Source organism: Muntiacus reevesi, chromosome 18 (assembly GCF_963930625.1).
Source record: "Muntiacus reevesi chromosome 18, mMunRee1.1, whole genome shotgun sequence".
Lineage (NCBI taxonomy): Eukaryota > Metazoa > Chordata > Mammalia > Artiodactyla > Cervidae > Muntiacus > Muntiacus reevesi.
In genome coordinates, this window is record NC_089266.1 from 12,021,577 (window position 1) to 12,143,527 (window position 121,951).

General features: G+C 54.1%; 8 protein-coding genes and 1 pseudogene across 15 annotated transcripts in view; 3 read left to right on the forward strand and 6 right to left on the reverse strand.

Annotated features, from left to right (window-relative positions):
• The window catches only part of MYADML2 (myeloid associated differentiation marker like 2), a 2,290-nt gene extending 2,273 nt beyond the window's left edge, over positions 1–17 (reverse strand). Inside the window, exon 1 of the mRNA XM_065910762.1 lies at positions 1–17. This exon is cut by the window's left edge and continues 2,273 nt beyond it. The gene's annotated coding sequence lies outside the window, so the exon portion shown is untranslated.
• An 11,210-nt stretch (positions 18–11,227) lies between these two features.
• On the reverse strand, positions 11,228–19,200 carry NOTUM (notum, palmitoleoyl-protein carboxylesterase). Of its 2 annotated transcripts, XM_065910057.1 has the most exons (12): positions 19,142–19,200; positions 17,989–18,347; positions 16,806–16,858; positions 16,628–16,723; positions 16,047–16,107; positions 15,738–15,796; positions 15,215–15,317; positions 14,356–14,547; positions 14,129–14,229; positions 13,435–13,582; positions 12,170–12,217; positions 11,228–11,939 (listed from the first exon to the last, which is right to left on the reverse strand). In XM_065910057.1, exons 2-12 carry the CDS (start codon positions 18,318–18,320, stop codon positions 11,633–11,635), a joined length of 1,500 nt encoding a protein of 499 aa, XP_065766129.1. In that variant the 5' UTR covers positions 18,321–18,347; positions 19,142–19,200; the 3' UTR covers positions 11,228–11,632. The 2 variants fall into 2 exon arrangements, with proteins under 2 accessions (XP_065766129.1, XP_065766128.1); XM_065910056.1 differs by lacking the exon at positions 19,142–19,200 and having other exon boundaries at positions 17,989–18,663.
• Positions 19,201–32,847: 13,647 nt separating this feature from the next.
• ASPSCR1 (ASPSCR1 tether for SLC2A4, UBX domain containing) lies at positions 32,848–60,589 on the forward strand. Of its 3 annotated transcripts, none has more exons than XM_065909389.1 (16): positions 32,848–33,013; positions 33,894–33,949; positions 36,896–37,010; positions 38,308–38,408; positions 43,908–43,965; positions 44,962–45,035; positions 45,381–45,816; positions 54,514–54,653; positions 54,866–54,947; positions 55,311–55,377; positions 55,798–55,860; positions 56,374–56,426; positions 59,800–59,851; positions 60,081–60,150; positions 60,233–60,408; positions 60,493–60,589. In XM_065909389.1, the coding sequence occupies exons 1-16, from the start codon at positions 32,912–32,914 to the stop codon at positions 60,504–60,506; spliced, it is 1,659 nt and encodes a 552-aa protein (XP_065765461.1). In that variant the 5' UTR covers positions 32,848–32,911; the 3' UTR covers positions 60,507–60,589. The 3 variants fall into 3 exon arrangements, with proteins under 3 accessions (XP_065765461.1, XP_065765463.1, XP_065765464.1); XM_065909391.1 differs by lacking the exon at positions 32,848–33,013 and adding an exon at positions 33,203–33,309; XM_065909392.1 differs by lacking the exon at positions 32,848–33,013 and adding an exon at positions 33,381–33,733.
• Positions 60,590–61,755: 1,166 nt separating this feature from the next.
• CENPX (centromere protein X) lies at positions 61,756–65,430 on the reverse strand. 4 transcript variants are annotated; one of them, XM_065909877.1, is made up of 5 exons: positions 65,379–65,430; positions 62,973–63,024; positions 62,719–62,772; positions 62,341–62,426; positions 61,756–62,118 (listed from the first exon to the last, which is right to left on the reverse strand). In XM_065909877.1, the coding sequence occupies exons 1-5, from the start codon at positions 65,406–65,408 to the stop codon at positions 62,095–62,097; spliced, it is 246 nt and encodes an 81-aa protein (XP_065765949.1). In that variant the 5' UTR covers positions 65,409–65,430; the 3' UTR covers positions 61,756–62,094. The 4 variants fall into 4 exon arrangements, with proteins under 4 accessions (XP_065765949.1, XP_065765951.1, XP_065765948.1 ...); XM_065909879.1 differs by having other exon boundaries at positions 61,756–62,253; XM_065909876.1 differs by having other exon boundaries at positions 62,341–62,429.
• Positions 65,431–65,672: 242 nt separating this feature from the next.
• Positions 65,673–73,578, forward strand: LRRC45 (leucine rich repeat containing 45). The gene is made up of 17 exons (XM_065909211.1): positions 65,673–66,326; positions 66,844–66,905; positions 67,284–67,354; positions 67,615–67,793; positions 68,013–68,141; positions 69,017–69,129; positions 69,462–69,520; positions 69,812–69,889; positions 70,362–70,497; positions 70,578–70,655; positions 70,751–70,862; positions 70,949–71,019; positions 71,405–71,497; positions 71,586–71,678; positions 72,178–72,351; positions 72,458–72,605; positions 72,861–73,578. The coding sequence occupies exons 1-17, from the start codon at positions 66,107–66,109 to the stop codon at positions 73,055–73,057; spliced, it is 2,013 nt and encodes a 670-aa protein (XP_065765283.1). The 5' UTR covers positions 65,673–66,106; the 3' UTR covers positions 73,058–73,578.
• Positions 73,579–73,734: 156 nt separating this feature from the next.
• On the forward strand, positions 73,735–77,111 carry RAC3 (Rac family small GTPase 3). Of its 2 annotated transcripts, none has more exons than XM_065911074.1 (6): positions 73,735–74,180; positions 74,773–74,844; positions 75,037–75,154; positions 75,303–75,365; positions 75,775–75,938; positions 76,064–77,111. In XM_065911074.1, exons 1-6 carry the CDS (start codon positions 74,146–74,148, stop codon positions 76,122–76,124), a joined length of 513 nt encoding a protein of 170 aa, XP_065767146.1. In that variant the 5' UTR covers positions 73,735–74,145; the 3' UTR covers positions 76,125–77,111. The 2 variants fall into 2 exon arrangements, with proteins under 2 accessions (XP_065767146.1, XP_065767145.1); XM_065911073.1 differs by having other exon boundaries at positions 73,756–74,180; positions 75,775–75,934.
• A 237-nt stretch (positions 77,112–77,348) lies between these two features.
• Positions 77,349–79,941, reverse strand: DCXR (dicarbonyl and L-xylulose reductase). The gene is made up of 8 exons (XM_065911072.1): positions 79,798–79,941; positions 79,621–79,718; positions 78,988–79,142; positions 78,848–78,890; positions 78,672–78,771; positions 78,506–78,570; positions 78,294–78,411; positions 77,349–78,174 (listed from the first exon to the last, which is right to left on the reverse strand). Exons 1-8 carry the CDS (start codon positions 79,847–79,849, stop codon positions 78,071–78,073), a joined length of 735 nt encoding a protein of 244 aa, XP_065767144.1. The 5' UTR covers positions 79,850–79,941; the 3' UTR covers positions 77,349–78,070.
• Positions 79,942–90,032: 10,091 nt separating this feature from the next.
• On the reverse strand, positions 90,033–95,132 carry LOC136150099 (L-xylulose reductase-like; annotated as a pseudogene).
• Positions 95,133–95,657: 525 nt separating this feature from the next.
• On the reverse strand, positions 95,658–97,902 carry LOC136149462 (carbonyl reductase [NADPH] 2). The gene is made up of 8 exons (XM_065909729.1): positions 97,749–97,902; positions 97,137–97,234; positions 96,878–97,032; positions 96,745–96,787; positions 96,558–96,657; positions 96,371–96,435; positions 96,042–96,159; positions 95,658–95,945 (listed from the first exon to the last, which is right to left on the reverse strand). Exons 1-8 carry the CDS (start codon positions 97,798–97,800, stop codon positions 95,842–95,844), a joined length of 735 nt encoding a protein of 244 aa, XP_065765801.1. The 5' UTR covers positions 97,801–97,902; the 3' UTR covers positions 95,658–95,841.
• Between the last annotated feature and the right edge of the window lie 24,049 nt (positions 97,903–121,951).

The following is a 121,951-nucleotide window of genomic DNA, read 5'->3' on the forward strand; positions in this document are numbered from 1 at the left end:
CATTGCAGCAGAGCAGCCTCTCTGCCGCCTGTGTGTGTAGGGGGGGCCGAGGCCCCCCCAGCGCTATAAATAGGTGACCGGGATCAGAGCCTCGGAATAGCAGCCTGAGTGCCTGTCCCCATCCTGGAGGGACATCTGACCCTTGCGTCCCGCCAAGCCCCGGCCAGTACCATTAACCCCTTGGCTGCTGGCACCGCCTCCACCTCCAAAGCACCTGCTTCTGTCGGTCAGTCAGTTCCGCTGCCCAGGGGAGGGGGGAAGGGAAAAGAGCAGCAGGGACCGGGTGCCCCAGCTCGAGCAGCCTCTGCGGCTCTGCTGGGGGCGGGGCACAGAGAGAAGAGGGCAGCAGCCACTCTGGAGGCAGCGATCTGTCTGGGAGGCCCGCGGCACTTGGTTCAGCGCTGGGATGGTTTCAGGACCCCATTGTCGTCATCCCTCAGCCCACGCTCAGCTCTGATTCCTGGGAGGCGGTGGGGAAGGGGAATGGAAACCCTGAGACCCTTTGCCCTCCTCCCAAAGGTGCCCACCCTCATTCTCGTCACCCTGACCTGGGGGCTGAGTTTTAGCTTTTATTTGTGGGGATTATAATGGAACTTTTTACTTGATCCTCCTAGTCATGTAAACACCTAGGAAAAACTCAACTCTCCCATTTTTAGCCTAACATATTAACAGTAGGGACTTCCTTGGTGGTCCAGTGGCTAAGACTCTGTGGCCTCCTCAATGTAGGGGCCCGGGTTTGATCCCTGGTCAGGGAACTAGCTCCCACACACCACAGCCAAGAGTTCGCGTGCCACAACTAAAGATCTTGCTTGCTGCAACCAGACCTAGGGCAGCGCAGCCAAATAAATATTACAATAAAATAAAATATTAAAAATATATGAAATGTTTTTGAAAAGGAAAAAAACCTTTTTTGACTGTGAAAGTAGTTTTTGTTCAGGCCCAATCAACACATGAAAAGTGTAATTAATTTGCCTAGTATTCTATCACCTGTGTTCAGTGCCTAAATATTGGCTTTCTATTAGGTATTATAAGTTATCTAGAGATGATGCAAAATATTGAGGAGGGGACTTACCTGGTGGTCAATTGATTAGAACTTGGCACTTTCACTCTCATATCCTGGGTTCAGTCCCTGGTTGGGGAATTAAATCCTGAAAGCCATCAGGTGTGGCCAATAAATAAATAAATAAGAATAAAGTGTATGAGAGGATGTGCATAATATTATGCCGTTTTATACAAGGGACATGGGTATCAGTGGATTTTGGTATCCTGGTGGTGGGAGTGACGGGGGGGGTGGTCCTAGAACCTATCCCTTCTGACACAGAGAGACAATTCTGAGTACAGTCTTATGTGTATTTCCCCCAACTTTTCATTTAGAAAATTTTCAGATTTACAGACAAGTTTCAAAATAGCACAATTAACACATGTCTTTCACCCAGATTCAAGAATTATTAATATTTTGCCCTGTTCATGCTGTTTCTCCTCCTCCATTAATAATAATAACATTAATTCTGGCAATGTGACAATTCTCCGCTAGATACTTCCATGGACACCTAAGAGCGAGGCCGTTCTCCTACAGAACCTGAACTCAGTGGCCACACTTGGGAACTTGAAGAATGATCACCTAATATACACAGTCATGGGCTTCCCTGGTGACTCCGTCGGTAAAGAATCCGGCTGCAATACGGGAGACCTGGGTTTGATCCCTGGGTTGGGAAGATCCCCTGAAGGAGGAAATGGCAACCCACTCCAGTATTCTTGCCTGGAGAATCCCCATGGACAGAGGAGCCTGATGGGCTACTGTCCATGGGGTTGTGAAGAGTTGGACACGGCTGAGCGATTAAACACATAATACACAGTCTTTCAGTTTTCCCCACCTGTCCTGAAAATACACCTTATAGCATTTAAAGTTTTTGTGCCAGGATTTAAGTGCAATTATACATTGCATTTGGCCGTCATGTCTCTAACTTTCCTTTATTCTAGAATAGTCTCTATTTTTTTTTTATATTTCATAACACTGATTTTTAAAAAATGTCCCAGCTGGCAGCTTTATTGGTGGTCTTTCAGTGTGTTCTGTCCGTTTGCTCATGTTTAGATCCCAGTTAAATGCCCTTGGCAGGAAAACCATGCGGGAGATGTCACCTGTCAGGAGAATTGTGATGGCTATACATCCAGAGTAAGAAGTTTGACCATCTTTTGGGGTGGTGTCCATGTTTCGTGCCCCTGTGATTCTCCCAAGGCATCCTGACATCCCTTTATGCTTCTTATGGGCGGCGATCTCCATGAACACACTCCCCCTTTAAAAGTAGAATTGTGGTGGTCATCTGACAACATGTTTGTTGGCAGTGTTTCCAGAGCAGTTAACAGGACTGTAAACACAGGATTCCTTTTGCTGTTCGGAGGGTTGGCAGGCCCTCCAAGACAGTGATTGGACACTGCAGTGGAGTGGAGTGGGCAGTAAGGTCTCACCAGCCAAACTTTTTATGGAGCCCCTTAGGAAAGATAACCTGCCTTCTCTCTCCAGGCATCTGCAGCACGTGCTCCTGACCCTGGACAAGGGAATGAGGGGAGCATGGGGCCTTAGGCTTCAGGGGTACAGACAAGCTGGTTCCAGACCCTTCTGCCCCATGATCAGAGAAACCTGGAAGGAAGTCTTGCACAGAGCGGACGGTTTAGTTTATCTCAGAAGCAGACGTGTGCCAACTTCAGTCCAAGTTCGTAGCTCAGCGAATCCTAACAGTGAACATGCCCACATTTCTCGACCACACAAACAGTCCTGGGGCATCAGCCTCGCAGTGCTCTCGGCCCCTGCTTCCATTCCCTTCACACCCTCAACCAAAGGGATTCAGCTTGTAGAACCTGAAGCCTTGGGCGCTTCGGGGTGTCCCCAGGTGCTCAGGGATACCAGCACACCTGTGCAGGTAGGAGGCAGCCTCTCAGGCGCTCTCTGGCCGGTGTGATTAGGGGGACAGGCAACTGACAGCAGCCTTCTCCACCGGAAGTCAGTCCCTTTCCTCAAAATCAGGCACCGCACTGTGCCTCCATCTTCCGGCACAGCGAAGCCTGGAAATCAAATTGAAAAATGGATCAACAGATGCTAGGCAGAGACGAGGCATGACAACATGACCATCTTGGGAAGCCCAGCTAAGAAGCTCCCTTGAAAGTGGTTGGGGCCACTGGGTTCTGAGTGAGGGTATGGAGTCCAGATGAAGCAGCATCCTGGGACCCGTGTCCGTGACTGGCAGTGCCCAGGAATGCCAGCTAGCCCTCAACCTGGCCCCACTCAAAGTTCAATTAGCCCTTTGGAGCCTGGAGTCTTTCACCCGGGCCTGACCAGGCAAGAGCTCTGGCTGCTGTGGCTGGCTTGCAGGCTTGAACATGGCAGTGGGTGCTGTGCTGGGGATGCAGGTTAGCGTGTGGTTGTGGAGGGGGAGACCTCAGTGGGGGAATCTGAGATGCCAGTCAAGTCGAAGTCAGTACCATCTGCTGGAACTCTCTGGGAAGCGACATACCCACCTTTGGCATCCTTGCTTTCCTTTTCCTTGTGAGGAAACTGAAGCTGCTTGGCCTGAGCTGCCCAGCTTCAGCAGCCACCCTGTCCTTGCATGGGTATGCCTGGAACTGCAATCAGCCACCTGGCTTGGGCCTGCCAGGGAGCTATGTCCAGACTTGAGTCCTCTCCTGGGCCCAGCTTTTCCTGACCCACTTAAGTGACTGCTGTGCCCACGTGTGGGCTTCCCAGGTGACTCAGGGGTTAAAGAAACTGCCTTCAATGCAGGAGGTGTGGGTTCAATCCCTGGGTCAGGAAGATCCCCTAGAGGAGGGCATGGCAACCCACTCCAGTATTCTTGCCTGGAAAATTCCATGGACAGAGGAGCCTGGCGGGCCACAGTCCATAAGGTCACAAAGAGGTGGACTCAACTGAAGGGTCTGAGCACGTCCACGCACAGAAGCCCCTGGGTAAAGCTTGTCCAGGTCCCTGTGGGTCGGGCCAGGCCCTCAATTTTCTCATGAAATCAAGTGCTGAAGAGACAGAAGAGACAGTGTGGAGGGGGGTCTGCCCTGGTGCCTGTGTCCTTCCCATTTCCCACTTTCTCAGTTATTAGCAGCTCTTTCTATGTAAAGATAAACAGCAAGGTCCTACTGTATAGCAGAGGGGACTATACTCAATGTCCTGTAATAAGTCGTAATGCAAAAAGAATATGAAAAAGAATACATACTTACAGTCACTAAGACAGTATGGTACTGGCACGAAAACAGAAATATAGACCAATGGAACAAGATAGAAAGCCCAGAGGTAAAGCCCACGTACCTATAGGCACCTTATCTTTGACAAAGAAGGCAAGAATATACAATGGAAAGGGGACAGTCTCTTCAATAAGTGGTGCTGGGAAAACTGGACAGTTAGGCGTAAAAGAATGAAATTAGAACGCTTCCTATCACCATAAACAAAATAAATTCAAAATGGATTAAAGACCTAAATGTAAGACCAGAAACTATAAAACTCTAAGAAGAAAACATAGGCAGAACACTGTATGACATAAATCACAGCAAGATCCTCTATCACTCACCTCCTAGAGCAATGGAAATAAAAACAAAAATAAGCAAATGGGACCTAATTAAAGTTGAAAGTTTTGCACAGCAAAGGAAACTATAAACAAGGTGAAAAGACAACCCCTAGAATGGGAGGAAATAATATCACATGAAACAACTGAGAAAGCATTGATCTCCAAAATATACAAGCAGCTCATGCAGCTCCATACCAGAAAAACAAACAACCCAATCAAAAAGTGAGCAGAAGGGGCTTCCCTGGTGGCTCAGTGGTAAAGAATCTGCCTGCCAATGCAAGAGACAGATTCGATCCCTGATCTGGGAGGATTCCACATGCCGCAGAGCAATTAAGGTTGTGCACCACAACTATTGAACCTGTGCTCTAGAGCCCACATGCCCTAGAGCCCATACTCTACAACAAGAGAAACCACAGCAATGAGAAGCCCGTGCAGTGCAATTAGAGAGTAGCCCCCACTTGCCACAACTAAAGAGAAGCCCGTGCAGAAACGAAGACTCCGCACAGCCAAAAATAAACAAATAAATTTTTTTTTAAGTGGCAAAAGACCTAAACAGACATTTGTCTTAAGAAGACATATAGATGGCTAGTAAACACATGAAAAGATGCTCAACCTCGCTCATTATTCAGTTCAGTTCAGTCACTCAGTCATGTCCGACTCTTTGTGACCCCATAAATTGCAGCACACCAGGCCTCCCTGTCTATCACCAACTCCCAGAGTTTACTCAAACTCATGCCCATCGAGTCGGTGATGCCATCCAGCCTTCTCATCCTCTGTCATCCCCTTCTCCTGCCCCCAATCTCTCCCAGCATCATTATTAGAGAAATGCATATAAAAACTACGATGAGGTATCACTTCCATACCAGTCAGAATAGCCATCATCAAAAAATCTAAAAACAATAAATGCTAGAGAGAGTGTGGAGAAAAGGGAACCCTCTTGCACTGTTGGTGGAAATGCAAATTGATATAGCCACCACGGAGAATAGTATAGAGAGTCCTTAAAAATACTAGGAATAAAGCTACCATATGACTCAACAATCCTGCTACTGGGCCTATACCTTCAGGAAACGATAATTGAAAAAGACATGTACCCCAGTGTTCATCACAGCTATGACATGGAAGCAACCTAGATATCCATTGAAAGATAAGTGGATAAAAAAACGGTGGTACATACACACAGTGCAATATCACTCAGCCATAAAAAGGAATGCATTTGACTCAGTTCTGATAAGGGGGATGAACCTAGAGCCTATTATACAGAGTGAAGTACGTCAGGAAGAGAAAGACAGATAATGTATATTAATGCATATATATGGAATCTAGAAAGGTGGTATTGATGAACCCTTCTGTAGAGCAGCAATGGAGACACAGACATAGAGAACAGAATTACGAACACAGGGGGAAGGAGAAGGTGGAACAAATTTAAAAAGTAGCTTTCAAATATATACATAGCCATATATAAAATTAGATAGCCAGTGGAAATTTGCTGTATGATGCAGGGAGCTCAAATCTGGTGCTCTGTGACAACCTAGAGGGTGGGATGGGGTGTGAGGTGGGAGGGAGGTTCAGAAGGGAGGGGACATACATATACCTATGGCTGATTCATGTTGGTATATAGTAGAAACCAATAGAGTATTTTAAGCAATTATCCTCAAATTAAAAGAAAATAAAAAAAGGAATATATACACATATGTATAACTGAATCACTTTACTATACACCAGAAACTAACACAACATTATAAATCAACTATATTTCAATAAAAAAAAAAAAGCCCTCTTTTCTGAAAGAGGGCTTGAGAATCTGAGAACAAATCACAGTAAAGTCATCTTTCTTTGCTTTGCCAGTTGGGTTCTGCCCACCCACGAGGTCCTGGGGGAGCTCTGGGTCCCCACTGTGGTCTAGGCAGGTGCTTCATGAGTGGACCCGTGGTGAGGATCTCTGGACCTCTGGGCCATGCTTCTGGTTCTAGACACCGACTCCCAAGTGGTTGGCCACCGGGCTGCTTGGAGACAATGTCTTTTGCTTTTGAGTTTTTGCTAATATGTCACAATTACAGAAGCACAGTGATTCTAGATTGACAGCTTCTCATACTACAGAAATGCCAACAAAATTTTAAGTGAGTTTGGTTGGAAATCACCTAAAGTTCAACAGTAGGGACTGGTGAGTAGACTAAGCAATATCTGTGTGAGGGACACGTAGGTTGCTTTGAGGTCACCTTGTAGAAGAGCAGGGTGACAAGGCAGGAGATCATAGGGGCAGTGTGGAAGATTAAAGGACCCGTGGGCACATATGCGTCCGAAGATAGAAAGGCTGGGGAAACTCCTGAGAATGCCCTGCCATCACCTCCAAGGTGTGGGGCAGCAGGTGCTTCCGCTCTTTGAATTTTCAGTATTTTCCCAGTTTTAAACTAAATAGCTATTACTTCCTAAACCAGGAAAAGAGAATAATTTTTTTTTGAGAATAATTTTAAAAAATAAATGAAGTAGATTTTGCTACAGTTCTACACATGGTTAGGTTTATATTCTTGTATAAATTTTAAAAAGCTGCTTTAAAATTTTTTTAAATAAATAAATAAAAATAAAGGACTTCCCTGGAGGTCCAGTGGTTAAGACTGCACTTCCACTGCAGGGGGTATGGGTTCAAGCCCTGGTCGGGGAACTAAGACCCCATGTGCCACACAGTGTGGCAAAAAAACCCAAAAAACAAAAAACTTGCTTTTACAAAAGTTTGAAATAGACTTTATTTTTAGAACAACAGTAGACACACAGAAGAAATTGAAAGAGCTCCTATATTCCTCACATCCAGTGTGTTCTATTGGAAACATCTTTCAGAACATTTTTACAATTCATGAGACAACATTGGCATATCATATCAATACATTATTATTGGCATTTATTCAAGTTTCCTCAGGTTTAACCTCACGCCCTCCGGCTGCTCCAGGACCTGTTCTGACCTCATTCGACGAGTAGTCGTCACGTCTCCTTCACTGCTCTTGGCCGGGAGGGTCTCTCAGACTTTCCTGGTCTGAACGACCCCGACGGTTTGGAGCAGGGATGACAGACTGTCCCTCTGCTGGCCTGTCTGATGTTTTTCTCGTTATTAGTCTGGGCTTGTGGGTCTGGGGAGGAAGGCCGCAGAGGGCAAGTGCCCTTCTCATCACGTCCCGCAGGGCTGTGCTCTCAGCATGACTCCTCACCTTTTGCCCTTGATCACTTTGCTGAGGTGTGTCTGTCAGGTGTCACCTCTGAGGAGCTCCTCTTCCTTTCTCCCCTTCCCCATCCTGTTCTCTCTGGGGAGGGGACCCACCCTTGTGGCCCACACTTAAGGGGAGTGTATTCTCCCCCGCCTTGAGGGGACAGTATCAACATAAATTATTTGGAATGCTGCAAACAGGTTGGTCTTTTCTCCCCCACTTACTTTCTTCAATTATTTACTTCTATCAGGATCGACTTGAGGACATTCATTTTATACTTTGGGTTATAATCCAAAACTACATTTTTTATTCTGCTGCTCAAAGCCTTCCAAGTGTCCCCTGACAGATCCCATCAGTGGGGATTGGGGTTGTTTTTCAGCACCTCCTCACTGCAGGCACTGCAAGATGCCCTAGGTTCATCCTGCGCATTTCTCACCAACCTTAGAATCAGGTGTTTTCCAAGAAGTCGTGGTTCCTGTTACTGGAGACGGTGTAAGAGACCAAGATCTGGACTTTTCTGGTGGTCCAGTGGTTAAGAATCTGCCTGCCAGTGTGGGGGACAAAGGCTCGTTCTCTGGTCTAGAAAGATTCCACATGCCTCGGGGCAACTAAGCCCATGTGCCACAACTACTGAGCATGCACTCTGGAGACTGAGAGCAGTAACTGCTGAAGTCTTTGGGCCCTAGAACCCATGCTCTGCAACAAGAGAAGCCGCTGCAGTGAGAAGTCTGAGCGTCGCAATGAAGAGTAGCCCCTGCTCTGTCACCAGAGGAAGCTCGAGCAAAGCAATGAAGACTCAGAGTAGCCAAAGAAATGAAATTAAAAAAAAAAAAAAAAAGAATTGGCCGCTTCCACTCCAGAGGGCATGGGTTCAATCCCTGGTTGGGGAACTGAGGTCCTACCTGCAATGTGGTTCAGCCAAAAAAAAAAACAAAAGAAAAATAAAAGAAGTTGGGACGTCAGGGTGGACAGTTCCACCTATCACATTGATCATGCACTGAACACGACAGGTTTGGCATCACTCACTCTCCTTATGGGTCCCAGGCTCATTTTGCCAGTGGTAACCACAATACTTTGGCCATGTGATGTGAAGAGCCAAATCATTGAAAAAAACCCTGATGCTGGGAGAGATTGAAGGCAAGAGGAGAAGGGGACAACAGAGAATGAGATGGTTGGATGGCATCACTGACTCAATGGACACGAGTTTGAGCAAGCTTTGGGAGATGGTGAAGGACAGGGAAGCCTGGTGCGCTATAGTCCATGGGGTCACAAAGAGTCAGACATGACTGAGCGACTGAACAATACTCACAGTAAGGTACAGACGCTGGAGGTAAGCTAAGCTTCCTTCCTTCTTTATCAGGAACATGGGAAGAAAGGATTTATTCATTTCGTGAAATCCCATCGGGCCTAACCCACAAGTATAATGTTCAGTGGGCCTGGCACGCCCGAGATACACAAAGCCACCCTGTTACTCTTTTCAGCCCACCTCATACAGAGTAAAGCATCTGTCTGTGCTGATGTCACCACCTGCCGCCCTTCACACAAAGAACTGGCCTCCAGCCAATGCCTCTGGGGTCCCTCCCCCAGAGGCCCAGCTTTGACCGCAGCATTGACCCCTCCCTCCATGCAAGTCTCCCCTGGTAGGTGAAAGCCAGGCCCCCTTTGGGTCCTCCCAGCCCCCTCTCCCGCTGGAAGCCCACTGTCACACTGGGAACCCTGTTCATGCCCTTCCAAGGAGGCTGCTCCCCAAACCAGCAGCTGCCCCAGGGTCCCCCTTCTTTCATCTCCAGCCTTTGGCCACACCCCTCCCTGACCTCACTGTCTCCCTGGGTCAGTGAGACTCTGTGACCTCCCATGGGAGCTGTCCACAGAGGAAACCACGAATGGGTCATTTAAGCTCCCCTTGGAGAAGCCAACTTTGGTGGGTCCAGAGCTGGTCAGACCTCAGGACATACTCCCAGTCTTGGGGGGACGTTGAGAGGACGGGGTCTGTGTGATTCTCCCCACTCTGGGATTGAAGCTGCAGGCTGCCTGAGAGAGGATGGGTAGTCGAAGGCTAGAAGCAGAGTCCAGGCATGAATCCTTCTTTTGTCCCTTCACATAGCCTTTTCAGGCCTGTTTCTTTTTTAAAATTTTTATTAAGATATTTGGCTGCGTCAAGTCTTTCCTCTATCCCTTTGCATAGCCTCTTTGGGCCTCAGTTTCTTTCTTTCTTTTTTTTAATATTTATTAAGATATTTGGCTGCAAGTCTTAGTTCCAGCATGTTGGATCGTTTGTTGTGGCTGGGGGGGGGGGGGGGCTTAGTGGCCTCAAGGCATGTGGGAAATCTTAACTCCTCAACCAGGGATTGAACCCGTGTCCCCTGCATTGGGAGGCAGATTCTTAACCACTGGTCACCAGGGGAGTCCGAGGGCCTCAGTATCCCAATCTGCAAATTGGGGCCTGTAATAAGACCTACTTGCCAGGCACCCGGGGGAATCAGGGTGTCGTGTGTGGGGCACGTAGTGCAGGGAGCGCTGAGGAAGCCAGATCTGTTGGAGAGTCATGACCTGGCCACCTTCGGAGGGGGTGCTTATCGTATGTCACAAAACCCACAGGGGCTCACTATCTTCCCATGCCACCTCGGGGCGCCTCCACGGAGATGCCGGCCTGTGAGCCTGTGTGCAGAGGCGCTGGCACAGACTAGTCACACGGCGCCCTTTGTACCTGAAGAGGGCATGAAGCACAGGGCTCACTGAAGACTGGGAATGTTCTCTTCAGCCCCGAGTTGCGGCGGGAGGTAGAAACCAGGCAACGAGTGTGTGGTGTGCAGTCACACGTGGAAGGACAAGATTGTGTGTGTGTGTGTGTGTGTGTTTATAGGGAGGCTGTGTCCTCTGGGACTAACCACAGAAGCAGAGCCAAGGGCTGGCCTAGAGGGAGAATTTTCACCCTCCAAAATACTGCCTCTTTCAAATTCTGGACCATGTGCATGTGTGATGTTGTGAAAATAAATACAATACAAACTTCAAAGAACGTGCTAGCTGGGTAGGGAGTGTTTTGTGATAAAGTTTTGAAAGTGGAGGTTGCTGTTGGAGACACAACATTGTAGATGTACAAATGCCAAGTCATGCCCTTAGAAATGGCGGAGGTGTGGTGTGAATGCCACCCCAAGATCAAAATAAAGCGGAAAGGGAGCTTAAAACCATGCTGGGGGCTTGTCTGAGACAGGCCCGTTACTGCTGTTTGTGGAAAGGATGAACAGAAGGAGCAAGGTTTGGAGGTCAGGAGGCCCCAGAGCTCCTCTCAGCTTCTCCCTGCTGCCCTGGGTTTGTAGGGGGTCCGGGTCGAGTTGGGATGTGAAGCAGGCAAAGTGCCCCCTCAAATAAACACGTCTACAGGGTGAGGCTCTTTTGTTATCTTTTCTTCATTATTTAAAAAAAATATGTTACAAAACAATATCATTCACTATATATTTCTTGCTTATTTTTCTTTTTTTAAAAAATTAATAAAAAAGTTACTTTATAAAATAATACAAAAGGGCAGGAGAGGATGGGGGACTGGGCTGGGGGAGGGTGCCTTCTGGGCTGGAGGCTGAGGAATCCAGTGCTTCTGGCTCCCTACCGTGGGTTGGAGGTGGAGGGAGTGGGGGGGTAGGAATGAGGGGATGGGGGTTGGCGGGGTGTCAGGAGGGAGGCGTGGGAGGGGGCCAAGGACCACAGCCAGGCTGATGGCAGGTCCACCGTCTCTGGCCGGGGCCCCTCAGAGGCAGTAGGAGAGAGACAGTGAAGGTTGCCGGGGAGGGCGTCCAGACCCAGGGTGGGGACGGCCAGGGCCCTGCGGTCCTAGGAGGGCAGGAGGGCCTGGAGGGGAGATGGCTGGGGCGGGGGGCCCTAGCTCCCGCTGCTCAGCATCCCCAGCAGTTTACTGGGCTCCAGGCCCTGCTGCTGTGCCACCGTCTGCACGTCGAAGCCCATGTGCATCAGGAACTGGGCCACATTCATCTCCTGCCCCGTGAACTGGTCCCGGATGGTGGGGCACGAGGGGTTGCAGTGGGGCCAGGGGCAGCTGTCCACCAGGTGGATGGGGCAGCCCTTCAGGGGGGCTTTGCTGGCCTTGTGGCTGTCGTGGAGGCTTCGGTCCCAGCAGTGCAGCGCCCGGGGCAGCGAGGTTCCCTTCACCTGGATGTCTGTCCAGTGGCTGCAGACAGAAACCCAGGTCGGGATCACTCGGGTGTGGCCAAAGCAGGGGACGGCATTGCCACCACTGAGATCTTGCCACACAGCTGGTTGTGCAAGTGGCTTTGAAAACCCTCAGAAGAAGCCAGAGCTGGGGAGGCTGGTGGGCAGGCCTGCTGGGGATGGGGGCGTTGCAGATGTCTGGATCGAGAGCCATGGATATGAGCTGTCCTGGGGCCAGGGGGCACTGACCTTCGGATGATGATCTCGTGGGAGAGGCAGGCGGGGGCAAAGCTGGCCCTGTTGGGGAGAAGGCAACTTGTGAGCAACCACATCCCACCTCAGCGCCTTCCCCACCCCAAAGCGCACAGGTCACAGCTCCTCTCCTGGGAGGCTGTCCCCTACTGGCTCCTATTTCCCTCCTGCCGCTAGCTGTACTGGCCAGTGGCTCCCCCAGGCCTTATCCCCACCAGCTCCCAGGTGCCCTATTAACCCCTGTCTCTTTCTGCCTCCAAATCCTGCTCAGAGTGGGGGCTCTGCTGGACAGGTGAATATTTGTTTTTCATAGACTTTAGTTTTTCATAGAAGTTTTAGGTTCACATTGAAATTGAATGGAAGATATAGATTCTTTTTCATCCCCTGCTCTTATACATTCACAGCCTCCCCCATCATGAATATCCCCCACCAGCTGGTATGTTTGTTACAATCAATGAACCTAGCTGACACATTATCACCACCCAGTCTGTAGTTTACAACAGGGTTCATCCTTGGAGTTGTACTGTCTATGAATCTGGACAAATGTTTAATGACACGGGGGCTTCCCTGGTGGCTTACATGATAAAGAATCTGCCTATATGCAGGAGACCGGGATTCAGTCCCTGGGTTGTGAAGTCCCCTGGAGAAGGGAATAGCTACCTACTCCACTATTCTTGCCTGGAGAATTCCATGGACAGAGGAGCCTGGCAGGCTACATGTCGCAGAATCGGACATGACTGAGCGACTAACACTACCACTGCTGTAATGACGTGTGTCTACCATTGTGGTACCATACAGAGCAGTTCCTCAGCCCTAAACATCTACTGTTCTCCACCCATTTATACCTCTCTCTCCCAGCCCCTGGCCACGGCTGATCTTTTTACTGTGCCCATAGTTATGCCTTTTCCAGGATGTCATAGGGGATTCCCAGGTGGCACAGTGGTAAAGAATTCGCCTGCCAATGCAGGAGATGCAAAAGACTTGGGTTCGATGTCGTAAGAGTTGGAATCACACCACATGCAGCCATTTCAGATTGGTTTCTTTCACTTGGTAACATGCATTTACAGCTCCTCCTCTTTTCACGGCTCATTTGCTCACTCCTCTCTAGCACTGGGTAATACCCCTTTGTCTACATTGGCTACAGTTTATCACCTCAAGGACCCCTGGGCTGCTTCCTGTTTTCCATCTTTGCAGCCTCTTTTTTTCAAGTCAAGTGGTTTACTATGTATCTGGGGGGCCGAGTGGGGTCCCCGCACACTCACGGCACGTCCTTGAGTGTGTTCCGCAGCTCACGGCCCAGGTTCTGGATGTACAGCCATTGGCCCTCCTGCACCGGCTGCCCCGTGAGGTGCACATTGTCCACAGTCAGCTGGGCCTCGTCAAACAGCCACTGTACCACGAACACCGGGCCTGGGGGGACGGCTCAGCTGGGCCTCACCTTGGAGCTCCGCCCCCCCACCCCAGCCTCCAGGGCCTGAGGCCACAGCCAGCTCCACAGCAGGCTAACGGGCCAGCCAGGCTCTGCCTGCAGAGTGCTGGCGACTAGTCCCCCGGGCACCCTGCCTTGAAGAGGTGCCTCGTCCCCTCCTCCCACCTTGGCCTGGCCCCCAGGACTCCGCTTTGACCAAAACATAGCGATTATGTCACTTCGAGTGTGGTGCTGGCGAGGGACAGCCAAGGCCCCACACAGGGACAGCACTGGGATTCAACTCCAAGGCAGGTTTCTCACTGTGGGTGTGGTCAGCGTGACCAACCATCCTAGAGTTTGCCTTGAACCGAGTGGACTTTTAGTGCTAAAACTGAGAAAATCCCAGCCAGGCTCAGATGACTCTGTCAACCCTTTTTGGGTGTGGCAGTGGTCTCTGGGTCTAGCCTCTGAGGACTGGACTTCAGGCTGGGTTTCCAGCAGACACAGAAAGGCTGGCCACCTCCCCGCCACCCTGTGTGCCCACTCACAGCGCAGAGTTGGGTAGACTTTGTAGCCAAAGAAGCAGTTCCATTCCTCGCCCTCCTTGAACTGGCGCCGACAGCGCTCCGGGACCACCCCATTCCAGTACCTAGGCCACACACTGCAGGTTAGGCTGCTCGCCCACCTTCCACCCAGCCCCCATGAGCTCCTCCATCCCCTGATGCCACCCAATCCCAGGCCCTCTGCACAGAACGGGCCCTCCCTCCCAGGGCACCTGATGCCCCGGCGGATGGCTTCCGTGGGTGCGCAGGTGATGGTGTCGATGCAGTCTGTGCGGCGGTACTGCTTGTTATCCAGGAACCAGCCGGAGTCAGCCAGGCCCCGCACCTGGATGGCTGGATAGCCCAGCTCCTCCAGCTGCTCGGCCACACGGTCCACGTTCAGCAGCACCCCTGTGCCCCCCGCACTGCAGGGAAGGTAGGAGGTCAAGCCACGCAGACTGAGGAAGGACACTCACCCACCAGGTCTGCCCAGCCCCAAGCCCATTCCCCAGGGCACAGGGAGCCAAGAGCATTCTGAGTTGCCACCACGTTCTGTGTTCCGTGTGTAAGGCCCCTGGGCCCTTCCAGGTCTTGGAGGCAGAGAAGGGCTGGCAGAGCTCCAGGCACTGATGCAGAGCTAAGTGTCAGGTCATCTCTCTTCCTCCGGTCCCTCCTTCCCTCTCCCCCTTCTCACTCTCTGACTTGGTTCCCTTATCTGAAAATGAAGGTGAATTCTGTGGTCCAGGCCCCTCTGTCCATTCCTTAGATGACCCCTGAGTCCCCTACATGCCTGCTGGGATACAATAACCAGCAGATGTGATTTGCCTACAGGGACCCCAGCCCTTGGCGGTGCATCGGTCCACAGCTAGCCCCTAGTCAACTGCCTAGGTCACTGTGATCCAAAGCCTCCCTCACACCCAACAACCACGGAGCCAGAAGTGTCTGCGGGACAGCTTCCAGCCACATGGCATACGGGAGCCAAACCTCAGAGATGCCCCATGTTGCTGAGCCTCCTGGCCACGCGTCTGCCCTGGCTCAGCCCCATCTTCTCCCTTCCATCCACACTCCCACCCCAGCCCCTGCCCAGCCCACCTGCTCCCTGCCAGCAGCAGCACCTTGGCCCCACTCAGCCCTTTGCCCAGGAGCTCTCGCACAACCTCCCGGATGATGAGGGTGCCCATGAAGGCGTACTCGTCTGCACAGAGAAGGAGGGCTGGCTTCAAGTGGTGGCCTGGACAGCCAGCCAGTCTTCCCATCCCCAGATTGGAAGGAGGTCAGGTATAGCTGGGTGTCTGGAGGGTCTTCCAGGGGATGGGAACAGGGGCAGGGGTAGACTGGAGGAAGATGAGTCAGGCTGTGCTGGGGGCCCTCCCTCGGGGAACACCTAGGAGTGAGGAACCCACTCCCCCAGGGCCAGGCCAGCCATGGACAAGCCAGGAAGTGGGTGCTGGGGGCCGGCACCCTGGGATATACTATCGAAGGGTTAGAAGGAGTCACAAGGCTGAATGTCTGTATTTGCCCAGAAGTTCTGTCCTCCCTGCCCTGCCTCTGGGGGGGGGGGGGGCCGGGGGGGAGGTGAAGGGGGTGGGGGGGGGAGGGCAGGCATGGGACTCACTCTTCTCAGACTTGGATGAAGCCCCACTCCACACATCGCTGGAGCAGTAGGGGATGAAGCTGTGACACATGGATGGTGTGAGCCTGCCATGCTCCTCTGTTGCCCGAGGACCCCAGGAAGGATCACCCTCCTTGGGAAGGACTCCTGAGGACAGGACCTCCCTAGAAAGGACCGCTCCCAGGACCAGACCCCCTTAAGGACAGGATCCCCCAGGATGGACTTCCCCTAAGAACCTCTTAGGAAGCAGCCTCCAGAAAGGACCCCCAAGGACAGGACCCCCCCAGGAAGGACCTTCTGGCTCCCTCTTACACCATGTTGGCGTTCCACCAGTGGGGGTTCTCCTCTGGCTGGGAGGACAGGATCCCCGTGCCTGTGGCAGGGGAGGACAGAGGCAGTGGGTCTTTCTGGTGGGAGCAGGGCATGCAGGCAGGGGTGAGAACTACAGGAAGGTGAGTGGATGTGGAGGGATCCTACCAAGCTTCATTCAGCAAGGGGGTGGGTGGTGACACCCGCCTGAACCAAGGTTGCCAGGGAAGTAGGGAATGGATGGGTTTAGTTACTCCAAGGAGTCTCCATGATCAGGATGCCCAGCTGGGCTGTGACTTTTGGACATGACCTTCAACCTCCCCACTTCCACCAGCTACTTTGATCAGGGATCAGCTCTGTACTGTGTAGCCAAGATGAGCCCTGGGAAGTTACCTGTGGAATAAGAATGAAATGTTAGAGTGAATGTTCCTTGATCTTGGTGGTTGGGGGATAGATAGGGTGGGGCCTCTCTGGGGGCTCTACATAATGAAGGAGAAGAGGCTTCTTCCAGTACTTTCAATTATGAGCTCCTTCCCCTTCCCCCCACCCCCTGAGGACTCCTGGGCAATCCCTGGCACGCTGACCTGTGCGAGTGCGGGGCCAGTCCTTGGAGCTCATGAGGCGCCGCATGGTGTCATATCGGGAGTCGCAGTTCTCCCGGTTGAAGCAGTACCAGCCTCCTGTGGGCACAGATCACAACCTCAGGGTCCAGTGCCGAGGGGACCCTCCTCCTGCCCCACCGCATCCGCACCTGAGACTCACCTTCCAGAAAGAGTAGCCATCGCCGACTGCCCTTGGATTCCTTCAGGTAGTAGCTGCAAGGGAAGTGGGCGGAGTGCGTGGTCATCAGGATGGAGGGGCGGGCAGGGGCTGCAGGGTCCAGCTCCAGGGAGGTAGGGGTCATTCCACCTGTCGCCGGGCACGCGCTGGCCGCACGGGGGCGCCAGCGGACAGGCCCCTGCAGAGCGCGCCGGGCAGGGCCAGCGGCGGTCAGTCCCGGGAGGTGGCGCTCGCGAGGCGGGGAAGAGCGGCGAGGGGCTGTGTGGTCCGTGGAAAATCCCCACGGCCCGCCCCGCGCGGGACCCGCTGTAACCTCGGCGCCGGCGGCCAGGCGGGGTGGGGGGTGGGGTCTTTGTCAGGGCTTGAGATCCTCCTGGGATGCGCAGTGGGGTTTGGAGAGTGAAAAGCACTCTCGAGTGTGCGTGGGGCAGGGGCATCAGGGTCGCACAGGCGGGAGTGGAGGGGAGCGGGCGCCATCGAAGTGGGGTCGCATCCTTCCTACCAAGGCCGGACCTAACGTCGTATTCCTCAGGTTGTGGAGTCACTGAGGGCATGGGAACCCCTAAACCCCTCTCCAACACTCAGCCTCTCATCCTTCCTTTATCTGCTAGGGGCTGGAGAGGGGGTGAATGCCGCACCCTAGGTCCTTCTGTCCCACCTGCACCCCCTGCCTATCCCTCTGGCTGGCTGGATCTCTGGCAGTCCCAGCAGCAGCACGGAGCAGACGGGGCGAGTTGAGCTGGGATGGGGGTGGGTGCGGACGGCAGGAGTCTCCCCGCCCCCCGTGTCACCTCCTCTTGCTGGAGTCAGGGCCACTCGCGGACTGCCATCTCCCCGCCCAGGGAGCGAAGAACGCGAGCACAGGGACTGGGTACCGGTGGCCGAGGGGTCAGTGCCCGGAGCTGGCCCAGGACCAGCGCTGCCCCAACCCCCGCGCGGCTAGTCGCCTAGCAGGGCCCTACCCGGAGCCAGCGCCTCCGAGGCCCGACGGGAGCCCTTTCCCCTGTGGGCGACCACCGCTGCGGCCAGTAGGGACGGTCCAATGCAGGCTCCGTGCGTCTGAGCGGGGACAGGGAGGCGGATGGTGCGCACCCGCTGGCGACCAGGCAGTCCCGGGGCCACCGACGGGGGCGCTCCGGTCGCAGCGGGCGGGTGCAGGCCTTACCCGGCCGGGCTGCCGTCGTTGCAGGTCACCGACGTGTTGACCAGGAGGTGCAGGCGCAGGTCTTCGTTGAGCTGCTGCGCCGAGCAGGGGTACAGGGACTGAGCCAGGCTCTTGACCTGTGCCATGAAGCTGTCCATGTTGCCCTCCACGGCCGTGAAGTCCAGAGGGAAGCTCTCCACCGGTTGCCCGGCTGCCGGGGCCGCCTCGGCCCGCGGCGGGGGCGGCGGCGGGGGTGGCTGCTGGCCGCGGCGCCGCCAGGTCTTCCTGCCCTCGCCGCCCCCGGCCCAGTGCAGAAGGCCCAGCAGCAGAAGCACGCGCACCCCTCGGCCCATGGCCGCACCGCTCGGGCCCGCGGCCACCTGCGGAGAGCAGGCGGCGTTGAGGCGGCGCGGCGGCGAGGGCGCCAGGCCGGGGCGCCCGGGCCGCGGCGCGCCAGCCGCGCCTGCTCGATCGCCCCGCTCCCCGCGTTGGGCCCGGCCGAGGAGGCGCGGGCGGCTCGGCGTCGAGGCTCTCGGGGCCGGGCGCCGTCGGCCTGGGCAGCTGGGACTCCGCGCGCTGCCGGCCGAGGGCAGCGCAGGGTCTGGGTGCGCTGGCTCCGGCCCGCGCCAATGAGCGGCGGGGGCCGAGCCTGGGCGTAGTTTGCGGGGGCCGCGGCGGCCCGGGTGCCCGCGCGTTAGATGTGCCGCCGCCGCCGCCGCCCGGGCTCGGCGGAGGGGGAGGGGGCCGCGCTCGCTCTTTTCTTGGCGGAGGCATCGCCTTTTCTTCCCAAACCGCAAGCCTGACGGAGGGGCCTGGACTACCCCGCCGCGGCCGCCGGAGGCGCTCCCGGCCCGGCTCCGTGGGGGGCAGCGCGGCCCGGCGGCCCCGGCGGCTCATTCACCGCGGCCAGCCCGGCGCCGCCGCCCCCGCCCCCGGGCGGCTGGAAGGGGCGGCGGGCGGGGGCCAGCGGGGAAGGAGCGGGGTTTTTCCGCGCGGGGGGGAGCTCGGTTGGCCACGCGGCGGGTCGGCCCGACGGGCTGGGGGTGCAAGAGGAGCGCTCACCTGAGCCGCCGGGAGCCCTTCGCTCCCGCCGCCCAGGCCCAGAGCAGCTGCAGGCGACAGGCACCCCGGCCGGCACCCCCCACCCCGAACCGGCCCGGAGCCCCGCGCTCACCGCGGCCCGCGCGGGCGGCCCCGCGGCCCCGGCTCCTTGGCGTCGCTCGCCCAGCGCCAGCCCGCTGTACGCCCAGCTCGGCTGCCTCCCCTCTGGCGCTGGCGCGGAGCCGCCCGGGACTTTTATCCAGCGGGGCCCCCGGGATCAAAGCGACGGCGGACACAGGGCTCCGCGCCGAGGGGCCGGCAGCAGAGGCGCCGGGGCCTCCCGGAGGAGCGGACAGGTGTGGCGCGAGGCCCCGGCGCCCTCGGCGACCTGCGGGAGGGACTGGGCGCCGCAGCACGGCGCCACGGGGGAGTCGCCCTGTCCCGCGCCTGGGTGGACAGATTCTGGGCGGCCCTCGGAGGCAGTGGGGGCAGAGGGGGCGCCGCCACTTACCGAGGTCGGTGGGCCTCGGGGTGGCGTCCTGCTTCCTCCCCGCGTGTGCTCTGGCTTTGCATCCCGTGCAGGGACCCCCAAGAACCTCTCCCCGCCCCAGCCGACACTGGGGCGTGGGCCAGGATGGAAGAGCTGCCGGCTTGGTCTCTGTTCAGTGACCTCCGGGTAATAAAGTGTATCTGCCCCTGCATCTCACCTTCCCAGCGCACCTCACCGGGGACAGAAGGAGAACCCTTTTCAGAAACCAAAAATGGGGTGGGGGAAGCTGCTTACTTAGGGGCTTGTTCCGGGCTGGGTGGACAGACAAAAGAAAAAAAGGGGGCATTTATTTGCCCTACACACAACACACACAAAGCACCATAGACAGCTTTGGTAGATAGACCTCTGCTTCCCCTCCCAGTCACAGCTCCCCGGATGTCATTAAGCCATTTCGAAGATAAGAAATAGACCTTGCCTTTCGGGACAGGGGTCTAGAGCTGGGGCACAGCTTCCTGAGCTCCCTCCTGACTCGGGGCAGTGGGGAAGCTGTGTCCCCAGGGAGGCAGGCACCTGCAGCCCCTCTGAGGCAGGAGAAGAGAGGTTGCCAGAGCCTCTGGCCACACCAGGGACCCCTGGCCCTGCCTTCCCCTCCAGCTGTGTTGGCCCCAAGCACTGTCCTCCTCACCAGTCCCTAGATTGGATAATGGGCTGCGGGGTAAACAGTTACCACACCCACCCCGCACACACACAGCAGGCTGCTCCAGCGGTCTCTCAGAAGACACAGTGAGAGCTGTGGGCCCTTGAGAGCTTCTCTGTGAGGTTGAAGTAACTTCAACCTCGAAGACTCGTATAAGGCTGAGGTGGCCCAGAGGTCAGCCTTGGCTGGAGTCACTCAATGGAGAAGAGGGCAAACTGTGACAGAGGGCCTCCCCACAAGCAGCCATTGGGAAGTTGGGCACCTATTTTCCTGCTGAGAGGACCTGAGACTCAGAAGTGCTAGAGGAAGAGCTGAGTGTGAGCGCTGTTCATTCAAAAACCCACGCCTGCCACACTGCGCTTGTCAGGTCAGTATACAGGCCCTCCATAGGACCGGCCAGAGGCAGGCACTTCAAAGACAGGTTCCCCCATTTGAAGGTGTTCCTAGGCATTGGGGAGAATGTGCCCCAGGAACCTTCTCCATCTAAGAGTCTGTTATTCTAAGTCCCAGGCAGGGAAATGCTGCTTCCAGCCGGATGGCAAGATTGCGTAGGGTTCTGCTTCACACGGACCTGGCTCTGAGCCATTTCCTGGCAGGAGATCCTGGGCAAGCTCCATGACCTCTCTGTGTGCCTCCGTTTCCTCTTCTTTAAAGCGGGGCAACGACCATACCTCCATCAGAGGGCTGTTGTGGGATTACGGGAGCCCATGCGTGAAAGTGCTCAGCACTGCGGGAAAGGCAGTTACGACTGCCAATGGAATTCCAGTGTGAGGGGGGAGCTTGCATGCTGCATTCGCTAGCGTTGCTGTAATGAGATTTAGCCTGCACTTTGACCAAAATGAGTTCCTGTTTGCTTTATTCAACACTACTAGCAGTAGTGAAGAGCCTCCCCCAGAACTTTCCTGTCCTTCCGTGTCTCTGCCTTTCCCACATCCTCTTTTTTAAAGCTTTAGACCCCAGACCCCAACTCCTGGGGGCAAGAGCTCCTGAGAGCCTTCTGGAGCTGTTCATACCTCCTTCTCCTCTCGTCTCTCACAAATTGGCTCTGTTCCCTCAAGGGCCAGCTTTACCTTCTGCACCTCGGACTCCTCCAACTCAGTCTTCAGCTCCCTAAATCTGGGAGTGAGATTCCCAGGACAGCAGGTTGGCCTCAGTTTCCAGGCTGCCTGCACTCAGCCCCGAGGCCACCGTGGCCCTGACACATGGGAGGAAAGGGACCCTGGATTGAACAGTAGAAGTTTAGATAATACTTCACACCCACTAGGATGGCTGTGATCAAAAATATGGAAAACAGGGAATTCCCTGGGAGTACAGTGGTTCTCAGTGCTTTCACTGCCAAGGATTGGGATCAATTCCTGGTCAGGGAACTAAGATCCAGCAAGCCATGTGGTGCAGCCAAAACAAAAGCAAAGGAAAACATCGATAACAACAAGCATTGGTATGGGAATGGAGACACTAGAGCCCATGAATTGCTGGCAGGAATATAAAACAATATAGCTGCTATAGAAACAGTTTGGTGGCTGTGCAATAAGTTACATACAAAATTATCACATGGCTCAGCAATTCCACGCCTAGGTATAATCCCAAGAGAGATGAAAACAGGTGTTCAAACAAAAGCCTGACCATCACTGTTCACAGCAGCAGTACTCACTGTAGCCAAAAGGGGGAAACAGCCCAAAGTCCATAGTGAATAAAAATGGATGAAGAAAATGTGGTCCATCCACACAATGGACTATTATTCAGCCATGAAAAGGGACAAAGTACTGACACGTGCTTCAACATAGATAAACCTTAAAAACAGTAAGATAAGTGAAATAAGCCAGAAATGAAAGGTCACATATCTTATGATTCCATTTACATGAAATATCCAGAGTAACCAAATCAATAGAGATAGAAAGGCCTTTCTTGCTCAGACCTGTATGACTCTTGTGACCTCATGGACTGTAGCCCTGCCAGGCTCCTTTGTCCATGGAATTATCCAGGCAAGAATACTAGAGTGGGTAGCCATTCCCTCTCCAGGGGATCTTCACGACCCAGTGATTGAACTCTGATCTCTTGCATTGCAGGCAGATTCTTTACCTTCTGAGCCACCAGGGAATCCCATAGGGATAGAAAAGCAGACTGTTCATTTCCAGGGCACAGAGAGGAGCAGGGAGTGACTGCTAAAGGGCACAAGGCTTCTTTTTGGGATGATGAAAATGTTCTAAAATTGACTGTGGTGATGGTTGCACAACACTGTGAATGTACTAAATGCCATGGGATTGTGCACCTTAAGGTTTTCTTTTGTTTGCTTTTGTTTTGGTTGTACTGGATGTTCAGTGTAGCACATGGTCTCTTGATTTCAGCACTCGAGATTTCTCCAGGTGTGGCCCACGGGTTCTTCTCTAGTTGTGGTGCTTGGGCTTAGTTGCCCTGCGGCATGTGGGATCTGAGTTCCCCGACCAGGGATCGAATCCATGTCCCCTGCTTTGGAAGGCAGATTCTTAACCATGGACCACCAGAAAAATCTCTAAAGTGATTCTATTTTATGAATTTTACCTAAAAAAACCCAAACAAACCCAAACACCTAAAGGTCTGACCAGTGGTGGTCAGCAGGCTGGGCCTGAGGTGCCAGGCAACTGGCAGGGGAGGAGGGTAGGTGAATTAATATGGTGGGCTGGTCCCACCCTGGAGATTCTGTTGGGACATGGGATGTGCATGCCCCTATTCACTCATTAGACAAATGTCTATAGGACCCACACAATGACAGATGTAGCCATGGGGCTGAGAGCCTACATCTGCCCATGCTGGGCTTGCAGCTGGTTCTCTGAACCTCAGGCTTATTATCTGTAGGATGGGGATGAGAATACTACCTGCCTTCCAGGGTCATAGGAGCATGAAATGGGGCAGGACTTGTATAGGCCAGTGAGCACATGATCAATGATAGTTATTGCTCCCCAGTGGATGTCAACCATTCTTCAGGAACCAAGACAGACTGTGGTCCTGGGCACAGGGGGCTTGTGTGATGTCTGGAGGGCTAACACTCAAGCTTGAGGAAGAAAAGCAGGAACAATGGTCCATGGACACCAGATATGCTGGACATAGGACTTACCCTTCTGCCTACCCCACCCCAAACCATTGCCATGTCGAGGTAGTTTCTGCATCATTCCTGTCTCTTAGCTTCCTGGTTCTTGTCCAGGTGGGCGATAGGTGCTTCTAGCCAAGCTTAGATCCTACACATGCCCAGGTGCAAGGAGGCCTAGGAAAATGAGAGCCCAAAGGGGAGCCTCTGCCTCTTCTGAAGTGCCATCTTTAGGTATAGGATGGGGGTTCAGGGGCTGGCCCTTTGGGGAGGAATTTATAGGGGAGGGAGCACAGAAGGAACTGATGCGACTTGTGGTCCATATGTGGCATGTGTGCATGCTCAGTCACTTCACTTGTGTCTGACCCTGTGCGACCCTATGGACTGTAGTGTGCCAGGCTCCTCTTTCTGTGGGATTTTCCAAGGCAAGAATACTGAAGTGGGTTGCCAAGCCCTCCTCCAGGGGATCTTCCCGACCCAGGTATCGAACCTGTGACATCTCCTGCATCTTCTGCATCTCAGGTAAATTCTTTACCACTGAGCCACCCAGGAAGCCCTGTCCATATGCGTCCACATGTGTCCAGTTTCTGGGAAGGGGGCATCAGAGATGGAACATTTTGGGGAAGAAGAGCTAGAGCCCAAGTTGGGGCAGGCTTGGGGTCCCCGCTGGCCAGCAGGCCCTGGGGAGGAATGTATGGTGGGGGGCAGTCAGTGGTGCAGGGGATCCCACCTGTTGGACTGGGCCTTCAGGGTCTCAGGATGTCCAGCGGCTCCAGACCCAGTGTCCTTACCTGGACTTGGGTGGGCCCCATATCACACAGACGGCTCCCTCCTGGGGATCCCTGAGGGTCCTGAGCCCAGGGCTCCAACAGCACAAGGCTGCTCTGGGCTGCAGCTGCTGCCTGCCGTCTGGGGCCCAGCTGTTCCCTGCTGGCCTCAGCCGCCCCGCCTTGCACAACCACCTGGGCGGCTCTGCGTCCCAGCTGCTGGCCTTTGAGGCCCAAGAGGGCAGGAAAGTGGGGCAGACCACCACAACCACCACCAGTGGCTTGTCCTGAATGCAGGCCCTACTCCGCAGCCAGCCAAGAGCCCACAGCTAGCTTTGAGCTGGGGGAGGGGCCTCAAGTCGAGGTCATGCAATCACAGAGCTTGATTCCGCCTGGTTTTCCCGAGCCCCCTCTCCATCAGCAGGAACCCCCCTCGCTTCACATCCTGGGGCCTTGATGAGAAAAGCCCATCACCTGGAGCCGTCTGATACAGGGCCTGGGGAAGATGGGGCTGGGGCTACCTGGTCAGCTCCAGGCCTTCACAGACAGCTCCGAGGCATGATGTCAGAAGTTATCCTCTCCTGTTTGCAGGTGGCCATTTGCAGGCCTGGCCTGAGCAGCCTTGGGGTCACCTGCAGAAAGGACCCATACGCCCCTCACCCTAGGACTGGGAGCATGTGGGAATCAGAGCCCCCTTCACTTAGGGGTGAGAGCCCCTAGGGCTTAAGGAGGAAGCTGAATACCAGATGTGCCTGTCACTCTGCCGCAAGCCCCGCCCTCCCATGCCTGTGAACTGAGGACTGGTACAGTTTTCTGGCCCCAGGCTTGACCCCACCCCACCCTCTCCACACAGCCCCACCTGGCTGGTGGGCAATCCTGGCTGAAGGACTCTCCCGGACGCCAACCCACAGCTGACCTGGGCTAACTGTGGAGTGTCAGGGTTCACCGGGGTCCCCCTGGGACTAGCCACATTCCAAAGCTGGGGGAAGGAAGGTGATGGGGATGGGAGGGGCTTCCTACACATCTGTGGAGATGGGGCTTCTTGGGGGTGTCACCAGAGTGTCTGCAAAGTGCCAGGGCATGCTCCTCACTATATAGGTGAGAGGGCGTGGGGGAGGTTATGCTGCCCCAGTCCCATGGAGAGGGCCAGAGACAGCTCCTCCTTAGCTTTCCCAGCTGCTGGCTCTGCTGAGCCCTAATGAGCTCCAGCCGGCTGGTCCCCATCCGAGCAGCCTGCTGGTCCTCAGTGCTGGCTGCAATAGCGGCTGCAGGCCATGTGACCTTCGGCCCTCCCTCCCTCTCACCCTGTGATCCGCACGTGGCCTCTGGGGAGGCAGAAACAAACCCTCAGATCTGCCACTGGGAACCTTTCAGCGCCAGCGACTTCAAAGGGGGCAGCAGGGCGGCGGGGGCGGCGGATGCTTTTCTTAAAGAGCTACGCCACTTTTTAATTCAAAGCAGACGCTGGGAACAGCTGTCAAGCCGCTGCCTGGGAGGGACGAGGAGTTGAGGAGGAGCAGGAAGGTGGCTTCCCTGTCCTCTCCAGATCCCACTGTGTTTGCTTACAGAACTGGCTAGAGGGTGGGGCAGTGGGGACTATGCTGAGCACCTTCCTCACACCCATCTTGCAGAAGCACCACCACCCTCTACCCAGGAGTCAGGATCCACTTCTCAGAGGAGGACACTGAGGGCCCAGCAAGCTCCTGAGTCAAGGGTGTTGATTCTTCTGCCAGCCGGTAAGGTGGCAGCTTAGAAACGGAACTCGTTTTATGAAATTAACAGTGTGATCTCCTTTGCAGGTGTGAATAGGAGCCGAGATTCTTACCTGTCCAGGTGTCTGCCTGGCCTAGAAGCCCCCAACTGAGACCAGACGTGGGGCAACTCCATGCCTGGTGGTGGGGGCATGGGGGTCCCTGACGATCTCACGTGCACTCACCGGAGCCCTGTCCCAGGCTTGTCTGCTGGGGGTAAGGAAGCAGATAATGGAAACAGCTGCTCAAGGGGCTCCACAATGGGAGGTCAGGAGTGGACAGAAAACCAGGCAGAGGGCAGCAGGTGGGAAACTGTTAGGGAAGCTCCCCAGCAGGTGACCTGTGGGCATCACCCTTCTGATGGGAGGGAGCTGAGGAAAGGCCTGGAGAATGGGCTGAATGGGAGGCCATGGAGGGAGAGTGCTGAGGGTGGACAGTTGGCCGCCATCAGGAACTCACATTTTTTTTTTCCTTTGGCAGTGGAAAGCCTTAATGATAATACAGATAATCTCCCAGAGAATCTATGTTGGAAAGTAGATTTTAAACTTATTAAATGTAAATTGCAATTTTACTACAATTATCTCTCTCTCTCTATATATATATATATATATATATCTTTATGTATATTTTAAATGCATTCACCTGGAGTGCAAGCACAGCATAAGGCAGGGCTGAGCCTCCCCGGGTCCAGCGCAGAGGAGCCTCAGAAGCCTGCTCTGAGAATGAGCCACAACTTTCCCAAAGAGACAGGTGCAAGGAGCTTCAGTCTGCAGGTCAGCCCGACCAGGGGCTTTTAAACCTTAACCTACAACCTGAAGTTCTAAGAGAACTAGTTTGGGACATCGTTTCTTTGGAAAATACAGCCTCGGTCCCATCAGGGGCACTGGGAAAAATAACCCCTATTACTGCCCCCTCACCCCAGCATTCAGGTGGGTCCTGGGCCAATGTTGAAGGGAGTCTGGGCAGCCTGGGGTGAGGACCCCGGCCTCACCTTCTGACCTGGCTCAAGATTACCCACAGACACTGAGTGGAATCGCTGCCTGTGATACTTGTCTGGCTTACCTGCACTGAGCCTCCACCTTCCTGGGTCTAGCTTTACAGATGAAGAATAGAGGCCCAGACAACCAGGAGATGTCAAAGCTTTGCTTGGTGCAGGTAGGGGAGCCTGGACCCCAAGCCCCCACCACTGTCTAACCTATATAACATCCAGGACTTTGTGTTCTGGATGTACCGTACTGTGGAGAGAAGCAGAGTTAGACATGGTTCCAGAGTGAGTCATACAGGCTGCAGAGAAGACAACAAATGAGGGTATGTTCTGTGTCACCTTCTGTGTAAGAAGGAAGGAGAGAATCTGCATCTGTGTCCACTTAGCTTCTGATACATGCATATGCTCATCTTTGCGGAAAAACAGGAGGGCTACCGCAGAACTGGAAGATTATTTCCTATGTGGGTGACAGTTGGAGTGATGAAGAGGGAGTGACCCTTTTCTGGCTATGTGTCATTTTATATTTATAACTTTTGAATCAAATAATATTTAAATCAAATACATATTTTCCATAATCAAAACATAATATTAAATAGGAAAAGAATGAAAAAGACCCTAAAATTCAGTAATAAATGATTTATTGATTCATTTATTGAATATCAAATCAACATAACCACACAGAAAAAAGAGAATTCAAATAGCCTTGAACACCATATTCTGAATTTCAGTGTGATATATTCTGAGGATAAAAATAATTACAAAGAGATCTTGAGATTTCCTTAGTAGGTTTGGTTAGTAGCAGGATTGTTATAGTAATTCCAAAGCTGTTTGGAGGGCATTTTGGAACAGAGTAAATTAATAAATATGTTGATGCTGCTGAAAAAGGGTTCTTACTGTGGATAAGGGTTTATTTGGTTGTGCCTTTTTTTTTTTTTGTAGATTGAAAATGGTTGAATATTGGCAAATTCATACAGTTTGGTTCAGTCGCTTAGTCGTGTCCAACTCTTTGTGACCCCATGGACCGAAGCACGCCAGGCCTCCCTGTCCATCACCAACTCCTGGAGTTTACCCAAACTCATGTCCACTGAGTCAGTGATGCCATCTAACCATCTCATCCTCTGTCATCCCCTTCTCCTCCTGCCTTCAATCTTTCCCAGCATCAGGGTCTTTTCAAATGAGTCAGCTCTTCGCATCAGGTGGCCAAAGTATTGGAGTTTCAGCTTCAACATCAGTCCTTCCAATGAACACCCAGGACTGATCTCCTTTAGGATGGACTGGTTGGATCTCCTTGCAGTCCAAGGGACTCTCAAGAGTCTTCTCCAACACCCCAGTTCAAAAGCATCAATTCTTCGGCGCTCAGCTTTCTTTATAGTCCAACTCTCACATCCATACGTGACTATTGAAAAAACATAGCCTTGACTAGACGGACCTTTGTTGGTAAAGTAATGTCTCTGCTTTTTAATATGCTGTCTAGGTTGGTCATAACTTTCCCTTCAAGGAGCAAGCATCTTTTAATTTTGTGGCTGCAGTCACCATCTGCAGTGATTTTGGAGCCCCCAAAAATAAAGTCAGCTACTGTTTCCATTGTTTCCCATCTATTTGCCATGAGGTGATGGGACCAGATGCCATGATCTTAAGTTTTCTGAATGTTGAGCTTTAAGCCAACTTTTTCACTCTCCTCTTTCACTTTCATCAAGAGGCTTTTTAGTTCCTCTTCACTTTCTGCCATTAGGGTGGTGTCACCTGCATATCTGAGGTTATTGATATTTCTCCCGGCAATCTTGATTCCAGCTTGTGCTTCCTCCAGTCCAGTGTTTCTCATGATGTACTCTGCATATAAGTTAAATAAGCAGGGTGACAATATATAGCCTTGACGTACTCCTTTTCCTATTTGGAACCAGTCTGTCATACAGTTCAACCAAGTATAAATATGGAAGGAGGGAAGAAGAGGAAGACTGAGGGGTGGTGAATTCAGGATGCTAGCTCTGTCTCCTAAGGGGCCTACAAAGCATCCCAGTAGCAATGAACACGCTCAACTCCAGACCTTGGTTGCTAAAACCCACTCCACTCTAACAGGGACTAGGGTTTCCTTGGGAAAAGGCATTCAGGGCTGGGGCAGGGACATCTTGGGTAAGCTTAAGACACCTTCTTGTGGCTGAAGTGAGGAAGTGCTCAGAGAACAACAGAAACATCAAAAAGATTCAGGAAAGGTGTGAGTGCTACAGGTGACTGCAGAGTAGCTCGGATTCTTGTATCAATTACAGATCTCCCAATGTTGTATCATAGTTGGGTGGTGAAGTAACTGTGGCCCTTCTTCTTCAGAAATACATACTGAGCTATTTAGTGGCAAAGGTGTACAATGTCCCCACTTACTCTCACATGGTTTCAGAAAATAAAAAAAGATATATGTACACATAGTGACAAACAGAGAAAAAAAATATACATAGAAATGATAATGATGAAGCAAAGGGGCAACATGTAAACAAATGGTGTGTCTAGGGCAACATGTAAACAAATGGTGCAACATGTAAACAAATGCAAGCAGGAGTTAGTTTCTGTACTGTTCTTGCAACTTGTAAGTTTGAAATATGAAAATAAAAAGTCACTGTCCTCCCCTCCCCAAACAAGCACAGGAGCCAGCTTGAACAGAGTGTCTAACTGGTCAAATTTGGATCAAATTTTAGCATCAAAAGAATAACTGAAAGAAGAAAAAGAATCCAGGCATTCATATTAACATTTAGGAATTTTAAAAAATTCTTAATCAGAAAATGCCTGTTAAATATAAAGGAAATGATAAGGTTGGAAGAGTGTGATTTTGCACCATAAATGTAATGATGGATTCAGGCAAGGACCATCAATTGGTGCTAAAACCACTGGATCAGTGGTTCTTAGAAAAATGTCATATTTGTGCTCTCAAAGAATTACCCCCCACACACAGCTTATTCAGTTTCCAAGGGACCTGGAACAGGGAGGTTCAGTCTTTGCATCCTTACTAATGGGACAAACTGAAATCCTGGAGCTCCTGAGAGGCTGTCATCTACACTGCCTCACCGCCCTGAATGTTTAACTCCAGGAAAAGATCATGCAGATCCAGCCTGTGGGCTCTAAAATATGTGAATGTCATGAAAAATAGAAATAAAACAAAAAACAGAGGCACTGTGGTTATTATTATTATTTTTGGCTGTGCCACATAGCTTGTGGGATCTTAATTCCCTAACCAGGGATCAAACCCATGCCCTCAGCAGTGAAAGTGCAGAGTCTTAACCACTGGACCACCAGGGAATTCCCAGGACTGTGGTAGATTAAAGGAGTGTAAACAGGCCCAACAACCAAATGCAATGTGACAACCAGCTATAAAGGACCATTTTGGGACAAGGGAAATTCTAACGTGGACTGTGTAGATATATCATTAGATAATATCATTATATCCATGGTTGTTGCATGTGGTGATGGGTTATGATTAAACAGGAGAAGGTCCTAGTTCTTAGGAGGAGCTACTGCAGTATTTGGGGAGAAAGGGCCTAGATATCATCAACTTACTTTCCTTTTTAAAGTATTCACTTATTTACTCGGCTGTGTCGGGTCTTAATTGCATCATGTAGGATCTTTCGTTGTGGCACATGGGCTCCAGAGCTCAGTGACTGCAGTGCTCAGGAGCATGTGGGATCTTAAGTTTGCTGACCAGGGAGTGAACCTGCATCCCCCTGCATTTCAAGGTGGATTCTTTAACCGGTGAATTCTTTAACCACTGGCCCACCGGAGAAGTCCCTCATCAACTTACCTTAAAATATAAATACGTATGCACATATTAATACAGAGAGAAAAAGGCAAACACTGTCATTTTCATGATGCTATCATACAATGTGCAGCTTTTGGGGACCAGCTCTCTTTTTTTTTTAGCCACATGATGCAGCATGCAGAAATTCCCCAACCAGGGATAGAATCCGCACCCTGTGCAGTGGAAGTGTGGAGTCTTAACCACTGGACCACCAAGAAATTTCAGGACAAGCTCTTTTCACTCAGCGTGACTCACCCAGGTTGCAGAGTCAGTATTCATTCCCTTGATTGCTGAGCAGAGCTCTGCATGTGGATGTGCCACATTATTGAAGTACATTTAAGTTCATTCCAGCTTTTGACTATTAGATAAAGCTGCTGTGAATGTTAATGTACAGATATGTCATTTTTTAAAATGGCAAATTTGCAAAGAAAAAATAAGAGCTGCAAAAAGAGGCTGAACTATGAGCACCAAGAAAGGACTCCCCTTTAGGACCTTGCATGCTTCCCAAAGATAATCTTTGACCCTACAGTCATCTCTGTGACCTCTGTTGTGATTACACTCACAAGGCTGTAACCAGACCCCCTGTAGGAGGTCTTGAGGTCATGAGGGAAGGTGCCAAGTTGCCGTAAGGAGCTCAGGAAGGCAAGCCCAAGGAGGCAGCCTTCCCATGGAGCAAATGGAGGAGTTCTAACTCAGGCTTGTGAGTTCTAATCTGTGGCAAACTTGCCACAAAACAGGTGAGGGTCCTTCCTGCTGTGGTGTGGAACTGGTATGTCAACCTGAATTTTTGCCCCTGGCCTGAAATTATCCCTTGTCCCAGGGGAGCCTCTGCTGGGCGTTTCCTGCCTCTGGAGGCTTCTCAAGCTGTGTTCAGCATCAAGGGGTGGGCTCCAGGGCTTGCTTCATGGATGCCTCACAGACGCTGGTCTGTCTTATTTGGTCTTCAAAAGGTCACGCCCAGCCAGGCTACTAAGGGAGGCAGGTCTGCTCTGTCTCTCCCATCTCCTAATGCCAGCATCAGGACACAGACCCAATGGAGCATGGGGCACCCTGATCTGTCTGGCGGGCGGCAGCAGCCGGAGAAAGCACATGTTGGGGGACTGGGCATACATTTGTCTCCCCATCAATAGTCATTCCTCTCACAGATGTTTGCAGAACTCCCGCCCCATGTGAGACTCTGCTCTGCGTGCCTGCCACTGGATAGCCAGGCAGACAGGGCTGCCCTGGGTGGAGACAGCCAGTAAACAAGTGAGCAGGCACGAAAGGCCTGTCCCAGCAGATGGGGCTCTGAGGAAACCCTGCAGTGCTGAAGAGGCCAGGTTGGGGGCAACTAGGGACCTGGCTGCCACAGAACTGCATGTGGGGCCCTGGCAGGCTGAAGGGTGGGTTAGAGAGCTTGCAGGCAGTGATCAGAAGTGCCCCCCAGGAGTCTGTTCCAAGGTCTTGTGTACTCAGCTACACATGGAGGGTGAGACCCCTGTGAGCAGGTGGGAAGGGGAGGAGCAGGTCAACAGAGGCTGACTCTGAGCCAGAAAACTTCTCTGCCCTGTATCCCGTGCGGCTCCTCTCCCCAGAGGGGACTGGCTGATAGTCACCGATGTGTGGGCAGAGTGAGGCACTGAGGTTGCACAGTCAGTCCAATGGGACTGTAAAGCAAACTGTTAAGGGTGGCCCTGGAGCTGTGGCTACCCTGAAGCTTTCCCGTTTTCTCGCATACACATGCTGTCAGTATGAGGCTGCTGGTGAGACGAATGTGTCAGCTACACGAAGGCGCGTTGCAGCACCCGCTCTTGAGAGGGGGCAGGATCCACATGCCTCTCCTCCCCGTATCTTCCACTGACTTGGGCAGCTGGAATCGGAGGACAAGTTCTGTCACAGGACAGTGAGAGCACGGAGAGTCAGAATGCTCGTCGCAGACTTTCACCGAATCTGCTCTCTGATTTGGAGTTTCCGGCGGGCCCTTCCCCAAAGCTGCTCCCAGACTTTCACACCACCCCATGGCCGGCGGCATTCACTCCACAGAGGTGCGGGAGCCTGACTTCACCCCTGAGGACCAGGAAAGGGGGCAGGAAAGGGGGTAATGGGACCCTAGACGGGCCGGAGGGGATAAGGAGCCCAGGGCACCCCCAGCCGGGACCTAGGGCCACGTGGCCCGACTGCTGTGACCGCGCTCAGGTGTCGGGCGCGCGCTCGGGGGTGGGGGTGGGGCCAGCGAAAGCGTCGGGGGCGTGACCATGCAGGGGCGGACCCGGAGGAGCGCTGGCCCCGCCCCATCCCAGGCCCCGCCCCCGAAGCCGCGAGGCAGTGCGTCCGGCTGTTGCGGATAAAGTTGTTTGACGCCGGGCAGGCGGGCGGCGGGTCACGTGAGCGGAAGATGGCGGCCCCGGCAGGCGGCGGGGGCTCCGCGGTGTCGGTGCTGGCCCCGAACGGGCGGCGCCACACGGTGAAGGTGACGCCGAGCACCGTGCTGCTGCAGGTGCGGCCGCGGGCGGGCGGCGGGCGAGAGGAAGGCGGAGACGGCGGCGGCGGGACGTGGCACTGGCCGCTCCTGCGGTTGCTGCGAGGGCCGCGGGGGCGGGGGCGGGAGGGAACCTTGGGGCGGGGCCTGTTGCGGCCAATGAACGGCCTCAAGGCGCTGCGGGCCCGCCTTCTTCCGCGTCGGGCTCCGGGCGCTCGGGGATGGGGGCTGGCTAGCCTCCTTGAGGGGATGCCTGGGGTCGCGGCCCCCACTCCCCCATCTGAGCACGCGGCGCTCCGAGCCCAACTCCGAAGGTCCCGGCCCCATGTCTCCACTCTGGGGTCACCCTCCGGCTCGGTGCGCCGTGGCGGCGTGTGCTGAGTCACTTGCTGCCCTTAACCTGGCAGCTGGCCTGTGTCGAACCCGTTATGTTGGAAATGCTTGTTGGGCTCTGTTATGTAGGAGCCGGCGCGAAGACACGGTGGGGAAGGGGGCTGAGCCGATGAATGGCAACTCAGTGTGTGCAGAGCATGATGAAAGAGGGGCTTCCGTCGAGTGGGGAACCCAGGACCTCCTTGAGCTGGCTCTCTTTGGAGTCTGAACATTATTCTCTGGGGTGGAGGGGCGTCCCTGAGTGTGTAGGAAGATACCTGTGGTGGCCAGTTGTTGAGGGCCGGGTCCAGCAGGGCTGAGTTGACACAGCAGGCCCAGTGAGGAGAGAGTAAGCAGGATTTGCAGGTGAGGTGTGTGGAGCTGCTGAGTGGATGCTCCACCACTTGTATTACAGGCTCTGCAAGAGGTGGACTCTGTGCCCTCAGCTGCCTCAGTGGCACTTGCCTGCCCCCGCCTGGGGCGACCAGGCCTGACACAGTGGCTCACACCCTCATCTCACCCTTAGGTCTTGGAGGACACGTGCCGTCGGCAGGACTTCAACCCCAACGAGTACGACCTGAAGTGAGTTTGCCCTGGCCAGGCCACGGGCTCCAAATCCATAATCCACCCTTCACCCAGGGCCCTGCTGGGGCTTCAGCCCACATGGGTTTATTCGCTCATCCCCCGGAAGCCAGAAGCCCCTGATGACGGGGTTGGTGGGGCTGCGTCCCCTCCAGAGATCTGGGCGAGTCCGCTGTCTTACCTCTTTCAGCTTTGGGGGACTCCAGGTGTCCTGGGCTTGTGGTTGCCTCCCTCTCGCCTCTGCCTCCCTGATCCTTGTGTGTGTCTCTTATCAGGGCACTTGTCTCTGAATTTAGGGTCTAGCAGATAACCCAGGATGACCTCATCTTGAGATTTTAATTACATCTGCAAAGGTCCTGTCTGCAAATAAGGTTACATTCATGAGTTCTGGGGATTTGGCTATGGATATATCTTTTTAGGGGCCATCATTCCAACCATGGAATGGGCCTTAGGTTGTGTAAGTTCCTGGTGGGGCTCTGAGGGCAAGAAGAGGTGATCATGGAGAAATGGGAAGAAACCTGCAAAGTGCAGGTGGCTTCTGGTGGCCTCAGGCCCTGGAGCTGTGCACCAGTCTTTGTGTGCAGGCATTTTTCCAAAGAGAGGGCTTTCATCAGATTCTGGGATCTAGGGCAGTGAAAGAGTCAAAACCCCACACGAGTGGGTGTGGATTTCTGTCACATATGGGGAGCTTCCTACCTTAGCAGCATATCCTTCACAGTATGGCTGTCCTCCCATCAGGGATAGACAGGAGCCCGAGGTGTGGGATACTGCTCTGCTAGACCTGGCTTGCGCTGCCTCTCACATGGCGCTCTGTAGAGAAGGTCTAAGCACGCATGCCTTCGTGTCATCCCAGATCCCTGCCTCCTGCCCAGCCACGGAGAATCCCAGGGCCTGTACTGGGCCTTCCCCTGGCATCCTGTCACAGAGCTATGTACTCTTTCTTTGCTCTCCCTGAACCTGCCTGCGATTTCCATGTGGTGCCTGGTTGGATTCTTACAACATGTATTGATTTTTCTCTTGTTTTCTTTGTATCTACTGGCTGTGTAATTTGTTTATAAACTGCTGCTCCTGCCAAGGAAGGCAGCCTCTTGCCCACGTGCATGTGTGTACTTCATGAGGCCCCTTCCCCTCATCTCCAGGGCTCCGAATGCCTCCCTTCAGTCGAGTTTTCCTTAGCTCTGCTGTCCTGTCTTGCACTTAATGTTGAAGTTGTTGTGTGGCAATTTCTAAAGTGTTGAAGATTGGTATCAAAGTTTTTTCTTTCCTAGGTCTTCCAGACACCCTTTGCATGTTCAGAAAACTATTGTTTCCAAAGGCATCTTGATTTTCATGCTGCCGGGTGACCACTTTCTTGTGTGTTCAAATCTCATATTCTCTTGCCAGTGCTGTAGTTCCCCCTCTCCCCCTAAACTTTCATTAAAAATGGAGCTCATGGTTTGACTTCTGAGAGGCATAAATAAGTTCTCTTACTCATTCTTCTGGTGATTCATTCTGACCGCTGTCTGTGTCTTATAAAATCACGGCCACATGACAGTACTGTTTCCTGTTACGGGCAAGAGCTTTCCTCACTCCCAAGTGATCTGTAGAGTTAACAGTGGTGGTTCTCCTTTCCATAGCATTCGTGGGAGCAGAGAGGGTCAGGATGAGAGGGCCCAGGGTCATGCAGGCTCCAGGGCCACCTGACTGCCACACTCCTGCCCTCACCCAGGTGAGACAGTGTCTAGGCCTCCAAGTCCCAAGCCCCTTTCTATCCCTCCTCTTGTCAGGTGTGGGTATCTGACTCTCTTTCAGTCCCCAGACGAGATGAGATCTGAGCTGGATATCAGGAGCTGTACAGTGTGGTCCTAGCACTGCCTTTGGGTGGCCTGGGCTACCTGTAGGTACTTCACATCTGGGTTTCCTGTTTGTGAAGCAGGCTGATCACAACCTTGGCCATGCTTCCCAGGAGGGCTGGCTGCCAGTGGAGACCAGCAGGTGTCTTGGAGGTCGCTGGATTCTCTACCTGTCCTCTTGGCTGTGGGTATTTCCCTCCTGACTCACCAGTTCACTTTGCTCCCACCAGTTCCTTCCAGGAACCATCCTTCCTTGCATCCAGGAGCTCTGTGCATGAGAGTCAGAGGAGGCTGTGGGCCCACGCAGGCCTCTTCCTCTTCTGTTGGAGGCTCTAAGTTGCCAGGTCCCCAGCTCTAAAACATGCAGGACATGGACAGAGAGACGATGGGCTGCTCCAAGGTTGGAGGACCTGGCTTTGTGAGCCAGGAATGGTGGTCTCAGCCCTTTATCCCCATATTCCAGCTACTGTGAGGGCCTGGCTCTCCATGGGGACTTTAGGTCAGGTCATTCCATTTGTGATTCTCTAAAACCTTTGCCTCTGTCGCTGGTCTTTGGGGTTGTGGTCCTGCTTCCAAGGATGGCAGGAAGCAGGGGGGACGGGAGCAGGTCATTTTGGCCGTGGCCTGCAGTGCAGGGCAGTGGCTGCAGTGGCCGGAGTGCTCCGGGCAGTAGCAACAGGGCTTTGCTCTGTAGGAACTTTTCTGTGCAGAGCAAGGTGCATGCCCTTCAGTCGTGCCCACGTGTGCTTTCATCTTCTGAGTTTGTAGTTGGACTGATCACTGCTTCATGGTCTGAGGGAGCAGGCGCTTGCTTTGCCCCAGGGGTGACCTGTCTGTGTTCTCACTGTTCTTGCTCTAATTGTATCAGTGCTCACTCTCTTTCCTTCAGAAGACCTGCAGAGCTCACTCTCTTTCCTTCAGAAGACCCACTACTGGAGTCAGGGACCCACCGTGTCTTTGCAGGCTCTCAGGCCATCCCTCAGTTCTTGCAGCTTTGCCGCCAGGGATTGTGGAAGTACTGGCCAGACATGGGCGTCTGCTCGTACCCTGCTCCTGGCAGTGCTGGGCTGTGTTCGGGTCAGGGGGCATCTTGAGGCTTTGATCTGTTTTGCAGGTTTCAGAGGAATGTGCTTGACCTCTCTCTCCAGTGGCGATTCGCCAACCTGCCCAACAATGCCAAGCTGGAGATGGTGCCCATCTCCCGGAGCCGCGAGGGGCCTGAGAACATGGTAGGTGGCTCTCGGGGCGGCAGTGCACCTCCCAGCTCTTCTGTTCAGACCACTTGAGCCAAACAGATGGGGTGGGGAGCGTGGGCTGTGCACACGAGGCACTCGTCCCCATCCTCGGTTGAGACTGGCTTCTCTCAGTCAGGCGACAGCCACTTTTCTATTCCAAAAACTGATGATTGGAAATGAGACTTTTCATTCTTTGTGCTGAATGTGTTTTGGGGTGGGGGCGGTTAATTGTGCTGTGTCCATGTTGGCATGCTGGCAGCATTCACCATAGAATATCGCCAAGAATCTTAGAGTCGGCAGGACTCTCTGTGCGGCATCCAGTACAGCCTCAGTTCTGGGATGAGGACACACAGGGTGAGCCGCAGGCTTCCTCTGACCGGGCGCAGCCAGAGCACAGCCTGAGTCTTCCGACCGCAGCTCCCTGCTTTCTACCAAATCTGCAACTTTTGCTTCCTAGGGATTTAGCAGATGGTAGTAGGATTACTACAGAGACAAGAATCATGGTGATAGCTGCCCTCTTGTGCCCAGGGCAGGTCCTTTACGAACGAAAGTGCAAATACTCCCAACACTGCAGGGAAGCAGTTTTCATCCTGGTTGAGAGATGAGGCTAGGCGTAGCCTCAGGGGTGTTAGTTCTCTGTCTAGAGCCCACTGAGCCTGATAGACCTCTTTTTCCATTACAATTGTGGTTCTCAGCCTTTGATGTGGACGGAACCCTGACTTTCCCAGGGGGTTCCTTGGGCGTGGCTGGAGACCCCCTCACGCTTTCCCACAGAGTGGTTTCTCCTTTGTCTTTTACTGGGATTTAATGTAAATAATGGCAACCCACTCCAGTACTCTTGCCTGGAGAATCCCTTGGACAGAGGAGCCTGGTGGGGTACAGTCCATGGGGTCACAGATTGGACCCAACTGAGCGATTGACACGTACAATGTAGATAAACGTGCCCTGGAGGAGCCCCTTGGCCAGAAGGGCAAGAGTAGCAGTGACCTAGAGAGTCACAGTACTGTGGCAATGGGCTGAGCAAGGTCCTCACCTGGGGACTTTGCGCTTTAGTGTGTCTGTCACTTGACAGAGGGACCAGAGAATTTATCCCCCTTGTGGGTTATAGACTTGTGTCCCTATTTTGGGAGATAATTGTTAAAAGCATCTCATAAAATGGTATGCTCACTTATTTTAAAAAAATTCAGCAAACACAGTGCCCTCCGCCTGTGCCCTGAGGACCAGACCTAGGCGGGGTCCAGCCAGGGCAGTGCTCCTCTTCCTGATCTGGCTCCGACGTCTCACCCCTTAGGTGCGCATCGCTCTGCAGTTAGACGATGGCTCTAGGTTGCAAGACACTTTCTGCTCAGGCCAGTCGCTCTGGGAGCTTCTCTGCCACTTTGCCCAGATCAGGTAAGTGCTGATGAGCAGGTTCTGGGCCGTGCCGTCCTCTGCCGTGGGGATGTTGCCGTGGTCACTGGGGTTGATCCAGAGCCACAAGCATGAGCTGTGCTTCGGCCTCCACCAGCCGCTGCTGGTACCGCCTTCAGTCTATACCAGTAGCTCATCTCTCTTTACTGGGTGTTGTGGTGTGATGGCCAGGCCTCGCCCTCCTGGAAGAGCTTGTGGGGGACCCAAGAGACCCCCTCCGGTGTGGTGAGCATTGAATAGGGAAGTAGGGTGCTGGGCTTCTCAGCTGACAAATGCTGCAGCTATAAAACTCCCTTGTGGTGAGAATGGGCTGTGTTTAGAGAAAACACTATAATGACAGTTGCCATGGGTCAGTTTCTATCTAACTTTGTTTAAACTTTGTTTCTGAAAGTGTCAAAATGGTAGTCTTTTAAGTTCTGATTTTTCTTTGTGGGGTGGAAGTCTTTGTCCACTTTTAAAGGTCTCCAGCCACAGAATGGAAGGGACCGTGGAAGGATACAGTGGTTGTTGTGTGGCCTTGGGCAAGTTGTTTGCCCTCTCGGGGCCTCCCAGGGGTGATAATGATGATGAGATGAGTTGATGTTTCTCAAAGTGCCAAGAACTAGGTTTGTCTCTGTGGAAGAGGGGACTCTGGGTGGAGTCCTCATGTGACAGGGTGGGGAGGGTGACAAGGGGACATGGGGGGGCCATGGCAGGCACTGGAGGAGGAGGTGAGGTCCTAGATTCCCGCAGACTCCACACTGCTGATGCCGGAGGTGGTTCCCTGGGTAGGGTGGGGCTCTGCCCGCACTGTCCCGAGAATGGGGATAGGTGAGCGTGAGAATTCTGGAGGCTCCTAGTGTTGGGGGCATGGGTGGCTCCTCAGATCACCACCTGGTTACTGACAGCCAGTTGCACTGTGGCCAGAGCCCCAGTGTAATTGGGAGCTCACAGCCAAGGTGCCCAGACATTTGAGCGAGCTTGACATGAGAGTTCAGTGCAAACAGGAAGGGACAGCAGCTGTCAGGACAGGCAAGAGCATTTGTTCCTTTTCTCGGAGGATGGAGAGGCTGTTGGAACTGGGTCGCTGGATGCCATCAAAAAGGAGGGCTCAGAAACAAGAACTCTCGGAAGCAGATCAGCAAGCTGCAGTAGAAGGTGCTGGGGTCAGCCACAGCTGTGGATCAGATGGCAAGATCCCCGGCACACGTGCTAGTGTGCTGCGTGTGACTGGGGGCCTGCCGTTCTGCTGAGGCCCCTGAGGGTTAGCTGGTCTGGCTGATCTGTGGCCTGCCGGAGCACATTCTTCTCATGGTAGCAGACGCCTGAGGGCACATGGGGCCACGGAGGTGTGGGAGCAGACCTTGGACCTGGGGTGCAGAATCCCTGCCCTGCCTCCACCTGGGAGGAGCCACAGAGCCAAGCCGCCAGGCACGAGCGCAGAGGCCAGAGGATGGGGAGTCCGGACAGGCCAGCCTGCCAGCTCCTGCTGCCTCAACTCTAGAAAGAAAACAGAAACCCAGGAGGAAGCTGGTGGGAAGTGGTCCTGGAACCAAAGGGCGTGCGTTTCCGAGTGACAGGCTGGCTGTGCCTGGGCCAGTAGGGCCCCATCTGGTGGCATCGCTGTGACTCGTCAGGAGCTGGGGATGCGGGGATGGTTCCGCACCCTCAGGGGGCTGGCAGGCTCGGGCTCCTCTTGGTAGCACCAGGATGGTGGCCTCACAGTGCCTTCAGAACACTGTAGGAAATGCATTTGTTCTAGAATTCTCTGTTTTGCTAGATGGTTCAGGGGATGAGGATGAAACAGGGCCATTTTTAGACACACAGGGTCGCCCATGTACTACATGCCCTCTCTGAGCAAACTGCTGACTGCCCCGCCCTGAGGATCTACTCTGGAGGCAGAATTGCTGGACCTGTAGGTGGGACTTGCCAAGGCTTCGTCTCCAAAAGTGCAGATCTGGGCCTTTGCTTGGAAGCTGGCATTCACTAACTGAAGCAGGGTTCAGATGTGGGAGGGTGGGTGGTGGCTTCGGCCCCAAAGCCATGGCCAAATGCCCAGTGAACTGGTGAGGTCACGCTGGGGCCACAAGAGGGCCCTGCTGACGGAGTCGGGGGCGGCCGCCTGACAGGTCCAATGCGGTGAGGGAGCTCCAGCTGGCTCATAGCAACTCGCTCACTGGCTGGGGGGTGGGCGGCTCTGGGAATTCTGAGTCTCTGTGTGCCCAGGAGTGGGACAAGCAGGAAGTTGGTTTTTCTCACTTGACGCTTTCACGAAGTGGTAAGCGTCCCTGAGCGACTGGCGCCGTGCGGGTGTGAACTTGGCATCCTGGGCCCACTGTGGGTCGGGTGGTGGGTCCTCTGCTTGGGGATCACAGTGGACAGTGGCCCGGCCCTGACGCCAGCATCTGGAGCAACAGACTGTCCACTGGATGTGCCATGTGGGCCACACGTGCGGGACAAGGAGGTAATTCAGAATTTTCTGGTAGCCACATCAAAGAAAAGTAAAAACAGGGGCAATTAATTTTAGGAATATAATTAACTTGACTCAGTATATCCAAAATATTATCCTCTGAACATGTAATCAACAGGAAAAAGGAGATATTTTACATTCTTCATTGGTAGGAGGTCTTTGAAATTCAGCGTGTCTCACACTTGAAGCTGGCCTCCCTCTGGGCCGGCTGCCCTGTGAGTGCTAGCACCCGTGTGAACTGGGAGCCACGAGGACGGTACTGGCTCCATGTGGGCTGGCCCGTCCTTTTCTCTGCTTCCCAGGCGTCTGCTGCAGGGAGGCTCCAGGCGTGCCGTGCAGGCTCGATTCTCCCCTTAAGCCCATTGCCCCTCGGCACCGGGCCTGATTTCATGGCTGAGCCTGCTGGTCCATCTCAGCCATGTTCACCCTGTGGATAGTAAGAGCAGGGACTCAGGGGTCCTTGGGAAAGACAGGCCATCTGCCTGTTCTCTTGGGGTTGTGCTGCCCCCACAGCACTGCGGGCTGCAGGGAAGGGCTGCCTGTGAGGTTAGGGACCAGCCGTGGTCACGCAGAGCCCAGACCCAGGGCCTTGTGGGCGGTTAGCATGAGGCATAGATGCTAGGCTATTCATTCAGTGGTCTCAGGCGGGCCTCCCTCCCCACTCCCAGCCTTGTTTGGAAAGGCCAGAGGCCACTTTGCTCTCAAAACTTCCCGTTCTGTCTGCTCAGGGGAAGGAATCCCTGTGATTTGGCCAGTCCTCATCCTTCTTGGTCCATCTGGCACTAACCTCATCTCTTTACGGGCTAGGTTGCTGAGTGTGGTGGGTGTGAGTCACCTGGCCCCTCAGGACGTAGCCTCGCCCACCCTTGGGCCTTCTAGTGGCCTCAGGGGCCCCTCTGAGCCTGCTGGCACGGCTCTGTTAGTTTGGGTTGGTTTCTGTCAGTTTTGGTTATTCTTGCATGGGAGTGTTGTGGTGCCAGCCTTGTGTCAGAGGCAGCTGAGTTTGTACCAGCCCCACTTGGTCAGGCCCAAACAGGTGACAGAAACAGAAGGGGCTCCAGATAAACTGCCTTGCCCCCCGTTTTGGGAGCCCTGCCGGGAGCCCACGTCTGTAGAGTAGCACTCTCTGTGGTGGGTGAAGGACAGCAGGGCCTTGGCCTTGCTTGGCCGACCCCCTGGCCCTTGGCCCAGCCCCCGGAGCAGGTATGCTGGCCTCGGATGAACCAAGATCCTGGGGAGCTGGGGAGCACCACCCCATTGGGCCAGTGGCCCTGCCTGGGCTGGGGGAGCTGAGGGCAGTTCCAGGGGCACAGGGGTCCCCGGGAGGGCCCTGTTAAAGTTCCTTCTGAGAATGAGGATCTTCAGCAAGGCCTGTGGCAGGGAGTGGCAGCTTCGACTCACCAATGAACTGGAACCTCCTGGTCCGCTGTCCTTGGCTGGACACGAGAACGCTGCTAATTGGCCAGGAAAGTCTGGAAGCGATCGTGGCTGCCACTCCCCTCAGCGTGTTTATGGGCCTCCTCTCAGATCCCACACGCGGGAACCTGATCCCTCTGGAGGAGCCGACATCAAAGTCGGGCTGCTGTTTGATGTCCAGAGGCCTCTGAGGACAGCAGGCAGGCAGGCAGACCTTCCCGGGTGCTGCCATGCTCTCGTCCCTGTTTGTGATTGCGGTTCCTGGACTGCCCTCAGGTGCCGTGGGCGAGGATTTTGGAGGGAGGATGCGTGACCAGAGCCTCCAGGAGCAGAGAGGGCTCTGCTGGTCTTGAGATGGGCAGTCAGCCAGTTTTCTGAGCCCAGGCAGCTGCCGTCTCTGTTGCCATTGAAAGGAGCAGGACCCCCGTGTCTCCCCCTCCTTCTTCCTCTCTGGGCCTGGGATCTTGTTTGCTGGAGTAGCTTCCCTCGCTCGTCTTCTGTTTTGGCGTCAGGATGAAGAACGTGTGGGCCTGGCAAGGGCTAACTCTCTGGCACTTTGGGGTCTTGTGTTTTCCTGAGGCCTGGCCCTGTAAAATGTGAAAGCAAACGAGAGATGGGAGAAAACATGCTGAACCCATCCAGAGGACATGGGTCCTCTGTCATGGGTCTGGGGTGGGCCCAGGCAGTGTTCCAGTGTCCATACATTTACCAGCTCAGCACCTGTGTAATCCCATCCCAGCCACTTCTGTGTTTGAGCCCTGGGGCCCGGCTGGGCTGAGCTGCATGGGCTGCGCTGCATGACCTAAGGAGGCTTCAGGTCTCCTGCCTTTCCTGCACATCACCCTTCCTTGGAGGAGAGGGACAGGCCTGGGGCACTGCTGCGGGGTCTGGGATGGGCCTTTATTTGGGGCTGGTTCTACGGTTATGTGTCAGGAGATGCAGAGATGAAGAAATGAACTTGAGTTGGTTGTCACAGGCCTGCCACCAGCAATTTAGCCATCCAGAGCCAGGACTTGGCCACCGTGTGCTTATAACCTCGATGGCCATCGAGGTACAGGCTGGTGCAAGTGGTGTGGACTGTCCTGACTGTGTGCCCGATTGTGCACCTACATGCCCTCCACCCTCCAGCGTGCCCAGCTACGCTTCCCTAGGGACCTTCCCTTCCATCTCGGGGTCTGCTTTAGAGGGGAGGGGCACAGGTGGCCGGGCCTGTTGCCCACTTCCCTGTTAGTCCCAGGGTTGCCCCACTCTCTCCTTGGAGTTCGTGTGATCCGTGCCAAGTGATCCTGGTGTTTCTCGTGGCAGCAACGCGCTCAGGGGACAGGTTCAGATAAAAACTCGGATCACGGTCCCCCAGGACTTGTCATCACCGACCGCAGGGACAGTTGCCAGAGCCGTGAGGCACATCCGGGAGGTGCTGCCCGCCCCCTGTTCCGTGTCCTCTCTGCTCTGAGCCCAGAGGCCAGGGGCGGGTGGGAGACTCCGCCAGGCTGATGGCCAGCCGTGGGGCGGCCAGGGTGGGCGGGTCCCCATGGCGCTGGCCAGGGTGCCGTCCTGAGGGCAGCAGTGTCCCCGGGCAGTGGCCGCCTTTGATGCTTTCTTCACTCTCCTCACAGGGAGTGTCTGGAGCGGCCGTGTGAGGCCAGCCCGGTCTGCGTGTACATGAGGGATGAGGTAGGTGAGCTGCGGACCCGCCCACCTGGCCCGCACCCCGCCGCCCACTCCTAGCTGCCACACAGGCCCAGCCCCACTTTCCAATCTGGAAAATTCACTCCTTCAGACCTGCTTTCAAAGCAGCGACGGGCAGACTTGGGCCCTGAAAGCATGATGTGTTTCATGGAAAAAAGGCAGGACGCCGGCTCCGCTGGAACCGACCGCGGGCCGCCCGGGCTGCTCCCAAACCTCCCTCAGAGCCCTGTTTGTTTTCTCAGCTTCTCTCAAAGCCCAAGAGTCACAAAAGTGGTTTCATTTTAATAAATATTTGCTTTGCTCCATGTTTTGATCTTTTTCAAAACCGAGTGTGGCGTGGTGCGGGCTTGGCCTGGCACCGAGGCCCTGCCTGTCCCCGCCCGCCCGCCCGTGACGGGGGACCCTCCTGGCGCTCGGCGCCCTGGCTCACAGGGGCTTTTGTTTCAAGCCTGGCCAAGTGCCCTTCCTGGTCTGGGGTGGCCACTGTCCCCGAGGGGCCCCTGGTAGGGGTGGGCCACACCCACCTGTTTATCCCATCTTGAGGTTCCTGACCCAGGGCTCAGCTGGGTGAGGGTTCCGGGCTGTGAGTGGGAGGGGCCTGAGGGAGACATCTTCCCCGGAAGGAGAGAGACCGCTGGGTCTTGGGTACCTGGGCCTGGATTGAGGCCATGATGGTCAGTCCCGGCCCTCAGGGTGCTCATCAGCTGGCCAGATGTGGCTAACCCAGGCCCGCGCCCTGCCCACCCAGACCTCGGATGGGGTGGGGTTGGGGAGACAGACATGAATGAGCAGACAAATGCTCAGGTGTAGGTTGGGGTGCAGGGGCTGGACCCAGGCCTTTTGGGTGCTGGGGTCGGCAGGGCGACCCCACAGTGCTGGTGACATAGTGCCCAGGCTGGGGGAGGCAGCATGCGACGGGCTCAGCGGGTGGGGAGCTTCATCAGCACGGGGTCAGCAGGATGTCCCGTACCCCCCCCACAGGTGACCGGCAGAGCCGCCTTGCAGAGCACAACGCTGCAGTCGCTGGGCCTTACTGGGGGCAGTGCGATCATCAGGTGGGGCATGTCTTTGAGTCTGGTTTAGAAAACGGGGTCTCACAGGAAAGGCAACAGGAAACATGGGGAAGCCCAGACCCTCGCCGGTGTCTTCTCCCGCCCACAGCCTGGGGGGCTGGGCACCCTAGGGTGCAGCGTCAGGTGGGGGATCTGCCCTTGGCAGGGTTGGCATGGTGATCCTGTGCACATTCTTTCCCCTGGGAGGTGAGGTGGGTCGGGAAGGGCTGTGGGGTGCTTTCAGTTCACTGGGTTCAGTTTGGTAGTCATCAGGGCCAGGGGGTGGCACCGTGAGACCCAGGGCTCCACGTGTGGAGTTTCACTTGCTTTCTGGGCCTCTCCACTCAGGTTTTCCATGAAGCGATGTGACTCTGCTAGCAAGCAGGAGCCTGGGGCCTCCTGGAGCAAAAGCCCAGGAAGCCCGACCCCCTCCATGTCGGCTGACCAGGCAGCCAGCAGCCCTCTGCTCCCGCTGAATTCAGCAGGGCTCAGCCAGGGCGATGTGAGCCGTCAGGATGAGGCAGTGAGCCCGGGTGCCAGCCGCGTGGATGGCCTAGGCCCGAAACCAGTGGATGCTCAGGCGAAGCAGATCTTGAAGGAGCCCCCACAGGCCCCTTTTGTTCCTTTCTCTGGTGGGGGACAGCGACTGGGGGGCCCCTCCGGGTCTGCAAGGCCTCTGATGTCATCTTCAGCCAAACTGCCAAAGTCCTTCTCCAGCCCTGCAGGCCCCTCCAAGCCGAAGAAGTCGAGGCCTGGCCAAGAGCCTCAGCCAGAGCCGGAGCCGGTAAGGGGTGAGCTGGGCTGGGCACTGGGGTCTTTTTTTCTGACAGCACCTGACCTCGTGGCTGGTCAGCCTAGGGTACAGCAGGGTCACTTGCATACGTTTTCATCTTCTCAGGGAAGTGATGTTTTGGCATTGTTTTGCTTGAAATTAACTTTCTAGGCACTATTTTAGATGTACTGTTGATGGGTTTTGACAAACCTGTGTGTCCCTGTGGCCACGTCACAGTTGACAGAGCCATCCTTCCTAGAGCTGGTACCTCGCCTTCTGCTGGGCTGGTGGGTTTGACCGGCGTTGGTGTGAAGGTGGTTTGGCCTTGATTGTGCCATGCCACCCTTACTCCTGAGCCAGGCATTCCCCAGCTCACCCATTGTGTCCAATCGATGGCCAGAAGAGGGTGAGTTTGCTCACTCTTCACAAACGTTGCGGCCTTGTGATTGGGCCCTGGGCATCTCTGCTGGACACTTCTGGGAAGTTCCTGGTGGCCGCCTGAGCCGCGACTGGGAGGAGGGTGCATGGCCTTCTCTGAGCTCGGATGGAAGAGCCCAGGCTCTGATCAACCCTGTTGAGGTATTGGGTTGGCCCAAAAGCACATTCAGGTTTTTCTATTAAGATATTATGGAAAAACCAGAACAAACTTTTTGGCCAACCCAGTACAGCTTACTGCATAGACACCTGCCATCAGGGCAGTGTGGGGCTTTTGTAGATGTTGAGTCTGTCTGTGGGCACCTTTGAGCTGTCGTGAGTCTCACACCCTCCTCTGCAGTGAGGCCCGCTCCCACCTCTTGCTCTGACCACACACAGACATGCACAGTGGCCGGGACCCTGCATCTTGGGTCATGCTAAGCAAGGGGACCCCTAGGTGGCCAACACCTCTGCAGAAGACAGGCATGTGGCCAGCGTCTGCCTCCCCGCCGTCTGATGGTGCCAGCTCCCAAGGCCATCTCTGGTCTTCTGTAGGTCAGGCCAGCCCTGCCCTAGTCAGTTGCAGCCTTGGCGGAGCTCCTAAGAGGGAGGACAGGCATGAGTTCTGTTGGGTCAGGTGCTTGAGCTGGGTGCCGATGCAGGACTTTCCCCTCAGGGTGCCTCTGGGACTTTGTCCAGTAGGGCTTTCATGAGTCGTGGGGCAAAGCTCCCATGGGCTTGTGTCCCTCTGTGTGACTGTTCCCTCGGCAGTGCTCACAGACCCTGTTTTCAGGAGTGGCAGGTTGTAGATTTCTCAGTGTCTTGGGTTCCTGGGCACCAAAGAATATCTTGCCCTGGGACTGTCCTGGGCACCCTGCCTCCTGGGCTTGGCCTCTAAGGAGGCTCTGTGCGATCATCCAGAGTCCAGCTTAGGCCTCTGGCTTGTGGCTGGAGAGAGTCTTTCCTAATGGAGACCTTACGGTGGCGCCAGCCTGGGTTGGCAGCCTGGGTGGCAGGTTCTCACCTCTGAAGCCCTTGAGGCTGCACAGGTGCATGTGGGCATTGTCTGAGACAGTGCTGCTCCTTTGGAGTGGGGCCTTCAGGTTCTCCACCTTCTTCTCCCCTTCCTTCCAGCCAGAGTGACTCCATGTGTCCACACTCAGGGTCCACTTGAGGTTTTATGTGATGAGAAAGATGCCGCTGCCAAAAGAAACTGCTCTTTACAAATCACCTTTCCAGGTGATGGAGAGCCACTGCAGGATTCCCTGCGTGGACTGAGAGCTTCTGGAGTGAGGGTGGTGAGGCTCCACCTGGGCGGTAGGATGCTCACCTGCTTTAGTGGTTCCAGCAGTTTCTCAGCGTCAGTTGGAATCTGCAAATAACATCAGTTTTTATCTTTTTCCTTGATGTTCTTCTCTCATTTTTTTGCTTGTTGTATATCAGTGACTGGGTTTCTGGTGTCTGTTGAATAGCAAATTTAGTGAGCATCCTTGTCTTGACCTTGATCTTACAGGGAGTGATCTTAGTTTATCTGGGAAGGATGCTGAGAGCTGTGAAAAGTTCATCAAATCAAGTGGTTCTATTTCTAATTCTCTGAGAATTTTTCTTTATTGTAAGTGTGGTTGTTTTATGAACTGCTTTTCCCACATTGAGGTAACTCCACGCCTTATGTCTCCTTCAGTTCATTTGCATGATGTGGTTTTGGGTAGAGTTCTCCCATCAAGCTATCCTTGGATTCCAGGGGTCAGTTGAGTTTCAGTGATGTGTTTAGCTACTCTGTTAGTTGCAGTTGCTGGAGCCTGCCTGCACCCTGTCTCTTCTAGAGCCCCCTCCTCACTCTTGCTCCAGGTCACACACTGGAGTATGGTGGAAAAGTAGGGGCATCTGTGCCTGTGTGTTGGGGGGAGGTGGGCAGCTCAGCCGTGAAACAGAGCCTGAGTCCTTGCAGAGGAACAGGCATCAGAGACCTCCTCCTGCTCCCCAGATCACCCTTGGTGTGTTCTTGCTGAAATGGACGGTAGGGAGGGAGGTGTTGGGGTGGGGTGGGAACTGAGCCAGTCCCAAGCCTCATGAATGTCCATGCTAGGGAGTTAGTGGTGGCACCCTGGCCTTTCGGAACCCCCACTGGCTTCTACACTGATGTTAGGGCTGCATTAGATAGTAGTGTGAAGCCCCCAGTCTCATCACCTGGGCCCAGAATCAGTGGTTGAATGGAGAGCCTTGTGGTTGGGGTGAACCGGGACCCGGGGCCTGACTCCCTTCAGGCCTGCCCTTTGGGGGAGGGGTCCCTGAGTTTGGGGGCCAGAAAGCTAGAACTGGGGCTGGCTGTCTCCTCCTCTCAACCTAAAGCCTGTGGCTCTCTGCATCTCTCGGGAACCCGCTGACACCCATGGCTGTGTGGGGAGTGGCCTGGGCTGGCCCTGGCCTGGTAGTGGTTGCTGTCAGGCGCAGGTTCCCAGTGCTGACCCCAGGGGCCCCAGGAAGGAGGGGTCCCGGGGAGGGTCCGCCTGGCCGCCAGCAGTGCATGTCTTTGATCTGGGAGCCCCAGCAGCTGGTTGATTGTGGTGCGTCCCCCGCCCGCCCGCCTGCCTCGCGCCTCCTGTCACACTGACAGCCGCGCACCCGGAGGCCCGGCTGGCCACATGGTGTCTGCTTTGTGTCCCCTCGAGTCCTGGGGGAGGGGAGGAGGGAACAAAACAGAACTTTTGGGGGAACTTCAAAGGTACATTTTAGTAATCAAGAAGAGTTTCCAAGTTTCCCATTAATGTTTTGCCTGTGTGTGGTTTTGGATTTGAATGAAGAGTCAGAAGAGACAGGATGAAATACAGGCAGGTCCTCGGCTGAGGCCCAGGATGGTTTACAGACCCGGGCGGCTCCTGCCTTTGATGTCAGAACATTAATTATTAGAAGGTAGTTTTACTGGCCGTCAGAACCGGGTGCGGGGAGAGGTTGGGGCTGCCCGGCGGCCCCTGGCCTGTCCTTTGAAGTCCTTCCGCTGGCCCTGGAGGCTGCCCCGCAGCTCTTTGTGCCGCTGGGCCGTGCTCCCAGCAGGCGTCCCCCCACGCAGCTGGCACAGGGGTTCGTGATCAAAAGCCCCAACCCCCTAGCAGGGCTGGCTGACCGCGGTCTCCCCTGCCTCCCCCCCCCCCCGGGGGGTGGTTTTTTCCCCTGGAGACGTGGCCCCGATGACTTGCTCCGCACCTTGCACCCACACCTTGGGGCAGGCATCAGCTTCACCTCCGGCTGTCCCTGGTTACTGGGAGGCTTAGAACACACAGGGCTGGGGTAGACTGGGAGCAGTGCCCCTTGCTGCCCTGCTGCCCTCCTTCTCTTGGTCTGGGGTGTCTGTCCATGACAGCCCCCCAAGAGCACAGCTCACTCTCCCCTGTGTGTGAACCCAGGGTGGGGTATGAGCTGTCCCTGACCTGCTGGTGACTGGATACCCGCGGGCGCCAGCCTTAGGCTTAATTGGGATGTCCTCTGAGGGTTTTCGGCAGATGGGTCAGCCGCTTTGAAGGCCCCGGCTGAGTCTCGAGGCGGTTTCTGAAGCCTGGTGACCGGCGGGTGCCCTGCAGCTGTCTCTGTGCTGTGTTGGCCGTGACTGGCCTCAGGGGAGAGGCAGACGCCCAACTTGCAGAGCCATGATGGAGAACAGGCAGGCAGGTCACCCCGGCCACCTGAGCATCTTTTGGTACCCAGAGCTGCCCACAGGACCAGGAGGCCTGGTTGGCGGGCTCCCGTCCTGATTGGGCCCCGGGGCCTCTCTGTGTGGGATTGCTCCTGGCCCAGATCCGCTGTGCCTCCCCCCCTGGGCTTGCTGGTCTGGAACACACATCTTCCCCTGCGGATGAGGAGAGCCACCCCACGCCCTGTGTCTGCTTATTTCAGTCCTTTGGGGGTCTGTGCACTGTGTGCACGGAGAGATGCTGGCTTCAAACTGCCCGTGTTGCTGTTGCAGCCCAGCGTTTCTCTTTTAAAGATCTGCTCTGGTTTTTCCTGCTCAGAAGATGGGCAGAGTCAGGTGTGGACCTCAGCCCCAGGCTGGGGCAGGCCTGGCTTCTGCCTGTGTCATGACCGGCCCAGCGGGTGAGGGGCTCAGATTCAGTGTGGCCTCGCTGGTCAGGCCTGGCCTCACTTTGGCACGGCACATGCTCCGGAGGGCGGCCGGCTCTGAGAGTGACGGAGGCTTGGCCCACATCCCTCCTGCGTAGTGATTCATTTCAGCTCCAAGCCTCAAGGGGAAACGCTTCACATTCCCTGTTACCAAAAACCATTGTCAGAGGACAGTCTGGGCAAGAGGGAGGCGGGAGGGCGGGAGGGACACAAGAGCCCTCACAGGGAAGCTGGAAAATCTGGGGTTGAGGTCACCTCCAAATAGTTTTTGCATTTTTTCTCCCTGTGTCATCATGTCCTGGAAAATTACTGTCAAGAAAATGAAACCTCAGTGGGCAGTGAGGCTGCTTCTGACACGAAGGGACCCTAGTGTGCCCAAGTGGGTCCTCAGCCATTCGAGTGGCAGCCACTGGAGCATGTCCACCAGCTGTCAGGGGAAGCCGTGGGCCCAGATCTTGGCCCGGTGCCCTGTCCCCTCCATGTTCAGCCCCTGGCTGTGCCTGTGACCTTGCTGATCTAGAGTGGTGCTGACGGTGGGCAGTGCCCTCACCTTCCTCCCCTCGGGTCTCCCTCGAAGGGTCTGTCCCACTGTGGCAGCGGCTCTTTCTAAAGGCGCTGGTGGCCATCCACAGCTGGTGGCTGGTTCCCAAGTCCCCATGACCGAGTGGCCCAGGTGTCAGTCCAACATCTCTCCAACCTCAGGCCGTCGCTCGGGGCCTCCTCTGAACGTCACCCACAGAGGGTGTTCCTATCTCCCCACCTCCAGAGGGTCTCGTTCCTCCCCTGGTGCCATCTGTTCCCCTTGCTAGTTTCATCCAGTTTGCAGACCCCCTGACTCATCCGCTGTTTCCATCCACCTTCCTCCTCTCAGGTTTTCTGAGTGTTGTCTTGTCTGTAATAACTTCGGTGGAAGCTGGGACAAGGGAATCTTTGCCAGGGTCATGTGTTTGCAGGAAATGAGGGACCCCCATGGGGTGTTTCACCAGCAGGGTTGGGTCCATTAAGGCCCTACCCTCGGAGCCTGCAGACAGCCGCTGTGCCTCCCCTCAGGATGGTGCCTGTTTGCTCATCTGTCATGGGCAGTCGTATAGACCCCCCACCTCGCAACTCCTTGGACTCAGGCCCCAGGCCCTGGCTGCTACCTCATCAGTCTACTCATCTCGCTGACAGATGCCCACAGCGTTGAGGCCATCAGGAGAGAGACCAGCTCCTCTGGCATTCCAGGGGTTAAGGGGGTGGGGGAGTCAGAGCCAGTCTGTGCCCTGAATACTGACAGCTTTCAGGAACTGGACTCTGAGCTGATGATGGAAAACTTGCAGTTTTGCCAGGATGACCCAGGCCTGGTGACATTGGGTTCTTAGTGGAGGCGCATCCTCTGAGCAGCTCCCGCAGGCTCTTGAAGAGTTGACCTGGAGTTCTGGGCTGTGAAGACAAGCTGCCAGGTGTGCTGAGAAGGTTCCAGGCCTGCCTCTCCACAGGGGGTGTTTAATTTGGGAGCCCCATCCCAGAACTGGAAGCTCTGGCCCTCGACCAGCACACAGGAACCCAGTCTCCGTGGTAAGGGCACCAAGGCCCTCTGACAGCGGCCGTTGGGTGCCTTTCTTTTTCCTTACCTAATGGTGTCTCATCCTAGATCTCTAGTCTCTATCCAAAAACATCTCCATAAATCCATCTAGGATGGGAGCTGTGTGCATAACAACTGCGCATGACCAAGGAATGGTGAGTGAAGGAACAGCAAATGAGGGCCAGATTGCCAGCAGAGCATCTGAAGTGAGCGGGGTCAAGACTTGACCTCTCCCCGGTGCCATGTCTACCGCACTTCCTCCCACGTGGAGCTGTCAGGCCCTCTTCTCCTTTCCTGGTCTCTCTCCTCTTTGCAGTGGAAATAGCTCCACTGGGCAGGCTGTGCGGAGGTGTTTGAGGCCCCCTGGCTTCTCCCTTGGTCATTTGGTAGGACAGGGTGATGTGTCCTACCAACCAGCCATGGAAATCCACTCTTCTCGTGGGACAGGGCCCTCCTGGGGCCAGGTCAGGGCGGCCGCTCTGGGACTTGGGTGGTCTGGGCTCTGATGGGTGGCATCAGACCCCTGGCTACTCTGCCCAGGAGCAGGGAGTTTCCCCAAGGCGCAGATGATGCAGGCGAGTCAGAGAGAGTCATCTCGAGGTGACTCTCTCCCGGCCCTCTGGCTCCCATGTGGGACCCTGGCTCCAGGCTGCTGTTGGACAGACAGACGGGCTTCTGGAGCAAAGCTGAGGCTTGCGTGGGAGGAGTGGCATGAACTGAGGGTAGATCCAACACTGAGAGAGACTTGTGTCAGTTTACTGTCTGACTAAAGGTCAGTGGCCCCTGAGCAGCATGAAGCTAAAGGCTGATGTCGCCTGCGTCTTGTTCTGGAAGTTGTGGGAGGGCTGTGGAAAGTGCTGGTGGCCTGCGGTCCTCCAGGTCATCCCTGGGCTGTGCACTGGAAGTACCCAGGACAAGGAGGCCAGAATGGCCCCACGCTTTCAGGGTCGGGCTTCACCAACTTGTCCCCCGGAGAACAGGGGCACTTCTGAATGGTCAGGCTCAGCTCCAGGCCACAGGCCACAAGTCACCCCATGGCTGGATTCTCAGGGCGACTCACCCGTGTACCCACACGGGGCCCTCTGAGGGTGGGGCTGGGGCAGGGTGGCCCCAGAGCCTGCTCGTTGGCACCTGGGCTCTGTGCTCGAGTGCCCAGGGGCCTGGCACTCGTGGACGCTGCGGTGCCCTGCTCAGGCACATCCATGTCTGCCCTCCCCCTCCCCCAGGAGCCCAGGCGAGTGCTCGGCCCTTTTGGAATGCAGGCGCCGTGGCTGTGGGGGGCAGCCTGGCGCCTGGCATCTTGTTATAAAAAGCTTGGCGTGGACTGCCTGTGGGCTGCAGGAGGGCTGTGGCTTTGAGGGGGCAACCCCCAGGGGCCACAGTCAGCCACCTACCGACCCCACTGCCCGGGCCTCAGCCAGTCTTTCCTAGCTATCCTGCCACCAGTGCCCTGAGATCAGAGGGGCTTCCTGGCAAGAGCCCACCGCCCTTTGCTACAAGGCGTGACGCAGCTGTGTGCTCAGGAATGGCAGAGACCTGCCAGCCTGGGCAGTCAGGGCCTCGGGGGTGGCTGGGGGAGCAACCGTGGGCCACCTGGCAGGTGCACTGGCCAGCCCCAGGACGGTGAGTCTGACCTTTAGAGCCGGCGGGGCTGGGGTGCGGCCAGGGTGCAGGAAGGGACACTGAGAGAAGCCTGCCGAGCCCGGCGCTGGGTGTTGGAGGCAGAGTGTGGATTCCTGTGCAAGGCTGGGGCATGGAGGAGAGGGCAGGCAGGAGCAGGAGGCGAGAGGCCTCACCCCAGACGTTTGTGGACAGTCCATGCAAGGGAGGGCAGGACCTGGCGTGGGCCCCGCGGGACACCTCCGCCAGGCTGGGCTCCGTAGGCAGCCTCAGCACCGCGAAGGTGTCTTCCCCCGTCGTCAGCTGGGCTACACTCGCTGCAATTACCCACCCGGAGGCACTGCAAACAGCGAGCCCTGCCTTGTAATTTCTGTGGCTGCTGGCTGCCAATTAGGAAAGAGCCTGTCCCTTCCTGTGTCCCCACGGTGGGCAGAGGGCGGGGCTGACTGCTGTCCCAGGAAGGGAGGTGGGGTCTGTGTAGCCACGGGCCAGCGGCTGGCAGGTTTTTGCCAAGCCTCTGATTTAGGGGCTGTTGCTTGTCCTGCCCCTCCTGTGGAATCTCTGACGTGGCCCTGACCAGCGTACTGCTCCCCAGTTTTGTTCCCCACCTCGGGAGACCGTGATAGCAGGTGGCTTCCTGGGGCTCATGGGGAGCCCCCATAAAGACAGGACGCGAACAGAGATGCTGCCATTCATTCACTGTCCAGGTCCCCCCAGTAGTTAGGGTGCCCTCTGGCCTGGCTGCGCTGAGACCCTGGGGCCCTGTTGGTGAGGGTCTCAGCATCTGTATTGCTGAGCGGGCGAGCCTCGGGGGAGGGTCCCTGGTCCTGGACAGGCTTGGGTGCCCCATGCCCCACCCTGGAGTCCTGGCCACGGGCTGACAGGTGGGGCCGGCAGCACATGGCTCAGCTGGGGTCTGCGTGGCTACCCCAGCCCCTCAGGGTGGGAGCCCGGGCCTCTCTTGGGACCTGCGTCAGCTGAGCTCTCTGCCTGCCCAGCCGGTGGACCGAGACCCTGTGGTGTGCCACCCTGACCTGGAGGTGCTGCTCCAGGCCTGGCCTGCGGAGCTGCCTGACGAGTTCTTCGAGGTGACGGTGGACGACGTCAGAAGACGCTTGGCCCAACTCAAGAGTGAGCGGTGGGTGTGCCCTGGCCCCTTCTGAGACATCCATGTGCTCAGCAGCACCTCAGAGGGTGCGGGGGCCCAGGCAGGGGGCGCTTAGTCCTGTCTGGCCCTGTGTGGGGGGCATCTCACGGAGCCTGAGGGAGAAGCCCAGAGTCCAGCCGGTGTGGGCCTCCGCTCTGGCTGGGGAGACCTGGGACCTTCACCACTGCCAACCCCCTCCCCAGGAAGCGCCTAGAAGAAGCGCCTTTGGTGACCAAAGCCTTCAGGGAGGCTCAGATGAAGGAGAAGCTGCAGCGCTACCCTAAGGTACCCAGGATGGGGGGGTGCGGTCTCCACACGGCTCTGTGCTGGGGCCTCCTGCGTTTCCCGCGGCCCAGAGGTCACTGGTCATGGTCTCCTGTAGTTCAGCTCAGGCCTGCAGGGCTGCGGTTTGTTAATGAGCCAGTCAGCCCCGTTTTAAGATGAAGAATGTCACTGTGTTTTCACAAGTGCATGTGGGTACTTGTCTGGTCCTTGCTTCCAGCCCATGGCCAGGAGTTTCAGGGGGCAGCCAAGGTGAGGGGCTGCTGGCCCAGTGTAGGGGAGGCCTGGCCATTGTGGGCCCAGGGGTGCGGCTGCCTGGGTTGGGCTCCAGCTGTCCTGCTGACAAACGGGCTTGTCCTGGCCTAGGTGGTCTTGAGGGTCCTGTTTCCTGACCGCTACATCCTGCAAGGCTTCTTCCGCCCCAGCGAGACCGGTGAGCAGCCCCGTCTGGGAGGCCAGGAGGGCGGGAGGCCCCACGAGCCCCTCCAGGCTCCTTCCGTCTGGGCTCTGGGGCAGGCAGTGGGCACAGGGCTGGGGACCAGCTCTCGTCAGAGGCCTGGCAGAGCAGCTGAGCAGTGCCTCTGGGGCTGGGTGCCCTCCATGCACCCACTGTTCTGGGCTCTGGTGGGACAGAGGGGCACCCAGAGAAGGTGGGCTCCCCTATACCCAGTACTGGGGCCTCTGGCCTGGGACTGCAGCTCACCTGAAGAAAGCCAGCCATGACACCAGTTCTGAGGGGGGTCCTCGGTGACCTGGGGGGTGGTCTGCACAGAGGTTGGACCAGGCTCGTCCCACTGCAGAGGGCGTGTGGCCCTGGAGTGGGGTGCCTGCTTACCCACCCTTTCTCCTGCAGTGGGGGATTTGCGGGACTTTGTGAGGCGCCACCTGGGCAACCCCGAGCTGCCGTTCTACCTGTGTGAGTGCTTCCTCAGGACGTCCCGTCAGCCACCCCGGCCCCTCCCAGTTGGGGCTTGAAGCAGCTCTTCCCACAGAAGCAGCAGCACTGGGTTGGCGGGTCTTGCGCTGGGGTCTGAGCATGAGGTGGGGGAGTTGGGGAGGGAGGGTGACCCTGCTCAGTACCTCTGTGCCCTCTGCTGCCCGCCTGCCCTGGGGGATGTGGGGGCTGGGGGTGGGGGTGTCAGGAAGAGCTGCTGGCCGCCTTTGGAGAACATCTGGGGGTTGAGGGGTCAGGTGTTCCCCTGTGGGTGAGTCTGCCCCTGGCCCTCTCCCCAGCTTCTGGCTGGGTTTTTGCAATAGCAGAGAGAGAGAGAGGGAGATGTGAGCTGAGGGGGCTGCTTCAGAAATCCTCCGGCTCACTCTCAAGCTGTTCTGGGAGCAGGGGTGTAGGGGCAAGCATGGGCCAAAGGTGGGGGTGGTGATGGGGGGAGGGGCAGGGCACTTCCTGGTGCAGACAACCACTTCTCCGCAGTCATCGCTCCTCCGAAAACCATCCTGGACGACCACACGCTGACCCTCTTTCAGGTACTGTCTGGGGCTGGCCTGGGAGGGACAGTTGCCAGGGAGGGTGGGTGAGGCCACAGTCAGAAGTACGATAAGGCCTTGTAGAGGGGTGAACTTGTATCAGAGCGCCTCTGAAGGCAGTTTAGGGGCTTTTCAGTCTCTCGTGCCTCCTGCTTCAGTGGGGATGGGCCTGCCCAGCTGGCTGATGCTGGCTTGAGCCAGGACTGCCCCTGGATCTGGGTGAGAAGGGGCTGGCACGTGGGGCTGCTCGGGGAGCCCCCGAAGGACCAAGGGTCAGAGGCCTCAGTTCAGGTGGCCAGCCGCCCAGGAGGCCCCTGGGATGCCAGCTGCCGGGCAAGTTTGGCTGCAGACTGGAGGGGCTGCTGCCAGGCCTGCTGCCCTGCCCCTGCCTGTCCCCTGGATCCCATGGCCTCCGCTGGGAATGCCACGGCGGGCCCTCCCTGGGCACTGGGGGCCCCCAGAGCTCCCAGGGTGAGGAGTGTTGATCCGGTGCCCTGCTGGGCTGCAGTCCAGAGCCAGAAGGAATGTCCTGTCCCTTCACCCCAGGAGAGCAGCCCGGGGCCTCCCCAGCCCTCTGGCCTAATGGTTTCCTCTTAAAGTCTCTTCAGATATTTTAATTAGTAACAGAGGCTGGCCTTTGTTAAATGGCCAGCAGGCCCTGCAGAGGTCTGAGTTGGGGCAGGGGGATCTGCTTGCTGCCTGGGGCTGCCACCATCTTGGGGGGATGGGGCCAGACCAGCAGAGAGGCTAGAAGCCCACCAAGGAAAGGAGTCGAGGTTGGTGGGAGCAGGGTGCTTCCCCGCATCCCCACTCCCCCTTCTCAGCCCCTTTCTGCAGCCCCCTGGGAGCCCCAGAGGCACCGGGCCTCCCTCTATCCCCACCCGCCCTGTCTCCCTCCCTCCCCACTCTCCATCTTTGGCCAGCCTGTTGATAAACATTGAATTTGGAAGATGCTTTGGGATGGAGAGAGGCCAGCGTCCAGGCACCCCCCTCCAATTAGGAACCCTGGGGTGCTGCCTGTCCCGCCCACGCGGCCTGATTCCTGGTGACACTCTGCCCCCTGCTACTAGCAGCCGTCTCCTTTCATCCGTCAGCTCGCCCTGGAGCCGTGGGGCCTCCGCTTGGGGTGGCGTCCCTGCCCGCCTGCGATCAGAGAGCTGGCAGGGCTCGGGGAAGGAAGCCTTCCTCCCTCCCGCGGGTGAGCGGGCGCGGAAGCTGCCGGCTTTCATGTCCCTGGCAGGGCCGCGTGCTGGCTGCTGGCTGCCGGCTGCCCTGGAGGCTGCCCGGGGGCCAGTCCTGCACCCCAGGAAGTGACAGCTCAGGGTGGGTGTGGGGGCTGGAAGCCTAACTGCCTGTTTTGGCCACGGGGCCAGGAGAGTGACTGTTGGGCGAGATGGGTGAGGTTGAGGATTGGTGGTTGCCAAGGATGCCATCCTTGAACACAGAGGTCCCCAACAGCCCACGTCATACCTACTTCCTGGGCCCGAGCCCCTTCATGCTGGTACAGCCCCAAGTCTCAGGGACCTCCCTTCGCTCCTGTCTCAGCCCCCCTGCACTGCCTTACCCAGAGCCCCAACATCAAGCCCCACCCCTTGGTGATGCCCTTATAGGGCCCTGAAGACCACCACGATCTGTGAACTGTCAGCCTGAGCAGAGGGGTGCACCTCCCTCCTGGAGTCATAGTGGTCTTCTGTGCTTTCTACTCACCAGTTTTTCCAGTGGGGTCGTCCCCTGGGACACAAGCTGGCAGGTAGAGGACTTCCAGCAGGTGCAGAGGGGAGGCAGGGAGGCCAGGTTCCAGAAGAGCTGCCTCGAGGGGCCCAGGGGGGTCCTTCAAGGCTTTAAGCTCTGCAGCCCCTAGACGGCCCCACAGGGATAATCCTACCAGTGCCTAGGGGGTTGGCCAGCTCAGGGTCTGGCCTCACTGGGCCACCTGAGAAAGGTTAAGGCACTCTCCTACCTGTTTCCAGCCCCTCCAGATTCCGGTGCCTCCCGGGCCAGGGGGCAGCCCCCGAACACCCTCCAGGCCATTCCCCTGCAGCAGGCTGTGATCCCAGGCCTCAGAGTGGGGTTTCAGAGCATTCGTGGCCCTTCTCTGTCCCTCTGCTTTGCCTGCAATCCCAGCGTTCCTGGTTTTTGAAGCTTCTTTCTGTTAATACTCCCCACCCAATTCCAAGAGCTCAGAGCTGAGAGGATACACTCAGCTGGCAGCTGCTGCCTTTCTGCCGAGGGCTGAGGACACAGGGCTGTGGGTGGTGGCCTCGCTGCTCCTCAGGCCAGCTCCGGGGGTTGCAGCCACAGTCGCCCTCGGATGCAGAGGCGGGAGTGGAGGCAGGTGATGATGCTGGGGGGCTCTGGGATCCTATCCTACAACCCTGATTTCTGTACCATAGTCTGGCCTCCTGCCTGGGAGGCCTCCAGGAATGTTTCATGGGCCACATGATGCGTCTTATGCAGGTGGAGCCAGTCCTTGGGCAGAAATCTTGTGCCACCACCCCCACAGACAGGACGCCAGGAAGAATGTGGGGACCCCCCTACCCTGCAGGAGGGGCTTCACGCTGGCTAGCACTGACTCTTCCTCATAAGGTGACCCAGTGCTGAGTCAGGGAACCCTTATGTGGGCTTTCAGGTCAAGGCAATAGGCCTGGGGGCACCTCTGAACCCAGGCTCCCAAAGCAACTTGGCTCCAAGAGGCCCCCCGCTCACTTCCCTATGTCTGGGTACCACTGGCGAGCCCTGCACATGGCACTCCCATCACCCACCCAGCTGCTCCCAGGGGAACTGGGCTCACCTGTCAGCCCTTGCAGAGTCCCCCCTCCATTCTTTGGGCAGCAGAGGTCGGGGGAGCCTGGGGCACAGCGGGTTATGGCCTCTGTTGGCGGCCACCTCACACCCCATGCCCCCATCCCCATCCATGCACTTCTGTGTTCATCTGCATCTCTGATCCCTTAATGTCCTGTAGTCTCTGCTGAGGGTGGGGCGGCCACAACCTTCAGAATATTAAGCGTTGACCCTGGGACCTGGGCAGGAAGGGGAGGTAGTTAAAAATGCCAGAGCACGCACACCACAAGAGCTTCCTGTTCAGCTGGTGCTTGAGGCTGGGCCCTGGAAGGACCCTGTTGTTTGATGCCCTGGCCTGGCTCGCACTGGGGTTGGTGCCAGAGGAGGAACAGGTGAAGCTGGGCAGTGGGCGGCTTGATGGGGGGGGGGGGGCCTGGTGGGGCTGTAGCCTCCTCAGTGGAACCCTGGGCCTAACAGATGTGGTGCCCATGAGGCCAGCACAGAAGCAGGCTGCAGCCCTCCCTGCTCCTCTGCCGTCCTGTGCCCCACGGGGCCCACTTGTTCCCTGAACTCCCCTCCGCCCTCCCTGCAGGCGAACCTCTTCCCTGCTGCCCTTGTGCACTTTGGACCTGAGGAGCCGACAGGTGGGTAGCGTCCCCCTCTGCCCACCAGCTCTGGCCAGCCCTGGGCCCCACATTCCAGCTCCTGAGATGCCCCAGAGCAGAGGACTTTAGGTCTGGGAGGGAGACCTGTGGGATACCCCCTTACCCTACTACTCCCCAGCGCTGGGCCACACTCCCTCCCAGAGCAAAGCAGCAGTAGGCAGTGGGGTCCCCTTGTCTGTGGCCTGAGGGTACACTGGGCCTCCTGCAGGCATCTACCTGGAGCCCAGGCTGCTGGAACACACCGTCTCCCCATCTGCAGCTGACGTGCTTGCGGCCAGGTGAGTGTTCGCAGAGGGTGGCGGAGCGCAATGGCACAGCGCCCGCCACCCGGCACCTCGGCCTTTGTGCCTCTGTTTCCAGGTGCATGTCCAGGGCTGCAGGAACCCCACCCCCACCGCCAGCCCCTGACCCTGCACCCCTTGAGTTGGAGCCAGCTGCTGAGGAAGGGGCAGTGGGGCCCCCTGAGCCCAGCCGGGGGACAGCCCAGCCTGTGAGGAGGGATCTGGGCAAAGTGCCCAAGTGGTTGAAGCTGCCAGGTACCCTGGGGGCGTGGCTGGGCGGGGAGGGGCTGTGGGCAGGAGCCCAGGGCCCCGAGGTCACCCCGTGTGTTTGCCTTGCAGCCGGGAAGAGGTGAGAGCTGCCGGAGGTGCCCACTCTGCCAGCCACAGGACCCCTGCCCTCCTTGAGCGGAAATAAAGACGCGAGCCTCTCCTGAGACCCTCCTGTCATCTTTTCCAGGGGAGGGTCCCTCCGTCCTCCGCTCCGTGCCAAGCTCCCAGCCAGAGGCCTAGCTGGATGGTGATACGTGAGCCCAGAGGCTGCTTGCCGGGGCTTGTTCTTGTTAAGGACACAGGTGTCTTCCTTGAACTGCCTGCCCTTTGGTTTTGAACCTCACTGACATTAACTCCCCCTCTGTGGAGGACACAAGTTTGGGGAGAAAGGCCTCTGGGCGTCGCCTGCTTGGCTGCAGCTCAGGCCGGGCCCTCAGTCCCTGACAGGAGAGAGGATGTTGCCTCCACCCCTGGAGGGCGGGGTGGGCAGGGCCTGCCTGGGGTTTCCCGGGGCCCCGCCCACCCCACCGTCTGAGTGCACTTCAAAGTGGGCTGTGGGGGGGGCACGGGCCCTGGCACTTGTCGCCAGCCTCTCCCCTCAGGTCTAATTACTTCCACATGCGCCCAGAGCTTTGAAGCCCTGAGACTCCCTGTGGGAGGGGTGGAGAGGAAGATGGGGGGCAGAGGCGGGGAACGGGTGCAGGAAGGAGCCAGCGGGGCTAAACTAGGGAGGGTGGGCTGGCCCCCTACCTATGCCACCCTTGGGGGTGGGGGCAGGGCTCCTGGGTGCACATGGCAGTCGGGCAGATGTCCCTCCCCAGCAGGCCAGGTCCTGCTGCTCCATGAGAGTCCTGACTCCGAGGTCACTGGGCCCAGAGCCCTCGGGGTGATTCAATCCCAGGCTGACAAGTCCAGGCAGCCTTCAGAATTAATGGGAGGTAGGTGCTGGAGGGTGGGGGGGTGGTTGCTGGGCCCCCGAGGGCAGCCAAGCCTCCTGACTGGGCTCCTGACAGGTCCTGAACAGCCCTGACCTGCCTCGCCTGGGCCCTGGGGGCAGTGGTCCTTTCCACTGGCATGACCCCTCTCCCCCCAAAGAGCCCTGCCCACACATCCCTGGGCATCCCTGCCGGTCGCTGGCACTCCACGCCCACGGCATCCCCGTGGCAGAGGCACCATCCCAGGCGAGCAGCCACACGTGCGAGGGCTCCGATGTCACAGCCCCTCAAGCCCGGCCCTCGGCAGGGTCCTCACACATGGTCTTTGTTACTCTGTCCTCTTCCAGCTTGGAAGCAACTTGACTTTGGGTGATTAATGGCAACAGGAGGCTGTGCCTGGGGAGGTGGCTCTGATTTATTGATGTTGCTTTGTTGAAAACAAGTACATAGCTCAGGGAAGCATCTTTTGAGGGGAGTATCGCGTGGCTGGAAGGTGACACACTAGCTTTGGTACCAGTGGCAGAACCGCACCATTCTGTGTGTGCGCGGAGGACATGTGGGCTACCTGTTTAGGTGGGCGGGTCTCCCGCCACCCGCTTCCCAGTGACTGAGTGCTTCTCTCACACCGGTGGGCACCTGGCTGCCCCCGGGGGCGGGGTGGGTAGGACACCCACCCAGGCACCTGGCCCCTCATCCTGTCAGCGACCTCTCCCCTCCGCATGCTGTGTCCTGGCCGTCAGCAGCAGGCAGAAGGGATGACCTGGGGAAGAGGGGTGGTTTGCTGGGAGCTGGAGGAGAATGTTGTGGGTCAGCAGCTTCTGTCATGTCTGCAGCCAGAGGCTACGACTCCCAGCAGGCAGTCACAGTGAGGGTGGAAACCCTAGAAGTCCAGAAGCTGTGGGGGAGAGGCGTGCTCAGAGCCTTATGGGTGTGGGCCACCCACCCACTTCCCACCCAGGCCCTGTTCTGGAGGCCCACCTACCAGCTGAGGCAGCACCTTCTCCAGCTGCTCCACATGCACATGGTCCAGGTCCTCTGCCTGAGCCTGCCGGACACTGCGGATGGCTGCTTCTGCCGTGATGCGGGGGGAGGAGTAAGGTAGAGAAAGCTGGGGGGGGGGCTTGAACCCCAACCCCCCTGGGCCACAGCCCTGGCTGTTCCCCCACCCCTGTTGCCAGCTGACAGCTCAGAAGACAAGGTTGAGACTTCTGAAATACAGAAATTTTCAGGGACAAGGTGCTTGTGGGAAAAGGGGAAAAAGGTGTCTTGATAGCCTCACTGAAAAATGTAAAGGGGTCACGAATGGTCCAGACAAGCCTGGGTGGGACCCCAGAGGTCGCTATCGGGCCCCTCTGCTCACCTACAACGAAGATCTTCAGCAGCTCGGCCGTGAGCTGCAGCGCATCCCCACTGACTGCAAGGTGAAGGGAGCAGGTTACAAGTACGCGTTTTCCCTGCCGCCCCACTCCGCCCTCACCGCTTTTGGTGTGGCTCATGCTCAGGCTGGTGACCTCCACCCTCTGTCTGGCCCACCCGGCCCTCCCTGAGGCCCTGGCTCCTGCAGAGCTGCAGCGCAGGGTCCCAGCACCCCACCCCTGCCTCAGGTTCACACACCTTTGGTCTTCTTGTCTTTAAAGTGCAAGTGCAGCAGTTTGCTCACCAGCTCCTGGGGAATGGAGGGCACATCAGTGAGCCACTTCCCCCACCCCTCCTGCTGACCCTTTAGTCATTTCATTGTGGATGGGATGGGGTTGTAATTTCCAGCTGGAAATGCTGTCTGTGGGGCTGGGTCTCCCCAGGGTGGAGGACTAGGCATGGGGGGATACCTCCCTGCAAATGCCTCCAGGAGAGCCAGAAATGAGACGCGTGTGGCAGACACGAGGGAGCAGCCAAGGTGCCTGCCCACTGCTCTGGGATCCAGTCCTCATGGTATCCAGAATGGTCTTGTGCTCCTGCTCCCAGAGACAAGTTGCTTTCCCCACAGTGGGCCCCTTCACAGGCCTGCCCATGTCACTAACACTGCCTGGCTTTGTCAGACCCTGCTCTGAGCACGGCGCCAGCTGCATCCCAGGTCCCTCCTTGAGGCCTACAGCATGGCACGGAGAAGGGGATCTTCCTGTAATGGGGAAGGGTACTGTGAGAACCCCAGAGCTTAGCAGGAGCCAGGCTCCTTGTCAATGGGCAGTCAAGGTAGGGGACCCAGGGAGGTTGCTGAGGGTAGGGACCAGCTGGAAGAAGCTGTGAATGAGGAGCCCACAGAGCGCCTGGGGACGTGGGACAGCAGCAGTGGGTGCCCAGGAGCCCAGAAGCCGGGTGTCATGCAGAGGTGAGCCGAGGACCCACCAGGCCTCCAGCCTTGGCCATGGAGATGGCACTGCCTTGCCCAGTGCAGCTCAGCAAAGCTGGAGAGCAGAGTGGAGAGAGTAGACCCCGCTGGAGACCCAGTTCTGGAGGCGAAGAGCTTGCCACTGTTCACCAGCAGCGCTGAAGCAGCTTCACCCTTCCAGCTGTGACCACGGGAGCCTGGCGCCACCTGCTGGTCCTACACGCTGTGTACCTGGAGTGTTAGTCACTCAGTGGTGTCCGACTCTTTGCGACCCCATGGACTGTAGCCTGCCAGCTCCTCTGTCCATGGAATTCTCCAGGCAAGAATACTGGCGTGGGTTGCCATTTCCTTCTCCAGGGGACCTTCCTGACCCAGGGATTGAACATGGGTCTTTTGCATTGCAGGCAGATTCTTTACCAACTGAGCCACTGGGGAAGCCCGCGTACCTGGAAGATACCAGGAAGGGCCCAGTAGGCTCTACTGCTCCACCAGCTCCTAGACCCAGGCAAAGAGCTAAATCAGTCAGATTGCTGCTGGGGTGGTCGTGAGAAACGGATCAACACCAGCTGGGAGCGGAGATTCCCTTAATTTGCAGAGGGGAGGATGGGACCTGGGATGTGGTCAGCCTTTGTCCATCTGTGTGGAGGCAACACAACCCCTGATGCGACAACCTTGGTCATGGGTAATGGCCACAACCCCAGTTCTGGGTGATAAAGAGCGAAAATCCCCACTAGCACAGGCTGGACAAGGCAGTGCTCACAAGGGGCTGGGACGCACCTTCCCACCCCAGGTTCACAAAGGCCTGACATCAAGGGCTCAGTGTCTCCAAACTTTAAGGCAGAGTAACAAAATGAGACCCAGACCACTCATAGCCAGCGGAGTGTGGGAGGTGACGGGCCTCCCTATCCATCCACCCAGAGCAGCACTTGCCAGGTGCAGGGCAAAGGGGCTTACTCTGGAAGTGGATGGCCTGGGTTTGACCCTAGTTCTGCTGATTTCTCCCACTGGCAAGTAGGGACAGTACTAGGACCCATGTCCTAGGATGCTGAGCATTATTACACGGGCTAATTCATGCCTGGTGCATACCCAGTGCCTGACTGCTGAGTGTGTTGCTAAGAAGAGCACTCGTAGAGCCACAAACACACCAGACAATGGAGCCAGCCCGGCTAAATTGAGACGCAAAGCACAAGGCTGGCGTAACAGGAAAATGGCCAAAAAGAAGCTTTAGAATACACAGCCGAGCTGTGTCTACACTACCAGCGAGCTGGGCCGCACTGTGCTCTACGCTAAAGCCTTGAGGGAGGAGAGTACTGCCGATCCCGTAGCCGCGGGGCGAGGGGCAGGGGTCGGCGGCCCGGGCTCCTCTCTGAGTCTCCCTGCATTTGTGCCAGCACCTACCCCTGCCCGATTTCTGCAGACCCTTTCCGTCTGGCCACAGACTAGGGCGCCTATTCAACCTTCTGCTACCGGGGCACGGACCACGGAGGACGAATGGGCGCTCGGAATGGGGGTCATTGCCGGATTCTGGAAACTGGCTCACCCTAGATGGCAGCGCGGGGGCCGGCTCAGGACCCGCACGTGAGTCAGGCAGGGAACAGGGGCCGCAGCGTCCCCACCGGCCCCGTGCGCGTCCCCCAGCCGCAGAAACCTCGCCCGGCGCCCCGAGCCCACCCAGCCAGCACGCCCTTTCTCACTTTCCGGAAGACGGCTCCGGTTTCCTCCATGACCGCCACAAAAGCGCGCGCCCTCTGGAGCCCCGCCCCCGCCTACCCAGCCAATGAACCCTGAGCGCGCCCTCCGGAGCCCCGCCCCCGAGCTGTCAGCCAATCGACCCAGAGCGCGCCTCTCGGAGCCCCGCCCTCACAACGCCAACCAATGGGCTCGCCGCGCGCGCCCGCTCCTTCGCCTTCATTGGCCCGTGGTGAACGCCCTCCTCCGCAAGGCCTCCTGGGAGTCGTAGTATCTACCAGGTCTTCCCGGCGCGCCCTGCTCTTCCTGGATACTGAGGCGCGCGGAAGCCGCGTACACCTGCGGCGAACGAGCCGGGGTCAGCGGCCCGAGGGCTAGGGCCTCCGGCCTGGGGCCCAGAGGTACGTCCGACGCCCTGACAGGCTCTGCCGCTGGAGGCTCCGCCCCCAAGGACGCCCACCTCCTCGGTCCCCTGCTCTTGCGGTCTCCTGAGCATCACCTGACCCCTCTCTCCTGGGGCCTCCTGCCTGTTGGACCAACTCAGTTTGTTCCTTGTTCCTCGCCTGCTGAGGACTTAGGGACTTTGTGCCCCGCACTGAGCTGCCGGGGCCTCTGTAGGCCCCCATGGGAGAGGCCCTGTCCTACTGCCTTTCCCTGGCTTCCTGGCTCCAGCTGGCTTCTGGTGAGTCCTGTCTAGGAGTTTGGGGAGAAGCCCTTCCTGCACTCCAGGGACATGGAGGAGTTCCGGCGCGCCTACAGTCGGCTGTGCAAGGAGAGTGGGACCGAACCCCAGGAGACTGTCCTGCAGCAACTGCACCAGCTGCCGCAGGGCCGGCTGGACCTGGCCACGCAGAGCCTGACAGTGGACACCTGCAGAGCTCTGGGCAAGCTGCTGCAGAAGGAGTCACTGCTGACGGAGCTCATCCTGAGTGACTGCATGCTGAGTGAGGAAGGTGGGCACCAAGGGCCGGCAGCGCCCAGGGCAGTCCTTGCAACTTCAGAGTTGGGGCTGGGTTCAGGCCCTTTGCTTCAGGGCCACCTCCTCTGGCTGCTTTTGCACTGCTGCTCATTAGTTACATATACCCCAGTCCTTGGTGCTTGGCACCTCTAGCAAAGAACTCTCTGTCCCACCTGATCTCTTTTTTTATTTTTGCTGAAGTTTCTCCATTTCACTGTCATTAAAGCAACCCCTTTGGAAACCTGGGCGCAGAAGGCGATTTCTCTTTTTAATGGGAAAGCCCTTAGCATCCCCCAGCTTAGGAGAGTCCTGCCGTGCTGATGAGCACAAGGGGGTCAGCAGCCTGACTCGGCACTTGGAAGCTGTTTCAAACCTGACACAGAAGTGGGGTGACTTGGCATGAACCCTGGCTGGTGGGGGCCACGTGGACAGCTGTCCCTCCCCTGTGTCTGGGGAGCTGCCCCAAGATGGAGTCGCCAGGGGTGGAGAGTGACTGCCCTGCTTTCTTACAGGGGCCACGCTGCTGCTGCAGGGGCTGTGTGTCAACACTGTCTTGCGGTTTCTGGATCTCAAGGTGGGTGGATCTGCACTCGGGCATGCCACCTGAGAGCAGGAGTAGAGAAGTTGCGGGTGTCCTGGCAACCAGGAGTCTGCATGGTGGCCAGAGACCATGTCTGTAAGCGCTCTGGGCACACAGGCTCCGCACCGTTTTCTCATGGTCTCATGAATGTGTGCTGGTGTTCTGAGGGCGGAAATGTGAGTTCCAGAGCATTCTCACAAGCACACTGAAAGAGCCCACATCAGAAGGCCACTCTGGTCAGGGAAGGCAGAATCTGAAAGGAGCCACATGTCTGTTCAGAGAGCGCCGTGGCCTCACCCACTGCCTGACCAGGGTATTCAGAGCCCAGCCCAGGACGCCAGAGAGTGACTGGATGGCCTCTTCCTGTCCTAGGGCAATAACCTTCGAGCAGCAGGGGCCGAGGCACTGGCAAAACTCCTCCGACAGAACAAGTCCATTCAGAGGTAGGGTGGCAGTCCCAGCCCCCAGCTCTCCCCGAAGCCTCTGCTCTCTCTGTGGTTCTGGGTTGGCTCCAGGGGACACTCTTCTGCAACATGAGAGTTCACACCTCATGCCAGCCTTCTCTGGTTGGGGGTAGGTGGGTATAAGTTACTCAATTTCTGCCAGAGACCCCCCCCAGCCCGCGCTCCTCCTCGAGCCCACTGGATCCCATGGGAGGAGGATGCCCTTCGGGCTATGCACCTCATGTCCACCCTTCCTGCAGCCTCACCCTGGAGTGGAACAACCTGGGCACATGGGATGAAGCCTTTGCCACCTTCTGCGGGGCCCTGGCGGCCAATGGCGCCTTGCGGCAACTGGACCTCCGCAACAACCAGATCAACCACAAAGGCGCCGAGGAGCTGGCCCTGGCCCTGAAGAGCAATGCCAGCCTCCAGCAACTGGGTGAGGCTGCCAGCACCGGCCCTCCCCATCCTCAGAGCAGGCAGGGAGGTCTTGCATCCCAGCCCTCCCAATGCTTCCTCTGTCCTCTCCCAGAAGAGAGGGGGTGACGAGGAGGGGCACGCTGAGCTGGGCTCCTGATCTGTGGCCGATCACAGGAAGTACCAGTGTCTTGGGCGGGGCCAGCCCTCCCACCCCTGGCAACACCACATTTCCTTCCAGACCTGCGCTGGAATCACATTGGCCTCCTCGGGGGCCGCGCCCTGGTGAACTGTCTCCCCAGCAACAGAACCCTGTGGAAGCTGGAGCTGGCTGGGAATAACATCCCGGGCGACATCCTCAGAGCCGTGGGTATGGGCACATGGGGCTGCTGGCAAATTGCACTGTTTGAAGCAGGGCATAGAGCTGATTCCCTGTTGACAGGATCAGCTGATTCACCTCTTAAAAGTCATATTTTGGCCTTTAACCTTTGGGGCAGAACCCACCGAGGGAGGGACCACTTGGGCTGGAACCATAAGGCATCACAATGGTAGAGTATTAGAAACAGAGGGAGCGGGGAGCCGGCACCAAGGAAGAAAAGGGCAGAGGTGGGAGCCTGCAGAGTGCCAACGGCCCAGGCTCACCACGGTCCCCTCCTCACACCACGGTCCCTTCTGTCATGACCCTCAACTCCTCCATCCCAGGCCTGCTGAGTGCTCTGCCACTCCCCATGGCATCTTGTTCCACCAGCAGCACCAGCCCCTTGAGGGCCCAAGCTTTGGCCGGAATCTAGTGTGAGGTTACCATCTCCTGAGTCTCCCCAACTCATGTCCTCTCCTGTTTCTTGGTTCTTGCACCTGCCTCTGAGTCACCCCAGTTGACAGTGTGGCCGCTTCTGGCCGGCTCCACTCCAAATGCTGCCTGGATCTTTCCAGCACGTGGGAGCTGAGCACGACATTCACCTCTTAAAAGTCACATGTTGACTTTTAACCTTTGGGGCAGAGTCCAAATACCCACCTTTTGTGACAGTTGAGCACCCTGTTCCCATGAGCCTGCCCCCCCTACCAGGTGCCTCCCAGGCTCCTCGCTTCACTGTTGCCCCATCCCCTGTCCCCGCCGTCTCAGAGCCTCTCACCTGCTAGTGCACTGAGGGGTCCGATCTGTGTGGTTAAGACATGGGGGTGGGCTGGCCGTTGGGCATTCCTGGGGCTCAGTCCCCCAGGAGACGACTTCGCTCTTTCCAACAGAGCAAGCCATGGACCACAACCAGGACCGGCAGACCGTCTTCCGGGAGAGTCAGGCCCGTGCCCAAGTGCTCAGCAAGGAGGTGCGGCACCTCCGGGAAGAGAAGTCTAAGCAGGTAAGGGCGATGCTGCCTCTGACCGTAGGGCCTCGCCCAGTCCCGGCTGTGTGGACAAAGAGCCCCCCTCAGCCCTCATGCCATGGCTGCCTTCCCTCCCTCTGAGCTCTGGAGCCTCTCCAAGAAGCCAGTACCTAGGCCCGAGAGGCAGTCTCTTGTTCTGATGCCTTTCAGCTGGGTGGGTGGACTTCCCCCTGGGCCTCCCTCTCCTTGGATGAGGCTCAGCTCCTTGGTGTCCTGCTGCCTCAGTAGATGTCGGCCTCCTTTCTTGCCAACCATGGGGAGTGAGCAGGCTCTGGGCCCTGACGGGCTCTCCCTGGCTCTGTCCCCAGTTTATGGACTTGATGGAGACGATCGACAGACAGAGAGAAGAGATGGCCAGGAGCAGCAAGTGAGCTTGGCCCCGGGTCCAGGGCAGGGCGGCAGTGCAGTGGGGAAACCTGGGGGTCCGGGCCCTGGCTCTGGCCTTGGGGTGACCTAATGTGTGAGCCTGGTCATCTCCCCACAGACAAGGATGTGGGCTGTATTTCCTGAGGGAGTTGGCTGGAGGGTTCAAGGCGCCACTGAGCACTGCCTTAGCCCATACCTGGACATTGTGTGAGCATAAGGGGCAGCAGTCGCTTCAGGGAGGGGCTCAGACGACTCGGGTTTGGGCCCCTCGAACCCTCCTCTCTGTCCACAGGGCATCAGCTGCACGTGTGGGGCAGCTTCACGAAGCCCTGAACGAGAGGCACTCCATCATCAATGCCCTCAAGGCCAAGTAAGGAGGGGCAGAGGGCAGGATCGGGGTATGAGGAGGTTTCAGAACACTTTAGAGGCCTGCCCACAGGGCAGAGGAGGACCATCCTAATAGGGACTCAAGTTCCAGTGCACAAAGGAAGTCAGGGAAACCGCTAGGGTAGTTACTGAGAAGGCTTTCTGGGAAGAGCTCCAACTCATCTGCTTGCAAAGCTGGGCACCAGGCACTGAGGGAGGGAAGGTCAAGCTTTGTCTGCTTTCCCTAAGTCCCACCCCAGGCTCCCTAGAAGCCTGGTTCCACTGCCCCCCCTCCACCCCCACCATCCCCTTACCTGGTTTTGCAAAAAAGCAAGTTCTTTTCACTGGCAGCAGACAAGTCTCTGAGGAGCCTAGACTAGCTCAAGGGGCACTAGCGGGAGTACTGGCCTGGCAAAAATGACCTTAGCAAAGGCTACAGGTCGCCCGGGGCGGGGCTGGCCCTTCCCTCCTTGCAGACTTCAGATGACAGAGGCTGCCCTGGCTCTGTCAGAGCAGAAGGCCCAGGACCTGGGGGAGCTCCTGGCCACCACAGAGCAGGAACAGCGGAGCCTGGCGCAGAGGCAGGCCAAGGAGCACAGGCTGGAGCAGCAGGTGGGTGGGCGTGGGGTGGGCAGGCCGGGGGTGCGTGGTGGCAGATGGGCACTGATGCCCTTTTGCTGTGTTACCCCTAGGAAGCTGCAGAGCGGGAGTCTAAGCTCCTCAGAGACTTGTCTGCTGCCAACGAAAAGAACCTACTTTTGCGAAACCAGGTATGGCGGTGGGGGTGGGGCCAGCCCCTGGGGAGCCTGGGGCGGGGCTTCGGGAAAGCTGAACAAAGCTTCCTCCCTCCTTGCCGACTTTGCAGGTGGATGAACTGGAGCGGAAGGTGAAATCTCAGCAGGAACAGTTGTTCCTGACCAAAACGGAGCTGACCAACACGACGGCTGAGCTGAAGATGCGGGCCGTCCAGGCTGAAGGTCAGCACACCCAGGCCTGCTGCTGGGGCCTGAGAACCAGGAGCCCCATGAGGAGTCCCACCCACTTGTCTCCCCTGTGCTTCCAGAACGCCTGGAACTGGAGAAGAAGAGGTCCCGGCAGAGCTTGGAGGACGCAGAACACCTGCGCTTCAAGGAGGTGCCTTATCAGTTGTGTCATCTGGGCTTTGCCCTCCCTGTTCCCCCAGTGGGGCACGGTGTCCCTAAGGTAGACTCCTGGCTAGGCTTCCCTCAACAACCTTGGGCTGCCGATGACAGTCCCGGCAGATGTCAGACCCAAACCCTTCCTACCGGTTTCTAGAAGGGACCCTGACTGTGCCCGGGCCACAGTGCAGGCTGCCGTCTGGGGTGCAGCACTGGGACCTGCCCTCCATCCTAGCTTCCTCCGAAGTCACTTGGGGCAGCCTCCAGTCAGAAGAAACAGGGTCCCCAGGATTCATCTGCCCCCTTCAGGGTGGGGATCCCATGAGGGGAAACCTAGGGGGCCAGACTGCCAGCCCTATCCCCGCCTCGAACCTGGGCAGGTGGAGCACATGACTCGCCACCTGGAGGACAGCGAAAGAGCCATGCAAGAGAGGGTGCAGAGGCTGGAGGCTGCACGGCTGTCACTCGAGGAGGTGAGCTGGGTGCCAGGCTCGGGAGGCTGAGTGTGGCTAGAAGGGGTCCCCCGGCAAGGGCTGAGGACGGTTACTGTCTGTGGTGTAGGAGCTGAGCCGGGTGAAGGCCGCAGCACTCAGTGAGCGAAGCCAAGCCGAGGAGGAGCTCATCAAGGCCAAGAACCAAGTCCGCCTGGAGGAGGTGAGCTTAGGGTCACGGCCCACTGCTTACAGCACCCACCAGGGAGAGCACTGAGGGGCTGGCATGAGCTGCTGGGCTTGCACAGCCCTTCGAGCTATAGGGAGGGACAAGGGAACAGGAGCTCCAGGGGTGCAGAAGAGCCAGATGAGGACACTCACCCCATCAGTACCACCTCCAGCCCCCCCTGCAAAAAGCCAGCGTCCTCCCTCCCCACGGTGGGGAAGGGGTTTGTCCCAAATGTGCAGCCTGTGACCACCTGGTGGAAGTCGGGGGTGGGGGGCCCAGGCGGCAGGATGGTGTCAGCTTGGCACACGGGGGAGTCTCCTCATTCGAGTTTGAACCCATTCAGAACAAGGCATATGTTAACTGTAGTGACAAAGTAGTTTCCACTTTGCAAATATAAGCTTCCTTCAGCCTGAAGGGGCAGGGGTCACTCGTCACAGGAGCTCAGAGCCACAGGCCAGAGAGCAGCTCACCCGTCCTTCTCCTGGGCCCACAGCAGCAGCATCTGGCTCACCTGGAGGAGAAGCTGCGGCTGCTGGCACAGGCACGGGACGAGGCTCAGAGTGCCTGCGTGCAGCAGAAGCAGACAGTAGCCGATGCCCAGGCGCGGGCCAGCCAGCTGGGCCTGCAGGTGGAGAGCCTGAGGCGGCGCCTGGAGGAGCTGCAGCAGGTAGCTGGGACACTGAGGGCTCCCGGTGGTCCCCTGGAGCACCCCCCTCCCCTCCGCCCCGGGCCCGCCACAGCCACCACCTCACACACCCCTCCTTGCCTGGCAGGAGCTGAGCAACAAGGACCAAGAAAAAGTAGCTGAGGTGACGAGGGTGCGGCTGGAGCTGCAAGAGCAGAATGGCCGCCTGCAGGCCGAGCTGACGGCCCAGGAAGCATTGAAGGAGAAGGTCGCGGCCCTGGAACGCCAGCTGAAAGGCGAGCTGAGCCCCAGGCCCCTCCACCCCGGTGCATTTCTGCAGGGCCTTCCTTACTAGGCCATCCCACAGAAGGAGGAGGCGGGCCGGGAGAGCTGAGCTTGGCCCAGGTCTTCGCTCCGGGAGGTGCTGGTAGGGGAGGCTGGGTGTGTGTACGCCCAGGGGACCCTGAGCAAGCCCCACCCCGCCAGCCCTCTGTGGACCTCCTCACTGGCGGGAGCGGGCCCCCTTCCTCACTGAACTTCCCCTCCTGCAGTGATCGCGAGTGACCACCGGGAGGCGCTGCTGGACAGAGAGAGCGAGAATGCCTCTCTCCGAGAGAAGCTTCGCCTTAAAGAGGCTGAGATCGCCCGGATTCGGGATGAGGAGGCCCAAAGGGCCAGCTTCCTGCAAAATGCTGTCCTGGCTTATGTGCAGGGGTCCCCCCTGAGGACCTTGAGCCCCCAAAAGTGAGGGGGCAGGGAAAGTCTGAGAGCGGCAGGAAGGTGGCATCTGTCGGACGTGTGTCTGATGCCTGCCCTTCCATTCTTCACCAGAAACAGGCCACTGGCAGGTCTGGGCTCTTTGCGCAGTCTACAGCCAGTAACGTGGAAAATCAGTGCTGGGCAGGATCTGAGAGCAAGACAGCTGCAGCTTACAATCAGGGTCCCTGTCTGGGTGGTGGGGGCGGTCCAGAACCTGGCTGGCCAAGAGGGCCTCCCCACTCCGTCATCCCCATCGCAGGGAGTGACATGCCTGAGAACACAGACCCAAGAAGGTAGGAGCAGTGCGTGAGCTCTCCCGGCCCCACCCACCGTGGTGCAGTCACCTTTTACAACCAGGAGCTCTGCAGCTTGCTCACCCCCAGGGTATTTTGAAATACAGAATTTTGCACTTTGTGATACATTTTGGTTCCAGTGCCTTTCTCCCACATCAGTCTGTGCTCCCAAACCCGGGCCCTGCAGGAAAGGCCGGCCCTCCAGGTGTGGCTGGGTCACCCCTTCTAACTGCTATCAGGTGGGGATGGTCTGGCTACTGCAGCGGATAGGAGGGGATTGGCGGGGGGGGGGGGGGGGGGGGGCAGAGGGCTGCCGGCCTTGAGGGTCTCTGGTGATTGACAGCAAACACCCGAGTTTTCACCAGTTGCCTTTTGGTTGGAGGGTGGGTGGGCCCCGGGGGTGCTCTGCCTCGCAGAAACCCTGTGCCTACCGACCACAACCTGTCCAGGTGGGTGGGAGCCGCCTGCCTGCACTGCCCTCGCCCCATGAAGTGGGTCACAGGGAACCGGGGAGGGCCTGCGCGGGTTCAGACTCGCTAAGGGGTTCGTTGTGTCCCGCCCCTCACCAGATTTCTCTGGAAAGCGCGTCGGCCCGGGTTCGGGGCTGGTCCGCGCCCCCCGCCCGCCCTGCCGGCCGCGCTCGGCTGTCTCCGCGCCCGGCGCTCGTCAGCGCTCGGCTGTCTCCGGCCGCTCGGCTCGGCGCTCGGCTCGGGTCCGCGGCCGCTGCGGCGCCGGGCATTTCTCCGCAGCTCGGCTCGCGGCCGCGCCCGCCCGGCCCGCGCCCATGCAGGCCATCAAGTGTGTGGTGGTCGGCGACGGGTGAGTGTGCGGCGCGGAGGCCTCTCGGCCGGGTTTGCCCGGCGGGGTTGGCCCCGGGGATCTTCCTGGGCAGGGCGCGCGGCTCCGGGGCGCGGCCGGGGCGGAGGGGGCGGCGCGCGCACAGACCAGGGATCCTGGCTCGGGGTCCAGGCGCTGCGGCCCGGATGCGCCCCCGACCGGCCTGTGGGCGTCCGGGGACCGGGCAGGGGCAGGAGGACGTGGTGGGGCGGGGTCCCGGCTATTCGCCGGGCGCAGGCCTCCAGCCCAGGCCCACCTGATGCTGCCAGCTGCCCGCAGCCCCGCCCGGCCTCTGGGTGGGTGGGGCCAGGGCTCTCACCTGGGCTGAACCCTCAGCGGGTGCCACCCTCCTGGCACCTGCCTGGTGCGCTGAGGCGGCTTGCCGCAGCCCGCACCCTCCACTCTGTCTCCGAAGCCCACCTGCCCTGGTCCCCCTCCTCTGTCCCTCGTTCACTGTGGATCTGCTGGTCAAGCACCCCTGTCCCCACCCTGGGACCGTGGGAGTGGGCTGCCCTTGCTGAGCGGAGGGCAGAGATGGGCCTGGGGGCAACGTGGGCTCACCTTCTCTCCACAGCGCCGTGGGGAAGACCTGCTTGCTGATCAGCTACACAACCAACGCCTTCCCCGGAGAGTACATCCCCACAGTGTGAGCAGGCGGGCAGGTCCAGCAGTGGGGAGCAGAGGGTGTGGGCGCCTGTGCGCGAAGCTCTCCTGGGCTTCGAGGTGGGACCCAAGTGGCCCTGGTCTGGGTTCCTGGGGTGGAGCAAGGTGCGGACAGAGCTGCAGGTCTGTGCAGGACTGAGAACCCAAACACTGGCGGATCTCTCTGTTTCTGCAGTTTCGACAACTATTCTGCGAATGTGATGGTGGATGGGAAGCCCGTCAACCTGGGGCTGTGGGACACCGCCGGGCAGGAGGACTACGACCGCCTGCGGCCACTCTCCTACCCCCAAACTGTAGGGGACCACAGCGGTGCCTGCAGGGGCTGGGTGGCTTGGGTAGAGGCCCCAAGGGCCTGGTGCGTGTGTATGTTGAGGTCTGAGGCCATTCAGAGCCTTTTGACACTTCCCACATTGTCCTCTCCTTCCTTCCCTTCCTCCCAAGGACGTCTTCCTGATCTGCTTCTCCCTGGTGAGCCCAGCCTCCTTTGAGAATGTTCGAGCCAAGGTAGGGCAGGGCAGGAAGCCGGGTTGGTCTTCCTGGGAGGGGCGGAGACTGCCCAGAGAACTTGTCCTTACAAGGCAGGGTCTCTTGCTTGAAGGCCTGACAGAGGCAAATTGTTCTTTGGAGGCAGAAGAGATGCCTATTCCACTTGGGGTAGGGGTGGTGAGTGCGGCTCTTAGAGAAAGGAGGGCCCTGATTGCGAGGCCCTGATGAGCTTGGAAGCTTCTTGGCAGCATATTTTTGTTCTTGGTCATTGCTTTACCAGACCTAATGGTTGCCCTGTGAAGCAAGAAGGGCTAAGTGTGGGTCTAGGCACAAGGAAGTGGCCATTGAGAGCTGTGGCCTGCTCTGGGCCAGGCTGAGGGCAACGCCTTCAAGGGGTAGGGAGGGATCAGAGCCTCCATTCCCACAGTGGTACCCAGAGGTTCGGCACCATTGCCCGCACACGCCCATTCTCCTGGTGGGCACCAAGCTGGACCTTCGTGACGATAAGGACACCATCGAGCGACTGCGGGATAAGAAGCTAGCACCCATCACCTACCCCCAGGGCCTGGCCATGGCCCGAGAGATCGGTGAGTGGGCCCGTCCAGGCCTACTGGTGCAGGGAGGAGAGGAGTATGCTCTGCGAGCCACAGCGCTAGCCTGTGCTCCCCCAGCCGTCGATACCTCTCCTCACGGCCCCCTTTCTTGGACGATCCCAGGCTCTGTCAAGTACCTGGAGTGCTCAGCCCTGACCCAGCGGGGCCTGAAGACAGTGTTTGACGAGGCCATTCGGGCTGTGCTCTGCCCGCCCCCTGTGAAAAAGCCAGGGAAGAAGTGCACGGTCTTCTAGAGCCCCCAGTTCCGGAAGAGCAGCCCCCTCCCTGCCTGTATCTGTTGTGTTGAGATGTGTCCTTGAGTCCGCTGTGGGGGAGTGGTGGGGGTGGGGAGGGGGAAGAAGCATGGGGATGAGGCTGCTGCTCCCGGGGCAATGCGGGGGCCATGGGGTTCCTGTCTGCTCTGCCTCATCTTCATAGAGGCGCAGCTCCAGCCTCCCCTGGCCCCCACGGGAGGCCGGAAGGGAGCAGGGTCTCCCTCAGGCTGTAGGGGCGGGTCCGGGGCAGCCCCAGGATGGGCTTCCCTGATGGGGGAGTTTGGGGGGGTGGGTTCTGTCCTTGTGCCCCAGGATGGGGCAGCCCCTTCTTATTTTATACAATAAACCTTCTTCATCATCTCCTGTTCTCATCTCACTCCCTGCCCTGCCCGGGTCTCTCCCTGCCGACTCCTCCACCCTGGGGGTGCTAGGCCCCCAACCCCTGCCAGCCAAGGGTACAGAGCAGTCAGCTTGACACTCCCCGGCCCCCAGCACAAGGCCAGTTGAGTCCTCTGCCTCTGTAGGAGGGACCCTATGGAGTGTGAGTGTGGGAGTGGGTGGGAGCCAGTGTGCTTGGCCCCTTCTGCATAAAGCAAGCCCCTCCTGTGCTGACCTCAGGCCTCCGGGAGGGCACAGCACCCCTCAGCAGCTCCCAGGGTGGCGCAGGACAGTCTGCAGTCAGGCCCTAGGGGGCCCTGTGGAGCCCAGGCCAAGGCCAGGGGCCACTTAACTGAGTGTTCACGAAGACACACTCTAAAGAACAAGGGTGTCCCCCAACCCCGGAGGTGCGGACAGGACAGGAAGGGTGGCAGATGGGTCAACAGTTTGGCTTTGCTGGGCAGACACGGCAGGAGGTGAGGGGTGGGCCCGGCCTGTCACCAGGACATCACCCCTGGGGCCTGCAAGGCACCAGTCTGGGCAGATATGTGACATGAAGCTAAGTGACACTCAGCTCCCCCGCAGTGGCGTGCACAGAGTGGACTGCTGGATTTCAGGAATTCTGCTAGCCAGTTTTTAAGTAACCACTGTTAAGAATTACATAAACTTGAAATCAGTTGTATTTAAAAATGAAATTAACACTCAAAACCCATCACTTCCTAAATATTTTCGTACACATAGACTATTATCTGTGCTTTGGGGTGTAAGCCTTTTGTATCTATGTGGTGAGGACAGCATGGAAAAGTGGAGGACAGACATTTCTGTGTCAGCTCCACCTCAAGGACATCAAACAGAAGGGAATATGTCACCATGGAAGTTGGCAAATTCTACAGCTGGATCTTGTCCTGGACTGTGCCTAGTACATAAGGATTCAGAACGCTGCGGGAATATTCTCTCAGTAATTGAAAACCACCACCTGATTCAGCAAAGAAGTCGTTCAACCGTGAACAAAGTAGTGAAGTTCCAGCACACAGCCTGCTCAGTTCACTTTTGTCTTCCCCGCTGACTTAAGGAATACTAATGATCATTCACGTGAAAACACCACCACTTCCACCCGAGAGGCTTCTGGACAGGGTCGAAGATCATCCTCGGTCAAATTCACTACCCTCCTTAGGAGCTGGCCTTCTGGAAAGTCCTATATACCTGCCAGGGACTTAGCCAGGCCCAACAATCTCTGGCAGGAGAGCCAGGCTGCCACTGGCCCAGGGTGAGCTGAACGGGTGTCTCTACCTGGGACTTGTCCCCATGCTCAGTTCTGAGCTTTGCATCTTTCGGCCACATGACTGCAGCCTAGGTGTGAGTGTGCAGGCTGGACAGAAGAATCATGTTTACTGAAGAGATGGGGAAGGGGGATGGGGGTAAAGGTGGGTTCAACTTGGAACAGGGGTGTGTGGAGGGGGGGGATAGAGGGGGGAGCTTAGGTAGCCAGGAAGCCCCCATCCACCGGCACAGTGGAGCCTGTGATCATGCTGCTGCGGTCACTGAGCAGGAAGAGGATGGTGTCCACCACGTTCTCCACCTCTGTGGGAGAGGTTGGTTTCAGGATGTGCATGAAAGGAGCTGCCCTTTGTCCTTCCCTCCCACCCCTCACCTGAGCAGGCCACTGGCATGACTCCCAGCCGGGCTCCTGCCCAACTCACCAGCAAACCTGCCAAGGGGGATGCGGTCCAGCATGGCCTTGGCCTTCTGAGGGTCACTCCAGGCAGCCTGGCCCATGGGTGTCATCACCACCGTGGGGTTGACTGCATTCACACGGATCTGCACTGGCACAGGTGGGAGGGGGTCAACTTGATGGGCTGAGGCTCTCTGAGCACATGGACTGGGGGATGGGAGGCATCCCACTGGGGCTCACCTTGTGTGGCCCGAGCTCCACCGCCATCACTTTGGTCAGTATGTCCAAGGCACCCTTGGTGGAGCCTGTGAGGATGGACAGCATGTGTGGAGCCTGAGCTGCCTGCTCAGATGGGGGGTGGGGGGTTGGGGGGAGTCGGGGCAGGGCACAGCCGGGCCTCACTCACAGTAGACACTGTGGTTAGTCAGTCCCCGTTGGGAGGCCTGGCTAGAAACATTCACGATGACCCCTGGGGCTCCCCGGGCTATCAGGCCTCGGGCCACAATCTGAAATCGCAGGAGAAGGATGAGGCAGGACTGGCATCACCCAGCAGTTCCCAGTCCTGCCCTGAAGCCAGCGCACCTGGGACACCTGGATGACCGCCCGAAGGTTCACATTGAAAGACCTGGAGGCAGATGGACAGACCCTGGTCAGGGACTGAGGCTGCTGCAGCAGGAGACAGCCCTTCCCCAACGGTGTTCCTCCACCCCACCCTGACTTACATGTCATATGCCTCCTTGGTGACCTCCAGGAAGGGCTGCAAAAACGCCACAGCTGCATTGTTCACCAGCAGGTCCACAGGGCCAACACCTCCCAGCGCCTGCTCCGTGGCCTCCCAGTCAGCCAGGTCCACGCACACGGTCTCCACCCCTGGACACTGTGTATATTATGTGGTAAGGGGCACATCTCCCAGAGGCTCCATGCCCTGGAAAGGGTACAGCTGGGCCTCTCCCATTCAAGTGAGAGGGACTGTGTTTTCATGACCTTTCAGTCTCACAGGGATAGGCGGTTAGGGGTCCCTGGGGAACCAGTCGCCTTTTGGGTCTCCCAAAATGCTGTCGGGGGAGGGTTAACTTGGCCTTTGGGCAACTCAGCTCAGGGCTTCAGGATCAGGGATCTAGCCCCGCCTCCAGCCAGTCTACTTCCTCCCAGCGCCCAAGCGCCTCTGGCCCAGCAAAGCAGCCATTTCTGCCTCCTCCTGTCTAGGAAGAATCGTCGTTCTTCCGCGCGTCCGGCGAGGGGCGGGGTTGCTAAGAGTCCTTGGTAAGCGCCAGCGCCAAGCTCCCGTGTGTCCCTCCTTGGCCGCCCTCAGCTCCCCCCTGCTGCCCCCTGGGCTGGGACAGGGCAGCGCCTACCTCGCGGACCAGGCTGTCCAGGTCGGCCTGGGTTCGGCTCACGGCCACCACTCGCGCGCCCGCCGCGTGTAGCGCCTTGACAATACTGCAACCGATGCCTGCGAGGAGCACGGAGGAGTGAGGGTACCCATCCCCGGCCACTTTTTCCCGCCCCCCGCGCCACCTCCCCAGGCCCACCTTTGCCCGCCCCAGTGACGAGCGCCCTGCGCCCCGCGAGTCTCAGATCCATGTTGTTCCGGCTGCCGTACTGCGAATCTGGAGCGGCGCTCCAGGGTTCAGAAGGGCGCGGGGCGGGGCGCGGCGGGCCAATCGCAGGGTGGTGTTCCGCCGCGGGCGGGGATATTCAAATAGTGGTCTCTCCGCGGGGGCAATTGGCCGAAAGGAGTGGGCGCGGCCGAGGGGAGGCACACAGGGTCCTCGCCAGACCCTGGGCAGAGTTTGTCAAATTGCCTTCTCTGCGATCCTTCAGGTCCTTCAACCCGGTGGGAAATAAGGTTAGCGGCCCCGCCAGCACTTTTCCCCTGCCAAGTAGGTTTTTACAAAATAAATAAATAAATAAAACCAGATATGGTAATTTTTACCGGAAAGAAGGTGAAAGAGAATGCAATGCTAATCCTTTTTTTGTTTCTGAGAAGAAAAGTTTGGCTAAAAGGATCACATGCTCCCCTCCCCCAGACCTGGGAGCAGCTCATGGAAGCTCACTTGTAGTGCTTAGAGTGAACGGGTTTGGACAAGCCTACAAACCTGAAGGGCTTCACTGGTGGCTCAGAGGTTAAAGCATCTGCCTCCAATGCGGGAGACCCGGGTTCGATCTCTGGGTCGGGAAGATTCCCTGGAGAAGGAAATGGCAACCCACTCCAGTATTCTTGCCTGGAGAATCCCATGGACAGAGGAGCCTGGTAGGCTACAATCCACGGGGTCCCAAAGAGTTGGACACGACTTCACATTCACCTTCACTTTCATAAACCTGAAGAAGAACTGATGAGAAGAACTGACTCCTGGGAAAAGATCCTGATGCAGGGAAAGACTGAAGGCAGGAGGAGAAGGGGACGACAGAGGATGAAATGGTTGGATGGCATTCGATGGACGTGAGCTTGAGCAAGCTCTGGGATTTGGTGCTGGACCGGGAAGCCTGGTGTGCTGTAGTCCATGGGGTCGCAAAAAGTCCGACACAACTGAGCAATTAAACTGAGCTGGCTCCCAGAGGATCACGGGACAAAGAAAGGATTTGTACACCATTCTGGGTCCAAATTGAGACTTAAATTGAAGAAACTTGGTAAAACCACTAGATATATCCAGAGCTCTACCAAGGGAATATTTCATGCAAAGATGGGCACAATAAAGGACAGAAGTGGTATGGACCTAACAGAAGTAGAAGATATTAAGAAAAGCTGGCAAGAATACACAGAAGAACTATACAAAAAAGATCTTCATGACCCAGATAATCATGATGGTGTGATTGAAGGAGGAAACAGGCAGAACAGGCCCCATCTTGAAAGCAGGATTCCATCTTGGACTCAACAGTGGACTTTGAGCTATATGCCCAGTATCTATGGAAACAACATATCAACTGGAAAACCAGGGCCCCAGAAGGAAGAGCCCCAGGGTTCGTATCTAGACTCTACCTAGACTCTCCGTTGCCTAAAAGAATACCCTAATTATCTGTGTAACTGAATAGAATCATACATTCTGTTATGCTTATTGGGGTATGACCACAGGCCTATTGATAATTGTCCACTGTTAACTACCCATGGGTTAACTTTGACTGTAAAAACTGGTTGGGGTCCTTGGCTAAGAGGAGACTCTGTCTTGGGCCCGCAGGTGTAATAACCTGCACTCCACTATCTGCATTGCCCTTCTGAGGGAGTTTGTTTCCCTGAATGCATGGCTACAACATGTGGTGCATTGACTGGGAAACCCCTCACTTTGAGGAGACAAGTCCCATTTGGGACTACTCCAAGGCCTTGTGGCTTGAATCTTCTAGAGAGGGGAAGGCGCCTCGCCCTTCTGGAAGGATTCTGCTCCTCAACGCCTGGACCTTTCATTTTAGCAGGTAGTGGACAGCAGCAGGGGAACTGAGCACTCAGGTGAGGAGGAACCCATCCAGCAGGGTGGAAGAGGGAGCCTGGTCACCCCCTGGGAGGGACTAGAAGGGGCACAGACTCACAGGAGCCTGGAATAGGCAGGTGGCAGCGATTGCTTGTTATGCAGGTTGATGAGCGTGTTAGGGCTTAGGAAGGAAATTTGTGAATGTCATTTAGGAGGGAGTGTCCATGCCGTCCTGGGGAAAATTATTACCAAGAAATCACCAGGAGATTGTTAGGAGAAGAAATTTGGTCTTTGTGTGTTCATATTCTGCCCTCCTCAAGGAGGTGTCCCATCTGCTGTGAAATTCTTGAACCCCTCAGAGTTGTCAGGCTAGAAGGAGGGGGACACATAAGTGAGTATGAATTGTCTTTTCTGGAGACAGCCTGGAATGTGGGATATTTAACCCATCTGTGTTTTCATCTGCACCTGATCAATCCCACCAAGGCAGAATGGACTTTAAAAATTAGGGGAGAGACAGTTTTGAACCACATGGTGTTCTGGTTCGGCAGTGCTGATCGGCAGGTGAAGACACGCTGATCCCCCTTCTCCCTCTGAGATCTGGCAGATAAGGCTCCTCTCGCCCCAATTAGGAGAGCCCAATGGCAATTTAAGTGATTCCTTGAGTGGAAATATCAGAAGTACAGATGGTACCAAGAACTTCGTAGACAGAACAAAAAGGAAAAGTAGAAGATGGTCTGAGAAGGTAAGCAACATGGGAAGAAATGAATCTAAGGCAACTGTATTGGAGTGCAGGATTAAAAATTTAAAGAAGGGATTTAGAGGAGACTGGGGTGAAGATGATGCCTAACCGCCTCCACATACTCTGTGAGGTCGAATGGCCCCGTATGGGAGTAGGATGGCCACCAGAGGACACCATGAACTTAAAAATAGTGGAAGCAGTCTATACAATAGGGGTGCCGGGACACCTGGATCAATATCTATATATTGACTCATGGCTAGGATTAGCTCAAGACCCTCCTACCTGGACAAGTTTCTGTATCCAGAAGGGAAAGGGGAAAATATTAATGGCACAAAAATTGACTGATGATAAAAAAAAGAAGTTCTACAGGATTTGGACGGGGATGACCTGCCCCCTCCCTCGTACTGGATAATGACGCACCCGAAGCCCAGTGCTCCAACAGGACCAGAGGCCACCTTAATGCCGATCCAGGGCCAGGTGAATTTCCTGCAGCAGCTGCTGCTCCTCTGCCAGCTCTCCCGGAGATTGTAGAGCCACCCTTTCAGCAGGCTCTGATCCCAGCAATGGAGAACTCTGGTCAGTGCCCCCAGGATTCCACCTCAGCTGGACCTCCTAGATTTTATCCACCTCCCCCGGTGAGTACTGATGGGAAGGGGGAAGAAAACACAGCAATTAGACAGAGGCTGCACTCTGCCAAAGAGCAGGGGGAAAGAACCCCACTACAGATGTCCCTCAGAGAGCTACAATAGCCTCCGGTTCAGGACGCATGTGGGCACTACCATCAGCCCCCTGTAGCCTATTATTACCAACCGTTTTCCTCTACGGATGTATTAAACTGGCAGAGACACGCTTCACCATACTCGGAGGGGCCACAAGTCATGATTAGGCTAATGGAGACTACTTTCTGAACCCACCGCCCTACATGGGGATGACATAATTCAACTACTAGTCTCCTTTTTCAGCGCTGAGGGAAGACACGGGATCATAACTGAGGCCAAAAAATGGTTAAGAGAAATGGTGCCTGAGGGTACTGCAAACCCGCAGCGGTGGGAAGAACTAGCCACCCCCGATAAGAGGCCCGACTGGGTCTGTAACACAGAGGAAGGGAGGGCCCTCCTGGAGAGATAGCAGGCGAATATTTTACAAGGCCTCGTGAGGGGGGCTGGAAAAGCTATGACTATGGCAGAACCCTCCAAAGTGATTCAAAGGGAAACCGAATCACCTTCTGAGTTCTATGAAAGGCTGTGCGAGGTCTATAGAGTTTATACGATAATAGATCCAGAGGCCACTGGATCTCAGATGGTGATAAATGCAGCCTTTGTGTCTCAAGCCTATCCCGAAAATGTCAGATGAGGGGACACCAAGTGACTCATGAATTTTTATACATCCCCGAATGCCCAGTACCTTTGTTGGGAAGAGACTTGCTGTCTAAATTAGGGGCACAAGTGACCTTCCCCCCCACGAAAGACCCACTCTTTGAGTGGGCTCAACCACCTATTTGCTCTCCCCCTCGGTAACCCCTCAGGATGAATGGAGGTTGCTCAACCTCCCAGGAGGGAAACTGGACGGGCTAAACAGTTGAGAGAGAGAGAGAGAGAGTTAACTCAACAATTCCCTGAGGTCTGGGCAGAAGACAACCCCTTTGCCCCAGACTTGCAAAACAACAAGTCCCAGTGGTAACAGAACTCAAACCTGAAGCAATTACATTAGCACTCACTCGCCTTGGGCCTGCCAGACCTTGCTAAGCCGTTTACTCTTCACATGACTGAAAAGGACAAGGTGGCTATAGGAGTCTTGTCCCAGACTATGGGGACACGGGACAGACCTGTGGCTTATCTCTCGAAACGGCTGGACAGTGTTGCCACTGGGTGGCTGGGATGCTTACGGACAGTTGCTGCGGTTGTCTTACTTGTCCAGGAGGCAGCCAAGCTGACTTTGGGCCAAGATTTGATTGTAAAAGTCCCGCATGAGGTCAACACTCTCCTGTGAGGGGGCCCCCATAAATAGCTGTTGACATCCTGGATTACTCAATACAAGGGACTGTTGTGTGAGAGCCCCCATGTTACTACTGAGCCTTGTCAGGCCCTGAATCCGGCCACTCTCCTTCCTGTGGGAGAAGGTGGGCCCTCACATGATTACAAGGAAATACTAGAAGTTTATGCCAGCAGACCTGTCTTGAGTGACCGGCCAATCCCAGACCCAGATTTGATCCTGTACATGGCACCAGCCTGATGAAACAAGGACAATGGCTGCTGGGATATGCAGTAGTCATGGAAGAAACCATCGTTGAGGCTAGCTCTCTGCCATCACACTGGTCTGCTCAATGGGCTGAACTATATTCTCTAATCTGGGCCCTGCAACTGTCAAAAGGTAAGAAGACAAACATTTACACAGACTCCAGGTATGCTTTTGCCACACTACATGTACACAGAGCTCTGTATAAGGAGAGAGGCCTTTTGACAGCTAGTGAAAAAGATGTTAAAAATAAGGAAGAAATTCTGACCCTATTAGATGCTGCCTGGGAACCAGAAAGGGGGGTGCCGTCATACACTGCCAAGGATATAAAAAAGAGGATACCCCCCAGGCTCGGAGAAACAGACTGACAGATAAGACCACTAAACAAGCAGCTGAGGGCTTGGGGGTGACAAATGAAGCCCCTATTAAAACTCTCGTATTAGCGGAGCTGCCTGACCTAACGCTGGACTCTCCAAAATACACTGAAGTCCAAAACCAACTAGCCAAAGCAGAAGGGGCCATCTAGACTGAAAAGGGATGGTGGGAATTGCCAAGTGGCAAATTATTGGTACTGGAGGAATTGGCACCCACTCTGGTAAGCCAAACACACCAAGTGACCCACCTAGGCCATGATAAACTGGAAGAGCTAATTCAAAAATATTTCTTGGTTCCCCACCTCTCTTCCCTATGCAGAACAGAATCTCAGAACTGCACTGCCTGCTCACATGTCAGTGCTGCCCCTTGGCACAGATGGAAACTTCTTGGGATTCAGCTAAAAGGCACGCTGCCCTTTGAACACCTGTAAGTGGACTTCACTGAAATGAAACCTCACCGACACTACCTGCTGGTCATGGTGTGTACATTCTCGGGATGGGTAGAAGCTTTTCCTACCCGGAGTGAAAGAGCACCAGAAGTAGCCCAGTGCCTTCTTAGGGAGATAGTTCCCAGATTTGGATTTCCTACCAGCATTTGATTGGACAATGGCCTGGCTTTCGTAGCTGATTTAATACAAGTAAGCAAAATTTTAAACGTCAAATGGTAACTACACACTGCATATAGGCCCCAGAGTTCTGGGATGGTGGAATGAACCAACGGGACACTTAAAGAGACACTCTCCAAAATGGGTCATAGAGACTGACTGCTCCTGGGTGGTCCCATATACAAAATTGTATATGGGAGGCCCCCTCCCATAATAAAGCAGGTGTCAATAAATCTGCCTCAGGTTAGGGGAGATGAGATTTCACAGCAGATGGAACAACTGGGTAAGGTAATAAATCAGGTAACTAAGGTTGTACAAGAAAGGGTGCCATTCCCCTTTGGGGAACAGATTCACGAATTTGTGCCCTGTGATCAGGTGTGGGTCAAGGAATGGAAACACAACTCCTTGGCCCCACATTGGAAGGGTCCATACACTGTTGTTCTAACCACCCTTACAACAGTTAAAGTTGCAGGTGTCACTCCCTGGATCCACCACACAAGGGTGAAGAGATCAGACCACACAGACCCAGAGGACGCCAAGTGGACCACACAAAAGGACCCCACTGATCCCCGTGAAACCCAGGTCATCTTAAAGAAGAAGAGATGAAGCTCTACAATCAACTGCTGCTACAAGGACTTGCTGGTACCATCTTGGGACTAACCATAATTTCAGCACAAAGAGGGACCTGTGCTATAATTAAAGTTGAATGTTGTGTATATATTCCTGATTTATCTGGCAATGTATCAGCTGCTTTAGATGACATGGAAAACCAGGTAAAAGCAATGTCAAATGAAAACATTCTTTTCTGGACTTTGGTCCTATCTTAGGTGAAGGGGGATTGGTGGAAAACTATATTTACCATTGTTATAGTTGCTTTGATAGTTCTGCTTTGTGGACACTTCATTTTACAATATATTATGAACTTCGTAACCCAAAGATTGGTGTCGTTCTACCAAAATGGCAGTTGGAGAGCCAGGGTCCAATATATCCCTATGAATGATGCTCATACGATGAATTAAGAGCATCAAGGGGGGGAATGAAGGAGGAAACAGACAGAACAGGCCCCATCTTGAAAGCAGAACTCCATTTTGCGCCGGACTGTGAACTTTGAGCTATATGCCCAGTATCTATGGAAACGACATATTAACTGGAAAACCAGGGCCCTGGGAAGAGCCCCAGAGCTCGTACAGAGACTCTACCTAGACTCTCCCTTGCTTAAAAGAATACCCTAATTATCTGTGTAACTGAATAAAATCATAAATTCTATTATGCTTATTCGGGTATGACCACAAACCTATTGATAATTGTCCACTGTTAACTACCTTGGCCTAAGGCATATGAATCACAGGTTCTTTGACTGTATCTTTCTTTTCCTTTGTTCAGACTAGTTTCAGGAAATTTGGGGAGGTGGGTTTGGGCAAGTACACTTAGGGTATATAAGGTTTTCACAAAAACTGGTCGGGGTCCTTGGCTAAGAGGAGACTCTGCCTTGGGCCCGCAGGTGTAATAACCTGCACCCACTACCTGCATTGTCCTTCTGAGGGAGTTTGTTTCCAGGAATGCATGGCTACAACATGATCACTCACCTAGAGCCAGATCCTCAAATGGGAAGCCAAGTGGGCCTTAGGAAGCATCACAACGAACAAAGCTAGTGGAGGTGATGGAATTCCAGTTGAGCTATTTCAAATCATAAAAGACGATGCTGTGAAAGTGCTGCACTCAATATGCCAGCAAATTTGAAAAACAGTAGTGGGCACAGGACTGGAAAAGGTCAGTTTTCATTCCAATCCCAAAGAAAGGCAATGCCAAAGAATGCTCAAACTAGGTACAATTCCATTCATCTCACACGCTGGTAAAGTAATGATCAGAATTCTCCAAGCCAGGTTTAAATAGTTGACAACTGTGAACTTCTGGATGTTCAAGCTGGATTTAGAAAATGCAGAGGAACCAGAGATCAAATTGCCAATATACACTGGATCATCAAAAAAGCAAGAGAGTTCCAGAAAAACATCTATTTCTGCTTTATTGACTATGCCAAAGCCTTTGACTGGGTGGATCACCAGAAACTGTGGCAAATTCTTCAAGAGATGGGAATACCAGACCACCTGACCTGCCTCTTGAGAAATCTGTATGCAGGTCAGGAAGCAACAGTTAGAACTGAACATGGAAAAAAAAAAAAAAAAGAACTGAACATGGAACAACAGACTGGTTCCAAATAGGGAAAGGAGTACATCAAGGCTGTATATTGTCTCTCTGCTTATTTAACTTATATGCAGAGTACATCATGAGAAACACTGGACTGGAGGAAGCACAAGCTGGAATCAAGATGGCTGGGAGAAATATCAATAACGTCAGATATGCAGATGACACCACCCTTATGGCAGAAAGGGAAGAAGAACTAAAGAGCCTCTTGATGAAAGTGAAAGAGGAGAATGAAAAAGTTGGCTTAAAACTCAACATTCAGAAAACTAAGATCATGGCATCTGGTCCCAGCCTTTCATGGCAGATAGATGGGGAAACAATGGAAACCTTGACAGACTTTATTGTTTTGGGCTCCAAAATCACTGCAGATGGTGACTGCAGCCATGAAATTAAAAGACGTTTGCACCTTGGAAGAAAAGTTATGACCAAACTAGACAGCATTGTTAAAAAGCAGAGACATTACTTTGCTGACAAAGGTCCATTTAGTCAGTTATGGTTTTTCCAGTAGTCATATATAGATGTAAGAGTTGGACTATAAAGAAAGCTGAATGCCAAAGAATTGATGCTTTTGAACTGTGGTGTTGGAGAAGACTCTTGAGAGTCCCTTGGACTGCAAGGAGATGCAACCAGTTGATCCTAAAGGAAATCAGTCTTGAATATTCATTGGAAGGATTGATGCTGAAGCTGAAACTGCAGTGCTTTGGCCACCTGATTGGAAAAACTGACTCATTTGAAAAGACCCTGATGCTGGGGAAGACTGAAGGCAGGAGAAAGGGACAACAGAGGATGAGATGGCTGGATGGCATCACCGACTCAGTGGATAGGAGTTTGAGTAAACTCTGGGAGTTGGTGATGGACAGACAGGAACGGTTCTCCTGGCACCCACACATTGGGTGCGGATATGGAGGAAGGTGGTCCAGTTAGGGGATGGGCTGGTGGAGCAGGTACGGGAGTGCAGGCCGGTCAGGGGAAGCCAAGGTGTGGACCTGCCCTCTCCTCTTTCCTGGCGCCCCCAGGCTCTGTCAAGTACCTGGAGTGCTCAGCCCTGACCCAGCGGGGCCTGAAGACAGTGTTTGACGAGGCCATTCGGGCTGTGCTCTGCCCGCCCCCTGTGAAAAAGCCAGGGAAGAAGTGCACGGTCTTCTAGAGCCCCCAGTTCCGGAAGAGCAGCCCCCTCCCTGCCTGTATCTGTTGTGTTGAGATGTGTCCTTGAGTCCGCTGTGGGGGAGTGGTGGGGGTGGGGAGGGGGAAGAAGCATGGGGATGAGGCTGCTGCTCCCGGGGCAATGCGGGGGCCATGGGGGTCCTGTCTGCCCTGCCTCGTCTTCATAGAGGCGCAGCTCCAGCCTCCCCTGGCCCCCACGGGAGGCCGGAAGGGAGCAGGGTCTCCCTCAGGCTGTAGGGGCGGGTCCGGGGCAGCCCCAGGATGGGCTTCCCTGATGGGGGAGTTTGGGGGGGTGGGTTCTGTCCTTGTGCCCCAGGATGGGGCAGCCCCTTCTTATTTTATACAATAAACCTTCTTCATCATCTCCTGTTCTCATCTCACTCCCTGCCCTGCCCGGGTCTCTCCCTGCCGACTCCTCCACCCTGGGGGTTCTAGGCCCCCAACCCCTGCCAGCCAAGGGTACAGAGCAGTCAGCTTGACACTCCCCGGCCCCCAGCACAAGGCCAGTTGAGTCCTCTGCCTCCGTAGGAGGGACCCTATGGAGTGTGAGTGTGGGAGTGGGTGGGAGCCAGTGTGCTTGGCCCCTTCTGCATAAAGCAAGCCCCTCCTGTGCTGACCTCAGGCCTCCGGGAGGGCACAGCACCCCTCAGCAGCTCCCAGGGTGGCGCAGGACAGTCTGCAGTCAGGCCCTAGGGGGCCCTGTGGAGCCCAGGCCAAGGCCAGGGGCCACTTAACTGAGTGTTCATGAAGACACACTCTAAAGAACAAGGGTGTCCCCCAACCCCGGAGGTGCGGACAGGACAGGAAGGGTGGCAGATGGGTCAACAGTTTGGCTTTGCTGGGCAGACACGGCAGGAGGTGAGGGGTGGGCCCGGCCTGTCACCAGGACATCACCCCTGGGGCCTGCAAGGCACCAGTCTGGGCAGATACGTGACATGAAGCTAAGTGACACTCAGCTCCCCCGCAGTGGCGTGCACAGAGTGGACTGCTGGATTTCAGGAATTCTGCTAGCCAGTTTTTAAGTAACCACTGTTAAGAATTACATAAACTTGAAATCAGTTGTATTTAAAAATGAAATTAACAAATACTCAAAACCCATCACTTCCTAAATATTTTCGTACACATATACTATTATCTGTGCTTTGGGGTGTAAGCCTTTTGTATCTGTGTGGTGAGGACAGCATGGAAAAGTGGAGGACAGACATCTCTGTGCCAGCTCCACCTCAAGGACATCAAACAGAAGGGAATATGTCACCATGGAAGTTGGCAAATTCTACAGCTGGATCTTGTCCTGGACTGTGCCTAGTACATGGTGAAGGACTCAGAACACTGCGGGAATATTCTCTCAGTAATTGAAAACCACCATCTGATTCGGCAAAGTCGTTCAACCGTGAACAAAGTAGTGAAGTTCCAGCACACAGCCTGCTCAGTTCACTTTTGTCTTCCGCGCTGACTTAAGGAATACCAGTGATCATTCACGTGAAAACACCACCACTTCCACCCGAGAGGCTCACAGGGCCAAAGATCATCCTTGGTCAAATTCACTACCCTCCTTAGGAGCTGGCCTTCTGGAAAGTCCTATATACCTGCCAGGGACTTAGCCAGGCCCAACAATCTCTGGCAGGAGAGCCAGGCTGCCACTGGCCCAGGGTGAGCTGAACGTGTCTCTACCTGGGACTTGTCCCCATGCTCAGTTCTGAGCTTTGCATCTTCCGGCCACATGACTGCAGCCTAGGTGTGAGTGTGCAGGCTGGACAGAAGAATCATGTTTACTGAAGAGATGGGGAAGGGGGATGGGGGTAAAGGTGGGTTCAACTTGGAACAGGGGTGTGTGGAGGGGGGGGATAGAGGGGGGAGCTTAGGTAGCCAGGAAGCCCCATCCACCGGCACAGTGGAGCCTGTGATCATGCTGCTGCGGTCACTGAGCAGGAAGAGGATGGTGTCCACCACGTTCTCCACCTCTGTGGGCGAGGTTGGTTTCAGGATGTGCATGAAAGGAGCTGCCCTTTGTCCTTCCCTCCCACCCCTCACCTGAGCAGGCCACTGGCATGACTCCCAGCCGGGCTCCTGCCCAACTCACCAGCAAACCTGCCAAGGGGGATGCGGTCCAGCACGGCCTTGGCCTTCTGAGGGTCACTCCAGGCAGCCTGGCCCATGGGTGTCATCACCACCGTGGGGTTGACTGCATTCACACGGATCTGTACTGGCACAGGTGGGAGGGGGTCAACTTGATGGGCTGAGGCTCTCTGAGCACATGGACTGGGAGATGGGAGGCATCCCACTGGGGCTCACCTTGTGTGGCCCGTGCTCCACCGCCATCACTTTGGTCAGTATGTCCAAGGCACCCTTGGTGGAGCCTGTGAGGATGGACAGCATGTGTGGAGCCTGAGCTGCCTGCTCAGATGGGGGGTGGGGGGGTGGGGGGAGTCGGGGCAGGGCACAGCCGGGCCTCACTCACAGTAGACACTGTGGTTAGTCAGTCCCCGTTGGGAGGCTGGCTAGAAACATTCACGATGACCCCTGGGGCTCCCCGGGCTATCAGGCCTCGGGCCACAATCTGAAATCGCAGGAGAAGGATGAGGCAGGACTGGCATCACCCAGCAGTTCCCAGTCCTGCCCTGAAGCCAGCGCACCTGGGACACCTGGATGACCGCCCGAAGGTTCACATTGAAAGACCTGGAGGCAGATGGACAGACCCTGGTCAGGGACTGAGGCTGCTGCAGCAGGAGACAGCCCTTCCCCAACGGTGTTCCTCCACCCCACCCTGACTTACATGTCATATGCCTCCTTGGTGACCTCCAGGAAGGGCTGCAAAAACGCCACAGCTGCATTGTTCACCAGCAGGTCCACAGGGCCAACACCTCCCAGCGCCTGCTCCGTGGCCTCCCAGTCAGCCAGGTCCACGCACACGGTCTCCACCCCTGGACACTGTGTATATTATGTGGTAAGGGGCACATCTCCCAGAGGCTCCATGCCCTGGAAAGGGTACAGCTGGGCCTCTCATTCAAGTGAGAGGGACTGTGTTTTCATGACCTTTCAGTCTCACAGGGGTAGCGGGTTAGGAGTCTCGGGGAGCCAGTCACCTTCTTGGGACTCCCAAGATGCTGTCGGGGAGGGTTAACTTGGCCTTTGGGCAACTCAGCTCAGGGTTTCAGGATCAGGGATCTAGCCCCGCCTCCAGCCAGTCTATTTCCTCCCAGCGCCCAAGCGCCTCTGGCCCAGCAAAGCAGCCATTTCTGCCTCCTCCTAAACCCAGGGGGAATCGTCGTTCTTCCGCGCGTCCGGCGAGGGGCGGGGTTGCTAAGAGTCCTTGGTAAGCGCCAGCGCCCAGCTCCCGTGTGTCCATCCTTGGCCGCCCTCAGCTCCCCGCTGCTGCCCCCAGGGCTGGGACAGAGCGGCTCCTATCTCGCGGACCAGGCTGTCCAGGTCGGCCTGGGTTCGGCTCACGGCCACCACTCGCGGGCCCGCCGCGTATAGCGCCTTGACAATGCCGTGCCCGATGCCTGCGAGGAGCGCGGCTCAGTGAGCGTGCCCATCCCCGGCCACCTTTGCCCGCCCCCGGCCACCTCCCCAGGCCCACCTTTACCCGCCCCCGTGACGAGAGCCCAGCGCCCCGGAAGCCTCAGATCCACGACGTTCAGACCACTCTGGCACACTGCTGTGGCCACACTGCGGGCCTTTGAGCTGCGCTCCTGGCTTGAGGACGGCGTGGGGCGGGGCGCGGCGGGCCAATCGCAGGGTGGTGTCCCGTCGCAGGCGGGGATATTCAAATAGTGGTCTCCCCGGGGGGGCAATTAGCCGAAAGGAGTGGGCGCGGCCGAGGGGAGGCACACAGGGTCCTCGCCAGACCCTGGGGCAAAGTTTATCAAACTGCCTTCTCTGTGGCCCTTCAACCCGGCGAGAAATAAGGTTAGCGGGCCCCGCCAACATTTTTCCCTTCCAAGTAGGTTATTACAAAAAAATAAATAAATAAAACCAGATATGGTAATTTTTACCGGAAAGAAGGTGATAGAGAACGCAGTGCTAACCCCTTTTTTGTTTCTGAGAATAAAAGTTTGGCTAAAAGGATCACATGCTCCCCTCCCCCAAACCTGGGAGCAGCTCACTTGTAGTGCTTAGAGTAAAAGGGTTTGGATAAGCCTATAATCCCAAAGAAGAACTGATGCGAAGAACTGACTCCTGGGAAAAGACCCTGATGCTGGGAAAGATTGAAGGCCGGAGGAGAAGGGGACGACAGAGGATGAAATGGTTGGATGGCATCACCTATGATGGACATGAGCTTGAGCAAGCTCTGGGATTTGGTTCTGGACAGGGAATCCTTGGGTGCTATAGTCCATGGGGTCACAAAAAGTCGGAAAAGACTGTGTGACTGAACTAAATTGATAAGCCTGAAGTAGAGGCCCCTTGGCCTCAAAAGTGCACTTTAGCTGCAAGGGTGTTGAAACACTAACTTGTCCAACCCACCCACAGAAGGTCACTAGTAGTTCAAAACCTAGGATAGGTTGGGATGGGCTAGGCTTGGTGTCATCAGGGTACCAGTAAACCCCAAGGGCAAGCATTGCTTCCTGGAGCTTTGGGTCAGTTAGAGATGTTTGTGTGCACGTGTGTCCATGCATGTGTGCACTGGTTCCATCTCTTAAATCTACTTTGTTCTATGGATCATGGTGGGAAAGTCTCAAAACTGCCATGAGGGCCTTTTTTGGCCAGGATTATGTAAGGAATTGGTGACTGTAGGGCCTCTGCAGGGCTTTGGGCCCAGAGGGGTGGATTGTCTGGCGAGAAGGTGGCCTGGGGGCAGCAGGAGGCACAGATTTGAGAAGCCCCTGGAGGATCACCAAGTGAGTTCTCCCTACCAGACCTGGTCATGTGCCACTGCCCATCCCCTCTGGGCTCCCACCTAACCCTGCCTTCTGCTCCTAACCTTGGACCCTGCCATCTGCCTACCAGAAGCCAAGGGGCAAGGAGTGGAGGGGAGGGGGGACAGTCCCCAGCTGCGGGGAGCGGCTTGAAAGAGCTGACTCTGGGAGCTGCCTTGATTGATTATCAAGGGTCTATTCAAAGACATAGCTCTCTGTCCCGCCACCCCTCTGGAATTTACTATCCAAAGTTAAACAGAACACTAGTAAGCCTTGAACGCACACAAGACGCAGACAGATAGCCTTTTTACGATTACCCCTAATATAAATCAGGATGCCATTCCTGTGCTCTGGCACCTAGTGAGAGTTCTAGTGATTGTTATCTTAAAGATGATGTACATGGGGAAGAATTTTCTTTGGGATGCCTCCTTCTTGGTTTAAGTATAAATGAAGCTTAGAGAAATAAAGGAGCATCGTTGACTGCGGCGATCCTCTCGACCCCATCTGTCCTGTGTCTTTTATTTCTTAGCCTAAATGAACGCGTCGTGTTGCTCGCTGAAATCTCCCGGCTGGTCCGGCACCCAGCCTGTCCTTCCTGAGAGGCACATCAGCTTAGATCCCGTCACTGGCTTTTCCTGTCCCCCCAGAATGGTGTCCAAATCCTTTCTTTGTCCCGTGATCCTCTGTGGGCCAGTTCAATTCAGTTGCTCAGTTGTGTCCGACTCTTTGTGATCCCATGGACCGCAGCACGCCAGGCTTTCCTGTCCATCAGCAACTCCCAGAGTGGGTCAGTTGCACTGATCCAGATCCGTTTTGGCACAGACCTTGCTCTGGAAGCCCTGAAGCTGAGCAGAACTGCCCTTTACTCTCTCAACCCAGTGCTACCATTGCCTGGATGGCCCCACCCCAGCCCCTTGTCTCTTGCCCCCTTTCCCAGGGTTGTACCCTGCACCAGGCCAGCTGACTGATCACCTCAGGCCCTCATCACACACTCAGATGGCATGGGTAGGAAGCTGACCAGGGCAAGCATAATTGAATCCCAGCAGGGCCCGGGAGACCCTCTAGCTGCCCCAGCTGCAGAGCTCTTGTGTCTGGGGTCAGGCCAGGAACAGTAGGCACGGCTGCAGCTCTGGACACTTCCCTAGCTGGGGCTGCCCTCTTCCTGGGTGGTCTTGTGGGGGAAGGTGTGCCCCAAGGTGAAACTGGGTTTCTCAGGCTTAGGTAAACTATAACGGTCCAGCACCACCCTCCTACCTCCTTCACTCCAGCACTGAGAGCTCAGGCCCATCTTCCCTAGGGATGGCCCAGAGCATCTCCCCCACAGCTCCTCAGACCCTCTTCCTTCTCCAACCGAAGGTAGTCAGAGCAGGGGGTGCTGGCCTGAAGGTCAGATCCAGAACCACAGGGAAGGAAAGTTGGGTGCAAGCTGCCCTCTGCACAGAGAAGGCTGGGTGTGTCAGGGGCATGGACAACAAAAACAAGGAAAAACAGCCCTTCAGGTCAAAATCAGGGCTCAACTGTGGAATTCCTTTGGCTTTGGATCTGCCCCTTCTCGACCTTTTGTAAGATTAACCTGTGCGGCTCAGTCCCTGATCCTCCCCTCCCTGCCCTTGGGGCAAGCTTATCTAGAGCCCTGGCGAAGCTACGAGTTTCAGGAGACTGGTTTCTATTTATTTAGGCAAATCCACCCTAGCACAGTGGACAACTCAGTGGGTGGGAGCGGGAGGGACTGGGTCTCCTGGCACCCACATATTGAGTGTGAAGGAATGTGGTCTGGTTCGGGGGGGTGGGCGGGGTGGTGCAGGTATGGGGCTGCAGGCTGGTGGGGCGCTGCCGAGTAGTGTCGAGGAGGTGGGACCAAACCGCGGGCCGGGGCGTGCAGGTCGTTGTCTGGGCGTGGGCGTGGATGGCGTTGGGGGCGTGGTCTAGGGCGTGGAGAAGTGTTGCCTGGTGGCCCTGAAGGCCTGCGGGGTGGCGGGGCGTGGAGGCGTGGCGCTCTAGGAGGCCAGGTACCCGGCGTCCACCAGGATACCCGACCCGCTGGTGGAGGCGCTGCGGTCGCTGAGCAGGAAGAGGATGCTGTTCACCACGTCTTCCACCTCTGCAGCGGGGAGGGGGCGGGGTCAGCGCGGCTCGGCCGGGCTGGCTCTGCCCAGCAGCTGCCGCTGGGCCCACCACTCCGCGAAGCCCCCCTGACCTGCAAACTTCCTCAGCGGGTGGCGCTCCTTCAGCTTCTGGGAGAACTCAGGGTCAGCCGAGACTTTTTGGCCCATGGCTGTCAGCACCACCGTTGGATTCACGGAGTTCACCCGGATCTGGGGCCGGAGGGGCCAGAGGGGCGGCCTCAGATGGCGTCCGAACCCCGCCCTCACGGCCCCCACTGAGCTTGCTCACTCACCCCTTGAAGCCCCCTACACCCGTTCTGATCCCCAGGCCCCAGCCTTGCCCACCACCACCCACCTGACCCCTACCCTGCGTGCCTTCTCAGGCCTGGGTCCCTGGCACCCCCAGGGCCCCCATGCCTACCTTGTATGGTCCCAGCTCCATGGCCATGAATTTGGTCAGTATGGTCATTGCACCCTTGGTGGAGCCTGTGAGGAGAAGGCAGCACTGAGGATCCTTAAGGTTTCAGCAGGCTTTGCATGAGGCCCAGCCCGGGAGCCCAACTGCTCCTGCCCGGAATAGGGGCTCAAGACTGGGCAGAGGGACTCACTGTAGACAGCTAGGTTGGGGAAGGTGACGTGGGCCACCATGCTGGAGACATTGACAATGGAGCCAGGCACTCCACGGCTGATCATGCCCCGGGCCACGATCTGGAAGCCAAGACAGGGGACAGCCTGAGCCCACCGCACCCCCGCCTGGGCCATGTCAGGCTGAGCCACAGCCTCCCACCGCCTCACCTGGGACACCTGGAACACAGCGCGCAGGTTCACATTGAATGACCTGGGGAGACAGCAAACAGTTAGACCAAGGTCACACCCGAACCCTGTCCTGGGCAGCCCTCTCCCGTCAGCTTCCTTTCCTCCTCCTCACCTGTCAAAGTCCTCCTTGGTGGTCTCCAAGAAAGGCTTCATCAGTGCCACGGCAGCATTGTTCACCAGCAAGTCCACAGGGCCCACACCGCCCAGAGTCTTCTCCGTGGCCTCCCAGTCACCCAGGTCCACGCACATAGGCTCTATCCCGGGGCACTGTGGGGAGGCATTGGCCGGTGACCAAAGGGGTGGTCCTGGCAGGCTTATGAGGCATCCCCAAGGGTCACAGCCCCGGGTCACGCTAGGCCTGCACACCTTACCTCCTTGGAGAGGCTGACCAGGTCAGCGTTGGTGCGGCTCACAGCCACCACTCTGGCTCCTGAGGCATGAAGGGCCTTCACCGTGTCCCGTCCGATCCCTAAAGGGGTTCACCAGGCAGGAAGATGGCCCAACAAATCTGGACCCAGACTGCGAGTGGGGGCTGCAGATATGCTGCTCAGGAAAGAGTGATGAGAGGGTGCTGGCTAGAGGGGTGTTGGCCCAGGAGGTGGCGGGAGGCAGGTATCTGGACAACTAGAATCCAGCCAAGGGAGGCCCAGAGGGCAGCCCCTTCCTACTGGGCCCAAGGAAGAGGCCTTGGCTAGATGCGCCCCCATCTGCCCAGACTTGAGTCTGAGGGCCGTCCTCTCAGGCTCTTGCATTGACCAAGGAGAGGCTAGTGTCCTGTCCCAGTGGGGCCTGCTAGATGGTAGGGAGCAGTGCAGGCCCACTTTGGCTGGTTCAGTGGCTGGAGTGGGGGGCACTTGCTGGCAGGGCAGGCTGTGACAGGCACAAAGGGAACGTGCAAGCCCCAACACAAGGCTCTGGGTCTGCGCACTTTGCTCTCTAACCTCAGTTCCTCTCACACCCCCACCTGCCCGGCTCACACCTACCTTTTCCTGCTCCTGTCACCAGGGCCCGAAGGCCACTGAAATTCAGCTGCATGGTGCCTTTCCGAGCCACTGTTCAACTGGAAATGAGGGTGTGGGGATTTTATAGGCCGGAGCTGGGGCAGGCTGGGCAGTTTGGGGTGGGGCTGACTGGAGAAGGGGATGCTAGGGATACCGGGCAGGGCCAGGTATCAGCACAGCTTCTGTTTCCTGTTTACAGAAACCTGCCTCCCTGGAAGGGTTCACCCTCCTTACCCACAATTCAAAGGGCCCAGCCAGAAGCTCCAACCTGGGTTTGGAAAACAAATTAGAAATAAACCCTTGGGATGGGGAATACGTGTAACTCTATGGCTGATTCATATCAATGTATGACAAAACCCACTGAAAAAAATAAAATAAAATAAAATATCTAGCAAAAAAACAAAACAAAACAAAAAAAGAAATAAACCCTAGGGTGCAGAACATTTCCCTTCCTGGCTGGCTGGAAGCAAATGGCCTGGAACTGGTCCCTGCGAGCGCTGAGTCTGGTGCACTGGGGTGACGGCCAAGAAACACTATGCTTCAGGCTGGCCCCCTGCACCTGCCAACCTGGATCACACCATGCCCCAGTCTGGTGGCCACTTTGGCCTCGGGAATCTTCTTCACCTGCCCCTTGCCAGTCTCGGACTCTCACGTCTCAGACATGCCTGTGGGCCCCAGCCACCTACACCTCACTCTCATTCAGGGCTCCTGCCAGAAAACCCATCCCACCTCTCTGAGATCTCCCTGACTCCTGGAGACCCAGATGGGCTTGCTCTTTTGATCCTGTGAATTTATCAGTGACTAAAAGGAAGGCAGTCCCTGCCCTGCCAGGGACTCGGGTAACACATCCAACCTGGCTTTCTTCCCTCACACTTGTCAGAAACTCATTCTTTTTTTTTTTTTTTGCCTTGCTTGCAGAATCTTCATTCCCAGACCAGGCACTGAATCTGGGCCCTGGCAGTGAAAGTCCTAACCCCTGGACCACCAGGAAATTCCCAGGTCATTCTTTTTTTTTTTTTCTTTTTCAAATTAGCAATAATCATGCATTGGATAAACCTCATTGGCTATGGTACTGCTACTGTGCAAAGCTAGAGAAACATTCTTAAAAGAGACTTAGGATGCAGACTGTGGAAGTAGAAAACTGACGATCAATTCTGTGCATGAGTGAGCTTGCCCAGAATACACAACAGGGGATGCCCTGAGCAACAGAGAGCTGAGTCCTCATATACAGTGTGACCAGGTTTCTTCATGGGACCAGACCACAGGATAGAGCACACCTGCTCCCAGTCCATTCCTGAGCCCTGGGAGCTAACCTCCAAGTGGCCTGATGAAAAGAAACATCCATTGGTTGTGGCATACTCCAGCCCTACCCCCCCACCCCCACACACACACACTGCCTGATCTACTCACAGAGGTCCTTCTGGGGAGTGTTCTCTTTAATGCCCATAGCTTAAAAAGTCTCCCTACCTCCATCAATCCCCACCCCAAACAAAACCCCAGCAGCACTTGCCCCACTCAACCAAGGCCATCACTACACTTCAGACACATTTTCTTTTTTTTCTCCAGACACATTTTCAAATGCTAAAGATAATATTTATTTTGAAACAATTCAGTTGCAAGGATAGCAGGAACTTTTCTCCCTAAACCATTTGAGAGAAATTTGCAAAACTAGCATTCCATCACCCCCAGATAACTTAGCGTCTGTTTCCTTTGAACAAAGACATTGTCCTATACAACCACAAAAACACACAATAAATACAACAAAACCCCAACATAACACACACCAACACAACATATATACAACATAACCATCAGAGTCAGGAGAATAACACCATGTGTCCCTACCACGTGTCCTCAGCCCTCATTCAGCTTTCATAAGTTGTCCCAATGATGTTCTTTATGTTTCTAGAGAACATAAAGCTTTATAAAGGTTTAACTGATATATACAAGAGTATAGAATTTAATGTATACAGTTTAATGAGTTTGGACAAAACACCTGAAAACCATCATCACAATCAAGGTCACAGAGACTTCCCTGGTAGTTCAGGCTGTAAAGCTTTCCACCTACAGTGCGGGAGATCTCGGTTCGACCCAAGGTCATAAACGTATCCATCACCCCCAAGTTTCCTCGTGCCCATTGTTGTTTTTTCAAGATTATTTTTTGATGGAGACCATTTTTTAAAGTCTTCATTGAATTAACTACAATATTGCTCCTGCTCTATGTTTTGGGGTTTTGGGGGTGCTTCCAAGGCATGTGGGATTATAGCTCCCCGACCAGGGATTGAACTCACACCCCCCTGTGTCGGAAGACGAAGTCTTAGCCACTGGACCACCAAGGAAGTCCCTGCACGCTGGTTTTGTGTTTGTGGTGAGGACACCCCCGTCACACAGAGTCCCATTGGTTAGTATTAACTGTGAGCTACAGGTCTCTACAACCTGCTTGTCTGGCATAGCTGAGACTCCCCACTCCAGTTCTTTATGGCCAAAGTGTCCAGTCCAGGGTCACATATTGTCTTTGGAGGTCTTGTCTCTAGTCTCCCTCACTCTGGAACACTCCTGAGTCTTTCCTTGATCTTTATGACCTTGATACTCTTGAAGAACATAGATCAGTTATTATAGAAAGTCCCTCAATTTGGCTTTGCCCAGTTTTTCTCTGTAATCATGCAGGCTGTGTATCTCTGTCATGCGCACCATGGTGACAAACCAACCTTATAGCATCCCACCAGTTGGCACCATTTTGATTGGTCCCATCACTGAGGATGTTAACTCTGATCACAGGTTGGAAGCGAACATCACTAGGACATCACTTTAATCACTGTGTCTCCCTTCCAGGTGCAAAAAGAACATGATTGCTGCAGCTTCACTTCTGTTTCCCCCAAATCCCAGGTAGAATGTCCCTCGTGTTTCACACCAGCTCGGAACTGTGCAGAGAAAGGACTATGGGACCCTAGGTTCAACCTTGCACAATATACACTGATCACTACAAATCCACCCCAGTCCATCTAACTTCAATTCCAAGTAAAGTTAATAGCAAAGACTGCCTGACATAATGCAACCACCTACACACAACCAAATACATGTTACCCTCTGACCAGAGGTTGACAAAGTCCCTTTATCCATCTCTGGGTGATATCCATTCCTCTTCCAATGGAGCCACACCCTCTTATATATTCTGTAACTTCAATGTTGACCTAGAAGGATAACCACTATTAACACATATTATGGTAGATAGTGAGGGAGAGGGAGAAGAGAAAAAAAAATTGGTTAATATGTGCACAAATATATTTGTGAAGGACAGGGAAGCCTGGCATTCTGCAGTCCATGGGGTCGCAAAGAGTCGGACACGACTGAGCAACTGAATAGCAACAACAAATATATTTGTGTCAGAAGGAGGATGAAATTATTATAGTTCTCTTTTCTGCAATTTGGACTGCAAGGAGATCAAACCAGTCAATCCTAAAGGAAATTAGTCCTGAATATTCATTGGCAGGACTGATGCTGAAGCTCCAACACTTTGATCACCTGATGCGAAGAACTGACTCATTGGAAAAGATCCTGATGCTGGGAAATATTGAAGGCAGGAGGAGAAGGGTACGACAGAGGATGAGATGGTTGAATGACACCACTGACTCGATGGACATGAGTTTGAGCAAGTTCTAGGAGTTGATGATAGACAGGGAAGCCTGGTGCACTGCAGTCCATGGGGTAGCAAAGAGTTGGACTTGACTGAGTGACTGAACTTTCTGCAACTGGTCACATGACCATAACTACTGCTTATCTCTACACTGCTCCATATTCTTTTTTTAAAAAATTAATTATTTTATTTGACTGCATTGAGTCTTAGTTGCAGCACCTGAGATCTTCCTTGCATCATGTGGGAGCTCTTGTTGGGGCACATGGACTCAGTAGTTGCAGCGAGTGGTCCTAGTTGCCCCAAGGCACTTGAGATTTTTGTTCCCCAACCAGGGATTGAACCCAAATCCCCTGCATAGCTCGGTGGATTGTTAACCACTGGACCACCAGGGAGTCCTCCTGCCCCATATTCTTTTGTTCTCCACTGCCAGGTGGAGTCAGATCTCTGAAGGTACAACATTTTGATCACTGCTTCGGGTTTGCTTACCATTGTGGCATGGCTTCCCTGGTGGCTCAAAGAGTAAAAAATCTGCCTGCAATGCAGGAGACCTGGGTTTGATCCCTGGGTCAGGAAGATCCCCTGGGGAAGGAAATGACTACCCATTCCAGTATTTCTGCCTGGAGAATTCCATGGACAGAGGAGTCTGGCGGGCTACAGTCCATGGTGTCACAAAGAGTCAGATACGACTGAACAACTAATACACACACACACCATTGTGGCAAGTGTGACCAAGTTGTCTTTGAGGATTAAGTCTTTGGAATTGAAGTGGAGCGGGACCCTATGGTCTTTGCCCCATCCCCATATCCTCAGCCTCTTTTGTCTGTGGAAAAACTTTAACCAAATAGTAAGTTTAATCAGAGAAGTAAGAAAATGCAGAAACAAAGGAAAAGAATCCAGTGAGACTAGATGGTAATAGTTTACTCATTAAGCATAGTTTAGTTTCTTCAGTTTCTCTTCAAGAGCTAAGATGTTATTCTGAGCATTATCCTTTGAGCTGTTTTATAGATACTAAAATGTCCACCTGGAGAAAGAAGTTAACTACATGACGACCAGGTTGTAGCCATGACATAAGCTGCCACAGTTGCAAGCGTAGGCCTCAGAGAAATGGGAACAAACATACCCTGGAACTGAAGATTAAGTGTACTTAATGAAGACAACAAATTTCAAGACGACTGTCAGAGCTGATTGTGCTGTTTCTGCATGTAGCTCCTCCTTTCGCCTATAAAAACTCTTGCCAACTGATTGTCAGTGCAGAGGAGTCAGCCTGTGGATAGGAGTCTGTCTTCACCCCAAGGACTGCCAGCCTCCTAAAGAAAGCAAACTTTCTTTTCCACCAACATTGCCTCTTTATTGGCTTTAGAGTGGAGAGCAGCCAATCCACACTTTCGGTAACAAAACCAAGGGAACCTCAGCCACATCTGGAGTCTGGGGAGGCCTGTAGGGGAGCTCTCCTGCCTGCCACACGTGTCCATGGCCCCAAGCAGCAAGGACAGTTGCCTCTATTTACTGTCCAGCAGGAGGAAGAAGTCTTTCCGCCCAGACAGCCCAACCAATCAGAGACTGTTGCCGCCCAACCAATGGGAAGCCTGCATACTGTGGTCTCCCGGTTCCTCCAACTGAGACTCTGGTTATTATTACCTCCTTCCTCTCACCTCTTCCTTCCGCTGTAAAAGCAAGTTCCCCTGCCTTGTTCTCTAGGTTTGCCTCTGGTTCCCCATAGTTTGTGGTTTCTTGAGTCACGGTTCCTCTGGCTATTCTGGAATAAACCTGTTTCTGCTGGTGAAACTGGCTATTCTGTTATTAAGTGCTACCCCTTGACCCTTGCCACCCTGGGATTGCCATCACTCCCAACTTGATGGCTGTTTTTGCCGCCATAAGCTCTGAGCTACAGAGAAGAGCCCCACAGAGCTCTGTGCTTTGCAGTGAGAGAAGCCACGGCAACTAGAGAGTAGCCCCCGCTCGTCACAACTAGAAAAAGCTTATGCAGCAACGAAGACCCAGCATAACCAGAAATAAAAATAAATACATTATTCAAAACAAAAACAAAAAACTGGAACGATAAATACAGCATATTTGATCAGGGAAGGGGGGTGGGGCTGAAGTCCGGGCTGGGCAGGGTCCAGGACAGGCGACCTCTGAGGGGAATGGGCCCTCTCAAAGGGTCAGCCTTTGGGTGCCCACTGCGAAAGGCCAGGGTCCAAAGGGTCAGCCTTTGGGTGCTCACTGAGAAAGGCAGAATGGCCACAGGGGGCTCAGGGAGAGCTGGGCACCCAACAGAATAGGGGCAGAAGGCACATGACGAGGGTGCCAGGGAAGGAGTTCCCGCAGGCCAGGCCCCACCCTGCAGCCCAGGCTGGACAGGACTTGATGCCACGTAGAAAATTACACATCTGGGAGATGGACTGTACCCTCTGGACGTGGAAATCAAAACTTTCTCCCAAATAGTGCCTGGGTGTAGCCAGGGTCATGGGTGAGTGGGACTCTCCCATGCCCCATCCAGGTAATGCACCTTCTTGCTGTTTAGACTGAGCCGTCTCCCCTCACTGAGCTGCAGTGTCTCCTCTATGCCACCTGACCCCACCCAGAGCCACAACTGTGGCCCCGGAACTGCCCACTTCTCGACCCAAAGCCCTCACTTGCTCCAGACCTTCCCCTCCTCCTCCACTCCTCACCTGGGGTGCACCAGGCTCACTGGTTCTACCATGAGGAGCCTTTTGACTGCCTGCGTCCCTATCTCTCTCCTAAAGGCCAGGTCAGCTCTGCTCATTGCCCAGTGCCTGCCCTGCTTAACCTTGCAAGTCTCCCTGCTGGCCTGTCTTCACTTTCTGGTTTCTGGGCGTCCCCATGTGTCAGCTCCCTCACGGGTCAGCCCTCTGGGCTCCCGCACTCCCGGGATGGCTCTCCCCCTTCCTTGTGCTCTGTCACTTGTAGTCACCTGAACCCCCAGAAGTCAGGGGTGCTTTCTCCATCACCATTTCCCCAATACTTGGAAGAGAGTGTTCTTTCAACCCATGTCTACAGAGTGAACAAATGAATGAAAGACATATTCTAAAACAACTGGTGAAGCCAACTGGTAGCCACACAGAACGTGGGCCATGACCTATACCTGCACAGGGAACTTGAGGTTGAGTGGGTGGGGAGACACAGGAGCAGGGAAACGAGTTCCAATAATAGTGATGAAATCTTCCACTGCTAGGCCCACATCCAAGACGGGTGAAAGTGGCTTTATTATTGTCAATAGGACTGTTTTCAAGAGAGCACTGTTGACAATGTGGCCTCCAAGACTCAGGGCATGAACCCTTAAGTGGAGGTTAAGAGGCTGCACAGGGAACCTTCTTGGATGAAGCAAGAAGCTGGTGCAGCTGAGAGCTGCACCATAAGGGTGCATAAGAGTGACCATAAGGGAGGGAGAGAAAACCTGTTCGGGTCATTGGCTGAAGGTCATCGTTCCTCTCACGATTCCCATGGCACATGCAAGTGTGAGCACATGCACTCGGGCATGCACATGGGCACACACACAGGGAGTCACATGTGTAGTCACATGGACACACACACAAGCACACATTCGTCCCACCGGTGTGATGAAGAGGACCTGAATGTCAGCAAGTTCGTTCTTCTTCATTCAGGGAAAAAAAATTACTTATTTTGCTCGAGCCAGGTCTTAGTTTCGGCACGCGGGATATTGTTTTTTGGGTGGGGGTTGTTGCAGCCTGCAGAATCTTTATTTGTGGCATGTAGAATTTAGTTCCCTGATCAGGGTTCGAACCTAGGCCCCCTGCACTGGGAGGGCAGGGTCTTAGCCACCAGACCACCAGGGAAGTCCCAGCAGGTTCATTCTTGGTGCTGGGCTGAACCAATAGCCAGGCTGGGCTGTGTCTTTGTCATTGTGTTTAGGGTCCTCCTACCGGGCTGCCATACTAAGGAGGGGACAGAATCTTGGCACTCGCTGGAACGCATCACACTGGCTGGATCTTGGGCAAGGATGACTAAAGCACACTGGCTGTGGTGAGGAGTCCTGGGGATCCTGCTGGGCCAGATTCACACCAGATTCTGAGAGTTAGATCCGGTCCTGTGGTCACCATAGGTGGGGGCTGGAAAATATTCACCCTCCTGGAGAGAAACAAGAGGCCATCTCATTGGTATATTTTGTTTTCTTCTGGACTATGAGGGGATTGGAAGGACCTAATAAGAGCTTCTGACCCTCCACTTTCCTGTACACTGTACTGGTCCTTCTGGCTCTCCGGATAGCCCTTGCCTGGCCAGCAGCTGGCAAGGGCCAAGGTGCCAAGCTGATCAGGCAGGGGGCATAGCACTCCAGGTCAGATCCCAGGCGCAGGCCTCTGTGTTCGCCACCAGGAGTGGAATGCAGGGCTCAGGCCACCCCAGGAGCCCAGCTAGGGGCCTCTTGCCTCTAGGAGTGTCTGTGCGCTGAGGGCCAAGCCTTTCCTACCGTAAGCACCCTCTTGGGGGCAGGGGGCATTCAAGCCCACAGACACCATGCAGAAAGGGCTTCCTGAAGGCCTCCTTTGTGGACCTCAGGCCAGTGCCTATGGCCTCCTCCAATCAAGTGGAATGTCACTGTTGGACCGTGATCTTTCTGGTCCTTCCCATGTCAGCCTGGTGACTCTTCTCTTCAGCCCCGAGGATGAGTCCTTCCTGTGTTGTTGGGGCGGAGGGGACAGCCAGAGGGTACGGGAATGTGAGGGAGGGGTGGTGGGGCCGTGCCCAACCCTGGCAGGATGGGGGAAGACTCACTGGTTGCTGAGTCTGTCTTTCTCAGGATGTGCCCCTATTCTACCCCACATCAGCCATCTCCTGCAAGCCCCAACCCCTCTCTGGGGGCTTTGCCCTCCAGGAAGCTGACTTGTTCCCAGCTCAGTACCAGGGTTTTGAAGAAATGAGAGGGAGGCTTAAGTGCTGGAGTTACTGTGCAAAAATTCCACTCCCCAGAGGCTCCTGAATTCCTAGGACCCACAGAAGCTTCTCTGATGGGAAAGAGCCTGCCTGCGGTTTCTGCCCATGACATCATGGCATTGTAGCCTGGGTGTAGACTGGGAGAGGCCCTGCTCTCTTCACCTTGCTAAGAGCTGTCCTAAGTTCTTCTGGGTAGGGAAATACTTCTGGGGGAGGAGAGCTTCAGAAGTAAGGTGATCCTCTGGGAACAGCCAGGGTGGCTTTTCCCAGGGTGATTAGGCCTGAGTGGCAAGAGCCGCAGAGCTAGGGAGGGATTGTCAAGTTTCCTGTGGGCAAACAGTTTTCCCGTGGGCCCTTTACCCACCGTAGGGAACAGAGGCCCCACACTCTCCTGGAGTCAGCGGCTCACGGGGGAGTTGACCCCAGCCTGGAGGCACAGGGTCCCAAGTACTGTGAGCCCGGAGCTGAAGACCCTGCTCTCCAGTCCAGGGTTTTCTCCGATGGCAGTTCAGATCACTCCGTCCTAAGCAGTTCTGTCTGCTCCCTCCACACCCTGGCCTCTCACAGACATGGGGAAAGGGTGACCCCTTCCTCAAGGTGATGATGTCCCTGGGAAGCAGCCCAGATTAGCTGCATTTCTGCCTCCCCAGGCTCCACCAGACCCTCCCACCAGCTAGTGCCTCCTTGTGGAATTGGCTCCCTAGGAACTGCTATAACTTGCTCCCTGGGAGCTAAGGAACAAGTCAAAAAACAGACTGAGGTATACAACACACTCTTCTCACTATAAACTAAAAATACGTGCACACACATCTGCTTCCAGTGGGGATGCTGTAACTGGCACCCAGACTAGCCTTCCTGCTGTAAATAACCAGGAATCTTGACATCAGAGGCCCAGGAGTTATTCCCAGGAAACAGATAACAAGCAGCACAAGGCCTCCAGCTCTGGAAGGTGGAACCCCTGAGATGAGACCCTCAGATTCTCTAGCTCAGACGACACTTCCCCTGAGGGATGGGAAACTGGAGTCCAAACAGAATGCATGGTCCTGCCGAACAGAGGAAGCAGATCAGGACTCGAGGAGCTGAAATCTTTAAGGCACAGCAGTAGAGAGAAGCCTGTGCTCAGAGGTCTGTGCCAGTTCCTTGAGTAGATAGCTGAGGACTGAGCTGTGTGTATGCAGGGAGAGATGACCCAAGAGAGATTTAGGGTAGAGTGAAGCTACTAGGGGTGATACAGGGCCAGAGGCCCAGGAGTTGTGGCCCCACCAGAGTGAACACAGCTCATTAACAACTAGTCCACTCTCTGCAATCCAGCTGAGGCCTGCAAAGTCTGATCCTTATGATTCAGGACTAGTTGAGGTAAACTTGCTCCAGTCCTAATCCCCGAGACTGCCGGGGTCCAGCCTCGACAGGATCCAGGGGGTACCCTCAGGATGGATGAACGGCGTCAGCGAGAGAGAGAGAAGACACGTGAGACCAGCCTTGATAGGGCCAAGTCTGTGTTTTACTTTTTGACAACCGGTTTTATACCCTTTCACAGAACGTTTTCAAGGTACAAGATGCTTACTCATGATTACACAGGATTAGCATTACATCATTTTGATTTTTTAGGAAAAGCAGGATTTTTTTGCTTTCTAATTCTATAGTAATTTTTAGCACATGATCTTCTGGCCTTGAGGCTATTAACATTTCATGCAGGTCAGGTGATTGTAAACCTATTTTCTGTTTCTATGGTGACCTTAACTGAAAGGTAGCAGTCTCATAGGGCAATAGTACAGAGTAGAAGCATATTCTTGTTAATACAAGAATTAATCCTTCTGAAAAAGTTGTCAGTTGCATTTATCTAAGAAGTTTATCCCATACTGACTCTGTGGCTTCAGTGAGGCAACTTCTGCCTAGCACTCCTGGCTGACAATTAACAACCATCTCATTGTTACCACACTAGGGCTAAGTTCTTATTTCTCTAGATCTTTAACTATATTAACAATGGTTTTTATAACACAACCTTAGCACATTAAAGGCAAAAATACAGCAAGCAAAAACACAGCAAGCAAAACTCAACCCAATAACCACCTATAGAATAATTTTTCTTATGTTTTCTAATAGGACTCCTTTACCCCTTAAAAGGGCTCTATATCTATTAGGGCTTTTATATAATCAGGTTCTTTATGCTATTTTATGATTAGGATATTTTAAGCAATCATGCATATTAGTACCAAGCGCATAAATGCGCTTGGCTAACAAACTACCAGCAAAGGAGTTTGAATTAAAACACTCCTTTCACCCTGAATAATCTCATAAAATACCACCACCTGGGAAACTTATTGATTAAAGTTCTAAATTGATTCTTATTTAGGAAGAGATCGGGGAAGGCCTTCCTGCCTGTGTCAGAGAAACTAGGGAGAAGTCCATTGAGGCAGGCATCAGAAAGACAGATATCATCTTTAAGGTGAGAGCCGGGGGCAGCTTTTCGAAATCCCTGAAAACCTGATCTGCCTTGCCTGTCAGGCTTTCTCCTCATGACCTTGTCATGGGTAGGATTTCATGAGCTGGCCTTTTTGAAAACCCCTGAAAACCTGATTCGCCTTGCCAGTCAGGTTTTCTCCCTTATGGTCTTGTTAGGGATAGGGTTTCATGAGCTGACTTTTTCAAAACCCCTGAAAACCTGATTCGCCTTGCCAGTCAGGTTTTCTCCCTTATGGCCTTGTTAGGGATAGGGTCTCATGAGCTGACTTTTTCGAAACCCCTGAAAACCTGATTCGCCTTGCCAGTCAGGTTTTCTCCCTTATGGCCTTGTTAGGGGTAGGGTCTCATGAGCTGACTTTTTCGAAACCCCTGAAAACCTGGTTCGCCTTGCCAGTCAGGTTTTCTCCCCTATGGCCTTGTTAGGGGTAGGGTTTCATGAGCTGACTTTCGAAACCCCTGAAAACCTGATTTGCCTTGCCGGTCAGGTTTTCTCCCCTATGGCCTTTTTAGGGGTAGGGTTTCATGTGTTGGCTCCCGGCATGAGACCTTGATAAAATGTACAGAGGAGACAAGGATTTGGAGGCTGAATCCCATGAAGTTAGAGGCCCTTGGGAACACCAGAGAATTTCCACAGATTATCCCAATGAAGCACAGAACCAAGCCCAGACAAGTACATAGTGATTGGTCAGTAATTAAACTATCTACCAGAACAAACATGAACACTTCAGTGGAAAATAACAAAATCCAGACTCTCTCTGGCATGTCATCCACAATGTCCCATATACAGTGAAAATTGTCTAGCCAGGAAAATAAATAGGAAAATGTTATTCAAAGTCGGGGGGAGGGGGAGGGAAAGCAGCCAATTAAAAACGGATCTGGCTTTACCAAGCAAGACTTTAAAGTAGCTATTATAAATATATTCAATGAATGAAAGGGAAAATGACCTCGGGGGTAGGTGGAACCAGAATGCTAGCTCAAGTGCGAGGGAAGAAGGTGTGCTGCTTGACTCTGGTGCAGGTTTAGCAGCCAGCCTTTGGTGCAGAGATTAGATATGGAGTGTGTAGTGGGGTGAACCTGGTGCCCACCATAGATCTGTGAAATTAGATGGAAGTGATAGCTTGGGATGAATTTTGGAACCCAGCCCACATGGAGAACAGGGTCACCCTGACTCAACACCTTCCAGTTTGTCCAACTTCTGTTAGAGTCAATTTTGACTACGTGTTGAAACTGTTTCTTTGACTTTGTTATTGCGGTTGTTCAGTCATTAAGTCATCTCCAAAGCTTTGTGACCCCATGGATGGCAGCATGCCAGGCTCCTCTGTCCTCCACTATCTCCCGGAGTTGGTTCAAATTCTTGTCCATGGGGTCAGTGAGACTGTCTAACTGTGTCATCCTCTGCCAGCCCTTCACCTTTTGCCTTCAATCTTTCCCAGCATCAGGGTCTTTTCCAATGAGTTGGCTCTTTGCATCAGGTGGTCAAAGTATTAGAGCTTCAGTATCAGCCCTTGCAATAAATTTTCAGGGTTGATTTGTTTTAGGATTGACTGGTTTGATCTCCTTGTCCAAGAAGAGTCCAAGAAACTCTTGAGAGTCTTCTCCAGCACCTTAATTCAAAAGCATCAATTCTTTGGCACTCAGCCTTCTTTATGGTCCAATTCTCACATCCATATATGACTACCAGAAAAACCATGGCTTTGACTAGATGAAAGTTGGTGGGCAAAGTGATGTCTCTGCTTTTTAATATCCTGTCTAGGTTAATCATAGCTTTCCTTCCAAGGAGCAAGCAATCTTTTAATTTCACAGCTGCAGTCAACTTCCACAGTGATTTTGGAGCGCAGAAAAAGAAAATCTGTCACTGCTTCCACTTTCCCCCTCCTATTTGCCATGAAGTGATGGGACTGGATGCCAGAATCTTAGTTTTTTGAATGTTGAGTTTCTAGCAAGCTTTTTCACTGATTTCTTTCACTCTCATCAAGAGGCTCTTTAGTTCCTCATCACTTTCTGCCATTAGAGTGGTATCATCTGTGTATCTGAGGTTGCTGACATTTCTCCCGGGAATCTTCATTCCAGCTTATGATTCATCCAGCCCAGCATTTCATATGATGTATTCTGGATAGAGTTTAAATAAGCAGGGTGATCATATACAGCCTTATCACACTCTTTTCCCAATTTTGAACCAATCCGTCATTTCATGTCTTGTTCTAACAGTTGCATTTTGACCCACATACAGGTTTCTCAGGAGACAGGTAAGGTGGTCTGGTATTCCCATCTCTTTAAGAATTTCCCAGTTTGTTGTGATCCATGCAGACAAAGTTTTAGTGTAGTCAATGAAACAAAAGTAGATGTTTTTCTGTAATTTCCTTGCTTTCTCCATGATCCAACGAATGTTGACAATTTGATCTCTGGTTCCTCTGCCTCTTCAAAACCCAGTTTGTATATCTGGAAGTTCTCAGATCACACTGCTGAAGCCTAGCTTGAAGGATTTTGAGCATAACCTTGCTGGTATGTGAAATGAGTGCATTTGTGCAGTAGTTTTGTTGCAGGAAGGGGGACCCCTTCCAGGACCCGAAACTGGGTTCTTGTCTAACACTCGGAAATGAATTGTCTGAGGAGACACATGTGCTGACAAAGCACGATTTTATTGGGAAAGGGCACCTGGGTGGAGAGCAGTAGGGTAAGGGAACCCAGGAGAATAACTCTGCTACATGGCTAGCAGTCTTGGGTTTTATGGTGATGGGATTCGTTTCCGGGTTGTCTTCAGCCAATCAATCTGACTCAGAGTCCTTCCTGGTGGTGAACACCTTGTTCAGCCAAGATGGATGCCAGAGAGGAGGATTCTGGGAGATGGTCGGACATGTGATATCTCCTTTTGACCTTTCCCGAACTCTTCCTGTTGGTGGTGGCTTGTTAGTTCCATGTTTCTTACCAGGACCTCCTGTCATAAAACAACTCATGCAAATGGTTACTACGGTGCCTGGCCATGGTGGGAGGTTGCCGGGAGCCAACACACGAGACCCTACCCCTAAAAAGGCCATAGGGGAGAAAACCTGACGGGCGAGGCGGATCAGGTTTTCAGGGGTTTCGAAAAAGTCAGCTCATGAGACCCTACCCCTAACAAGGCCGTAAGGGAGAAAACCTGACGGGCAAGGCAAATCAGGTTTTCAGGGATTTCGAAAAGCTGCCCCCGGCTCTCACCTTAAAGATGATATCTGACTTTCTGATGCCTGCCTCAATGGACTACTCCCTAATTTGTCTGACACAGGCAGGAAGGCCTTTCCCGATCTCTTCCCAAATAAGAATCAATTTAGAATTTTAATCAATAAGTTTCCCAGGTGGTGGTATTTTATGAGATTATTCAGGGTGAAAGGAGTGTTTTAATTCAAACTCCTTTGCTGGTAGTTTGTTAGCCAAACGCATTTATGCCCTTGGTACTAATATGCCTGATTGCTTATAATATCCTAATCATAAAATAGCATAAAGAACCTGATTATATAAAAGCCCTAGATATAGAGCCCTTTTAAGGGGTAAAGGAGTCCTATTAGAAAACATAAGAAAAATTATTCTATAGGTGGTTATTAGGTTGTGATTTGCTTGCTGTGTTTTTGCTTGCTGTATTTTTGCCTTTAATGTGCTAAGGTTGTGTTATAAAAACCATTGTTAATATAGTTAAAGATCTAGAGAAATAAGAACTTAGCCCTAGTGTGGTAACAATGAGATGGTTGTTAATTGTCAGCCAGGAGTGCTAGGCAGAAGCTGCCTCACCAAAGTCGCAGAGTCAGTATGGGGTAAACTTCTTAGATAAATGCAACTGACAACTTTTTCAGAAGGATTAATTTTTGTATTAACAAGAATATGCTTCTACTCTGTACTATTGCCCTATGAGACTGCTACCTTTCAGTTAAGGTCACCATAGAAACAGAAAATAGGTTTACATTCACCTGACCTGAAAAAATGCTAATAGGCCCCAAGGCCAGAAGATAATGTACAAGACCCTCATAAACAAAGAAGTATGCAGAAAACACCCTGGTTTCGTGAAGGACAAGCTGACGTAATGTTAAACTATCTTCCCCTTAGAAATGTACTAACTTAGGGTATAAAAGCTATGGTAAAAAATAAAGCATTGCCAGACTCTGCCAGACTCTCTGCACCCCCGTCTGGTCATTCTCTCTCTCTCTCTCTCTCTCTCTCTCTCTCCCTTGCAGACTTGGCCCTATCAAGGCTAGTCTCACGTCTCTCTCTCTCTCTCGCCGACGCCGTTCATCCTGAGGGTACCCCCTGGATCCTGCCGAGGCTGGACCCCGGCAAGTGGCGCCCAACGTGGGGCACGAAGGTACCCCCCCCCCATTGTTCAGTCTTCAGGACGGCTAGGACCCCACTAGGGCGCTGCAGGCCCCCCTGCATAAGATAGGTAGGGTGAGGAAAGTGGGTAGGCTTTAGGTTTCTTCTTTAAAACCCCACTAGGAAAAAATAAAAAATAAAAAAAATAAAATCCCACTAGGGTGCTACAGGCCCCCCTGCATAAGAAAGGTAGGGTAAAAAAAGTGGGTACGTTTCAGTTTCCTTCTTCTCTAAATTAAGCCTCTTTTTTCTCTTTTTTTCTTCTTCTAATTAGTAACAAAAATGGGTACAGTGAGTTAAAAAAGACAGCTTTTTATTGGAATCATAATGCAACTTCTTAACTACAGAGGAATTAAAGTTTAAAAGACCAGTGTTCAGTCCTTTTCTACATTTGTTCAAGAGCAATGTCCTTGTTTTCCAGAAGAGAGCAGTTCTCCTGGGTTCCCTTACCCTCCTGCCCTCCACCCCAGTGCTCTTTCCAATGAGATCTCTTGCTTTTTTAGCACATGTGTCTCCTCCAACAATTCATTTATAAGAGCTCAGTTATGGGCCCTAGAAGGGGTCCCCCTTCCTGCAACTGGTAGGGACTCTTCTTCACTGAGACTGACATCCTGACCACTCAGGGTGCTCAGAGGCCAGCTTTCCTGCCAATGGACCAGACCCAGCGGCCGCAACTGGGACGCTTTTGTCCCTGGTCTCCTCCTGCCGCAGACAACTGGCCAGAGTGCCCCGACTAGTAAGGAACAAGAGATTTTATTGACCTCTCTCCCCTTCCCTCTCTCTGTCCTCTCCTTAGCCCTTCCTATCCTTCCTGTTTTTCTAACCCCCTGGTCCTGGATGCAGGAATTTGGTCGAAGGGCCTCAGCTTGAGTTGAGGATTGGAGACTGATCACCTCCTCTTGGCAGAGAACTCGAATTAGGGCCGAGTTCCAGTCCTCCCTCCTCTGGATGCCTGGGTATCTGCAGGTGGCAGGAGACATCTGTAAGGCCACCCTTTTTGCCCCCCCTTTCCTGCCTCCTCCTCCTTCTTTTCCTTTCCTCCTTAAAATCTTTGAAGACATCTGAATTTCTGTGTCTCTATAGAAGGTTTTCTGAGAGACTGTATTCTTGTATTTAAGGGAGTGTCTGAGGACTGCCAGGTTTATATGTGTGTGTTTTAACTCTGTGTTCTGTGTTGTGATTTTTGATGGCCATTTTGCTTTTTGTTAGAACTTGATTTTCTTTCCCTGTGCCTTGAGACCAGGGCTCTCAGGAACACTTATCGAGACCATCTCTAACTCCTGAGACTGAAAGAAAAAGGGGAAAAGCCTTTAAATATTTTTATTTATTTCAACTTTTTTATAAACTAGTAAATTTTATATTGTAATATCTAATTCATCACAAAACTTAGAATATGAAGCTAGATCTCGCACTGTGTCTGTCTAAATATGTCTTGGTATGTCTTTGTCTTTGGGTAGTATTTTTTAGGTTAATTTGTAAAAGAGTTCTATTTAATTGGCTTTAAAAAAAAAGGTAAGCACTTACAAATCAAATAATTCTAAATTAAACAATAAATTCCAGGTTCAGGTAAACTAAAAAATATTCAGTATTAAATACCTGATATTAATGTTTATTTGTTGACCTGTCTAATATAGACATGTCTTAGAGTAATTAACATCTAGCAAAATATTTCATTATGCTTAGGTTCATTATAAGTTAAATATTGTTATATTGTTATATCTGTTACAAGTTTGTCAGCAAAGAAAGTACCTCAAGTAAAGAAACTTCAAAAAAAAAGGGGTAAATGAGATATGAGCTTTTGAACTTTATTAAGATTAAAAATGTCTGTCTAAAACAGTTTCTCTAGATTTTAGTAACCTAAATTTCTAAAGTTGTGCTAAACTAATAACAGAAGTTTATTAAGTAGCTAGGTCATTTCCAAATAAAATAAGATTCTGAAACATTCATTACTGAATACTAACTTACAGAGAAACTAAAGATTTTAGACTATTAATAAATAATGTTTGATGCCATCCTGAGATGTTCGCTAGAATTTTTTTAGAAATTATCACTGGTATTTATGTTCACCAATCTATAGAATGCTAATATAAAGGTAAATTCTTGGTTGCTTAAAGAAAGTAGGATGTGTGTGTTCAGTAAAAAAGGTATGAGGAATGAAGTTACATTTTATGAAGGGAAAAGGAAGTAGGTCTGACTTACAGGTGGCTGTTTCAGGATGGGAGAACAAAGTAATGGGCACAGAAAGTGTTAAAAAGATTTGATGGAAAGTACACTCCAAGGGGAGAGTGTTGTGCATAAATACAAGTTTTCTTGAGACGTTGGACTGCCTTTGATAATGGATTTTAAGTTTCTTTACCTCTGAAGTGATCTATGTTTACCTTTGAAATCTTTCTTACTTTGGCTAAGTAAATATATTATTTAACAGTGATCTATATGATCTACCTGACAGAGTACTATAAACCCTTTTGATATTTATTGACAAAACTGCCTAAATAGCTTGACTTCTAGCTGACTTTGGGATGCTTCAGAGGGCCCCTGAGACATCCCAAAGAGCTATTAAACTACCTGAGTTCATTTGACATGTTAAATTGCATGAGAATTATTGTTGGAGGAGTGATAAATCTTCTCAGGTTATATTGTATGGTTGATGTTACTTATATAGATATCCTAAAAATTATGTGAAATTCATGAAAATCTGATGTGTCTTGGTAAAATGTCAGTTATAATTTTAGTTATCACGTTATTTTTTTTTTTCTTTTTCCACTTCCTCTCTTTTTTTTTTCAAGCCTCTTTTTTTTTTTTTTTTTCCCAGTGGGTTTTGTCATACATTGATATGAATCAGCCATAGATAGTTATCACATTAAAGTGTTACAAGTCACAGCAATGACCAGGCTACTTTGTCAATTACAATTTAATTAGATTTTAAACATGCCTTGTATGGTTTCACTCTCATGCCTTTAAAAAAATACTGCTAGTTCTTCAAGATTTATTAAAAAAAAAAAAAAACTTTTCTAAGATTAACTGAAAAATTTTGTTTGTTTGCTATCCGGTAAATTGGTAACAGACTGGAATTTAGTCTACTCTCTATGTTAAGAAAACAAAGTTTTCTTAGAATGAATCTTTCAATAACAAATTATGAATTTCTTTGCCTTTAAGTGATTTATATTTGTTTTTAAAATCTTTTGATACTTTCGTAAAGTAAATAAGTGTTATTTAAGATTATGGTAAATATAAAAGCTCATTCTTCTACTACCAAAAATAACCCCTCACTGTTAGACTTGTGCTATCTTAAACCGGCTTGAGACCGGTTTAAGACATTAAGACATTATCTTAATGTCTTAAAACTGACAACGCCCCTGCTTACACTTCTAAATCTTTTCAAGCTTAAATACTGGGGAAACATCAGCCCAGAAAGCAGAATTAACAGCTGTGATAGAGGCGTTCAAAGAGTTTTCAGACCAGGCTTTTAATTTATTTTCTGACTCGCAGTATGTAGTAAGGTTGTTTCCTGAAATTGAAACAGCTGTTTTACCAGAAAACAAAACCACAATTTTTATATTGTTACCTAACCTTCAACAACAAATTTGGAAAAGGTCAAAGCAATTCTATGTTGGACATATAAGAGCTCATTCTAATTTACCTGGACCCCTCCATACGTTTAACCAAGAGGCAGATTTGCTAACCCGAACCATAGTGGCCAGGGCTTTTGAAGATGCTAAAGCCTCACATGTTATGCATCATAAGATGCAACTGCCCTTCGATATCAATTCCATATTCCTAGGGAATCTGTATGAAAAATTGTTAGGACATGTCAACTTTGCCCTACTTCGGTTCCCACTTTGCCTTTTGGGGTAAATCCCCATGGCTTACTCCTTCTTTTGGAAAACTATCCTTTGTGCATGTTACTGTAGATACCTTCTCCCATGTCATTGTGGCTACTGCCAGAACAGGAGAAGCCTATAAAAATGTAGTTCAACATCTTTTTGCCTGTTTTTCCTATTTAGGAATGTCAAAATCAATTAAGACAGATAATGCTCCAGCTTATACATCTAAGTCCTTTAAAAATGTCTGTGCCCAGTTCGGTATATCCCATTCTACAGGAATTCCTTACAATTCCCAGGGACAAACAACTGTAGAAAGGGCACATCAGACACTTAAAACACAGATTTCTAAATTACAGGAAGGGCAGTTCAAATACAGTTCTCCACACCACGTTTTGCAGCATGCCCTCTTTGTGCTCAATAACCTTAGTGCTGATCAAGCCGGTTTAACAGCTATGTTCCATGCCTGGAACCCAGAACAAAAAGATATGAAACCTTTAGTAAAGTAGAAAGACCTCCTTTCCAGACTATGGAAGGGACCTGATCCCTTGCTAACCAGTGGGCAAAGGTGTGCTTGTATTTTCCCCCAGGGTGCTAAGTATCCGATTTAGATCCCGGACAGACTGATTTGCCATGTCGCAGTCCCCCAGACATCCGGTTCCCCATTGCTTCGACCACAAAAAAAGAAGGACACTCCTGCCCCTGCCTCCGCCGCCCACCTAGAAGGTCCAACAGACTCTGAAAAGACCGGTAATGGAGATCCCAGAAGAACAAATGGAAACCACCAGGACGTCCTGCGCGGGGAACTCAACAAGTCTCCATACCCAGATGGGGACAAATTAAGTCACTCTGTCATCAAGCACAGAGAATAGCTTCCCTGCAGGGATCTTCAGCCTCTCACGAAAGGGTTTTTATTGCTATGCTTGCTTTACTGTCTTGTCAGGCACGCGCTACCTCCTCTACTTCAGAAAAATACTGGGCGTATTTCCCTGATCCCCTGACCTTCCAAGTAGTTACTTGGAACAGCAACCCTATACGGGTCAACACAGACCGACTTCATCTCTTGGGAGGATCCTATACTTCTTATGATAAAGATCATTATCCCATCAATTTTAACTATACTTTTAGGGGATTAACGGATGATCTTTCCCTTTAACTTCCCCCATAGTCATACAAGTGATCTCATCACTCCCTCTAAGGAGGGATGTGTTGGAGCCTCCAAAAAAGCAACTCTGACAGATTCCTCAGCATCAAAATTTTCAGACAAAACAGGAGATCGGCTGGTTTGGATATTACAGGCCCGTATGCCCAGGGTCCTTGACCCCTATAAATCCTTGTTCTTTAATGCTCCACCAAAATATCCAAATTATATTGATGTTGCCCTGTCAGATGTCATATGGAAAACTATAGATAACCGCCTTGGATATCCAGTATGGAAATCTTGTACTTATAATTCAAAAATAGATTATAGAATACTGGGAGGCAGAAACTATTTGGTACAAGACTAGAGCAATCCAAATCCAAGTCAAAATCTAGGATCTGTTTTTGACGGTGTCATTAGGTTTAGCAATTGGAGAAATGATTCCCTCCCTTGGCCATTGATGCCCAGCAGATGGTATTATAATCAATTTGTTCCCCCCATGTTGTCCTATACAACTAAGGGTAAAACCTTTTGGCAACCAAAAATTTGGAGAGCCCTTGCTGCCACCTCCCTTGTTACTCTATCTCGGCCAGAGAATGATTCCACCTATTCTATGCTGGCTTGTTTACCCTCCCCTTACGTTTTTTTGTTTATTAATGATTCAAAAAGACTTCATATACAAATGAATTATTCAGGTGGACCAAATATAGTCTACTGTAAACAATGCAAGTTCTCATCCTGTTTAACCCCTCAATATAATATTTGTTCTTTTGTGGTGCTTCAGCGTCTGCCCTATCTTATGGTGCCTGTCAGAGTGAACGCCTATTGGTATGACAATTACGGTTTAGCTGTTCTGCAACAACTACAAGATTTAATGTGTTCCGGACGGTTTGTAGGACTACTTATTCTAGGGATTTCAGCTTTGATAACAGCAATTACCTCTGTCACTGTGGCAGCGATATCCTTGACTCAACAAGTACATACTGCTCAATATGTCAATGATATGTCAAAAAATGTTTCTTTAACTCTAGCTATGCAAGAGATTATAGATAGGAAATTAGAAGTAAAAATAGATGCCCTAGAAGAAGCAGTCATGCATATTAGAACTGAGTTGCAGGCTTTAAGGGTTAAGTTAGCGTTATCATGTCACGCCGACTATCGGTGGATCTGTGTAACGCCCCTAAAAGTAAATGATATGGATTACAATTGGGAAAAGATTAAAAATCATATTTCAAGTGTATGGAATAGCTCCAGCATTAGTTTAGATCTTAGAAAGCTTCATGGTCAGATAAAAACCTTAGAACATTCCCGCTTGGACTTTACTACTGCAGGAACTGCTAATGATTTATTTCATACCTTTTCTGACTTTATTACTAAAAAAATATCCTAGCAACTATTTTCAGTTATGCTGCTGTAGCAGCACAAGTTTTACTTTTCATTATAATCCTTCCTTGCATTGTCAGAACTCTCCGGCAGAGCACTCAGAAGTTTGCGACTGAGATCCATCTGGCTGTCTTAAAAAGTAAAAAAAGGGAGAGATGCCGGGAGCCAACACACGAGACCCTATCCCTAAAAAGGCCATAGGGGAGAAAACCTGACGGGCAAGGCGAATCAGGTTTTCAGGGATTTCAAAAAGCTGCCCCCGGCTCTCACCTTAAAGATGATATCTGTCTTTCTGATGCCTGCCTCAATGGACTACTCCTTAATTTTTCTGACACAGGCAGGAAGGCCTTCCCCGATCTCTTCCCAAATAAGAATCAATTTAGAACTTTAATCAATAAGTTTCCCAGGTGGTGGTATTTTATGAGATTATTCAGGGTGAAAGGAGTGTTTTAATTCAAACTCCTTTGCTGGTAGTTTGTTAGCCAAGCGCATTTATGCGCTTGGTACTAATATGCATGATTGCTTAAAATATCCTAATCATAAAATAGCATAAAGAACCTGATTATATAAAAGCCCTAATAGATATAGAGCCCTTTTAAGGGGTAAAGGAGTCCTATTAGAAAACATAAGAAAAATTATTCTATAGGTGGTTATTGGGTTGTGATTTGCTTGCTGTGTTTTTGCTTGCTGTATTTTTGCCTTTAATGTGCTAAGGTTGTGTTATAAAAACCATTGTTAATATAGTTAAAGATCTAGAGAAATAAGAACTTAGTCCTAGTGTGGTAACAATGAGATGGTTGTTAATTGTCAGCCAGGAGTGCTAGACAGAAGCTGCCTCACCAAAGTCGCAGAGTCAGTATGGGGTAAACTTCTTAGATAAATGCAACTGACAACTTTTTCAGAAGGATTAATTTTTGTATTAACAAGAATATGCTTCTACTCTGTACTATTGCCCTATGAGACTGCTACCTTTCAGTTAAGGTCACCATAGAAACAGAAAATAGGTTTACAATCACCTGACCTGAAAAAATGCTAATAGGCCCCAAGGCCAGAAGATAATGTACAAGACCCTCATAAACAAAGAAGTATGCAGAAAACACCCTGGTTTCGTGAAGGACAAGCTGACGTAATGTTAAACTATCTTCCCCTTAGAAATGTACTAACTTAGGGTATAAAAGCTATGGTAAAAAATAAAGCATTGCCAGACTCTGCCAGACTCTGCACCCCCGTCTGGTCATTCTCTCTCTCTCTCTCTCTCTCTCTCTCTCTCCCTTGCAGACTTGGCCCTATCAAGGCTAGTCTCACGTCTCTCTCTCTCTCGCCGACGCCGTTCATCCTGAGGGTACCCCCTGGATCCCGCCGAGGCTGGACCCCGGCAGGAGGCTTCAGTCAGTGTGCTTCTCCTAACAGTTTGAACATTTTTTGATATTGCTTTTTTTGGGGATTGGAATAAAAACTGACCTTTTCCAGCCCTGTAGCCACTGCTAAGTTTTCCAAATTTGCTGACATATTGAGTGCAGCCCTTTAACAGCATTATCTTTTAGGATTTTAAATAGCTCAGCTGGAATTCTGAGCTAATTCTGAATTATCACCTCCACTATCTTTGTTCTTAGTAATGCTTTCTAAGGCCTATTTGACCTCACTCCAGGATGTCTGGCTCCAGGGGAGTGACCAGACTACCGTGGTTATACCTTTTTTTGTACAGTTCTTCCGTGTATCCTGCCACCTCTTTTTAATCTCCTCTGCTTCTGTTAGGTCCTTATAATTTCTGTCCCTTATCTGAAATGTTCTTGTTTTCTCCAATTTTCTTGAAGATGTCTCTAGTCTTTCCCATTTTGTTGTTTTCCTCTGTTTCTTTGCCTTGTTCATTTAAGTAGGCTTTCTTATCTCTCCTTATTCTCTGGAACTCTTCATTCTGTTGGGTTTATCTTTCCCTTTCTTCTTTCCCTTTCTCTTATTTCCTCAGCTATTTGTAGCTGACTTAGACTTTAACCTTAGCTTTTCATTGCTTTTGTTATCATAATCATACATAATGGCATTCCTCAGGGAACCCTGCCACTCTGCCTGACTTTGTTCAGCTCACAGAGACAATCTAACCTTGCCTATCTCTGAATGGCTGCAGAAAGAAGAAATTAATAGATGCCCTCCCCGAAGTTGGCCATTCCAGGAGACATTTGCTAGATTAATGGCCTTTTTACTTTACTTCCTCACTTCCTCCTCCTCTCTATTCTGTAAAAGAACCTGGCATCCAGGTCCTGACAAGATGGTTGTTTTGAGACATTAGTCTGCTGTCTTCTCAGCCTGCTGGCTTTCTGAATAAAGTCATATTCCTTGTCTCAACACCTCATCTGTAGATTCGTTGACCTGTTGTGCGGTGAGCAGAGTGAGCTTAAACTTGGTAACACTTCCAAAGGATCTTTTGCCCTTGCCGATTTTTCAAAGTGAAAGTGCTTCTCCCTCCTTCTCTTAAAAGACATTAAAATAATGACTT

Coding starts and splice junctions, on each gene's coding strand:
- ASPSCR1 (XM_065909389.1), top strand. CDS start 32,912: ATGGCGGCCCCGGCAGGCGGCGGGGGCTCCGCGGTGTCGGTGCTGGCC. Junction 33,950..36,895: donor CCCAACGAGTACGACCTGAA/GTGAGTTTGCCC, acceptor TCTGTTTTGCAG/GTTTCAGAGGAATGTGCTTG. Junction 45,817..54,513: donor CTCAGCCAGAGCCGGAGCCG/GTAAGGGGTGAG, acceptor CTGCCTGCCCAG/CCGGTGGACCGAGACCCTGT.
- RAC3 (XM_065911073.1), top strand. CDS start 74,146: ATGCAGGCCATCAAGTGTGTGGTGGTCGGCGACGG. Junction 74,181..74,772: donor TGTGTGGTGGTCGGCGACGG/GTGAGTGTGCGG, acceptor TTCTCTCCACAG/CGCCGTGGGGAAGACCTGCT. Junction 75,935..76,063: donor GGCCATGGCCCGAGAGATCG/GTGAGTGGGCCC, acceptor GGACGATCCCAG/GCTCTGTCAAGTACCTGGAG.
- LRRC45 (XM_065909211.1), top strand. CDS start 66,107: ATGGAGGAGTTCCGGCGCGCCTACAGTCGGCTGTGCAAGGAGAGTGGG. Junction 66,906..67,283: donor TGCGGTTTCTGGATCTCAAG/GTGGGTGGATCT, acceptor TTCCTGTCCTAG/GGCAATAACCTTCGAGCAGC. Junction 72,606..72,860: donor CCTGGAACGCCAGCTGAAAG/GCGAGCTGAGCC, acceptor CCCCTCCTGCAG/TGATCGCGAGTGACCACCGG.
- NOTUM (XM_065910057.1), bottom strand. CDS start 18,320: ATGGGCCGAGGGGTGCGCGTGCTTCTGCTGCTGGGCCTTCTGCACTGG. Junction 14,230..14,355: donor GCCATCCGCCGGGGCATCAG/GTGCCCTGGGAG, acceptor TGTGTGGCCTAG/GTACTGGAATGGGGTGGTCC. Junction 13,583..14,128: donor AGTCTACCCAACTCTGCGCT/GTGAGTGGGCAC, acceptor CCGTCCCCCCAG/GCCCGGTGTTCGTGGTACAG.
- DCXR (XM_065911072.1), bottom strand. CDS start 79,849: ATGGATCTGAGACTCGCGGGGCGCAGGGCGCTCGTCACTGGGGCGGGC. Junction 78,891..78,987: donor ACCAAGGAGGCATATGACAT/GTAAGTCAGGGT, acceptor ATCTGCCTCCAG/GTCTTTCAATGTGAACCTTC. Junction 78,175..78,293: donor CCCCCTTGGCAGGTTTGCTG/GTGAGTTGGGCA, acceptor CCTCTCCCACAG/AGGTGGAGAACGTGGTGGAC.
- CENPX (XM_065909876.1), bottom strand. CDS start 65,408: ATGGAGGAAACCGGAGCCGTCTTCCGGAAA. Junction 62,430..62,718: donor GCTGAAGATCTTCGTTGTAG/GTGAGCAGAGGG, acceptor GCATCACGGCAG/AAGCAGCCATCCGCAGTGTC. Junction 62,119..62,340: donor AGAAGGTGCTGCCTCAGCTG/GTAGGTGGGCCT, acceptor CCTCTTCCCCAG/GTCATCCCTTCTGCCTGCTG.
- LOC136149462 (XM_065909729.1), bottom strand. CDS start 97,800: ATGCAGCTGAATTTCAGTGGCCTTCGGGCCCTGGTGACAGGAGCAGGA. Junction 97,235..97,748: donor GGTGACAGGAGCAGGAAAAG/GTAGGTGTGAGC, acceptor GAACCCCTTTAG/GGATCGGACGGGACACGGTG. Junction 97,033..97,136: donor TGGTCAGCCTCTCCAAGGAG/GTAAGGTGTGCA, acceptor GCCTCCCCACAG/TGCCCCGGGATAGAGCCTAT.